Source organism: Tamandua tetradactyla, chromosome X (genome assembly GCF_023851605.1).
Source record: "Tamandua tetradactyla isolate mTamTet1 chromosome X, mTamTet1.pri, whole genome shotgun sequence".
NCBI classification, from domain to species: Eukaryota; Metazoa; Chordata; class Mammalia; order Pilosa; family Myrmecophagidae; genus Tamandua; species Tamandua tetradactyla.
The window spans coordinates 33772894-33917072 of record NC_135353.1 but is presented as its reverse complement, the minus strand read 5'-3'; the positions used below and the strand labels follow the sequence as shown (position 1 = coordinate 33917072).

At 43.2% G+C, this 144179-nt stretch overlaps 3 protein-coding genes across 6 annotated transcripts; 2 read left to right on the top strand and 1 right to left on the bottom strand.

Annotated features, from left to right (window-relative positions):
* The first annotated feature begins 9363 nt into the window (after window positions 1–9363).
* XPNPEP2 (X-prolyl aminopeptidase 2) lies at window positions 9364–37615 on the top strand. Of its 2 annotated transcripts, XM_077146706.1 has the most exons (21): window positions 9364–9699; window positions 12705–12790; window positions 14224–14334; window positions 15519–15582; window positions 16640–16744; window positions 16987–17073; window positions 18656–18802; window positions 21658–21759; window positions 22403–22484; window positions 22698–22893; window positions 23781–23870; window positions 24851–24960; window positions 25708–25785; window positions 26932–27003; window positions 31018–31078; window positions 32318–32387; window positions 33024–33128; window positions 33565–33624; window positions 34122–34198; window positions 36576–36665; window positions 37277–37615. In XM_077146706.1, the coding sequence occupies exons 1-21, from the start codon at window positions 9651–9653 to the stop codon at window positions 37469–37471; spliced, it is 2037 nt and encodes a 678-aa protein (XP_077002821.1). In that variant the 5' UTR covers window positions 9364–9650; the 3' UTR covers window positions 37472–37615. The 2 variants fall into 2 exon arrangements, with proteins under 2 accessions (XP_077002821.1, XP_077002822.1); XM_077146707.1 differs by lacking the exon at window positions 18656–18802.
* A 9628-nt stretch (window positions 37616–47243) lies between these two features.
* On the top strand, window positions 47244–60794 carry SASH3 (SAM and SH3 domain containing 3). Its single transcript, XM_077146609.1, has 8 exons — window positions 47244–47619; window positions 54601–54696; window positions 55072–55218; window positions 56434–56575; window positions 57790–57938; window positions 58070–58279; window positions 58440–58590; window positions 59117–60794. Exons 1-8 carry the CDS (start codon window positions 47563–47565, stop codon window positions 59305–59307), a joined length of 1143 nt encoding a protein of 380 aa, XP_077002724.1. The 5' UTR covers window positions 47244–47562; the 3' UTR covers window positions 59308–60794.
* An 8349-nt stretch (window positions 60795–69143) lies between these two features.
* Window positions 69144–109368, bottom strand: ZDHHC9 (zDHHC palmitoyltransferase 9). 3 transcript variants are annotated; one of them, XM_077146373.1, is made up of 11 exons: window positions 109160–109368; window positions 108724–108792; window positions 107250–107551; window positions 94384–94544; window positions 92201–92359; window positions 87913–88050; window positions 86998–87044; window positions 86165–86269; window positions 85301–85404; window positions 84691–84787; window positions 69144–70699 (listed from the first exon to the last, which is right to left on the bottom strand). In XM_077146373.1, the coding sequence occupies exons 3-11, from the start codon at window positions 107414–107416 to the stop codon at window positions 70583–70585; spliced, it is 1095 nt and encodes a 364-aa protein (XP_077002488.1). In that variant the 5' UTR covers window positions 107417–107551; window positions 108724–108792; window positions 109160–109368; the 3' UTR covers window positions 69144–70582. The 3 variants fall into 3 exon arrangements, with proteins under 3 accessions (XP_077002488.1, XP_077002489.1, XP_077002490.1); XM_077146374.1 differs by lacking the exon at window positions 108724–108792; XM_077146375.1 differs by lacking the exon at window positions 108724–108792 and having other exon boundaries at window positions 107250–107442.
* Window positions 109369–144179: the final 34811 nt, after the last annotated feature.

The window sequence follows — 144179 nt, the reverse complement described above, 5'->3', positions numbered from 1 at the left end:
AATCTACAGTGGTCAAAACAGCATTCTAGCATAAAGATAAATGTACTGACCAATGGAATTAAACACAGTGCTCAGATATAGACCCTCTCATCTATGGACAATTGATCTTTCATAAGGCAGTCAAGCTAACTCACTTGAGACAGAACAGTCTCTTCAATAAATGGTGCTTGGAGAAAGGGGTATCCTTATGCAAAAGAATGAAAGAGGATCCATATCTCACACCCTATACAAAAATTAACTCAAAATGGATTGAAGACCTAAACATTAGAGCTAAGACCATAAAACTTTTAGAAGAAAATGTAGGGAAATATCTTATAAAACTTGTAATAGGAAGCAGTTTTCTAGATCTAACACCCAAAGCATGAACATTGACGAAGGAAATAGATAAATGGGAACTCCTCAAAATTGATCACTTTTGTGCATCAAAAAACTTTGTCAAGAAACTAAAAAGGGAGCCTACACAATGGGAGACAATGTTTGAAAACGACATATCAGATAAGGGTCTAGTATCCCCAATATATAAAGAGATTGTTCAACTCAACAACAGAAAGAAAACAACCCAATTAAAAAATGGGCAAAAGACATGAACAGACACTTCTCAGAAGAGGAAATACAAATGGCTAAAAGGCACATGAAAGGATGCTCAACTTCTCTTGCTATTAAGAAAATGCAAATCAAAACCACAATGAGATATCTCACACCCACCAAAATGATCATTATAAAAAAACCAAACAAACAGAAAATGACAAGTGCTGGAGAGGATGTGGAGAAAGAAGCACACTTATCCACTGTTGGTGGGAATGCAAAATGGTACAACCACTGTGGAAGGCAGTTTGGCGGTTCCTTAGGAAGCTAAGTACAGAATTGCCATATGATCCAGCAATACCATTGCTAGGTATCTATTCAGAGGACATGAGGGCAAGGACACAAACAGACATTTGCACACCAATGTTTATAGCAGCATTATTTACAATTGCCAAGAGATGGAAACAGCCCAAATGTCCATCAACAGATGAGTGGCTAAACAAGTTGTGGTATATACCAACGATGGAATATTACACAGCTGTAAGACAGAATAAAGTCATGAAGCATGTAACAACGTGGATGGACCTTGAGGACATTATGCTTAGTGAAATTATCCAGAAACAGAAGGACAAATACTGTATGGTTTCACTGATATGAACGAACATTAATGAGTGAACTTGCAGACTTTATTCTTATGCATTACATAGATATCCCCTTTTTAGTTAATGGTGTATTAGAGTGGCTTGAGGGAAGTACCTGAAACTGTAGAACTGTGTTCCAGCAGCCATGTTTCTTGAAGATGATTGTATAATGATATAGCTTTCACCATGGGACTGTGTGATGGTGAAAACCTTGTGTCTGATGCTCCTTTTATCTATGGTATGGACAGATGTGTAAAAAATATGGATAAGAAATAAACAAATAATAGGGGGAACAAAGGTTAAAATAAGTTGAATAGATTGAAATACTAGTGGTCAATGAAAGGGAGTGGTAAGGAGTATGGCATGTTTGAGTTTTTTCTTTTTTCCTTTTTCTTTCTTTTGCTGGAGAGGTGCAAATGTTCAAAAAAGTGATCATGGTGATGAATACACAACTATATGATGATATTGTGAACCATTGATTGTAACCATGACAAGAATTTTGTATGTCAAGAATGCTTGTATGTCAAGAATGTATGTTTATTCATTGTTTATAATAAAAAAATTTTTAAAAATAAAAGTAAAGTTTCAGTGGCTGAGACATTTCAAACTGAGTTAAGAGGTTATCTCGGAGGTTATTCTTATGCATTATAGATATTATAGATAATCCTTTTTAGTTTATAGTGTATTGGAGGGAGGTAGGTGAAGCTGTTGAGCTATATTCCAATAACCTTGATTCTTGAAGCCAATTGTATAACTATATGGCATTTACAGTGTGACCATGTGACTGTGAAAAACTTGTGTCTGATACTCCCTTTATGCAGGGTATGGACAAGTGAGTTTAAAAATAAGAACAAAAAGTAAATAAATAATAGGGAGATAAGGGGTTAAAAAATTGGGGGTAGATTGCAATACTAATGGTCAAAGAGGAAGAGCTAATAGTTATGGGATGTAGGGATTTTTTCTTTGTCTTTTTCTTTTTCTGGAGTGATGCAAATGTTTTTAAAATGATGATGTGATGAATACGCAACTATGTGATGATATTGTGAGCCACTGTGTGATGAGTGAACATATCTTAATAAAAATACTTTTTTTTTAAAAAAGAGTGAGTGTTCCATGGAACAATTAGGTGTATCACTTTTATGATCCAGCCTCAAAAGTCAGGTGGCAACATTTTTGCCACACTCTATTGGTCAAAACGGTCACAAAATCCCATCCAGTTCCAACATGAGAGGACAAAAACCCCACCTCTCAATAGGAGGGCACCAAAAAGGTTATCAGTGACTTCAGCAAGAGAACCTTTAGTGGAGTGGCAGGGGCTAAAATTAGAACATGGGTGGTTAGGGCCAGGATGAAAAACTTTACAAAAGGGTATAAAAGACCTGAATCAATGAAATGACATGCTATGTTCCATGATAAAGAGACTCAGTTTTCATAAGGATGTACATTCTCCCCAGATTAATCCCACCATTTAATGAAATCTCAATCCAAACCACAACATGGATTTCTATAGGAGTGATGAGCTGATCTTGAGATTATCGAGAGAATAAAATATGCAATATGACTAAGAAGTGTTTGAAAAGGGGGGAGGATGGCTAATGCTACCAGTTATCAAAATATAAATAAAACCATAGTAGTTGAAACTGGTATTGGCACAGTAGCAGACAAATAGATCAATGGAATAAAATATGTCCAGTATAGTCTTATGTACATGTAAGAATTCAATGTACTCTAAATAAGACATTTAAGACCAATGAGGATTCCCCGAGCTTGCCTATCCAAAAAAAAAATCATAAAACCAATGAGGAAAGGATGTACTCATCAATAAATGATGTCAGGACAATTAGCTGTAAAATCGGAAGAAATACATTATTGTTGTATCTATATCTCTTATCATGCCCAAACATAAATTCCAGATGGATTAGTAAGCTAAATACACATGCACTCACATACCAAAAAACACTCTAAAGCTTGATAAGAAAATATAAGATAATATTTCCTTTTTACATAAGTCTTAAATGCTAGAAATCTATCTTCATAGATTTTTGACAACACAAAAGTTGTGTAAATCTCTAAAATTAAAAACATACAAGAAGTTTAAAGGGAAAAATATTCAATATCAATTTTCACTAACGAAATTGACAAAATTTTAAGACATTGATGACATCCATTGTTGATGAAGTTGTAGAAACAGCTATTTTCAGATCCTGTTGGTAGGAGTGTGAACTGGTACAGCTTTTCTTGGAGGCCAATTTGGCAAAATTTACTGAAATGAAAAATGTACACTTTTCTCTTTCTAGATCTAGATCCTAGAGATATCTGTGTGTGCATGGCTTTTGATTGTGCTTGCTTGTAATAATGCAAAGCCAGAAGCATCCTGAATGTCCATCGGTTATGGAATATAGGCTGGGAGGGGTTTGAGGAAAAGAGTGAAAGTTTGGAATAACCTATGAGGGCAACAAGGGAGGAAGCCAACCTGGGACTGCCAAGCAGCACCAAGAGGGCTGACGCAACTGGCACCATGAATTTGGAATGGCCCCAGTCTACGTAACTGTGATATCTTCTCCTGTGGAGAAGACATGGTTTAATTGTCCTACACTTCAATCATCCATTCAAAAAAATATTTATTGAGGAATACTAAATCCCAGGAAGTGTTCTAGGCCCTGAGATAGAGCAGTGAACAAAATAAGCAGGGTCCCCTGCTTTCGTGGAGCTTGCATACTAGTGGGTGAGATGGACAAAATAAATAAATCGATAAATAAACATATAATATCAGGTGGTAATAAGTCCTCAGAAGTATGAAGCAAGATAAGGGCATAAAGAGCAACAGAAGCATTGTTGAAATAATGAGATCAGGGAAGGCCTTCTTCAGAGTTAATGTTTGAAAAGAGGTTTGAATGAAGTGGCAAGTGTGAGTCATCCTGATATATCTGGGGAAGGAGCATTCCTATCAGTGGGAACAGTATGTGCAAAGGCCCTGAGGTTGGAGTATGCGTGATTTGAGGATGGATATTGGCAGGATGGATGTAGTGGAAGGACAAAGAGACAGGAGTGTTAAATGAGCTAGTAATGGATTATGTAGTCCAGACAAAAAAGGGAGAGAAGGGAGACTAGGGAATAAATGGAGAGGAAGACCATAGGGTAAGGAGTAGGAAGTCTTAGTGAGGTCAAATCGCAGATATAAGATGGGAGGAGAGAAGACTAGCCCCAGAAGGATAGAAAGGTATGGTCAGAGGATGGAAGGTTGGAGTTCAGCAGGTGAAAACACAGCAATCCCAGACAATGACAAGGCCCAAGATACGTCTCAGGTGTGTGAGCCTGAAGAGGAGTGGAGAAAAAAAGAGCTTTAAACTGAGGGGCTTTGGGCTAGAGGAAGCAAGACACTAGAACATTAGATGAGTCATTGACTGGAACCTTGATGTCACCCAGGTTAGCAGCAGAAGTCTCCAACTCTGAGCTGGTTGTTATGGTTCTTTCATGGGGAAGTGTTGGGAGGCAGATGACAGGAACAATGACAAAGGCATTTTTTGCTAAACTGCTATGACAAATACCACAAACTGGTTTTGGCTTAAACAACAGAAATTTATTAGCTTATGGTTTCAGAGGCTAGAAGCCTTGCTTTCTCCTAAGGTCAGTGGCATTCTGGCTGCCCATCAATCCTTGGGTTCCTTGCTTTCCCATCACATGGCAGTTCTCTCCTTTCTCTTCCAGGTTCTGCTGACTTCCAGCTTCCAGCTCCTCCCCATAGCTTTCTTTTTCTATGCTCATCTATCTTCTGCATTTAAAGGACCCCAGCAATCCAAATTGTGGCCTGACATCATTCAGTTGGGCCACACCTTAACTAAAATAGCTTCAAGAGATCCTATTTACAATGGGTTCACACTCAGAGGAATGCAGATCAAGACCAAGAACATGTCTAAATTGCAGTACATACTTCCATCCACCACAGGCAGTAAATGATGACTATGGGGGGATACAATCAGCCAGGAGGTCAAGGAACGCTTCCCAAAGGAAGTAACGTTTGAGGTGAGACTTGTTGAGTGAAGAGTTCACAGGGCAAAGAGAGGAAGGAAATGTATTCCAGGTCAACGAAAACGAATGGGCCAAGATTCCTGTGGCTAGTGGGAGCATGATAAGTAAAAGAGACTGAAAGTTCTTACACACACACATACACACAAATACACATACACACACATTCATCCTTGACCCAGGTGGGGCTAACTTTATGTCAAAGCAGGCAGGTGTGATGGAAAGAGCACCCAATAGCCCCACAGAAACTTTTTGGGTGATAGGAAATTGTCCCCCATTAAGGGAATACCTTCAGGTTAGAAGGACGAAAGGGTAAACCACACATCGTTGGAGTTTTAGCGTCAATTCAACCAACCTGAATTGAATCTACTCTTTGCTGGGCTCTGCCTAGGTGCTTTGGTAGGTCCAGAGATTTATAAGAGCAAGCTCCTGCCTTCAGGGATAGGTGGCCTTGGAGGAAGAAGTCAAGAGAGCAAAAAGTTAATACAAGGCTTTTGAAATAGAGAATAAAAAAAAAGTGTTATGGGAGCCCCCAAGATGGAGAGATGAATTTGAGGTGGAGGTCATAGCATGGTAGAGGTGACTTTTGAGCTAGACTTTGATGAATGGAGAGAATGTGGACAAGAAAAATGAATAAGACATTGGGGAGGAAGGTTTTGATCACTGGGATGAAGAGATTGAATTTTATCCTGAGGACAGTGGGAGCCATGGGAGAGCTTCAAGTAGAGGCAACAGTGAGATCCAATGGGAGGAGCACAGGCTTTAAAATCCCCCAGACCCAGCTCTACCAGTGACCAGCTTGGACCTGAGCAAAACACTATGCTTCTCCAAATCTGCCTCCTCTTCTGCCAGTGAGGGCACAACCTGCCTCCCAGCATGGTGGAGAACCCTGATGGAAGGGTGTGAAAGGGCTTTGTAACCAGGTGGTCACACACTATGTCCACATTGCTATGGGTCTCTAACCTCTGAGCCTCTGAGATCACATCAACAGTTAGATCCACATGCACTAGCTCAAAAGTTCCCTTCCCACCTGCATGGCTGCAGGACCTCAGGCCCCTATCGGGGTTTCATCCTCAGAGGATATTTTTCCATACTGAGACCTCCCTTACAACAGTGACTCTTTTTTTTTTTTTTTTTTGCCACCACAGGCTCTAGTGCTGCTTTCTCTTTTTATCATTGCTGCCAATTTGCCCCCAGACTGCTGACCTTCCCTGTGACCACTGTCTGCAGTGCCATTTCTGCACCTTGACTGCCAATGTCCTCCCAATTACTACTCCTCCAAGGTTGCCAGGAAGTTCTGGCCTGCCAGTACTCACCTCCCTTCTGCCAATAAACTCCTGACCCTCCTCCGGGCTCCACTCTTCCAGAGGGTGCAGTGGCTGCTTGTGCCTCTGGTGTTGCAGCTCCCAGCTCCTTGCCTGCTCATTGCTGCACATGCATTTTCTCAGTCACACACATGACATGGGCTGTTATTGTCATCTGAACTGTGATTAAGAACACCTGTTATCACCTAGAGGGAGAAGATTTAGGCCAGGTTGGTGCATCCTGATGAAGGGAAGGCAGTCAGCAGTGCCCAGAGAGGGGGTAGTCCAAAGTCTGAAGTCAGGGTGACAAACCCTGGGAAGCAGGGGTAGGATGAGGGCGCAAAGAAAAAAAAAAGAGAGACGTGGACAGGAGGAGCCCTTAAGAAGAACTTCTCCAATTCAGTCTGGCCTTTAAACTAGTCATGGGCCAAAAGGCAAAACTCGCAGAGCTCAGCTGCCTGTGCAAGCCACAGTGAGACTCCAGTGCTTTATGGATCTTCCAGACAACTTTGGTACAAGGACTTTTGGCCATTAATCCTCCCCACCCTGAAATATTTTCATTCTGCTTCAGGCCCATTGCCAAGTCAGGTTCAAGTCCCCAAACCGATGAGATAAGGAAATAAGGGAGGAGCTGAAGATGAAGACAGGTGAGGTCATCACTGGTCAAGGCGGGGACCCAGGGGACAGAGCCAGAGGGCTGGGTATTGCATAGAGCATTGGTAGTCTCCCAAACCATCCCCAGGCAGAGTCCAGAAGATGAGAGAGGGATGCCTGCTCAGTTCGTTTGCTTCTGCGATTGGCACTTTGGCCCAGCTGATCTTTGCGACAACATTAACTGCCATTTCAGCAGTGCTGAATACGGGGGGTAGAAGGAGCAAGGTACAGATGTGGCTGGTTGCAGTTCTAGTTATGTATTTGATTTAACAAACACCCATATAGCCCTTCCTCTTTATTGTATGCCAGGTTGTGTTCTGAGAGTTTTCAAATATTAACTCATTTAATCCTCATCTTACTAGTAGGAAGTTAATACCTTTATTATCCCCATTTCACAGGGGAAGAAACTGAGGCTCAGAAAGACAAAGTCACTTGCCCAAGACCACCAGGGGATGAGAAAACTGGGATCAAAACCCAAGCAGTCCAACCCCCTGAATCAGCACTGTCAGGCTACACTGATGAAGGCAAGATTGTGTTTGTTTTGGAAGGCTGTTCTCAGGGTCTGCTGCACAACCTCATCAGCTCTACCTGCTTGGCCTTCAGAATGCCTAAGAGAGTGCACAGAGAAGAGAAGGAGGCATGTCTTCAGTCTTCTGGTCTCTGGGAATATAACTTCTGTACCAGTCCTGGAATAGGAAGGGAGAAAGAGAGCACAGAGAAAACAGCAGGAGCATCAGTGGTCACAGAACTAGATGGAGGTCTCCTCTGAGGCTATGGACTTCCTTTTTTTCCCTGAAGGTGGTATTCACTGAACCTCCTCACTCATTTTGACTCCCCTCCTTGTACTCGACTGAACATGTCTCCCCAAAAGGTATGTCCACCCAGAATCTGAGAATGTGATCTTACTTGGAAAAAGGGTCTTTGTAGATGTGATTAGTAAAGATGAGGTCCCACTGGATCAGGACGGGCCTGAAATCCAGTCACCGGTGTCCTTAGAAGGTGGCCGTGTGATGATGAAAACAGATTGAAGTGGTGTGACTACAAGCGAAGGAACGCCAAGGATTGCCGGCAGCCACCAGAAGCTAGGGAGAGGCAAGGAAGGGCTCCTCCTGACAGCTTTCCGAGGGGGCAGGGCCTCGCTCACATCTTGATGTCTCGACTTCTAGGCTCCAAGAACTTTGAGGCGTTAGTTTAAGCCACCCAGTTTGTGGTGCTTTGTTACCACAGCCCTCAAACATCAATATGGCCCGCTTTCCTTCTTAAAGTGCCTATCTTACTGTATTTGGATGGATTATTGAAAGTGGCCTTAAATTTTGTTGTGGACATAAGAATGTAGATACATTAAAAATAAAAAAGAAGGCGGGTTTGCCCCTGGGGTCCTCCAGGGTAAGTGAGAACCTATCATTGGGTCTGTCTGTCCAAAGCATCCCTCTCTGAGATATTGCCTCCCTTGAGCCCAAAGGCCTAGGGTTCTAGAGGGTATTTATTTAATAGGACCTGCTCTGGCAATGTGGCAGCGTTGCCCTCTGATGCAAGTTGGGGTGGAGAGAAGGCTGGTCTCAGCTTCTCCCTCATGCAGGAGCCCACACTGCAGGCCAGCAACCAAATCTCGCTTCTAAAACCCACAGCAGCTAGGACATTTCCAGTTAACTAAACCTTAGTCTTCTGGAAGCCCCCAAGCTCTCCTTTCTGGGTCTCCTTCTCTCTCCAGTGGCCTCCACTCATCCCTCCAAATAAGGGCGCCTTCGGGTTTCATTCCCTCTCACATGTGAATGGCTGATAACAGCTTGGTTTTCCCAGCTGAATAGGACCTGCGGGATGCCAAGAAAAGGGCAGTCTTGCCTTCTGCCAGTGGCTGGTGGCACTTTTACTGTCCTGGGGAGGGGTCACACCCCCGCTTAAGAAATTAACTCTCCTGCTATAAACAAATTCCACAAGGGCCACAGTGAGGTTTTCCAGGTCCTGAAGAGAGAGGATGCAAGCTTTTTCTGAGACAGGCAGCTTGGAGGAGGAGGAAGGGTAAACACCCATCCTGAGGCAACAACAGGGCTGTGGCCAGAGCTCGGGTGGGGGGAGTTAATGGGAAACAGCTTGCTGTAGGGAGGGGTGCAGAACTCAGGAATGGCTGGGGCCTGAGTGCTGAAGAGGGGGTTGGGATGAGCAGGCTGATTGAGACCAGCTGTTGCTCCTCTGTCTCCGAGATCTTTGGACTCTGCCCTGGGCGGGCTAACACCCTATTCCTGGTGACTAGGAGCCAGCTGAGGCTGCCCGGGGCAGCCTGAGGCTCTTCCGCCAGCCTGACTCTCACGCAGCCCCCAGAAACAAAGAACTAGAGCGGGAACTAGCCATCCACCAGTCGGACGCCTCCTTCCCATCGCCAATCTTCACCCCCCCCTCCGGCTGCTCCTGCCCAGGGAAGACTTGGAGGAAGAGGCCAGGGAAACAGCCCTGCCCATTCCCCAGTCCCTCCAACCACCCAGCGCCTGCATCTGGAGACCCCATGGCCCTGGCTCGCTGGGGCTGTTGCCCCTGGCTTGTCTTCCTCTGTGGTATGTGCACCCCAGCCTCTCCGTCCCACACTGGGGAGGGCAGGCCCAGCTGGAGAGCAGCACTGGCCTCTACCCTCCGGGCTCAGAAAGGGTTGGAGTGAGGGCTGGGTCCCGGATTGTCTCTTTTCCTCTTCGTCCCTCTGTCTTAAGCAAGAGGTGCTCCAGAGGCAGACCTTGAGGTCCTCTTGACTTGCACTCCCCCTATAGTGCCCTGTTCACCCTCTTTGGCCACAGCTAGGTGCCCAGCTCAGCGCCCTTCCCCACCCCCACCCTACCCCCCACGCTCTCTCTCAGCAGGACCCTGCTCACTCATGAGTGAACACCACCCCTCCCCACCAGCACTGGTGCCTCCCGCCGACTCAGCTGTAGAGCCTGCCCTTGGGAGCCACCCCCCCACCCCCCACCACCGCTGTCTCAGAGAACAGGAGATCTGGGTGTCCAGAGGGACCTGGGTTGGCTATATTTGGCTTCTTATGTTGGCATCTTAGTGCCACCATGTCACCAGAAATCTTTTCCTACAGAGATGGATATTTATTTTCTTAAATCACAGCCTGGGCCCCATTTCCCCCTTGAATTTGAGACCACAGGACTTTCAGAACCAGAAGGGGCTTTAGCCCAACCCCTTCTTTCTCCAGAAGCCCACAGACTGTGGGACTTAGCCCAGTGCCTGATACACAGTAGGCACTTGGGAAACGTGCCTCAGTGAATATTGGGTGACTCTTCTCGAGTCATATCAAATTTGGGGCAAAGCATCAAACTGGAACCTAGCTCTCCATATACTTTGTTCCTTCTGTGGCACTACCTTTCCAGGCCCAGCTCCTGCGGTTGGGAGAGTAGGACAATGAAAAGGGCCATCCCCTCTCTTAACTCAGATGGATTGGGTTTAAGTCCCTGTTCTACCAGTGGTTCACTGTAGCAGAACATGGGCAAGTAATCAAACCTATCTGGGCCTCAGCTTCCTCTCCCATAGAAAGTGGACAGTAATACCGATCTCATTGGGTTGTTTAAGTATCAGATGAGATACTATATATAAGCTGCTGAGCTCAGTTCTGATCCACAGTGGATGCTCTTCAAATGCTAATCCCCATTCCCCACAAGGCAATGATGGCTGACGGACTGCTTGTCTTATACATTTAAAATGAGCCTGGCAGATGTGGCTTCTCTCTCTAAGCCAACTCACTGCCCACCCCCATACATGGGACATGACTCCCAGGAGTGTAAATCTCACTGGCAACGTGGGACAGGAGTCCCACGGTCAAGTGGAGACCCAGCATCATGGAGTTGAGTAAGCCTTCTTGACCAAAAGGAGGAAGAGAGAAATGAGACAAAATAAAGCTTCAGTGGCTGAGAGATTTCAAATAGAGTCAAGAGGTTATCCCGGAGGTTATTCTCATGCATTACATAGATATCCCTCTTTAGTTTTTAGTGTATTAGAGCTAGAAGGAAATACCTGAAACAGTTTAATTATATTCCAATAACCGTGATTCTTTTTAAAAAATATTTTTGTTGAGGTATCTTCACACCTCCATCATACAGTCCATCCAAAGTACACAATTAGTGGCTCACAACATCATCATATATTTGTGTATTCACCACCATGGTCATTTTTTGGAACATTTACATCACTCCAGAAAAAGAAATAAAGAAAAGCTCATACATCCCATACTCCTTACCCCTCCCTCTCATTGGCCACTACTATTTCAATGTACACGATTTTTTTACCCCTTCCCCCCCATTATTCATTTATTTATTTTTCCTTATTTTTTTCACTCATCTGTCTATACCCTGGATAAAGGGAGTGGCAGACACAAGGTTTTCACAATTACACAATCATATTGTAAAAGCTATATACTTCCCTCTAGCCACTTCAATGCACCATAAACTAAAAAAGAGATATGTATATAATACATAAGAATAATCTCCAGGATAACCTCTTGACTCTGAACTTTCTCACCCACTGAGACTTTATGTTTTCTCATTTCACTCTTCCCCATTTTGGTCAAGCAGGTTTTCCCAATCCCATGATGCTGAGTCCTAGCTCATCCCAGGAGTTCTATCCCACGATGCCAGGGAGATTTACACCCCTGGGAGTCATGTCCCATGTAGGGGGGAGGGCAGTGAGTTCATCTAGCAAGTTAGTAGCCTTGATTCTTGAAGACAATTGTACAACTATATAGCTTTTACAATGTGACCACGTGACTGTAAATACCTTGTGTCTGATGCCCCCTTTATCCAGGGTATGGACAGATGAGTAAAAAAATAAGGACAAAATATAAATAAATAATAGGTCAGGGATAAGGGGTAAGAAAAAAATTGGGGTGGATTGCAATACTAGTGGTCAATGAGAGGGAAGGGTAAGGGGTATGGGATATATAGGGTTTTTCTTTTTTCTCTTTATTTCTTTTTTGTGGAGTGATGCAAATGTTCTAAAAATGGTGATGGTGATGAACACACAACTGTGTGATGATATTGTGAGGCACTGATTCTATACTTCAGATGGACTGTAAAAAGAAAATGAACCTGGAATGATAGGCAGAGAGTTGGACTGTACAAACTGGTACAAGTGGTCCTTGAATTTAAGTAAACCATATATATATAAAATTAGATTTGTAGAAGGCTAAAACAAATGTGTGTGCATGATTATTTAGTGAAATCCTCTAGAGCATTTCAAAGAAAATTTGATTACAAAATTTAATTTAAATCCAGTTCTACAGACCCTGAAAAATGCCCAATTATATTACAAGAAAAAACTTGATTTAATGAGCACTAAAACCCATCCAGAAGTGGCAATCACTTGTCTATGAAACAGTTTTCTTTGATTGTGACCCAGGGTGCCATCCAATTCAGCCTGATTTCCTATGAAATGTGGTTAGTTTTATCCTCAAGGATTGCTGGACAGCATCTCATGGGTTTCAAAGGGGCACTGGAGGGGGAGGGGGGTGGGGGAGGATGTCCCTGCATACTCTCTCTCTAGGAGCTCTCTGGATTTCTCTCCCTGTTTCTAGTTTGTGTCTGGGGCCACCCACCAGGCCACCCAAAGCAAGGGGACCTCAGAGGAGAGGATGTGAGAAACTGTTCAACCAGCCCTCCGGTGAGACCTGGCCCCACCCCACCCCGCAGCTTTCATTGTACCCCGCGGCCCCCTCCCCCATCACCACAGGCTCAATTACTAACCTTTCCCACTACCAGCCTTTCTCCTGATTTCCGGACGCGGGGCCCCCTGTTTCTGATTAACAGCCCCTCAGGGAAGGCAGCACGTTCTCAGGTGTCCGCCCTCTCTCCCTCCCACCGGTCCCCGCAGCAGGTTAGCGACTTCCGTCCTGGGAAGCCCCGCTAGGCCGGGGAGAGGAGGGGTGAAGGGGGCGGGGAGACCGCTAGCGGGCCTCTGACTTGAAGCAAGGCAGAGCTGAGGACGAAGATGGGAGGAGAGGAAACCAAAAACTCCTAGAGGTGGGGGGAGGAAGACAGACGGCTGAAAGAGCCAAAGGAAGAGCGAGAGGGTGAGAAGATTGGCAAAAACGGCCCAGCAGTTGGGAACAGAAGGGGCTCTGGCAGTCAGCTCCTAACTGGAGACTGGCAGGATTGTTTCCCAAGTCAGAAGAGAGTTGCAGGTCTCCAGGAAAGGGGTGGCGGAGGATGTGTGAGGCGGTGGGCAGGCCATCGGTACTGTTAAGCCACAGGCTAAACGTGGTACATCTGTTTGCAGTGTCAATTTTATGTTGCCACAGGCGGGCAGGCAGATGGGTGGGCAAACCACATAACTTTTATAGTAAAACAAACATGACTAGATCGTTGAGGAGAAGGCAAAACAAAACACAACCAAAATAACGCAGATTTCATTTCAAAGATAAAATAGGCTTCCAGGTTTTCAGAATGCTGGCTCTTTTTTTTTTTTTTTTTTTTTTGGCACTGCCCTAACCTGCTGGGGTTCTCATTCCCTCTCCTCTGCCATTTGGGAAGAGTGGGTGGAAACTTCATAAAGCCCCTAAGGTAGGGTTGCCAGGTGAAATATAGGATACCCAGTTACACTGGGATTTCAAATAAGGAATAAGGTTTTAGCATAAGTACATCTTATCTATCGTATGGGACAGCCTTATACGAAAATATGATTTAAAATTCCAATGTAACTGGGCAACCTGTGCTTTAATATGCTGAATCTAACAACCCTGCCTCAAGGTAGCCAAAGCAGGACTGTCACCCTGGCCCAGCCCAGTGCGAGGTCCCTGTAGCTCTTGCCCATTGGTATCCCCACCCCCACCCCACCCTGGACCCAGATCCAGTTCCCATTATTGTCATAAGGGACTCCCCCTGAAGCTCCCCTCTATCTCCACTCAGCCCAGGCATCTTAATCTAGACTAAACCACAGCAGCTGCTGTACCCCCTTCCCTGGGACAGGAGAGCCTGTCCACCGTCACCCCTGGCCTCAAGCCTGGGGCTTCTTTGGAAGCTGAGGACCCAGGTGTCGTTTTCTCTAAGCATAGTGTGTGTGTGTGTGTGTGTGTGTGTCTTCCTGTCATCTGTCAGTACCTTCCAGTCACTGCGGTCAACACCACGGCCCGGCTCGCAGCCCTCCGCCAGCAGCTGCGTGCCCAGAATCTCTCTGCCTACATCATCCCAGACACGGACGCCCACATGGTGAGGGACGGCCCCTCTCCCCTTTGCTCTCCCTGCCCTCCCGGGTCCACCTATGAGAAGAGAATAGAATCAGGACACTGCTAAGTCTCAGAAGATGGAGGCAGAAAAAGAATTTGACAGACAGAAGGAAGTAGGGAGCTCAGACACAGTTTTATGGCAACTGAAAGAAAGTATCCCTTTAAATAGGAAGGATGACAATGCCAAATCTCTTTTGACCTTATGGAATGAAACTGTATATATAAATTCAAAATCGATTTTGATCAATTTCTAGATGGTAGTCAGATCCAGAATGAATGTTTAAGGCATCCCTGGCATAGGAGATTAGAATGTGGGCTGGAGATTAGCCTGGGAAACTCTAAGTTCCCTTCTAGCCCAGGCTTTGCTGGAACCTGCTTGGACAAGGGTCCCAAAGGGACAAGTTGCATAGAACAACAAAATGATCCAGGGTCCTGGACTATGTAAGTTTAGAGGTATAGGTCAGGGGAAGCAGACTGGAAGCAAGATGGTCTGAGCAAGAACTGCTTTCTCCAAAGCAGCTCCCCTGCCCACACGTCCTACCCTTTCCCACCTCCACCCTATCTACCTTCCCAACAGCACCAGCCCAGTTGGAAGAGAAGGCATTTTCAGTGTCAGTAAGTTTGTTTGAATTGACTTTCACATCTGCTGGGAAGGGATAAGAGCCTTGGATAAGTGACTGAACTTCTCTGAGCCTCAGTTTCCTCTTCTGCCAAATGAGAATAATGATTATGTGTTCAGAGATTATGAGTATTAAAACACAATGATGTGTGAATGCCTCTGCAGAAGTTGTTTATGGCGAACCTGGTGTACTGTGCTAGACTGGAGAGGGTGGGTGAAAGAGCTGGAGTGGAGAACCAACAGAGATGACCCCAGATTGCACAGAATTTGGATTCTGGCTGGGGAGACAAGACTCCTTTGCAGAACAGTTCAGTGTAACACTGAGTCCAGTGCTGGACTGTGGGATTAGACTCCAAGAAACACAGTTATTCAAAGGACGGGGAAATACTGGGGGGTAGAGAGGTAGCAGAGTTACAGAGGGTATCATAGAAGAGGTATCAAGAGTGCTTGGTTTCACAGGGTTGGTTGGACTTGACCAGAGAGAAAGAACTTCCCCGTGGGGACTGACTCCATGGAAAAGACTAATGATGGTGTTGTTGATTTCCTAGAGTGAGTACATCGGCAAACATGACGACAGGCGTGGGTGGATCACAGGCTTTACAGGGTCTGCAGGTAACGGTTATTACCCAGCCCTCGTTGCTTCTATTGATGGACCCAGAAGTGGCCACAGAGCAGATCTTCCTTCTTTTCCTACTGAAAGTCCCAGTGGCCCCCTCAAGTGGCCCTGAACAGTAGCCCCTGCTTTTCTCTCCCCATCTCCCCTCTACTACCCCAGAAAAGCATCACCAGGGCAGGTCCCCAGATTCCCCAAGGTACACATGTCATAGCCTCCAGGCCACATTTCCTCATGAGGCATATGCCCCCCACCCCACCCCCAACTCTCCTCCAATGCTGGTGGCCTCTGCAGCAGCCCAGCCCTCCCCAGCCCTCCCTGGAGCTCCGTTTCCCAAATAGTTGCTACTTCCACATCTAGCCAGTAGGGGCCCACTGATTCCCTTGCCATGATGGCCTACTTGGGGACAAAGTTTCACTTTGCCAGTCTTTTTTTGGACAACTTCACCTCACATGACTAAATGAGATGCAAACATAGAGGCCCTTTAGGGGACCCCAGTTTCTGAAGGGGTCTCCTACCCTTTTCCTGGCTACTTGAGTGAAATAAAAGCTTCCATTGCTGGTCCTCAAACTTTCCTTCCCTGCGCTTTCTGCTGCCCTGCCTTGTTCATCGTGGCTCCTTCATCTCTGCCAACGTGGCTGCGTTCAACTTGTCCTCCTGTCCTGGGCTAAGCCTTTGATTTAGCGTTCCCATCAGCATCCCGAGTCTCAACAGACTTCTATCTTTCCTGAGGGCACCTACATGCAGCATCAACTCTTTTGGACTGCCAAAAGCAGACACTCCCTTCTTTTCCTGCTAAAAGTCCCAACACAACCCTCAAATGGACCTCAACACATCTGTAAAGTAGAGATGACTGACCCGGGCTACCCCTTCCGTCCACTTTCCCCAAGGCTCTCTTGAATATTATCCTGCCTCACTTCCTTCCAATGGGAGTACAACTTTTCCCAGAGGCCCCCGGTGACATTCTCAGAGTCAGCAATTTGTTGTACATCAACTAACCAAACCCATGTTTCCTCACTTTCCCCCTCACCTCCAAGCTTCTCTGTTCTGGCCCAGGAATAGCAGCAGTGACGCCAGGGAAAGCAGCTCTCTGGACAGACAGTCGCTACTGGACTCAAGCTGAGCGACAGATGGACTGCAACTGGGAGCTCCATAAGGAAGGTAGGGACACCACCCGGTTGTGTCTTCTAAGCCCTGGGACCTGGATTAGATTCGGGAAGGTTAAGTGAGGTGGTGCATGCGAGACCATGCTGGATCACTGTGGGAAGCTAAAGAAATTTGAGGCCATCCCTGATCGGAGAGACTGACATCAAGGAGGGCATGCACAGCACAACAGAGGCCCAGCTGGACAGCCTGGGGCTGGCACCAGAAATGACCTCTCTCTCTTTGTGTCTTTCTCACAGTTGGCACTGCTCCCATTGTCACCTGGCTCCTCACCGAAATTCCCACTGGAGGGCGTGTAGGCTTCAACCCCTTTCTCTTCTCTGTTGGTATGTCCTTCCCTCACTCCCTGGCTTTGTCTGTGCCAATGAGGGTGACTCACCTTTCCTGGGCTGTAAAGAAGCACACTTGTTCCATGCACTAGGGTGAGCTTCCAGAAATTTACAACCACCAGATGGGTCCCTGGACCAATTAAGTCCTGAAATGCAGAGGACCCAGCCTCTCCAGAACATCAGCTAGTTCCATCCCTCTATCCCACATTATCGACAGCCCCTTCCAACATGAAGTTAGAATGGGCATAACCCAAATACCCCTAAAAGAGTATGAGAAAGATCAAAGGTAATGGTCAACTTATACAGAGAAGGGTGGGTTTAACAATGAATATAGTTGCTGAATAGTGTATTAATATTTCTTTTAGCCTCCAGTACCTTAGAGAAGCTAGAAATAAAAACCTAAAATTGTGGGATTGTAACCCGTACCAAACTCTGAAATCTGATTCATAACTAATCGTTGCAATGTGCTTTGAAATGTTTTGCTTTTTGGTATATATGTTATTTTTCACAAAAAAGAAGAAAAAGTCAATTGTGATGCTAAATGCACAGCTTTATGATGATATTGTGAACCTTTGATTGTACACTTTGGATCATTACATAGTATGAGAATATATAAAATATATATATATAATATATATCAATAAAAATTTAAGAAATTCTCAGAAAATTTAAAGTAAAAAAATAAATAAACAAAAGAAACCCCCCTTGGTCAAAGGAGGGGCCCTGGACAGAGAGTTTGAAACTGTGGTTGCAGAACATTTTGCAATAATGATATATCCATGGATTGGGTAATTAAAATATATTAAAAGTAGTGAATATATTTTTTTAAAAGTCACGAATGCAGAAATGACTCATGGAATCATTAAGATATAGTGGATGTTTGATTCCCGGAGACTGCCCATGCCAAAAAGTAAAAACAAAAAAAGCTACAGTGGATGAACAGGCCAAGATGTCCTTAAACCCAGAACCACCCTCCGGATCCTGGAATTCTACCAGTTATAGCATCAAATTCCCTGGTAGCCTTCTTCTAGAAAGCAATGTAGAAGGAGCAAAGGAGTTGGGAGGGCCTCTGAACACACAAGCCCTGAGGAAATCCAGCTCCCTGAGCTCTGAGGTCCCAGCCAGCTGGCCAGCCCATGCACCAGAAGGTGGAGTGTTCAAGAATACATACCACAAGACTCCCACTTCAGGATTGACTTCTTTGCCAGCCTGTCCAATAGCCTGAGCATGACCATCTTTTGGGCTGTGGCCCTGAAGCCATGTTGAAATGGTTAGCCCCTCAAAGAGGAGCTGCCCACAGCCATTGGCACTCAAAAAGATGAGGTTAGCCAATTGGCTGTGGAAGGCATTGGGAAGGACTCAGGGCAATTAGGATTTGAAAGCAGAGAGAGGGTGAGAGGCCACCCCCCACATCAGGGCCTGCATTCTAGGAGAGCCAGATTGCTTGGGTAAGATCTGGAATGCTGGGACTGTAGGCTAGTTAACGGGAAACAGAATGGACACGGGCTAATTTTGCAAGAATAATTTTTCCTGAGGTGTAAATAGTCAGAGCATAAGTGACTCCTTCCTGTCTCTGCAGGCTCCTGGGAGAGTTATAACCTGGCCTTCCAAGGCTCTGACAGACAGCTGGTGTCCATCACAGACAACCTCGTGGATCTGGTATGGGGGTCCGAGAGGCCTCCCATTCCAAGCCAGCCCATTTATGCCCTGCAGGAAGCATTCACAGGTAGTTCAGTACTCTTTTCCAAATTGCAGCAACATGGGTCCCTGTGGCTGCTTCTTTGTCTGAAAAATTCTACATAAGAAGTACCAAAGGCATAGTTCTCAAACTCTAACGCATACCATAATCTCCTGTGATACTTGCCCACCCCCAGACTCTGAGTCAACAGGTCCTTAGACCACATTTACAAAAATTCTGGAATAATGAATAGTAGAATATGAAGCAAGAGGGGACAGGAAGGGCGGAAACAAGGGACTCGGGGAGAGATGAAAGCTATATCCCTTTGAAAAGAGACAGAGACAGAAACATACGAGTTGCTTTTCTGGGAATGGAGATCGGTGTTTATTGAGTCATTTAAGCCTTTACTTCTGGTCCCTCCTGTGATAAGAAATTCAGATTTGTGAGATGGGCCGGGTGGGGTAGGCCAGGGAAGGACAGAGGGAGTAGATGACTAAATCTGGGGTCAGGATCAAGATTCAGTCTGTGTCACAGGTTAGGGTTCGGGTTTTGGTTGGATTACAAAGGAAAGTTAACTGATCCAGAAAAATCTAGCCTCAATATGCTTGACCCTGCTGACATCATCTAACTGTGTCATAAGAGCACATTATTCTTTATGATTCTTGTAAGTGGTGACTGAAACCCTGATAGGGGCCAAGCTACTGATTCTGAATTCCCTGGAAATTCTCAATGAGCTAATGGATGGTGGGTTCCTAGTATTATTATTGGGCAAGCTAAGAGGCCCCTTCCACATGCCAATCCATGCACATTTCTTATTTGGAAAGGACTCAGAAAAGCAGGAAGGAAATTTCAAAATAGCGGGTATGATGAAACAAGTTAAAATTGTGTCCAATTTTCTTTATCTGTTCTGATGGAACTTGCAGAATCATTCTTTCTGCAGCTAAACTGCGGGTAAAGAAACTTACATATCCAAGAAGGTTAAATCATAAATAAAACTCATCTCATTTAGATTAAGAAGGTCACAATTATGCCCAGAAAGGGAGGAGATAGACAGGGAAAACTTTCCAGGGACCAGGAGAGAATTAGCATGAGTTTTGTCACTTACTACTTTTTTTATATGCTGTATGGTGGGGTCAGATTTCCTTCTTTTTTTGCCATGTGAGTATCCCGTTATTGCAGCACCATTTGTTGAATTGTTTGTTTGCTTGTTTTTGTTGGTTTCTTTGTTTGTTTGGGAAGTGCATGGGCCGGGAATCGAACCCGGGTCTCCCTCATGGCAGGCAAGAATTCTACCACTGAACTCCCCTCGGACCCCCCAAGTTTTGTCACTTTACACAAGTGAGGAAGGGCTGCTCAACTGTTACACCCTGCCAGTCTTCGTGGAAATACCATCTGGAGCCAGAAGTGGGCTTGAAAGCCCACAAATAGAGTTCATCTTAAATAAGCTTGTAGAGGCAAGAGAGCCTTTAGTCTCTAGCCACTCGCAAGTTTTTAAAGGAGGGAAAGGACAAAAGGGAAAACATGGAAAGGTACTTAAATTTGAGCTTCATTAGAATTCTCAAAAATGTGTCATACCCATGAATCATGAAAACATTCTGCTAAGGGAAAGAAGCCAGACACAAAAGGACACATATTGCATGATTCCATTTATAGGAAATATCCAGAATAGGCAAATCCATGGAGGCAAAACATTGATTAATGGTTGCCAGGGGCTGAAGGGAGCGGAGAATGAGGCATAACCTACATAATGAGTACAGGGTTTCCTTTGGGGGTGATGAAAAAGTTTGGGAGCTAGTTTGTGGTGATGGGTACACAGCATTATGGATGTATTAATGCCACTTTTTAAATGGTTAAAATGGTCATTTGTATGTCATGTGTATTTTGCCACATTAAAAAATAAAATAAACCTAAAATAATATATCATATCCAAAACTTTGGTTCCTATTGAGTAGTTTTACCTGTTTGCATAGTTCGTTTGTTTTTTCATGGAATTAAGTTATGTTCATCTCTAGATCCCTTGATCATGACCTTCTCTAGCAAATTCTAGCTGTGCCTAGAGGCAGACTTTTCCCATGCATTGCAGGGAGGTAGGCATTAAAGACGGAAAGTAAAGTTCTGAAACTGGGATGCAAGCATCACAGAAAGGACAGCTCCGTGATACAAAGTTTAAGGCTCGGTTTGGAGACTAACAATCTCAGCAAGACAGCATGGTTTCTGTACAGATTGAATGTGGGCCATGCAGTCAGACAGACCAGGGTTCAAATCCCAGCTCCACCCATTGCTAGTTATGAAACCCTAGACAAGTGACTTCTCCCCTCTGAAGCTGCGGTTTCCTTATCTGTAAAATGGGGCAAGTAAGGATTAAAACAATGCACTTAGCATAGTCCCTGTGGCTTAGTAATCACGGGGGTGACTTCAGGGGAGAAGTTCTACGCCTTTGACCTTCAACAGGGCTGCTCTCTGGATATCTGCTCTGCACACTTAATTAGTGATCAGAAAGTTTTACCAGACTTACTAAATATCAAGACACCATTATTCTCATTATTCTCCATGCTTTACAAATATTAATTCATTCGCTCTTCATAATAACCCTATTGAGGTATATGAGATTGTAATTCATGCTCCATTTACAGGTGATCAAAATGAGACACAGGGAAGTTAAGTAACTTGCCCAAGATCACCCAGCTAGTAATGGCAGAGCCAAGATTTGAATTCAGACATTGTGGCTCCAGAATGTATGCCCTTAATGACTACACAAGTATAAGTTTATTTGAAGAAAGGGTTGTATTATTAAAAAAAAAAAAAAAGAGGGAAACTATTGTCCCAAGGGAGCCCTTCGTAGGAACAGAGTGCTAAGGAGAGGATGCATCACTGACACTTTCTTTGGGCTTCTTGGCTTCTAGGGAACACATGGCAGAATAAAGTATCTGACATCCGAAGCCAGATGCAGAAGCATCGCAAGGCCCCAACTGCCGTCCTCCTGTCGGCACTCGATGAGACTGCCTGTGAGTGTGGATTTGTGGACACGGGTGGGTGACTGGGTTTCCCCAATTCCCTCCTGGACCCTGCAGCACAGGGCTGTGCCCCCAGACAACCTTGTACCCATTGGTTATTGAGAGCCTCTGTGGCTATGACCTGTGGGAACTAAGAGGATAAAGGGGTAGGAGCTCAGGGGAGAGAGCCCAGGACAAGCTGGGGCCAGCCCACAGGAATGGACTGACCAATGGTGGCCAAGTGCCAAGTCTCATTAAGGAGAAGAGGACCAGCACACACCTCCCAACAGCCTGGCCACGACCCCAGAGCACTCACCCTCCCAGTTTTAGCATCCAGTGCAGCCCCACTCTTTCCCAACATGGCCCAGGGCTTCTCACCTGACCCCCATAGCTGGGCTTCAGGAATCCTGGTAACATTCTGAAATGGAATGCTGAATGCTGGCCAGGTTCATACATTTTTTTTCCTGGGGGAAAGTATCCATAGCTCTTATCATCATCTCAAAGACCCCAAAGATCAAGAAACATTCATAGTCAAATGATGCAGATGTGCTGCCTGGGAATCTTTGGGGACTAAAGCCAACAGGGGGACACAGGTGTCACAAATGCTTACCTCAGGCAGATCAAGCTCAGAGTCCCCATCACTTCTCCTCCCCAGGGCTCTTCAATCTTCGCAGCAATGACATCCCCTATAACCCCTTCTTCTATTCCTACACACTGCTCACGGACTCCTCCATCAGGTACGGCTTGTCCTTGGCTTGCTGTCACGACTTCCTCCAATGCCTCTTGTCACGTGCCCCACTGCCCATGAGCTTGGTGCTTGCCTGAGCTGGACTCTCTAGGAAGCGTCCCATTGGCTTTCCCTGGCCCCTTGACCTCTGTTCCCTTCATATCCCGAAGTCTGGTATGCTTGGCTCCCTGGTGCTGTCCTCCTGATCTGCCCTCCCCACCAGGTTATTTGTGAACAAGAGTCGCTTGAGCTCCGAGACTCTGCAGTACCTGAACTCCGGCTGCACGAGCACCATGTGTGTGCAGATAAAGGACTACAGCCAAGTCCGTGACAGCGTCCAGGCCTACGCCTCAGGAGACACGCGCATCTGGATTGGGACCAGCTATACAACTTATGGGCTCTATGAAGTGATACCCAAGGTGAGTTTGTCAGTGCCAGGAACTGCCCTCCACTGCTAACTCCGGTAAGCCTCAAGCTGAAGGAAGGCCACAGTCCCGTGGCTGTTCATTCGGTTGGTCGGTCAGCAATCGTGCAGCGAGTTCCCTTCTAGGGCTCCCTGGGGAGAAATGGAAGAAGCGGAAGCTGGGCTGTCTGTCCACAGAGAACTCATAGATTGTCACAGAGAGGTTGCACACTGGTAGAGCAGAGGCTCTGTAGTCAGCCAGACCTGAGACTGAATCCCGGCTCTGCTCCCACCTGGAACTTGCCCTAATGCCATAACCAATCTGGGCCTCAGTGTCCTCACCTGTAAAATGGTCATAAGAAAGTGGTTAAACTGGGAATTGTTACGTTGCATGTATGTTACCACAATAAAAAATTTTAAAAGGAAAAAAATGGCAATGAGAATCTTAGCCTCATAGGAGTTGCTCTGAAATTTAAAGGAGATAATGCACAGAAACCCTAGTGCCTGTCATGCAATAGGCACTCAGTATCTGTTATGATATGTACAGGAAACTTAAACTGCCAGAACAGCCCGCCCATGGGGAGATGTAGGCCAGGCTCCCTCCCAAAGTACCAGTGGGATCCAGGGGCAGGGAGCGAGCCACCAAGCAGGACAGCATTAATCAAGGAAGCTTACTTGGAGGAGGGAGGAGGGGGATGGAGGGAGGGAGTGTTGAGCTGGGACCGTGGGAAAGCCCTGCATAGCCATAAAACCGGGAGAGGAAAGGATGTTGCCACTCCAGGCAATGGCAAGCCTCACCTCGGCTGGGATTACCTGCCAGTCCTTTTAAAGTACCGCTGTCCCCTGCGTGGTGCTCCCACACCTTCTCTTTGTCCCCCCACCCTCCTCTCTGCCATTTGCCAGGAGAAGCTTGTGGAAGACACCTACTCCCCAGTGATGATCGCCAAGGCAGTGAAAACCAGCAAGGAGCAGGGCCTCCTCAAGGCCAGCCACGTAAGTCCACGCAGAGGCAGGCGGCGCCCTTTGGGAGCTCACGTTCTCTTGGGTTAGAGAGGAAACCCTGCCTGCGGAGCCTGAAGAAGACCCTCAGGGAAACAAAGAAGCAGATGCCAAACTCCCAGGCGTCTACCTGCACTTCATCCCTTACCCACAGGATAGCAAAGTGGGGTAGCGCATGGGCCCTGGAGCTAGGGTGTCTGAGGTCAAGCCCCGGTTCCACCCATTTGCAAGCTGGGAGACCTTGGGTAAGTCACTTCACTTCTCTGGGCCTCCGTTACCTCATCTGTAAAATGAGGATCATAACAGTAATTCACAGCATTGGTTTGTTGTGAGGATTCAGTGAATTCATATGTGTGTGTGTGTGTGTGTGTGTGTGTGTGTGTGTGTGTGTAAAGTGCTTTGAGCCCTGCCTGGAAGATTCTAAGTGTTAGATAAGTGTCAGCTGTACTGATTTCCTCACCCTGGAAAGAGGATGGCTTGTTCTTTTGGTATTCTGTTTAAATGAGGATAAACCACCTCATTAAAAAAAAAAAAACGTATTTCTTATGGCAAATTGTAAACATACACAAAAACCGAGAAAATAGCACAATGAACCTCCACGCACCCATTACCCAGCTTCAACAATCAGCAACTCATGGCCAATCTTGGTTCATGTCTAAGCCCACCTTCATTGCCTCTACCCCCACCCTTTACTGCTAGGTCATTCAAAAGCAAATCTCAGCCATCACATCGTTCCCGTTCCCTCCGTAAACACTTCAGTAAGTAACCCTGAAAGATAAGGACCCTTTTAGCAACATCACCAGGGCACTTTGACCATAAACTATAAATATTAACAAGAATTCCTTAACATCATCAATAGCCAGTCAAACCCTCGTATTTTTAAAGCTCCAGATTCCAGAGGCGCCTAATCCCCCTCCATCCTGAGTTCATGCTAGACCAGACGTCAGCCTACTTCTCTGCTTCCTCCATTCCAGATCCGGGACGCAGTGGCTGTGATCCGGTACTTGGTCTGGCTGGAGAGAAATGTGCCCAAAGGCACCGTGGATGAGTTCTCGGGGGCAGAGCTCGTGGACAAGTTCCGAAGGTGAAGGGCTGCCACTGTACTTGTTGGCTGAAGTTTACTGTCAGGGTGGGGGATAGGGAAGGGAAATTGTTCTCCTTGGTTAAAGGGAAGTAAGACTCCCCACGCCCTTGCATTTGGGAACCTCTCTGAAACAAGGGGCGCCAGGTTCTAGGATGGGCGGGGGAAGCTGGGCAGGGGTGGTTGGATGACACTCCCCAACTTAGCACAAAGCTGGACAACTTGAAGGGCCACAACCCAACAGCACCCCCTAGTGTCCATGACAGGCATGGCTCCCTGTCTCTGGGGAAGGCTGGCTCCCAGTTTCCCTTGGCCAGGTCTGCCCCGGGACTACTTGGGAATATCAAACTGGGGAGAGGCTCTCCTGAAGGCATGCTTGGCCCAAGTCATGGACAAACTGCATCTTTGAGGTGCAGGATGCTGCTCCAGGGTTAGGGGGAGTTTTCAGATACAGAAAGGTAGAGTTCGTCACGCTTGCTTTTCCACTAGCTCACCATGGCACATTTGGGCCTTGGTTTCCCCATCTGTAAAATGGATATGGAGGGGGAAGAAATGGTGTCTACATTCCCTTCCTTCCCTGACCTTCAGTGCTCTACAAGTGACAGGACAGGGCTTGAGGAGATGGAACCAGGAGATGGGGCTGGAAAAGCTAAGTGGGGTTTGCCCACAGATAGAGGCAGCTGTGACTTTCCTTTGCTCAGCTTAGCCCCCGGACCCAGTCATTGGCCATTCCTGCCTTGTGCTTTCCAGAGAAGAAGAGTTCTCCTCCGGGCCCAGTTTCGAAACCATCTCTGCTAGTGGCCTGAATGCTGCCCTGGCACACTACAGGTACCGCAGGACAGAGAATGTTCTAGGGCCCTGTAAGGGGATCCTGGTGTGTGCATGTGCAAAGGACAGGGTGAGGAGTACAGAGGAGGGAATGCTCCAGGACTTGAGTTTACCTTTAAGATTTGAGGCCGTGGGGGCTGGGGATGGTGCAGTTCATTCTGGGGTGAAGAGTCTCCTTGGAATTAAAAGGCCTGAGTGGTTCCCCTCACCCCCCAAGAGGCTGGGACTTTGGGAGTGCTCAGGGATGTGGGATCTGGTGAGGAGGCCAGGGTGCTGTTGAATGTTTTTCCTTGGCTTCCTGTTAGTTATTTATGTTAGCTAATTCTTAAAACTCACAAGCATGCATGTAAGAAAGGCCTGTTCACTCAGGCTGAACCAACCAAGCTGGGCCCAAGATGTAGGCTAGCCAGATGTTTGGCCCCGTAGAAAACAAACACCTGAAGGCCTGATGCAATGTGGGGAGCAAAGCTGACCAGACGCCTCTCACTCTGGCAGGAATACAGAAGGGAGAGATCAGATGCCTTCCGAGGCATAGCCTGAATTGTCCCAGAATTCCCTCCCCTGGTGTCTCCCAAGCCTTTGGCTGCTCCACCCCAGCCCCTTCTCCTCTACAGTGAGTGGTAGGGTTGGTCCTCCTCAGCTCCACCCTCAAGATACTCTCCCTTCCTGTGCTCTGGCTTCTCTGGGCTGTCTATCTCAGAGGCAGCAGGAAGTTATAGAAAAAAGCACTGTAACCAGCCTCCAGTACCTGCGTCCAGACCCAGCTCCATCATCACTCTACTGGCTGGGCTGGTCCAAGTCCCCTTGCCTCTGTAGACCATTGCTCTTTATGTAAAAGGAGATGGCTGATGGGGTGCTCTCTAAAGGCTCACTGACATTCTGGGCTCTTTCATTTCTCCCTTTGGGAACCAGCACTTTGGCTCTGTTGAGGTGCAGAAAACTACTCACAGGATAAACAAATGTGAGCTGAGGACTTGGGCCACAGAGCCTGAATAGTCTTCCAGGTAATGACTTTCCCAAAGGAATTATTAGCCTGGAAGCACACCCCACCCTGGGGTAGGAGTCACCCCTTCTTTCACTCAGGATCCCCACCACACCTAGTGCAAGATTAGGCTGCTCCTTCTCAGCATTCTCTCCCCTTTCCAGCCCAACCAAGGAGCTGCACCGCAAATTGTCCTCAGATGAGATGTACCTGCTGGATTCCGGGGGGCAATACCGGTATGTACTCCCCACCCTTTCCTGACCTACTGTCTCAGCCCAGACATGTGGGCCCCAGGCCCTCTCAGCTGGGCCAAGAAAAGCCAAGAGCTTGCCACAGCTTTTCCTTTAGGGGCCACCGATTCCCCATCTGAGAAAGGAGAGACATGAATTGAATGGGCTCTGGGCATCCTTTCCATTTTCACACATTTAGGTCACACACTTTTGGGAAAGATACAGTGGCCAGAATAGTTGGGCTGCCCATATAGGACCTCTAAGAGAATTAAGCAAAGACTCCCCTCCCTCAAGTAAAATGTTTTTAAAATTCACATATTTGGGGCGGGCCATGGTGGCTCAACAGACAGAGTTCTCGCCTGCCATGTCGGAGGCCCGGGCTCAATGCCCGATGCCTGCCCATGCAAAAAAAAAAAAAAAAAAAAAAAAGATTCACATATTCTTATACAGTCTGAACAAGCACACTCAGTGGCCCTGCCTGGCTACACAAACACATTCACCCTTATCTCACCTGCCCATGCACACCCTGAACAGAGCCCACGCACTGGCAGCACCATACAACGCCTCAACTCCCTGCTTCCCACCAGCTCACAGGTGAGATGCCCATGTCGGGTTGAGAAGCAGGGGACAGGGTCAGGCCTCTCTAAGAGCAGCAGGCAGGTGAAGTCACCTCAGGGGCTATCTGGAACACATTGGGACAGGGTACCCTTGGCATCATGGGTACATTCCCATGCTCTGTTGAGTGTGTGCCTACCCATGTAGGGTTATGTAAGAGGATGCTTTCTCCCTCCTCCAGAACCCCACAAGCTGTGTGTCCACTGTGTTCTAATGTAAATTAGCATATAACCATTAGGTGAATGGTACCCCCCTTTTTTTTTTTAATTTTATTTTTAACATGGGCAGGCACTGGGAATCAAACCCGGGTCCTCTGGCATCGCGGGCAAGCATTCCTGCCTGCTGAGCCACCGTGGCCCGCCAGAATGGTACCCCTTTAACCATGTTATCCTTGTGCAGTGCACAACCTGAACAGTCGTACTTGACGGTCCAGCAGAGTAAGTCAACCCTGTTCCTTCCAAACGTGTGATCAATTGTCCACACAGGAGCTGAGCTGAGCTTAGCCAAACTGACCTGGAAAGATTTTCCCTTCTCATTCAGGAAGCCAGGGGACTGTGGGAAGCTTGGGGTAGGGAGAAATGAATGGGCATGCTGAACTGATGGAGGGTCAAGGAGAAGTTTCAAACATTCTCCAGACTCTATCCTGTGGAAATGGTGACTATGCTAATGAGAAAGGCTCCTCACCTGTTCCTTGCACGGCTCTCGGGAGCCAGCTTAGCAGCTGCACTGCTTAGCAACCTTTGCTCATCACCAGTTTTTGGCCGATGTGGAAAGAGGAAGTGAATTTGTGGGGGCGTTGCTTGATCTGGGGCATGCTCGGAGCAGGGTGAGGCCGGGAAAATGGTCACCTCACTTCCTCTTCTCTCCTTCTGAAGAAAAGAGCCACCCTGCCCTGTGACCTACTCTCAGGGAGGAGCCCCTAGTGCCCCGGGACCTTTCCGTCCCTCCTCCTACCCGGGCTTCTTCCCCTGGGGGGTGGTCACAGGGACCATCGTGGTCAGTAGCCACAGCCGGGGATTGGGGGTTAGAGCTTCGGGCCATGCCTCACTGTGACTCTGAGCCAATCACTGGGTCAGACCCATGGTCACAATGGAAAGAACTGTGTGGAGAGTAGGTGCTTGCTCCAGGCTCAGCTTCACTAAGGCTCAGAGTGGGAGATAACTTCACAGCCTCAATTGCCTCGACTGTGAAATGGGGATAATGAGGCCTGCTCTGCCACCCTTCCCAGGGAGCTCAACAGTATTCTATAAATGGTAAAGAACTATCCAAAGGTGGTATTTCCTTCCTACACTTTTCAAAATGTACTTGGGCATATGTATGCATAAGTGAAACAGAGGCAAGTGTGAAAAGGTTCCAGATCTTAAAGATCATGAACACACCAGAGCTAGGATTTTTCCCTGGGTGATATGATTATATTTTAGAAAGATTCCTTTGGCTCTAGTGTGGATTGGATTGAAGGGTCCAAGGGTATGGAGAGTTGGGTGGCCTCTATAGTAAGTAGTCCAGGCTAGAGCTGCTACGTTCTGCCATGGGGCAGTGGCCAAAGGACAGAGAGGTAGGATTCGGACCTTGGAACTGGGGAGGAGAGAAGGGACAAGAGAAGTTGGTAAGGGAAAGCCAGAGGAAGAAGGCATATTAGGGAATGCCAAAGCCAGGATCAGTTATACTTTATCCAGGTCTGGGGAATAGAGACAAAGACCCTCCCAGAAAACCCAAGGCAAGAGGTTGGCCAGGTTTTAGCCTATTCATATGGTGCTGGAAGGGAAACTGAGGCAAACTCTCAAAGAACACAGAGTCACACTCAAAAAGGAACTATCTGAATATGTGGAAGTGTTATAATCATGTCATATAATCTCTTTGGACCTCAGTTTCCCCATCTGTAAAAATGAGGCAATCCCTTCCTGCCTCCCAGAGAGCTTTGAAGAAGTCTAGCTTTTAGAACCAGCCTGCCCCAAGGAAATCCAGATTTATCAAATGGCCAAAATGTTGTATGGAGGTGGGGGTATATATGGAGAGAATTAAGATTGCCAGATAACATAGCGATCAAAAAAAATTGTATTGAGCAAAATCTTCACACACATACTCCCTGTACATGGTGCACAATCAATGGCTCACAATATCAACATGTAGTTGTGTATTCTTCGCCATGATCAATTTCAAAACATTTGCAACACTCTAGAAAAAGGGAAAAAAAAGAACTCGTACACCCCATACCCCTCCCTCTCATTGGCCCACAGTATTACAATCTACCCGATTTTTACCCTTTATATCCTCCTATTATGTAATTTTTATCCTTATTTTCTTTTCACTCTTCTGCCCATACCTTTGATAAAAGGAGCATCAGATACAAGGTTTTCACAATCACACAGACACATTGTAAAAGATATATAATTATACAATCGTCTTTAAGAATCAAGGCTACTGGAACACAGTTCAACAGTTTCAGGTACTTCCCTCTAGCCACTCCAGTACACAATAAACTAAAAGGGGATATCGATACAATGTGTAAGAATATCCTGCAGGATGACCTCTTGACTCTGTTTGAAATCTCTCAGCCACTGAGACTTTATTTTGTCTCATTTCTCTCTTCTCCCTTTTGGTCAAGAAGGTTTTCTCATTCCCATGATGCCAGGTCATGGCTCATTCCCAGGAGTCATGTCCCACGTTACCAGGAAGATTTATACCCCTGAGAGTCATGTCCCATGTAGGGGGGGAGGGCAGTGAGTCACCTGTAGAATTGGCTTAGAGAGAAAGAGGCCACATCCGAGCAACAAAAGAGGTCCTCTTGACATGACTCTTAGGCATAATTATAAGTAGGCTTAGCTTCTGCTTTGCAGGAATAAGTTTCATAGGGATGAACACCAAGATCGAGGGCTCAGCCTATTGAATTGGTTGTCTCCACTGCTTGTGAGATTATCAGGAATTCCCCAGATGGAAAAGTTGAATATTTCCTCTTTTCTCCCCAGTCCCCCAAGAGGACTTTGCAACACTTTTTTTTTATCCTCTGCCCAAATTACTCTGGTATGTATTGGGGCATCACACTACCGTGTACAAATCAACAAGATCTCAGGCCCTATGCAAGATTCCATGTCATTATGATGTTCAAGTAAACTGACCATACAAGTTAAATTACATAATGAGCTACCAAAGATATAAATTTTGCACCAAATAAACACCTCTCCCTTTGGTCTCGCACAGAGGTTGAAGCTTGAAATTATGGGCCATGTCACTGAAGGTGAGATTTTGATGATGGGGCGCTATTTTATGCCCCTTGCCTCCCATCCCACCCCCATCACAGCCCTGCTGCCCAAACCCCAGTGGGAAGCACAATAGAAGTACATGGCTGCGATCTCTACCCGCAAGTGCTCAGCAGAGCTGGACAGAGTTGCCTTTTCTTCTCCACAGGGATGGAACTACAGACATCACCAGAACAGTCCATTGGGGCACCCCTTCCGCTTTCCAAAAGGTAAGCATTGGACCCCAGACTTCCCCTACTCACCTTCACCCAAGCAGGACCTAGGCAATCATTCCTTGAAAATCCCTTTCATTTTACAGAGCATAAAACTGAGGTCCAGAGAATTTAAGGTAGTATGTCCAAGATCAAACAGCAAGCCAGTGCTGGAAAATGCAATGCTTCCTGCTGCTTCCCCAGAGATATTCCATGCCATCAGTGGGGCCTCAGCCCAAGCTTATCCTCATCCCCTTTCAGTAATTCAATGGCCAAATCTGTGTTTAGTGACATCCATGGGCCTAGCCCTTTGCTAGGTGCTGAAGTGGCAAAGAGAGAAGACAACAACCTAGCAAAAAGGAGAAAGAAAGACATTCCAGTTGAAGAAAATGGCACAAGCAAAGGCTTAGAGGTGGAAAGGAGCTGGAGGTTTTCAGGCAACAGGGAGAGCATTCAGCAAGCAGAATATTGACTGTGGGTCAGGCATTGGACTGGAAACAGAGAGAAGACAAAAAAAAAAAAAAAAAAAAAACTCCATGCAGGCTTCCATGCAGGTTGAGCTCACTGCCCCAAGCTGAAATGGCAAGTCCTTATTCCATTCCCTTCAGCACATTGCTTTAGGGAGTGACCAGAAGAAAAGGCTGTCATCAACCCATCTCCCTCCCCCTTTCCACAAGGTAACAACCCCAATAGAGGAAAGCTGACCTGTCAAGATATCAGCCCCAAGCCAAACTTAAGGCCTTAGGAGAAATAAAAAGATGATAATGGTAATAGCAATAAGAATGCTAAGCTTTATTTGAGCATTTATCTACTCTCTTTGAAGCCTTAGTCTCCCTAATCCCCCCAGCCATGCTGTGCACTTGATATGGATATGATTCCACTACAGATAAGGAAACTGAAGCATAGAGAAGTTAATGTCACTTGTCCAAGGTCTCAGAGTTTATACATAGCCAAGTCAGGATTCCCAGCTTAGGGAGTTGGACTTCCAAGCTCCAACCATCACCGCCTGAGCCCATTTTAATATCTCCTGTGGATCATAACCTCCAAAGAGAACCACGTAGACCAAGCCCCAGCTTTGGGAGGACCCCCCTGCAGCAGCCCACTTTGGCTGTCTTCCAGAACTGGGGTGATCACATGCAAGCATGCACCACCCCTACATACACACATGCATACACAGCCTGTACACAGGCTAAGCATCTGAAAATTCTCCTGGCTCATCCTCTTGTCCTCCATATCACCTCTTTCTCTCCCCATCAGGAGGCATATACCCGTGTGTTGATAGGAAATATCGATCTTTCCAGACTTATCTTTCCTGCTGCTACATCAGGTGGGTTTTGTTGATTAGACTGGACTCAGAGCCTCAGACACTGATTTCACCGGGGCCAGACCACCATCCTGGGAAGCTAATGGGGCACGGGCGATATCCTCATCCCATCCATTGTGTAGATAAGAAAATCCAGCCCAGAGATAGAAAATGACTTGCCCAAGGTCACAGAGAGGGTTAGTGAGGAACCAGGCCTTGAACCCAATCGAATGCAGTAGTCAGAGGTGGAAGGGATCAGTGTGGGCTGCAGCTGTTAGGGGAGGATTCCTGGAGGAAGTAGGTATCGAAGTATGGAGCCTTGATGAATGATAGAAATTGTAATAGAGTCAGTGTTCCAGGTAATGAGTACAATGTGCATGCCAGAGACAGTTCAAGGAGGCTGGTCTGGCCAGGGAGCACATGCAGGGTGGAGTCAGTCTGGATGCCACTGGCCTCACCCATCAGCCTCTCCACCCCAACCTAATGTCATGTGTCATCACATGCTTACCTGCCTCCCAAAGCCCCTCTCTTTGGACACCGCCCTGGAAGTTGGACTTGGGGCAAAGAGCAGGAAGGGGCAGTGCTGACAACATAACTCTCCAGGTGCAAAGCAGATAGCCTGGAGTCCAGCCAACTAACTGGACACCATTTCTCTTCCAGGGCGCGTAATAGAGGCTTTTGCACGCAGAGCCTTGTGGGATGTTGGGCTTAATTATGGTCATGGGACAGGACATGGCATTGGGAACTTCCTTTGCGTGCATGAGTGTAAGTGTCTCCTCATCACTCCCCCAAGACCCCCTGTGGAATGGCCTCCAGTGAAGGAGGTAGAACATTGCGCGGGTATGGAAATTACTAAGACCCACAGGGATGTGGTGACCTACCCAAGGTCAACCAGCTGGTGGAAGGTGATACTCCCCACAGTAGGTTAGGAATGCTAGCAGCTGGCCCCTCCCTGGTATGCAGAAAGTCACCAGAGAGAGGAGTGTCTGGCCAAAGCCTAGTGGCTGACCAGCATAGACCCAGAGAAATAAAAGTCAGAGCTAATAGGGTCTGTACCAACCTCAGGTAGACAATGACATGGTGGGGAAGTGCTGCTACAGAAGTCCTGGGACCCCCAGTCTCCTGCTGTTCCCTGGGCCTTTTGGCTTCCATACTGGTTAGTATAGGAGCATTGACACTTTGCCTGTATTTCCTTTCCCAGGGCCAGTGGGATTCCAGTCCAACAACATCGCTATGGCCAAGGGCATGTTCACTTCCATTGGTATGGCTCTCAGACCGCTCCACCCTCCCCACCCCAGTGTGCAAGCTAGGTCCCGTCAGCCTTCAGGGAGCACCCCAACTACCAGCACAGACTGGGCTCCACCCTTGCACTATCTCACTTCCCCACTCCCACTCCTACTTCTAGCCCAAACAGCTTGGGCCACCCTAATTCCAGGCCCCTTCAGCCCATACCCTCTTTTTTGCCCTTGGGAGTTGTACATCTGCACTCTGGGGTCTCCATTCAAATGCTGGGGTGATAGGATGACGGCACTAAGGGAGACAGGAGTGCCCCCAAAACCCAAGTGTGTTCTTAGGTCTTCCCCAAGGGAGGGAGGGTAGCCTTGGCATGCAAGACCCAACATATTGTCCCTGCTTAGCCAATGAGCATCCAACAGCCAGAAGGATGACAGGCAGCTGAGCCCTCCAGCCTCTCATCAGGAAGCCTGGGGTTAGATCCTCTCCTCTACTTAATACTGCCAGCATCTTTGTGTTTCCCAGAACCTGGTTACTATCAGGATGGAGAATTTGGGATCCGTCTTGAAGATGTGGCCCTGGTGGTAGAAGCAAAGACCAAGGTAAAGTGCACTAAGATGGACCGGAGATACAAACTGCAAAGTAGTGACTGTAGGCCACAAGGGGGGGGGGGGGGTCAAAGGAGATGGTCATGCAATGTGTGGGCATGAATTCATTTGGAGTCTTCCTTAGGTCTGTAGGAATTCCCTAAATCAGAGTTTCTCAAACATGTTTGCATATTAGAATCATCTGGAGAGCGTCTTCTTTTTTTTTAAAAGGTGCCAATGCCCAAGCCCCATTCCAGACCAATTGAATCAATATCCTTGCCCTAAATCATTGGTTTTCAATGCACATAATAATCATCAGGGGGAGCTTGTTAGAAATAGAGTCAGTATCATAGTGATCAATAAGATAAAATATGTAGCTATAAACTTAAAAATACTTACATGGAGAAAATCTCTACTGAGAGACACACAAAAAAAGGTTTAGATAAATGGTTGTCTTTGGGGAAAAGCCTCAATATTGTGAAGATGTCATTTCTGCCTAAATTCAAGGCAACCTCAATTTCAATGCTACCTGGATATTTTTGTAACTTTACAAAGTGATACTAAAGGTTGTTTGTAAAAATAAACATGCAAGGATAGCTAGGTAGCTAAGAGCTACCTCAGAGGGCTGGGAAACTAGCCCTATCAGATATTAACCCATCCTATGAAGCTGCCATAACTAAAACAATATGGCACTGACAAGGAACTAAACAGATACAATAATGGAATAGAATAGTTGGTCCAGAAATAAACCCTCTAATTTCTAGAAATGAAATGAGAATTTCATTTACAATAAAGTTGGCATTTCTAAACAGTACGGAAGTGAGGGATTGTTCAAGAAATGGGTAAGGGAAGACAACTAGCTAATCATTTGGGGGGTGGGGGATGGAATGAATCTGAATAACGTCACTGTTACACCAATGTAAAATTCCAAAATCAAAGATTTAAAGGTGAGCAATGAAACCATAGACGACCCAGAAGGAAACCTCTATGAATTCATGTATAATCCCCAAGTGAAGAAAGGCCTTTGTATGCCAGATCCAGAAGCCAGGATCGATAAATAGAAAACTTCTATATGGAAAAAAATACCAGAAACAAACTCAAAAGATGTATGATGAATGTAGTACGTATAACAGAGAAAGGGCCAATTTCCTTATTTTACCATGAGCTTTTAACAAGAGGCAAAATAGAAAAATGGGCAAAGGACATGAAGAGGTAATTCACTGAAAAGTCAATACATATAGTCCATAAACATATGAAAAGATGCTCAGCTTCATTCTTGAATAAAGAAATACAGATCAAAACAACAACAGAATACCATGTTTCACTTATCAGATCAACAAAAATGAGACTCTGATGAGTGCTGGTGAGCACTCATACACGGGGTGGGGGGGGAGTATAAATTGGTGCAGCCTTTCTGGAGTGCAGTCTGACAATATCAACCAAAATGCCTGTACTTTCCGTCTCAGTAATCTCTCTGCCAGATATGTACCTTCTAGATAGAGAAGACTAGATATAGTCTCAAAAGTTCCCTGAGATTTTTCTACAATGATGTTGATTGTATCATTGATGGCGAGAGCAAAAAATTAGAAACAGCCTAATGCCCCATAACTGGTTAAGTAAATTATGGTACATCCACATATTATGGGATCTCATACAGCCATTGAAAAGAGTAGCTAGATCTTATGCTGATATGGAGTGCTCTCCCAAGTGTGCTGGGGTGAGAGGCTGGTGTGTGGAGGGACGTACCATTCATTTGTGTGAATTAAAATAAATAAATACATATATATATTTATTTATATATAAATATATATATATAGTATAGTATATATGTAATATAGGCCTAAAATATTTTTCAGAATGAAAACCTGGGCAGGGAGGAGACTTTCCATTTTTATTGTGTGTCTTTTCAGTACTGTTTGAATTTTCTAAGCACATACATGCAAGGGTTCTGAAGCAGGTGGGAATTATGGGCTACATTTTCTTCTCTATGGATCAATCTATTGATAGATAGAGGCACAGAGATACATATATACTTTTAAAATGTAGATTCCTGGGCCCTGCCCTAGGGATTTTGACTCCAGCAGGTCTTGGGGGAGGTGGGGTGTGCACTGGGATCTGCATATTTTACAAGCTCCCTAGGTGCTTGTTGATGCTCACATTTTGAGAAACTCAGATCTAAGTTTCTCCAATCAGGAGGGAAGCACCAAAGGCAGGGTTATTACATGGCAGACAAGGGGGTTGGCCAAGGGAACTCTGGAAGACTCGGGCCCACCGAGTCTCCAGGGTTGACAAGGATGAGTCCCTGTGCCAGATGGGGGGCTCCCTCCCTTCAACGTAGCTCCTCCTCCTTTCTCACTGTACTGCTCTCACACCTTCTCTTACTGGCTCTCAGTACCCAGGGACCTATCTGACCTTTGAAGTGGTGTCCTTGGTGCCGTATGACCGGAACCTCATCGATGTCAGTCTGCTGTCCCCCGAGCAGGTGAGTGGCCCTCAGCACTGTGTACCCTTCAGTCTGCTGAGTAACTGCCTTCTCCCCACCCTGGCCATTTCCCACCTCACCTCTACTCCTCCTCTGCTCCAAGACCCTCTGCCCCTTCCCCTCCCCGAGGAGAGCCCACACTGGTGGCACCAGTAGGCATGTAGTGGGGCATCCTTCCCCAGCTCACCAGTGAGCCCTGCACTTCTAAACCTCTCCAGTCAGATCGTGGGCCTAACCCTAAGTAGCTGACTCCTGGGGATTCTGAGACTGGGTCTCTGGACTCTGCCACTACAGGTCCTAGAACTGTAGGTGATCCCCGTTCCTTTCTGGGCTTCAGTCCCCTCTTCTGTAAAATGGGGATAATAATGCCCAACTTACTCTCATTCCTGGACCTGAAATCCATCTTCCCCCGCCCCCGTGAAAGTCACTATGACATTAAATAGCCATAGTGGGGACTGCCCCTAGAAAGGCCCTGGAAATGCCCGTGGCCTGACTGTGGCTGGGGACCCATGGAGACCTGGAGTATCACAGCTGGGGATGGGGTAGTACCAAGCCCTCACTTCTTGGGCCGCTCAGCCTGGGGAGGCCCTCATCCTTTCTACCCTTTGCAGCTCCAGTACCTGAACCACTACTACAAGGTCATCCGCGAGAAGGTGGGGCCAGAACTGCAGCGGCGCCAGCTGCTGGAGGAGTTCGCTTGGCTGCAGCAGCACACAGAGCCCCTGTCGGCGAGGGCCCCACATACCACCACCCTGGCCACTGTGTTGGCAGGCTCCACCCTTGTTGTCCTTGGCTGGAGTGTCTAGAAACTCCAGACTCCCCTGCTGATCCTCCAGCTGGATGTGGGGCTCGCTTAGCTCCTACCTCACCGCCCCATCCACCTCCTGCCCCTCCCCAGGAGCCTGCCCAATGCCTGAAAGCTATTGCCCTCAGCCTCCTACTCTAAGACCAAGCCCCTATCCCCAGAGGCTCCACAGCCCTGGGAGAACCTGACCTATCACCACCTGCTGGAAATAGCCAGAGTTGTTCCCACCCCATTGGATCCTGATTTCTTGGTCTTCCCTCCCTTGAGGCTACCTCTGGCCATCCCCACCCCACCCCCCACCATTCCTACAACAGCCTCCTGGCTACCAGCCACTGGGCAGAAGGAACACCTGCTCCCTGGGGGCTGCCTGCTGCGCCTGTAGAGAGAAAGGGAGGGAGGGTGGCCCATTTCTCTCATTGCACACTGCCACTCCAGGGTGAGGGAAATCAGAGGAGTGGGGGGAGGCGGCAGGGCAGGGCTGAAGCCAGAGGCCAGCCAGAGAAGGTGCCCGCACACCAGACCCCCACCGTATGAGCTGATTGCTCTTAAACCTTGGGCGGGCTCCATGCCAAATGACTGGCTAGGGACACAATGCATAGGAATTTGGCTGGGGGTAGGAAGGAATGTGGCATGGAGCTCTGGAATACAGTCTTATCAGAGGCGGGGGACTAGCTGCAACAGCCACACCTAATCATTATCCCCAACATTTGTAGGGCCCAGCAACAGCGCTACTACATCCTTGTGTATTCTTGGATGGCCATTAACCTTATCGAGTCGGAGTCCGGTTTCTCCATTTTACATGTAGGAAAACTGAGCTCCAGACAGGGGAGTGGGGGGGACATGGCCAAGGTTACACAATGTTTTGTCTGGGAGCTGGTGAAGGCAGCATGGGATGGCCATCCGGCTCTCTGGCGCTTCAGCACCATGCAGAATCCCTTATCCTACTTCCCCAGCTCTTCTCCTCGCTTGCTGGGCCGTCCGTCCGTTTGGGCTGAGAAGAGTTTCCTGGGCCAGCCGTTAGCCACCTGGGCGCACATCCTGTTAGATGCTTAAGACGGTCTGGCAACGAAGGCTGCCTCCAGGTTTTGCATTGTGTCTGCGGTGTTGCCAGAGAGTGCTATTACCTGTGGCTTTTGTGGTGGGGAGGAAGAGCAGGGGTGAGGCGGGGGCGGGGATATCAGGCTCCCAGAAGCTCAGTTGGGGAGCACATGTGCTTGAGAATGTGCCTGTCAGCATGGCATATGCGCACGCACCCCCGCCCCTCAACCACCTCCAGCCTGTGCTAAAGGTGTGGTGGCTGTGGAGATGGGATAGAGGCAAGCCCCACACTGGGAGACTTCAAATGTGAGCCAGAAAACTTGGGGCCGGCACCTATGCTCAGCGGCGCATAGCCCTGGAGAAGAAAGAAACAAGTCTGTGGGTAGGGTGCTGGGTGCTGGGGCCACCAGGCCTAGTTTGCTGGGTATGAGGGTGGCCTGCATCAGTCCCCCATCACCTGTGCTTGCATCCCAAGGCCAAGGGCCAAGGGCAGGCCCCTGATTTGCTTAGTTGTTTGCTCTCTCACCGGCTCACTCTGCAAAAATACCTAATGATAATAAAGTAAAAGCAATAGTTACCGTTACTACCATTTACTGAGCGCTTAATATGTACTAGACAGCATCACAAAGCTTTACATCCATTTTTGCATTTAAGCCTCACAACAACCAGTGAGAAGGTACTTTCATTGTTCCCCGTTCACAGGTAAGGGAACTAAGTAAGGCTCACAGAGATGAACCAACTCACTCAAGGTCAAGGAAAGAAATAAGATTTAAACCTGTCAGGTGATTGCCAAACCCACTCTCTCGGAAAAGGGCAAGTGGCACGGCTCTCACCATTTTACAGATGAGGGAACTGAGGCCCTACCAGGACGGCATCGCTGCTGAGAGACAGATTTGGGACTCAGACCCAAATCATACTCCTTGCACCGAACTGCCGCCTGCTGGCCCACGCCTTCACCTTCGCACCCTGACACTTGCTCCCGGGGTTCTGGCAGGCCACAGGCAGCAAGAGAGCCCAGTGCCTGATCAAGACCCACTGGCAGGCCTTTCAGCCTCATGGCAGCTCACATGCTGGCCCTCCCTCCATTCTGTGTGAGACCCAGGGCTCCACCTGAAAGCACCTCTGCAGAGGCGCCCCACAGCCACCCCTTCCCCTCTCTCTTCCCTGGGAGCCCAGTTGGCTGACACACAGACCATTCTTATTTCAAGGGCTCCACTCTTGCTCCTGCAAGGGAAACGGGGCACACTCAGCAGGACTAGCTCACACGTGGGCACTTCTGACACCATTAGAAATTGAATATTTTAAAAATGCCTTGGAGGACTCTTGTCCTCTGTTTTTATTTTGGGGGACGGGGCTTACCAAACCTTTCTTTGCCTGCTAAATGCTGCTGTGGCCGTGTGGAAAAGCCCCCTTTCCTAGGAGTTAGAATTCTGGGGTTCTAGTCCCAGCTGTGCCAGCTGTGTGGCTTCATCTCTCTCGTCTTCAGTTATCCTTCCTGTGCCATGCTTGTACCACCTTCTTCTTGAGGTTATGCTGAGAAGCCCATGAGACCGGATGTAACAGCACTCCACTTCGTAAGCCAGGAAGCCTGACAGACAAGACATGATAATTCCCTCGGCTTCAACTCTTGCCTCACCTTTGGAAGTAGGGAAGAAAGGGATTTGAACCCCAATTTCGTGTATAAATAGTCAAAACTAGACAGGCTCTTCAGGAAGTATCTAACCTCTGTCTTTCCAGCTGTGCTCATTTGAGGGCAAGTTTCCTCAGAAATGCTACAAAAGGCTGCCACAGAAAGCAGAGCTTTGGCAAAAAAATAATAATAATAATTAAAAATAAGAACATTATGCTGAGTGAGTCTAGCCAAAAACTAAAGGACAAATACTGTATGGTCCCACTGATGTGAACCGACATTCGAGAATAAACTTGGAATATGTCATTGGTAACAGAGTCCAGCAGGAGTTAGAAACAGGGTAAGATAATGGGTAATTGGAGCTAAAGGGATACAGACTGTGCAACAGGACTAGATACAAAAACTCAAAAATGGACAGCACAATAATACCTAATTGTAAAGTAATCATGTTAAAACACTGAATGAAGTTGCATCCGAGCTATAGGTTTTTGTTTTGTTTTGTTTTGTTTTGTTTTGTTCTTACTATTATTACTTTTATTTTTTTCTCTATATTAACATTCTATATCTTTTTCGGTTGTGTTGCTAGTTCTTCTAAACCGATGCAAATGTACTAAGAAACGATGATCATGCATCTATGTGATGATGTTAAGAATTACTGATTGCATATGTAGAATGGTATGATTTCTAAATGTTGGGTTAATTTCTTTTTTTTTCTTTTTTTTCCGTTAATTAATAATAAAAAAAAAATTAAAAATAAAAAAGTACATGTTGGAGACCCGGGTTCAATTCCCAGTGCCTGCCCATGCAAAAAAAAAAAAAAAAGCAGCCCTGATGGGCTTTCCATAACACTTTTATTTGAAGCAGTTGCAGGGCCTGCTTCATGGGTGTGCAGCCTGGGCCATGCCGCAGGGGCCTACACCCAGAAGGTTTAATGCTCTGCTGTCACCATCTTGAAACTCTAAAGGTTTGAACAAAGGACCCTGAGTTTCCATTTTGCTCCACCAAATTCCATAGCCAGTGCCGAATAGAAGATCCCTGACCAAACAAGCAGACAGCTGAGTCAATACCTTCAGTGTACAGGTGAGAACTCTTCAACAGCAGCCCAGAAAGAGGAACGGACTTGTCCAAGGTCACACAGCCCATTGGGGCCGGAGCCAGGATGAAATCGCCAGCATCTAGACTGGGTTCACTGCTGGCTCCTCTCTCATTTTCTCTCTCTCTCTCTCTCTCTGTGTGTGTGTGTGTGTGTGTGTGTGTGTGTGTGTGTGTGTGTGTGTGTGTGTGTGTGTGTGTGTGTGCAGCCCTTACTGCCTCAGGTAAACTGAGGCCCAAGGAAACTTGCTTGAGATCACACAGCTGTGACAGCCGTGATGATGATGATGGCATTTAGCTATGTTAGCTGTGTTTCCCGATACTTTAAATCCTTCTTGGAATAGGAAGGGTCTTAAGTAAAATGATAGACACCCACATGCACATTGTCTAACTAGTTACTTTTTAAAATTGCAACTGATTTTCTTCGCTTTGCTTTTTTTCTTTCCTTTGTATGTATGTTACATTTAACTGTAAAAAACGTTTTAAAAAAAATTACGACAGAGTCAGTCCTCTCCCTTTCCCAGTGGCCTTCATAGGTTGGGACCTTGGAATGGGGCTGGGTTGGCTTCTCTTCACCCAATTAAACCACGTCAGCAGTGAATTTTACCAACTCACTGGGCACTTCCTCAAATCAGTAGTTGGGCACTCTCGGTGTCAAAAAGAAAAGAAGAGAAATATGAAAGATTCAAAAGCAACCGCTTCCTCCCCGTTGATCCCTGCCCCCACGGCTCATTACAGCTGGGAGGCCGGGCGGCTCCTTACTTCCTTGTTTCTTTGTGAAACCGGAACTAAGTAAGCAGCTCAAGTCGGTAAGGCGGGTGGTTGAGAAAACCCCATGGTCCATGGCCAGGCCCAGGGAGAAGCTAAAAAGCTACTTTCAGCAGCTCCAAGCCCTCTTGCCCATCACACCTCCTGTGTTCCGGAATAGCTTGTGCCAGGGAATTCTGCCCTTGACCCAGCGGAGCCACACAGGGGTCATGTAGCCGGGGTTCAGGCGAGACACAGGAGCAGGTGCTGAGGGGAAGGCCGCAGCCCCCTGGTTTGGCAAGAGGAGAAACTCCAGTGGAAGCTGGAGCGAAATGACGTGAGGTCAACCCACCAGGTACCAAGTGCTTTCTGTGAGCTGAGTACCAGGCTGAGGGAGCCCCACACGTCTTCTGGGTAACACACACACACAAGCAAGGCTCACATTGACACTGTAATTGCCTTCATCAGGCCTTATCGTAACCTGACTTGCTCAAGGTCAGGGTGAAGCCAGGTCCACCGATTCCATTTCTCCTGTTCCCTAGATCCCTAGACAACCGTCCCCTGGGGGCCAGGGACCCACCGCTCAAGGACCTTTGTCCTTGCAATGTTGAGATAGAGATCTAGGCAGAGTAGCCCAGTCCCTCACTGTCTCTCCACACTGAGTCATCAGTGTGTTTTTATCTGAGCACTGAAGTCCAGCCTCCTGTTCTGATGTTAACTGCCATCAGAAAAACATGCCTGCAGGTGTGCGTGTGTTTTTTTTTCAACCAAGATGTTAAGCACTAGCCCAGAGATTCAGAGATGACTGTCTTTCCCTCCCCATCAGCCCCTTCTATCAGTGGCTCCTATCACTGTTTCCAAAGCAGAAAGCTCTATGTCTGTATTTTATGTGTGTATGAGGAATAGACTGTAAGGCCTCTTGCCTCTTTTCTTGCTGCTCTCCTTTTCCCATCTGTAATTTCCCTCTTTCTCCTATCCCCTGCCTGAGGTTACCACAACGAAATCTGTTAATGCATCTGCCTACCAAGGTGGGCCTCCCCTTGGAAACACCCAGGTATTTCCAAGAGACAATGTGGTCTCTGGACACTTCTAGAGATGGGAAGATTATTACTTGCCAGGGCAACTAGTAACATCCAAATACTCCAAAATTATGCCTTAGAATCAATTGAAATCTTCTGCCTGGTGGTTCCCCATCATTCCTAGCCACCTAGAATATTTCCTTCCTCTATACAACTTTGAAGTCAACTGGTTTCCCTATCCAACCCTCCAGGATAAAAGTTACAGGTGCCGGGTTATTTCATGGGTTGGCAAGGGCTTCTCTCCAGATCATCCCACACATTTCAGCAGCCTTTGTAATCGCAACTGTTCTGCTTACAAGGAGGAGACTTCTTGAACCATTCAAGTAGTGTTTCTAAACATAGCTATCCCTGGCTATCCAAACACTTACTATCTCAAATCAGGAATGTATCCATTTGGAGAGTGAAGGACACTTTCATCCCTGTCTGGAGCCCACTGGCCCCAATATCTGGTCCATGAGCAACTACCAAATAAAAATTTCCTGGGCGGGCCACGGTGACTCGGTGGCAGAGTTCTCACCTGCCATGCCGGAGACCCGGGTTCGATTCCTGGTGCCTGCCCATGTAAAAAACAAAAAAAAGGGGGGGGGATCTCTTCCGGGGTGCCAGTGGGGGGCGCTGCTCCAGGAATACAGCCTACGATGGCCTTCGTGCCTTCCGCAGCCCTATGCTCGCCCTCTGAAGGTCAGATCGGTCTCATTGTCAGTGGAAACACAACCCTACCGCCATCACACACCTGCCATATTGCTGCTAAATCAAGGCTCTGTGGGCTTGCACTTATACTTCTGGGCACATCTTTGCGATTTTTATCCCAATTTAAATCAAGGATGCCTACTTCAGGGGTTGTGGCAAGGTTTGAATAACGTTTGTGAAGGGCTTGACAAAAAGCAAGTGCTGGGCAAATGTAAGCTTGCTTCCCCACCTAGGATGTAAGCTCCCAGGTCTAGGGGACCTTGACAATTCTGTTTTGTACCTTCTCAAAATGTCAAGCACAGGCTCCGCCCAGAGCAAGTTCCTAGGCCCTGTCTTTCCCTCGCATTATCAATTTTAAGGTGTCCCTGTTCACTGAACAACTAACTGTAATGGGTTGTTTTTTTTTTTTTGCCAAGGGCTCAGTGTACCTGAGAGCAATCTACAACATGCAAATGTGTTGCCCGGAAGAGGAAACCCATTAAAAGTGTTTAGAGCCTATTAGCCAGCTGGGGCTTGACCTAATGGGAAGCAGGCCCAGGCAATCTGCTGGGAGAGAAAAGTTTGAGGCAGGCCAAGTCTGGAGAGGGGTGCCCGAGAACCCCAGTGCTGGGACTGCTGACCAGAAGCGTCAGATCTGAAACGGAAATCTTAGAACGGTGGGGCCGAAAACACACGCTCGCTCCTGCCCTGGTCCGAGGTCCCTTCTCCTCCCCATCGCCGCCTTTTCCCAGGCGGGCCGGCAAGGTCGCCCCGCCCGCCCAGCGCCCTGGTTTGCTGGCTGCCTTTGAAGGCTCTGCGGTTAGTGTGTGAGCTCTGCTCGCTACCGGGCTAAGCAAACAGGAAGCGGTGCACATCCTGCGCGCCGGGCCGGGGACATGCCGCCCCGCAGGCCAGGAAGGTTTTGCCAGCTCCTCCCTCCCTCAGGGCTCCCGGTCACCTGAATCCCGGGTCCCGGAGCCCCTGCAGCCGCGCTTCCCAGCCAGGAGCCCACCGAAACTGCCCTCCCGCCCCTGTTTACACCGACCACCAAAGAACTGATGGGTGACAGGCGCTGTTCCCATGCCTCTTAGCTGGTTGCCACGCACGTGCCCCTCGGCGGGAGGGGAGGGACTTTCAGGTCTAGAAAACGCAGGCCGCTGGGAAACAAATTGGGGGCGCGGGATATTTCCAGGAGTCTGCCTGGCAGACTCATGTGTGGACCTGAACCAATGAAGTATGATTTCAGCTTGGAGAAAAAGACCCTTTACTTCCCCACACTCACTCCACCGATGGTGGGAGGGCATGGGGGTGGTGACGGGAGCAGCTTAGGAACAGGGGAAATCCAGCCCAGGATTTCACAAATACCGCAGACTCAGACGCCTGAGAAAGGTGCATATCTTTTGCCCCAGCAATTCCCGTTCTGGAAATTGGTCCTAAGGAAAAATTGTGGCTGTGAATATTTACCTTAAGGACGGTCAATAGAGAGTAAAAAAAAAAATTGAGCCCATCCGATTTGGGGACTTGGTCAAATAATCGTGGTCCAAATATTGTGAACGTAATTCACAGCATTGAATTATATATGAGATGCGGTTGAAAGGGGGAAATTTTAGGTTGTATATGTGATACTGGAATGCAAATTTATAAAAAAAAAAAACATAGGACTGTCCAACACAGTGAACCCTACTGTAAACGGTGGGCTATAGTTAATCGTACAATTATAAAAATGTTCGTTCATAAATTATAACAAATTATATCACATTAATGCAGGGTGTTAATAGGGACGCCTATGGGAACTCTGTATTTTATGCATGGCTTTTCTGTAAACCTGCAACTTCTCTAATTAAAAAAATAATAATCACAGTGCATCCATACAATGGAGTGCTTGGCAACCACTGAAAATTATGCACTTGAATATTTCATAGCATGGGGAAAATCTTAATTAGATTGTATTCAGTATTTAAAGCAGGCACCATCACAGTTTGTGCAGTATGGTTTTTTTAATTTAAAATGATTCTAAAACAGCTTTATTGAGGTAAAACAGCTTTATTGAGGTATAATCAGCATATGATAAACTGCATGTTTTTAAAGTGTAGAGTTCAGGTTATGACACTTGTATACACCCATGAAACCATCACCACAATCAAGAAAGTGAACATATCCACACCCTAAAACTTTCCTCCTGCCCCTTTGTGTTCCCTTCCCACTTCTTCCCAGCCTCTCACCCACCCCACCCCCCAAAAAATCCATGATCAGCTTTCTGTGCTGTAGGATTTGTGTTAAAAAGAAAAAAAAGAATATAGGCAGAGAGGTAAATAGGTACTTAAAACAGAGAAGGCTGTTCACCCAAACAATATGGAAAAGGGTTATCGAGAATTTTTTAACCAACAGGATATAAATCTATCTATCTCAGGATGTTTATGTGTGTGTGTGAGTGTGCGTGTGTGTGTGTGGAGAGAGAGAGAGAAAGAGAGAGAGAGAGATTTATTATAGGAATTGACTCTCGTCTCTGTGGAGAATGGCAAGTCCAAATTCCATAGGGCATGCCTCAAGCAGGAAACTCTGATGAAGGTGATGTTGAATACCCCAAGAAAAGCTGGCTAGCTGAAACAGAGGCAGAAATTGTTCTTTCTGCCTTCTGAAATCCTCAGTCAGTTCTAGCTTTTAAAACCTCCAACTGATTGAATGAGGAGACTCCCCACATTGCTGAGAGTTAGCTCCTTTGTTGATTGTAGATACAATCTGCTGTAGATTTAATTAACTGCTTATAGATTCAAATCCACCTATGAAAATGTCCTCACAGTAACAATCAGGCTAGTACTTGCTTGTTCGAACAACTGGACACCATAACCTAGCCAAATTGACACATGAATTTAACTATCAGACTTCACCCCTTATGAACTTGACACCTATAAACATCCCCTTAAACCATATTTAATCTCCAAATAAAGACAGTAATATAGTCATACTTTCACCTAATGTAATCTGCCACAGATAATCCACAGTGTGAACATTCCAAGCTTACTGCATAGGCGCTCAATACGTGCCAGTTGAATGGGATGGTTGCTGAAGCTGTGGGACTAATTGCTGCAGTTGCTTTTCAGCTGTTGTGGTGATGGCTATGATGGGGATAAATATTCATGTGATGGCTGAGGGATGATTTCACTAGTGAGGATGGCTGTAGGTGTGCTGATGGCAGTGGGGATGATTGCAGTGATGATGGATATAAGGTGATGGCTGAGAGATGATGGCTGTGGGAGTAATAGTAGCAGTGGTCATGGTAGTAGCGGTGATGTTCATAGGGGTGATGATAGTGATGGCCATGATGGCCTTGGTGATATAAGTTGACCACGAGCATTGACCCAACAAGCAGAGAGATGGTCCAACTTCTGGTTTGTGGATTTGGGTCAGGGAGATAAAGGGCTCGTGTAGGCCATCCTATATCAAGAAGATTGGCCGCCACCCGGAAGACAGAGCAGAAGGACTGATGTTGACTGACATGAGGCATCAGGGTAGGGACTTTTCTCTGACTGTTCAACCCAAGAGCCGTCTGCATCAGAACCTCTGGAGACTGAAGCTGGGACTTCCTTCCTCCCTAGGGGCCAGCAGGGACTGCGATTGCTATAAGTTCAGGTCACGTGGCAGGGCTTCCTGTATGCCACTGCCGCCACAGGGTGTCCATGGCCTGCACCCCCAAGCTGCCACCGCAGCAGTCAGAGTGGCAGCCAGGAGTTCAGTCCATGCCGTACCCCCTGGACAGGGCTGGCGACGCTGAGCAAGAGGCCTCTACATCTTGAGATCTTGGAGAGAAGGGACTGAGTTTCACCCAAGTAGAGGACCATGTTGCGCCGCAAGCCCTCCAATGCCAGTGAGAAGGAACCCACACAGAAGAAGAAGGTAAGGAGCTTCTGTGGGAACTCACGTCTTCTTTCCCCCTCCTCTGCTCTCTCAATCGTATCCTCTCCTGGACTCTTAGAAGTGGGACAAGCCAAAGGTCAGACATTGAGTCCAAAGGTGAGGTTCATTCTTCCAGGGGGCAATGGGACTGGGGCCCAAAGATTACTAGAGTGACAGCGGTACAGAAGAGCCTTTTACAATTCTAGAGTAACGGAGTTGCAAAATAGCTTCTTAAAAGTCTAGACTTACGGAATTGAATCTTACGATGATGGGCTAGAGGCCTAAAATTAGAAGCTAGAATCCTAGACTAGAATTCAAGAATTACAAAATACAGTTCTTGAGTTGAATCCTGAGACTGTGCATAATTCTCTCTCCCCAACACTGATAATTGTCTCCACTTCTGCCAGAGCCTGGGCTCTTAGGAGTAATCTCGCTTAAAGGAACCTGCTTTTAGAACCACAATGCTTCCAGGGCCCTCACCCTTTGGCCATAGCCCAGACCCTGCCCACTTGATTCAGCTGTGTTGCAGCTACCCAGGCCCACTGGAGATGGTGCCAACCCCGGCCTACTAGTCTGAGGTGATTTCCAGACTCAGGAAAAGGACTTTCAAACCAGCAGTGGGTTGCGGGGAAGCATGAGATTCTTCTTGGGTGGGGAGAACTTGTCTATGGATAATGAAAAATGAAGTAGGTGAGATGATGAGTAGGAGTGAGAGCTGAGGAGGGAAAATTTACTGGGGGGATTTTAGAGGCCGGGGGGAAAAAGTAACTGTCATGGACAGCTGTGGTATTCATCTTTCTGGGACTGAAGCTGAACTAGAAGATTCCTTGAAGGCTCTGCCAGATCTAGATTTCTTTGGTTGGATTTAAGGATTCCTAGACTTAATTCTTTGAGTCAACTCTAGGATTCTCCCAGGCAATCAGCAAGTATACCTTCCACACCCAGTGGGATTCTAGGACCACGTCAAAGCCAGCCAAGGTGCCAAGCCCCAACCCCAGGCCCGGGCTGAGGCCCTCACTATGCCTTGTCCATTTTCCCTGGAGCTCACTCCAGGTCCCCTACAGGGACCCCACTTGGCAGGGAACCACCTCCCAGGTGGAGGCTGAGACAGTGGTGAGGCTGAGCCCCCGGGCACTGGGGTGTGCATCCTACCCCATCTCAGGCCCTGGAGCCTGAGAAATGAATATAACCCATTTCCGGCTATATTTTCCCCACCCCAGCTGCGTCTCTAAGGCTGCAGTAGAGGTGAGCTGGGGTTAGATTCATGAATCTTCACACCGGCTTCGTCACCCCTGCCCAAACCCTCTGCAGTGCTAGGCCCAGCAGGCCTGCCATTGGCTGCCACTCCTGAGAGCAGGGCCACTTCCCCTTGTTCTCAGGCTGGTGGGGGTGGGAAGCAAAGACAGCTCTAGACACTGCTGGGCCCCAAACCACAGGGGAGCTAAGCCAGAGGAAAGAGTCTGAGAAAGAGCTGACACTTTGGCACTGGGACCCCATGCCACCTCAGGTGGAGGCACCCAGGGGCACGCAGAAGCCAGAAGTCCCCTTTTTCTTTCCCAACTTCAACTACCCAGATTCTGTGTTTGGCCTGGGGGTGGGGAAGAACTCTAGGGTTTCCCCCAAGCCTGTTCCAGGAGAAGTAAGGGCCCATGTAGCATTCTGAGGTCCATGGCAAACCCCACCCCACCCCACACCTGCCTAAAGCCAGGATGAACTTGCCTCCACAGTCTCTCAAAGCCCCACACCATTGAAATTCCCTAGAAAAACCAAGCCTCCATAAGGTGGATTCAGCATCTTCCTCAGGCACCTTATCAGTGGGTCCAGCTCCCTCACTGCTTGCACCGATGACCTCAGGCAAGTCCCTTCCTCTTGGAGGCTGAGGTGACATAGTAGAGGGGAAAGCATAACAGCAAGGGAGGGCCCTCCCTCCTGCCCCTGCTTCTCCTCCCATGCCTCCCAAATGGAGAATGGGTTTGGCCACGGGGCAAGAAAGCTGAGTTGGAATCCTGGTCCTGCTACTTTCTAGCTGTGGGGCCTTGGGCAGTTCATTTGCCTTCTTTGGGACTCAGTTCCCACGTCTCCAAACAGCGGCACAGTCCCTGATCTGCCCATCCCAAGAGGTTAATGGGTCGCCTGGAGCAATCACTGTGCAAAGTCCTTTTCACACATGTGGCAGGCACACATGAGGGGGTGCGTGCTGTCAGCCTGGTGGGGGGTGGGGAGCACACTGCAAAGAAGAATGAGCCATGGTCCCAGTCCTGCAATGGAGAACGATCCCATAGTGCTCACAAGTCACCACACCACTGAGGGACGGCTTGTCAGGCACCAGGTGCTGTGTGGTGCCCTTTTTCTATCTCTTAGCTCCTTTACTCCCCACAACAATTTTGTGCGGTAGGGGCCAATATGGTCATTGCCCCTCCTTTGTAACCCAAGGCTCAGAGTAGTGAGGTAACTTGTCCAAGGTCACACAGCTGGTAATCTGCAGAACAGAGATTCAAGCCCAGATGTGTCTGACTCCAGACTTTTAACCCCCTCTCTCGCCATTCTCTTGTCCCGCTACTGATCTCCAAAGTGCTCAAAGAGTCCAATGAGCATAAGAGATTCAGCAGTAGGGCAGCTTTATAGGGAAGATCCAGAGGGCAGTGGAATGAATGACCCTCCAGGCAGCAAAGGGAGGGAGCAGGCAAGCCTTCTAGGATGGCAGAGTCAGGACATGGCACCCTTCTAGATCTCGAAGGACTGGGAAGGCCGTGGGGTGAGGAGAGGGCATAACCCTTGGCTGCCCTTTGGAGATATGTTGCCTCCTTCAGTGTCTCTCACTACCTTCCCTTTGATCTGATTTCACCCAAAGGCCAGTGTTGGAATGCAGGAAGGGTAAAGGAATTTGCCCTAGGACTTGCCTTCCCTAAGGATAGTCTTACCCCACCTCACCCTGACTCTCCATCACACCCCAGACCTCCCACCAGGGGCAATGGGGAGGAAGTTAGGATCCTCTTCCAGTGCTCAGTGGTCCCTCCTGACAGGCTCTTTCTGCCCCCATCTCACCACAGTCCCACCACACTATTTCCCCCATGGTTCCCTTCCCACTGCACACCTTTAGCTGTGACGCCCTTATCCCCACCAACCTGCATGTAGTATATTCAGTAGCTCCCATTGCCTGCTGGATAAAGCCCAAGTTCCTTGGGCTGGCTGGGACCTGCTAACCTCTACTGCACCCCCTCCCATCCTACCCAGTCCATCACCACACTGGGAGCACTCCTAACTCACATTCTTGTTCAAACCTTTTCCAACTTACCAGGAGAATCCCAGTGTCCCTTCATCGCCTAGCTCAAGTACATTTCCTCCATGAAGCCCTCCTAAGCCCTTCTTCCACACTCCTGTTTGCTCTCCTTATAGCGCTATTCAAACACCACCCAAGGCCGGCACAGCACTCAGTCCACTTTTACACACTGGCGGGCTCCCCCACGAGCTCCAAGATGGCAGGAACACAGCAACTTGCACAGTGTCACACACCTGGCTCTTTCAACCACCAGTTTTGTGTGCCTACCTGGGTCACTCTATTGCTGGGAGTTGCCGTCTCCTCAGCTAGGAAATGGGGGTGTAACAGGAGGCCTGAGCAGGGTGCCAGCCACATGGGACGTGTCTAACCGTTCATTTCTGGATTCACACACACACACACACACACACACACACACACACACACACACACACACACACGGGCCTGGAGCTCAGAGCGTGCTCAGCACATGACTGTTACACTGAGAGGGTAGTTGGTGAGATACCTGGGAACAGTCAAGATTACTTAAGAAGCAGGGGAAGCAGTGGGAGGCTCTGAGGGGTGATCAGGCGGAGTCTTTCTGTAGGGGGCAGTGCCTTTAAAACTGGATTTTAAATCCTTTTGATTGTCGTATAGTGTACTACAGAGAAGCATATAAATCATAGGTGAACAACTCAAATTTCCATAAAGCGAGCACCCCCATGTAAGCAGCACCCTGATCAAGAAACACCCCAGAAGCTGCCCCCATGCCTTCCCCCTCCCCAGCACACACACACATGCCCGTCGCTACGCGTCCCCGTTCCCCAAGGGCCACCACCATCTGCCTTCTAACAGCAGAGATTATAGTTTGGACAGTTTTTGATCTTGATGTACATGGAACCACATCATACATATGCTTTTTTGGCTGTCTCCTTTCGTACAACATTGTGCTTGTGAGATTGACCCATATTGCTGGGGACGGTCCTAATCTCACTGCTGTCTGCTGTTCTCTTGTGTGATTAGACCACAAATAATCGATCCATTCTGCAGTCAATGGGCATTTATTTGGGTTGCTTCCAGTTAAATTGGATTTCGAAGGAGGGGAGAAGAGATGGTTGACAGAGAGAAGGGCACAGTGTTCCAGGTGGGGAAACACCCTGGGTAAGAACCTGGAGGCGAGTCATGTGAAAGGCTAATCGCTAGCTGACATTTGATGGGGGGATTGCTGTGTGCCAGGCAGTGTTCTAAGCTCTGTGCCTGTGTACTCGTTTCATCCTCGTGACAACCCCATGAGATAGGTGTTGTTTTACTGATGAGGAAACAAAAGCCTGGAGAGGTTAAGTAACTTGCCTAGGCTTGCACAGATAGTGAACGGCAGAACCATGATTTGACCCCTCACCACCTGACACCAAGTGAAGAAAGTGAGCTCAGAGGGGTTGAGTGATTCGCCTAATATGATATATCCCGGAGTTGAACTCGATGTCTGATGTCTGGAAATGTAGCTCCCTCCAAGAGGCCCGCCTGCTCCCCTCAGAACGTGAAAGACAGACCAACAGTGTACGATACTATCTCACCTGCACATGACCCCTCAGGAAGTCCTCACCCCACAGGGAAGACCAGGCAGAAAGCCAAAAGGAGCCCTGGATTTCAATGTGTCCTCGGACAGGGGTGCCTTCAGGGTCACTGAAAGGCACTCAGGACATTCCGGGCTGCCCCTAAGGGTAGCCACTCGTACGTTTGGTCATGCAGAGAACCTGAGTAGTCCTTTCCATCTCCCTGGGCTGAGAAACAGCCAGCTGGGCTCAAACCCCAACACCAATTTCCAAGGCCCCCTTTGAATTGTTCCCCTCCTGGTTTGTGCTAAAGCTGGGACAGATGGGCCATAAAACAGGGTCCTAGGAGCCAAAGGCCCCTCCTCCCAGACTCCAGATTGCAGATTAATGACAGGAAAGGGCCTCGGAGAAAAGCTGCAATTAGAGGGCAGCCAGGCAGTGAGTTTTCTCTTCCCCAACAAAGCCTTCTCCCGGCCCCACGCCTGCCCTCCTGCTTGCTTTCCAGGCTTGCCAGTCCCTGGGGCTTCAGGGGCGACTCTCAGCCTCCTGGTCTGCAAACTGTCTGAGGGATGGTGGAGGGAAGGCCACAACAGGCCCCATCGGCCTATAAATAGCAAGCCTGCCCAGTGCCCACCCTCTCTCTGTTCCCTCTTTTCCATGCCATAAGAGGAGGAAGTTATCCAGGCAGCTGCATCCTAGCCCTACAAGAGGAGGAAATAAATAAGGTAGAGGAGAGAAGGGGAAAGAAACGTAGAAAAAGAGGAAAAGTGGGAGGGGAAACTAAGGAAGGAGGCTGAAAGAGATGCATGAGAACCATAGCCATCACCCCTTGGTCATGATTTCCCCTTCTTACCCCCAACTCGCAGGCCCTTTTTTTCCAGCTCTCCAGTGTAGCATGTAAGAGACTATCTGACTCAGGCGGCAGGTGCCCCACCCATAAAGCCCTCATGGTGGTAATGTCTGCTTGGCCTAATCACTGACCTAGTTTCTGGTCAACCGCCTTGCTCTGACCTCTAGGAATGTGTGACCCCTGATCCTTGATTGTTGACCTGGCTTTTGTTAAGTCCCACCCAGAGCGCTGAACTGCTACACTGCAGTCCCTAAGAGCTGGAGCCAATTGTTTGTGTGTTGGTGATGGTGAGGGTGGGAAGGGGTAACAGACGATACTGCCCTGGCCCTGGGGGCTTACTGCTGGACAACTCCCACCTTGAAGTAAGAAAGAGGATGTGAAACTTTCAGCTTTGTGTTGGTTTGGAGCTTCGGTTCCTCCAGCCCTTATCTCTGGTGTCTGCCGTCTATCCCTCTCTATCTGTCTGGCCATCTGTGAACCCTGGTTCCTGTGTGTATCTTCTGGCCTTGCCTGTTTATCTTGATACAGGCTCAGTCACAACTTCTTGTGTATAAAGGCAGCCCTCCTTACCTGCTTTGTCCTGGTTTCCAGCTGATATCTCAGCATATGCATGCATATACAGTTAAGAAAGCTGGTTTCCTAAAAACAGTGTCATCCACGCCAACAATGGGTCTTGCCTACAAGTCCCAACACAGGCAAACATCAACAGTAGCCAGCTCATCACACTGGTGGCTAAGGTTAAAAGCTGAGATGAATACAGAGAAAATGGCAGCTAGCTTTCGCTATATCAGCCCCAATTATTTGTGTCCCAGATCTGTGGGCGCTTTCTGTGAGTAAGCTTCTAATGTGTTTTCCAGAAAGTATAATGTCAAATCTTGCTGGCTCCTGGGCCTTACTCTTTTTGAGGTACAGGATTATCAGGTTGGAGGCCCCAGTATGTTTACCCCTGTGAAGCAGGCCCAGAGCATGGAGGCTGGTGCTGCAGGGTTTGGGAGGGATCTATCGTTACTTACGTAGAGGTGATCCTTATATATGCATTGAGATATGTCTCCAGTATAGAAATTTATGTACACTGACTCATTTAGGCTTTCACTCCAGGGTTCTGAAGACTAAAATTCAGGAAGATCAATCTGTGGCCAGGGTTGGGGGCCCATTAGAGGTAGCTACAAAGACTTCTTGGCAACTAACCTTGTTAGCTCTTTGCCCACAGGGCACATATGGCTGTGCCTAGCCCCGGGGTATGTGTGTGGAGGGTAGAGCAGCAGATTGTACCCAGGCAGCCATTTCAGCCCCACTAATTGCAATACCTCTGCTTCTTCCAGCTTTCACTTCAGCGTTCCAGCAGTTTCAAGGATTTTGCCAAATCTAAACCCAGCTCCCCCGTGGTGAGCGAGAAAGAATTTAATCTGGATGATAATGTGAGTTTCAGAGCCTCTTTGGGGGATCTGGCTACAGTCCCTGGGTGGGAGGGTTGGGGGGAGGGGGACGGGGAAGAAGAGATTTTAGGATTGTGGGGGCAAAACCTCCCTGAACAGAGAATGGCCACCTCTCCCACCCACCAAGATTCCAGGCCCCAAGACCCTCATTATTTTCAATTACAAATTAAATAGGCCCCAGGGAGAGGACAGAGACCAGAATAGGACTAGGGGTAAGGGGTAAGGGATGGGAGCCTCTCATTCCTCAGCCCACCCCCCTCCAGACTCTACTGTGAAGAGAAGGTCTCATTTTGCCTCCAAGTCCTCGATCCAACTAGGGTAACCAGGATCCCTGGACCTCCTCCTTTGTTGTCACAGATTCCAGAAGATGACTCAGGTACCCCTACCCCAGAGGATGCAGGGAAGAGCGGCAAAAAGCTGGGTAAGAAGTGGAGGGCAGTCATTTCCCGAACCATGAACAGGAAGATGGGCAAGATGATGGTGAAGGCCCTGTCGGAGGAGATGGTGAGGCCTTAGGGAAGGGGAAGGTCTGGGCCGGGGGAAGGGCTGTCAAGGGACAGCCGCCTTGACAGTCACTGCCCCGGGGATTGGGAGGGCCTGACTTGAAGAGGCTCCCTTTATGAGAGAAAATAGAGAAGCCTGGCTTCCCTGAAAGGGTGGCACAAACGTAGCTGTGGGGCAGGCTCATCCCACGCCCCGTAAACTGCACCCCTCTTACAGGAGGCAGTGGTGTTTGGGGCTGGCTCGTGCTGCCTCGCATCAGCTCACAAGAGCTGTTGGTCGGGTTTTCAGGAATTCTGCCAGCCAGTTGTCAAACACAACCATTCTTTCTAATTACAATTAAATAGATGGTAGGAAAAACAAGGGTAATAAATGCTCAAACCTGATTACTTCCTAATTCTTGTACCACATTTTTACTATTATCTATGCCACTGGGGCTATTTGCATCTATCGTATCTGTGTGGTGTAGATGCTCTGTACTGGGGTGCTGCTGCCCATCTCTTCCTGACACCCCAGTTCAGCGACATCGCAATGAGAGATTGACGTCAGCCATGGTGAGGAGTATTTACAACACAGGAATTGGCAAACATTACAAATCAGCACTTTTATCCCCAGAGAACCTGTTGTTAATGTTACCAGCACACCAGTGCACTGTGGTCTGGCGAGGTGGTAGGAGCATGAGCTCTGGAGTCTGGCCAGAATTCACTGTGGGTTCCCGTGTCACCTCTTATTCTGGCCGGCCTTGGAAACGTTCCTCCTCATCTGTAAAATCCGGGCAATTATAGCCCTTACCTTAAAGTATCACTATGAGGATTAAATGAAAGGATGGATGTGCTGGCATATACTTAGGTGTACAGCCCAAAGTAGTTCCTCTAAAATGCCATGTTCAGCCTGACTGTGCCCTAGCAAAGGCTGTGAGTTCAAACCCTATACCATGGCCTTAAAAACGTGTACATCTGCACTTTAAGCCGACTAAGCCCATGCACACAGCATCCCAGCCGATCATCATTCCATGGGGTTGGCAGGGAAAGGGCTGTCATTCCCATTTTACAGAATAAGAAATTAGGGCTCAGAGAATGTCACACATCCTGTATGGGGCAGAGCTGGGGCTTGAGCCAGGTCTTTGGCAAGCCCAGGCCTGTTTCCTTTGCACTTGAGGCTGACCCCATGTGCACCCAGCTAAACTACTTGGGACTTCCTGCCTCCTCTCCCCTGCAGGGAGACACTTTGGAGGAGGGCTCAGCCTCCCCGACATCCCCAGACTGCAGCCTGGATAGCCCGGGCCCTGAGAAGATGGCACTGGCCTTTTCTGAGCAGGAGGAGCCTGAGCTCCGGTCACTCAGCCGTCAGGCATCCACAGGTGAGAAGGCCAGACAGAGAGGGGCCACCTGCTGTGTCTAGACAAAAGGACTGAGTTAGGGTGATGCAGGTAGGCTGTCTGAAAGGGGGTAAGAGAAATGAATCTTTACTGTTTGCCTGATGGGAACTTTTCTAGCCCTCTTCATGTTAAATCGTCACAACTCCATGGGGCCCGTACTATTATTATCCATACTGGACCAAAGTGAGAACAGAGACTCAGGAAGGTTAAATGACTTACCAATGGTGACCCAACCAGTGAGTGGCAGAGCAATGACTTGAACCTGAGTCTGTCCTCGATGAGCTTCCATTTGCTGTCTCCAGGTCCTAGAGGGGCTCAAGGGCAGAGGAAGCACCTCACTGCTATCTTGGAGCAGCCCCTCCCCCCCACCCATTTCTTTCTAAGGGGAGCAAGAGGCAGGGCTCTTTACAGCTCCCTGGCCCTGTGACATCCAGTCTGCAGTGGGTAGCGGGGATAGGGCATTATCCAGCTTGGTCTCTCAGCCCTTTGGACCCCAGACTTTGATTTGCTGGCTTAGGGCACCACTTGCTATCTTCTAGAAGTCACTGGGGCTGATAAGAGGTTCCAGCAGCCCTGCCTAGAGGAGATCACATTCCAAGCTCCCTGCTCTCTCTCTGGCTCCACTGACACCTCCCTGCTCCCCACTGAAAGCCATTTAAATTGCTCATCGTCTTACCCTTCCCTGGGAAAAGGAGCTCATCTGAGTTCCATGTGATATTATGATAAACACTGAGTCTTATTAAGTACAGAAAGTAAAATATTAATGCAGGGAGTGGCTTCCTGGGTGGAAGGAGCACTGGAGTGGGAGTCAGGAGAGCCGGAGTCTAATGGCCCCTCTTACAAGATGAGAGGCCTTGGGCAGGTCACTTTCCCTGTCTGGCCTCAGTTTCACTCAACTGTTCACTGGGGTGTTGGCCCAGACAGTCTGCAGAGGCCCTCCCAGTTTTCCAGTTCTTAGGTCTCCTGTTGTTAATGATTTTCATGCCTGAGGCCCTAGAGGTGAAGCTGTGCTCCTGCAGCATGGCCTAGGGATGGGTCAGAATCCTTTTCATGTAGTGAGACTTGCCAGAGCTCAGCTTTCTTCCTAGCATGTGTTCTTGGGATTTCTAGCCAGACCCCTTGGAAGGCTCCTGCTGGGTGCTGCCCCAGCTACCCTGGGACACAGGTAACCCTCCTCCCTGCCCCATCTCCTCTAGGCAGTGAGCTCTGCAGCCCCAGCCCAGGCTCTGGCAGCTTCGGGGAGGAACCACCTGCCCCCCAGTACACAGGGCCCTTCTGTGGCAGGGCACGAGTCCACACTGACTTCACACCCAGCCCCTATGACCATGATTCGCTGAAACTGCAGGTAAGGTTGGCATTTGGGCCCCTCCTAAGCCTCGCAGGCTGGACCCGCAAAGGAGGCTAGGCCAAGCGTGGGTGGTGGCCAAGAGACCACCCCTCCTCTCTCCTCTGTCCTCCTCTCCTCTCCCTCCACAGAAAGGAGATGTGATCCAGATCATTGAAAAGCCGCCCGTGGGCACATGGCTAGGCCTGCTCAATGGCAGGCTGGGCTCTTTCAAATTCATCTACGTGGATGTGCTGCCCGAGGAAGCTGTGGGGCCTGCCCGCCCAAGCCGCCGACAGAGCAAGGGCAAAAGGCCCAAGCCGAAGACTCTGCATGAGCTGTTGGAGCGCATTGGCCTGGAGGTTTGAGCTCAGGATGTCCCTCTCCCCAGGGTCTTACAAGTCTCTTGGACCAGCACTAGATCAAGGGAGGCACTGTTGCCACAGGAATCAGGGCCAGGGACATCAGCAGTCAGGGGTCGTTGGCAGGGCAGCGTGTAAGCAGCCTACCCTCTGCCCACAGGAGCACACGTCCACCCTGCTGCTCAATGGTTACCAGACACTGGAAGACTTCAAAGAGCTGCGGGAAACACACCTCAATGAGCTGAACATCGTGGACCCACAGCACCGGGCCAAGCTTCTCACAGCTGCTGAGCTGCTGCTGGACTACGACAGTGAGTGGGCTTAGTAGCGGGTGGTGGGTATATCTGCCTGCCTGCTGATATTACAAGATGGGGAGACCTGGCTTGGCTCGGCCCTACTGCACTCTGGCCTGGGGGTCTCCTGCAGTGGGAAGACACTTTCCACAAACCTGGAGGAAAGTTTGTGGTGGGAGGGGTTTGGGGATTATTGGGTCCAACCCTGTTTTGGATCAGAGGGGAGACTTAAGACCAGAGAAGGTACCGCATTTTACTCAAGACTGCAAAGTTAGGTAATTATTGAGCCAAGATTTTAGCCTAGATTTCCTGACTCCTAGCTTGGTGCTCATAAAGTTTGAGATCCTGGGCCACAGAGTTGGCTGGATGTGGGGAGAAAAGGGAAGAGGATGGATGGTGAGTATGAAGAAGGAGAGACAGTCTATGGTGGACTTCCCAGCGTTCCTGGCCCCATGCAGGGGCTCCTCAGAGCATCCAACAACCCCCACCCCAAGCTAAGGACCAAGAACCTCATGTTCTGTCTCCTCTTTCTTGTCCCTGGCAGCTGGCAGTGAGGAGGCAGAAGAGGGCGCTGAGAGCAGCCAGGATCCAGTGGTACACACAGTGTCAGAACCTAAGGTGGACATCCCGCGTGACTCAGGCTGCTTCGAGGGCTCGGAGAGTGGGCGTGATGAGGCGGAGCTGGCGAGTGCCGAGGAGCAGCTGCAGGGCCTTTCCCTAGCTGGGGCACCTTGAGACAGAGGTGGCAGTGCCAACAGAGGATGGGCCTGAGCTGCAAGTGCCGCAGGGATGGTCCTGGCCTCCCACAGGGCCTAGGCCCAAAGAAATGGCATCGAGCCAGGTCCTGCTTCCCAAGAGGCGCTAAGGTCACATAGGCCCAGCTGGGTCCAACAGGATCACCTGGAGCCACCTTGAGAGCACATCCCACCTGCCTGGACCCCTCTCCCCACCAGCTACTGACAGCACAGCCCATCCAGGCACTGCCCAATCCCCGGCAAGCAGGGCACCAAGGGCCATCCAGCCCATGTCCCTCACCGTGAAAGTCCCCACACCCTCCGGGCCCCCACACCAACCTCCCCTGTCACACCACACCTGAAAAAGGGACTAAGTCAGTGTTTCAGGTCAGTCTCAAAACCTAGGGAAGTGAGCTGTTTAAAAGGACCCTAATTTAGCATGGGTAAATCAGATTTCCCTAAATAAGGTTTGAAGAAAGTCACATGTACTTTTTTCACTTTCTTTCTCCTTTACTTTCTTTGAAATTTTGCCACTAAATCACTGTGTGGCCTGAGCCAAATGCTGTCCTGTCTCTGGGCTTAGGATTGATGAGCTTTTCCAGCTCTAACATTCTGTAATGTTAAAGATCTGCTCCCCTGTTCCCTGCGGCTCCAAACACCAGTGGGGTTTATTGAGGGGCTGGAGGAGCCTCTGGAGGCCAAATGAAACGGTTCTCCTGCTCAGTCATTCCCTACCTGCCCATATAATTGAGACCAAGCTGCAACTTCCCGGAGCTTAAAACAATGCTCATACCTCATACATACCTCCCCTCGCCTTCCACTCCTGGCTCCCTTAAATAAGACTCCTCCAAGGCTGATGGCAGACAGTCAGACCTGGCTTCCAAGGCAGAGCTGCCCCTCTGCTCCTCAGGACAACTTGGAAGCCAGATGCAGGTCTGAGCCCAGACTTGGCTACTTGGGTAGGTCCTTACAAGCAAAGGAATCACTAAGCTTGACATTGAGGAGCCCACTACTCCAATTTGCTTTACTAAAGGTTTTTGGTATACCCTGAGCTCCAAAAGAGGAAGAAGAGTATCTGCTGATGGGGGCCTCCCTTGACCCCAACACCCATACCTGTGTCCTAAATCTCCAGAGTAGCCTTTCTCTGGTGCCCAACCTGCCTGAGGACAAACAGTGCCCACTACATCTAGGACTGCCTGCTTGGTGGACATGCTTCTCAACGTGTTAACAGGAACTTTTGTCAAAGCACGCTTTGGGGGAGGGACTGGGTGTAAATATGAGGGGATGGAGGGGGATAGGTTAGTAATAATAAAGTACAGAGGTAGAACTAAATTATGGTCTTCAGTTATTTTTCTTATGGAGAGAGGGTTGGAGGAAGGACAAACTGGTCTCTCTCAAATCCGGCCCTCAGCAGAATGTTCCTCCATTGTCCTTTCAGGGCCCTCTCTGCCTTCCCTAAAGGTACTCACTGTCCTTGAGCCTGCTAACCTAAATAAAGCTCCAGTTTGAAGCCCTAGATGGCTCTGCCCTCCCTTCTAACCTCTTTCCTGAGAACAGGGCTCAGGTTCCCATGGCCTGAAGGCCTCACTGGGTTCTGAGAGTGGGGGTGAGTGGGTAGCTATTTCTCCCCCTGCAATTCTTCGTTTTCTCGGAAGCCATGAAGACGTTCACCTCAGTGAGGAAGGGCCTGCAGCGGTGGTGGTGGCAAGGGCTGTCCAAGGTCTGAGAAGGGGAATATTGCATTCAGCAGGTCCTTTCCTCTGAGGCTACCTCTTTCTAGTTCCCACCCTGTGCTCACTAAAACAGCACCATCTCCAGGGAGGTGGAATGGCAACAGAGACTCCTGGTTTCCTTCCTTTTTCTATCATCATTATCTGTACTAGGGAGGGCAAATTGCAGGGAGAGTTGTCACCAGAGTGAAGATAAGGCCACTTTGCATCCAGGTCTTATTACTCAGCTGCACTCATCTCACTGCCATTATTGACTGGGCATCAGGAAAATGAAAGCATTAACTTCACCAAATAAATAAGAAAGAGCCCAAACAGCTTCAACTCCCAAATGGAACTAATTGCTGTCATTTACATGACAGTGAGCATTGACCTATATGCCTGGGACTAAGCGTTTTACATATATTATCTCATATAATCCTCACAGTATCCCACTGAGGTAAGCACTGTCATTATCCCAATTTACAGAGGAGGAAACTGAGGCTCAGAGAGGTTGAAGAAAATGACCAAAGGCCAACAGCTAAGAGGTCACAGAGTCAGGATTCTGCCTGACTTCAGAGTCCTGCTCTTAATCTCTATATTACATTGCTCCTCAAAAGGCCTCGTCCAACAAGCTCTCAAAGGTGCCCAGCCCTCTGGAAAATAATCTGACTCTGTAATGGGCAGACCCTTTGACCCAGCTTGTTCCCCTTCTAGGACTTGATCTAAAAACATAGTCACACAAGTGCACAAAGATAATAGGTGCACACAGAGACTCATGACAGCTTTGTCCCATAATAGTAAAAACTTGGAAAACAACATAAACAAAGTACTTGGATACATTATGATTCATTCATATACTACCATATAGCCATTAAAAATGATGTTAGAGAAAAAATATTTAATGACGGGGAAATTTTTCATGATTTTTTATTCTTTGGTTTTAAATCTTAAAATCATACAAATATTCTTGCTATAAATGGATTTCATACTATACCAAGGAAGAAAGCAAGTACTAGAACATTATTTATAGGGTGACTCCATTTTATTTAAGGAAAAAAAACCCCACATACATAGATTAAGGACCGGTGGGATGTAACCAAATGGTTAACAGTGGTGATCCTGTGAGGGAGTAGTATTGGGGGACGTGTGGGAGGGAAACATTTTTGTTTTATTTGAATTTTTAAGGCATCTATTATTTCCTATGTATTAAAAAGGAATAATGCTTAAATTTTTTAAAAGATTAAACTAAATAAACAAATAGGGACCAAGCCTCTGACCTCCAATTTAGAGTAGCAGCAAAACCATTACCTCCTTGCTATCGTTTGGCACAAACTTGGAAAGACGGGGTGGGGGTGGGGTGCATGATACTATCCGAAGTGCTTAAAATCCACATACACTAGGGGACATTAGCAGAGGATATTCCTATACCTTTGAAACCCCCTAGTAATACCTATTTATTAGCTCTAAGCTGAGGAAAGGAAACTATCAGAGAATGAGGAATAACTAAGAAAACAATGTTCTAAAATCCTGAGAGTGTATCTCAGAGCTCTTCAGCTCCAGTTTGGTGTACTGGGTGAGTAGAGACTCAAACTAGGTAGTTGTGCAAGTGCTCCAGTGAGCACGGCGTTTACCTTGGAGAGGAGGGGCATGTGAGGAGAGGCAACAAGGACTACAGGCAAGGGCCTGAAGGCTGAGAAAGGCAACGCCCCCACAGGGCTTCAGCCCAGGGCCCACAGCCCCTCCCCCAGGCAGGACTGCCAGAAGCTCTTGTTTGGGCCCAACAACTTCTAGAAGATGCCAAGTGGCACCCTGAGCCAGCAAACCAAGGCCTGGGGCCCAAGAGGCTGCGTTCTTACAGCTGGAAAACCTCCCATCATCCCTGAACTGGATGTCAGAGGGCCAGGAAGCTGGACTTTCTAGGTCCCCCCACCCCCACACAGGGCCTAGGACAGCAAGTGGTAGCTCCTCTAGGCCAGATCTGAGTCCAAATTTTGACGCTCCCACTTGAGAGCTGAATTACCTTGGACAGGTCACTTAAGCTCCCTGAACCTCAGTTTCCTCATTGACAATGTGGGGATAATAGCATTGTTCCGATAGGGTTGTTGTGAAGATTTTATGAAACAGATATGTAAAGTGCTTAGCCCAGTATCCAGTACATAATAGATGCTCAATGAATGACTACGTGCCCCATCCCCTAAATTTCCACCACGCTGCTTCCTCCATTTTACTCCCTTCAAGACTCATCTCACCTATGACTCCTAGTTAGTATAGTGGCCAAGAGCAAAGGCTTTGGAGTTAAACTGAAGTGTTTCACATCTTGGCTCCACCACTTATTGGCTATATGATTAAAGGCAAGTTATACAGACACCCATTCCTTTTCTATAAAATAAGAATAAGGATCTAATAATATCTACATTTTGTAGTTTGTAAGAGGAATAAAAAGAGATCATGCATATAAAGTTTCTGGCACGTAGTGACAATAAATGGTAGCTATTTGACCTTTTTGTAACCTCCAGGCTGGGCACAAAAACTCATGCTTATCTGCAGACCAATAGACATTCAATGTACCTGGCAGAGCCTAGAAACAAACTGATATCCAAGTCCTTGGAGAGGGGACTCAGAGGTAGAGTTCTTATGCCTTGGAAAGCTGGTGATAGAGAAAAAGCCTAGAAAAAGCCCCGGGCTGGTCTTATTTAGGCACCTCTCTTGAATTTCCATGGGCTGCTAGCTGGAAGAGGATAAAGGCCAGATTGAAGAGAAGTTAAAGCCCAGCCAGATCACCAGTTCAGAGCTAGAGGCACCTCCCTCCTCCCTATTCCAGCAGGGAGGCACTTTGGACACTGGCACATCCCAGCTGAACTCTCTGTCACCCCTCTCATTAGTTGCTTCTATTTCAAGCAACTCTATCTTAGACCACCCCTGGCAAGTTCTGATCAGCTTCCCCAAAGCACCACCCCCACAAAGGCTGTTGATGCCACAAATTCCCTTCCCACCCACCCCCCACCAAATCCTACAGCAGCCTAATCTGACACATGGCACTGGGGCCCCAGGTCCTGTTAGTCAGCTTCTAACCTCTCATTCATCAAGATCCCTGTTTTTCACGAGCGGAGTGGAGACTGCAGTTGGGCCATTAAAGACCAAGGGCATTAAAAGAAAAGAGGTTTTTTAAGAGGGAAAAAGGCACTGATCACCATAGTCTCAGAAAGTAAACAACCCCCTCCCCAAGACGCACACACACACACACACAAACACACAAGTCAGGAAATTCAGGATGAGGTATGAGTTTTCCCAGTTAGGGAAAAGAAGTGGCTCTCACACCTCTCCTTCACAATAGAGGTTACCTTACCTTCTCACACAACAGTAGCCACATTACATTTTATTCAGCCAACAACACAATCAAGTGGATCCAGCCAAGACTCCTCCTCCAGGAAGACCCTAAATAAAAGGAATTCTATAGTACTTCATACGTAGGCTTCACCTTTTCCTATAACTTTATAGTTACCAATGTAGCATTTGTATACCATTACCTCTGGGACCTGGCAGGGATAGCGTCAGAAAGAGACCAGGCAATGGCCCTCACAAAGGGACAGCTAACTCGGCTGTGGGAACCCGACAAGGCAACTTCCTGACTTTCTATGCTAAAGAAACCCACCCCATCATCAGTTCAACCTAAGTGCAGAGTCCAGAGGGAGATTTGAGAGAATTAAGTTTAAAACAAAAACTAAATAACCCCTATATAAGGCAAAGATAAATAACTTGCCCTCTGTATGTCTAAAATGGAGGGATCAGTGGTAAAGTTAATCCAAAATGGCAAATAATCCTAAAATCATTGCTATTTCTCAACTTACTTACAAGAGAAAGGAATAGGCCATACACTTTCTCCTAAAGTTAACCCCAGTACATGGTCCGTATACAAGTATTTATTGAAGTTTAAATAGATGAAAGGTTTATTTCATTCAAGTATCATTTGGAGTTATTCAAGCTCCCTTATCTGTCTACACCTGATTGACAGACGGGCAGTGGGTTATGCCAGAAAGCTCTCTAGACTGGGAATCAGTAGATCTGAGTTCTGGTCTTGCCTCCACCAGAACTCTCTCTGTGATCTTGAGTAAGTCATAGCACTTAATTTGTTAAAAGAGAAAGAGAGGGAGAGAGAGAGAAACAAAGAAGCATGGACTACATGATCCAGACGTTTCTTTCAGCTACGTTGTTCAACAGAGCCTGCATTTCGTGACAAATAATCATCTTGTCTCTTACTTGGCCATAAAACCACAACTCTTTTAGTCAAGGTGACACAGCCAAATAGTCAAAGATGGGCTGTCACTGGCATAAAAGACAGTGAGAGTGGGGGGTTATTGAAGAAAGAGTAAAGAGGACTGGAATTTTATGGAGGTATTCCTATTCCATGTTCCAGAGTTGTAACCACCCCTTCCAAATTCTGCCTCACAGTGGAGGGAAGCCTTTAAGCTATTATTAATCAATTAGAAACCTCCCTAATACCAGAAGAAAAATATAGAACTTGAAAAGACAATTCACAAGAAATACAAATGGCACTAAATAAAAGCCAAAAGGGAAGTGTAAAAACTTTTTAACCTTACTACTAACCAAAGAAATATTCATTTAATGACACTAAAATACCATTTTACAGCTGTCAAATTACCAAAGTTTTAAATAAGGTGTGTTGAAGCAGGCCCTCTGATATACTGCTGGCAGGACACACTGGGACAGACTTTCGGTAAACAATTTGGCCACATTTTATCAAGAACCTTTAAAAGAGCATTCCTTTTGACTCGATAATCCCACTTATAGGAATCTATCCTAAGGAAATAAGCACAGGTAATTCCATATATATCTGTTCATCACAGCATTATTTATAATAATGAAAAATCAGAAATTCCTAAATGTTTGATAGTCAAATAATGGTTATGTACATATTATGGAGCCATTAAAAAGTATTTGAAAATACTTTTTAATGATGTGGAAAATATTAAGGAAAAAACAGGATTATAAAACTATATTTATAGTTGGAGTCCAGCTAAATTTAAAAATATACATGAACAGAAAAAAAGACTAAAAAAAATACACCAAAAAACTTTAACAATGATGACTGCATCTTGAGTTTATGGGTAATTTTTAAAATTTTCTATACTTTCCCAATTTTCATCAATGAGTATATACTACTTTTAAAAGCACATTAAAGGTGCCTGTGTGTATGGGGGGGCATATTTATTTTCTCCCTAAGTTTTCTAAATATTCAGAGTTAGAAAGGGACCTTTGAGATGCTCTAATCCAATCAAGCCTCTCAGACCCATATATTTTGTATATACCAAGGGGTATATGCAATATTTTGGTATATACAATATTTTGTAATGCAACCATTATCACCCTAAAAGAATTTCATAGTTAATTATAATCTGTTTATACACATTATTTCAACAGAAATATAATGTATTAATTATAATATAAAGAGAAATGAATGTAATTTACAATAAGATATTTATAACAAGATATTATGTATTTCAATATGCAAATTCCTACACAAGACTATGCTTAAAGACATAATAAAGTCATTGGATGTTTCCACCTATATATAAAATTACTGTGAATGCAATAGCTATAAATGAAGACTAATAAAGGTATTTAGCATTGGCAACTTAAATACCCATGAATGGCACTGCCATAATTTTCAACAGTCATGAACAACAGCTCTTGGTAACATACTGAACAAAATAAAGTACCATCTTCCCTCAATTTACAAAGTCATTGCAGTCCTGGAAATTTATCGTATATATTAAAATATGTAAAAACATATTTTGTGTTTATTTGTAAAATAATTAGCCTTAGGAGCTAATTATGCCAGGTTTTCCTATCTACATTGATGTCTTATAGGACATTGAAAAGTTTTACCCATGTAGATTTATAGTTCTTATTCTCTTTTCATATTCATCCAAAATATGAAGTCCATAATGACTCTCTTTTTGTGAGCTGGGCTTGCATCCTTTTAAGCTAATGAAAAACATTCACAGTTTTAGCTTTTGACACTATTCTCAAAACTGACACAAATACTTTTTGAATTATAAGAAATGTTCTTTTTTAGTAGCACCAAGGCACAAGAACAAGTTATGAATTTTTAAAAGCCATTTACTGTGATCTCTTGGTGATCTTCTTTAGTCTGGCCTCAGCCTCAGGTGTATAAAATTAACTGAGTTGGAAGAAAAGGACTAATAGAGCCAGTTCATGGGAAGACAGAGGGAGACTAGGTTGATAGCTTACCACTTTAGCTGATCTAAGTACTCCCAGAGGGGTACCATATACAGGACAGGTCCCTCTCTCTGCCCCACTAAGTTGAGGGCCCTCTCAAAGGAAGGGGTCAAAAGGTGCAGGGAGGGGTACAGCTCACTCACACTCAGCACAAGTAAAGAAATGAGGTGAAAGCACAAAGAAACATACATCCCCATATATCTAAAACCATACAAGTCTCCTTCATTAATGGGTTTCACCTCCCCAAAAAAGATTTCTTTATTAAGAAGTAACAGAGAGTGAAAAAACCCAAAGCAGACACATGTGTAGATTCACACAAAAGCAGAGAGATTTACATATTAAATTGCTATTAAGCCAGAAAATAGATTTTAAAAACAAAACACTCTTTTCCCCAACAAGGTAAAGAGATTTGGTCAGTAGGAAAGGGGGCTTTAGGGGTAAAGGCAGGAAGGTCAGGACCGGAAGAATGTAATTTAGCTATTATAGGACAAGAAAACACCTCTGCCACTGGGGAAAAAAAAACAAAAGGGAGACGATGAGCTCAGCTAAGGCCAGGAGGGCCCCGGAGCCAAATGGAAGTGAAGAAATGGACCAAAATAGCTGAATTCCACCCTCCCCCATAGATTCTGGATCAATGCCAACCATCCTGGCCTGGGGAGGTGGGGTGCATAAGAATCTTGAGGAATGGGGAGGAAGAGGAGAGTTGGAGAGAGTGTCAACCATTGAAAAGAACAAACAATTTAAGGCCTATTCCCATGGGAAAGATCAATTCTTTAACCTCCCCTCTGATCAGAACTCAGATTAGGGACAGCCGCGACTGGTCCATGGCATGAATGGGATAGATCTTCTGGCCAAGGTCTTAAATACAGATTTATAAAGGATAAGAAAGAGGGCAGGAAATGTTTTAAATATCATTTCACATTAGAGATAAGAGATTTCCATTTAGGCCTTTCACATGAGAAACAGAAAGTTTCTCTGATATAAGGGTCAGCAGGAGAATGGTTGAGGTAAATTGAGGGAGAAGAGACAATGTTAGACAGTTTTTTTAGTCACTTTTAGTACTGACTAAAAAGTAGCATGTATGAGTGGCAGGTTAACTGGAAAAACCTAATAGCTTCCAAACTCTCCAGGCTTGGCCTTATTTTAAACTACCTAAAATCTAACTAAAGGGACAAAACCAGGAGTCAGGGAAAAAATGGGATAATAGAGATAGATAGGAGAGGAATCTGAGTAAGCCAGTCTCTCCTCTCTCCCTTCTTTCTCTCCACTTCCCCACCCCAACTCCATTACAGAAGGACTGCTGAACTCCAATCTTGCTACAAGGAAAATAGAAAGATATAGGAGAAAATCTGGGAACAGTCAAATTTCATTAATTTCAATTAACAGGGAAGAGTGAGATAGGAATTAGTAAGGAGTCTTGATTATAGGCTATTTAAAAAGAAATATATATCATCACTTAAAAAGCTCACTAACAAAATACTTCTAAGAGAAGGCCCTGATGAGCCTGTTTTAATAACCAAGACTCATTTACAATTAATAGCATTCATTTGTCCAAAAACCATATCCTAATAAAGAACTTGTTCTCTTAAATAGAGTAAATATCCCCCCCAACCCTCCCAATCTTAATATTGTATATTGCCTTGAAAGCCCTTCATCGTAAAGGTAAAATTCACCCCAGATGTAGTATAGATCAGTGGGGATTTGGGGAGGTATCTCTCCGACACAAAGGGCCCCCTGAAAAATGAAAGTACAGATAGTAACAAACAATCCCTTTTGACTCCTGCCCCTACCCTACACACCCACACACAAAAACATTCATACTGGATGGTAGTTCATAAAATGCAAGAGGGAAGGAAGAGGCAGGCAGTTTGCATTAGACACAGTTTAATTGCCTTCAAATAGATTAAAAGTTCTGGTTTACACTTCCCCCCCTCCCCATAAGTCATCCAGACAGGACCCTGGCTTAGAAAGAGAAAAACACAGGTGCTCTAGGAAATATAGCCACATATAATACATAAATCTTCTTCCCTGAAATAGAGCAGGTCCTGAGCAGAGCTGATTGGGGGCCACAGCCCACCCCCATGGTGAAATGGCTCTGAGACTCTGCCGGTGGAAGTGCTGGAAGAGTGGGGCTTGGAGGAAGCCCCTGGTGTGGTTACCATAGCCCGAGGTGGGCCAAGGCCTTGGAGGGGGTTACCCGGGAGGGCAGCAGTGCTGGGGTTTCCCTCCTCACTTAGCCTAGGCTTAATGGAAGTATTGGTTATCCTTTATTTCTTTTTTGAGGGGACATTGAGGGAGAGGAGAGGAGAGGAGAGGAGAGCCTCTCTGTGCCTTGATTTCCCCATTTGTGCATTCAGGGACTCTGTAGGCTTCACACAGGGAGTCTGAGGGGGTAGTATTTAAGTGAGCACTCGGACTTCCTCTGAGGAAAAGGAACCAACAAAGTGCAGACTTTTATTACTGCCATTACTGCTCCTAATGGGAGCAAGAGTCAAAAGGAGAAAAACAAAAAGGGGCTCATGAGAAAGGAGGCAAGATGAGACAGAGAGTGTGAGGGGCCACGCCGTTGGCATCTCATAAATTCTTATTGAGAATGGCACAGATATTAAAAACTTTCCAGGTAGTCTACAAGAAATGTAAATTATCTCTACTATAGCTACTTACATATATCTAATTGGAAGAGTGGGGCTTGGGTGTTAGAGAGTGGAGGGGAAACAAAGGAAAAGCTCCATGAATAAATACAACAAGTGGAAGATGCCTGTCCCATTCCTAAAAGGATTAGCTGGCAATGTTGGCACTTTAGTAGCCAGGAAACTCCTACAACTCCACTCTCCCCATTCTTTTTAATTCTGAAGGCCACAAGAACCCTGTTAGGGCTCCCTGTCCAGACATCTCTGTGATCACCTCTGGACTAATGACATGCAGCAGCTTGAAAGGACTTCAGCCAAACTCAAGAAACTTTAATTCCAGAATTAGACCAATGACCCCAAGGAGGAGAGCTGGGATCTAGAAGGAAGAGAGGGGAGTCCAAGAAGACATCATGGCTGAGGCCATGGAAAACCACTGCCAGGGCCCAAGAGAGCCATTTTTCCAGTTATCAGAAGTGACCGACATCTTCTGCTACTGCCTTGAGTCCAGAAAAAAAGCTTGCAGTAAGAAAATGTCAGTGTGCAATTGGGTGAATAAAGACCAAACGAAAATAATAAAAGGGACAGCTTACTAGCTCTCTGTCTCAGGTTTATCTTCTCCCCTTAAATCTCTCATAGCCCTAATTAAACAAGAACAAAAGTCTCTTCCATGGATAGGCTACTTCTCAGCTTCAGTGACCTCCTGTGGTGGCTCTGGAGGCTCTGGGGGTGGCATCTCTTCTGGAGAGCTAGTTTCCTCCGGCATCTCATTTGAACTCAGGTGTTCTGTTGGGACCTGAAAAAAGAAAAGATATCAAATTCAATACAAATCTCTCCCTCAAAATCCAAATATAGATAATCCATAGACACCACACTCTTCCTCTGAACTCAAGTGCAGATGTGCAACCACTGACACCAAACTCAGCCCTAAGGCCAGCCTATCAATTTCTCAGCAGACTGTAACTGGAGTTTGAATTCTGTTTTTAACTGTCCGTTGTGGATAGATGTTTCCACTATTATTTATGGTAATACAAATAAAGGCTATAAATAATAGAAGGGACAAATAAAAGGGGCCAGAAATAGGAGACAAATAATTACAGACTTCCCCTTCATAACATAATGTTATAATGTACTTGTCTAACAAAGCCTGACCCAGCAGTTCTCAATCTTATTTCTGCCCCAAAGTATGGCTCACTAGAAGTGATCCTAAACCAAAGAGGAGGAGATATCAAAATCTTCAGATGATCATGTGGTTTGAAAATGCTTCATGTATGATTTTACTATACCACTCTTACCCACATTTAACTGAAAATCACTGGCCTAGATTGTTATGATTTAAGACGAGGCTCATCAGGGATATGACAGAAATACATAAACATGGGTTTGCTTCTACTTCAAAAAGAAAATTCAAAATTTAGGGAAGGCAAATGAGAGAACAACTATCCTCTCTACAAAAAGCATTCACTTAAAAGTAGGATTCTATTTCAAAAGAAAATTCAAATCCATTTAAAACTATTAGAGTTAATAAACAAGTCCACAAAGTTGCAGGATATAAGATCAATGTGCAAAACCAGTACTATTTCTATGCCCTTCCAATGAACAATCTGAAAATAAAATTAGGAAACAATGCTATTTACAATAGAACCAATACAGATTACCAGGGAACAGGATGCAGATACGGAATAGGGAATTAAGTCTTAAAATGCAGAGTTTCTGTTTGAGATGATAGAAAGGTTTTAGAAACAGATGGTGGTAATAGTAGCACAACACTGTAAACATAATCAACACCATTGAATTACATATTTCAATGTGGTTAAAAGGGGAAATTTTACGTTGTATATATGTTACTGGACTAAAATTTTTAAAAAATCCACGGAATTGCACAACACAGTGAACTCTAAGTTAAACCATGGACTATAGTTAACAGTGCAATTATAAAAATGTGCTTTCATCTATTATAACAAGTGTAGCATACCAGCATACCAAATGTAACATAAGGTGTTAATAGGGTAGTATATGAGAATCCTGAATTTTATGCATGATTGTTCTGTAAACCCACAACTGCTCTTTTTTTTCTTTTTAGTTTGAATTTTTTTTACTTCATTTTTATTTTTTTTAAACACACAAAAAAGAACATTCTTACCATATGATCATTCCATTCTTGGTATATAATCAATAACTCACAATATCATCACATAGTTGTATATTCATCACCATGATCATTTCTTAGAACATTTGCATCAATTCAGAAAAAGAAAAAAGAAAAAAACTCATACATACCATACCCCTTAACCCTCCCTCTCATTAATTGCTAGTATTTCCATATACCTAATTTATTTTAGCCATTTCCCTTATTTTTTTCTATACTCTTTATCACTCCCTTTCATTGATCACTAGCATTTCAATCTACTAAATTCATTTTGACATTTGTTCCTATTATTTATTTATTTTTAATCTACATGTTTTCTTCATCTGTCCTTACCGTAGATAAAAAGAGCATCAGACACAAGGTTTTCACAATCACACAGTCACATTGCAAAAGCTATATCATTATACAATCATCTTCAAGAAACATGGCTACTGGAACACAGCTCTACATTTTCAGGCACTTCCCTCCAGCCTCTCCAATATACCTTAACTAAAAAAGTGATATCTATATAATACATAAGAATAACCTCCAGGATAACCTCTTGACTCTGTTTGAAATCTCTCAGCCATTGACACTTTATTTTGTCTCATTTCTCTCTTCCTCCTTTTGGTTGAGAAGGTTTTCTCAATCCTTTGATGCTGAGTCCCAGTTCATTCTAGGATTTCTGTCACACGTTGCCGGGAAGGTTTACACCCCTGGTGTCATGTCCCATGTAGAGAGGGGGAGGGCAGTGAGTTTGCTTGTTGTGTTGGCTGAGAGAGGCCACATCTGAGCAACAAAAGAGATTCTCTGGGGGGTAACTCTTAGGCCTAATTTTAAATAGGCTTAGCCTATCCTTTGCAGGGATAAGTTTCATATAAACAAAAATAATAGGAGGAACAAATGTCAAAATGAATTGGGGGCTTGGCCTATTGCTTTGGTTGTCCCACTGCCTGGGAGGATATCAGGAATTCTCCACGTAGGGAAGTTGGATTTTCCCCCTTTCTCACCATTCCCCCAAGGGGACTTTGCAAATACTTTTTTATTCACTGTTCAAATGACTATGGGATTTATCAGGGCGTAACTCTGGACAAACCTACAAACTCTCATGCCCTAGTCAAGGTTCCATGTACTTATGGTGTTCAATTAAACTGTCCGCATAAGCACAACTGCTCTTTTAATAATAATAATAAAATAATAAAGTGGCTCCACCCTGATCAAGATGGCAGAATGAGACACTTCAGAACTCAGTACCCCCAGAGAAGTGTTGAACAACCAGCAAGAACTGGCAGAAACATCTTTCTAAAAATTCCAGGAGATAGTTAAAGAACAGCAGGAACAGGGCAGCATCTAATCAAGAAAAAGGCTACTTAAAAGTGATAGAATCTTGTGGCAGCCTGGCTGGCTCCTCTCCTAAATTCCTCACCAGTTTAGCCCAGAGCCGGCCTGTGTTTCCAGTGTGGCCTCTGGTCTGGTTTCAGAGGGAGCAGAGTAACCCCATTCACATACTGGGAGCATGTATGTCTATTCCAATCTGTCTGGTGGTGGCCTGAGGGACTCACCATCCCAGAGCTTGCCTTGCATATAAAAGCCAGCTCACAGAGCTTAACTATAGAATGCTTAGGAGGGCAGTCAAGTCATGCTGCCTGGGACCATAAGGAAACTATTTCCTAGGGAAGAGGGGGCATTTTCCTGTGTAAATGGGGAAATTCATAGCACCAAAAGTGCATGCACAAGACAAAATGCACATCCAGAAAGGACTGGGCTCCTACATTTTGGCCTGGATCTATTCTTTTTTGTAATTTTCCTTTATTGAGATATCTTCACATACATAAAGCCCATCCACAGTATACAATCAATGGCTCACAATATCTCACATAGTTGTGTATTCATCACCATGATTATGTTTATGACATTTGCATCATTCCAGAAAAAGAAATAGAAAGAAAAAGCTCATACATCCCATACCCCTTATCATGCCCTCTCATTGACTACTAGTATTTCCATCTACCCAATTTATTTTACCCCTTATCGCCCCCATTATTTATCTATTTTTTCTCCTAATTTTTTTTACTCATCTGTCCATACCCTGGATAAAAGGAACACAGGTTTTCACACTCACACAGTCACTTTGTAAAAGCTATATAATTATACAATCATCTTCAAGAATTAGGCTACTGGAACACAGTTCAACAGTTTCAGGTACTTCCCTCTAGTCACTCTAATATATCATATACTATAAAGGGATATCTATATACTGCATTAGAATAACCTCCAGGATAACCTCTCAAGTCTGAGATCTCTCAGCCATGAAAGTTTATTTTGTCTCATTTATCTCTTCCCCCTTTTCATCAAGAAGGCTTTCTCAACCACATGATGCCAGGTCCTGTTCATCCTGGGAGTCCTGTCCCACATAGAGGGGAGGGCAGTGAGTTCACCTGCCAAGTTGGCTTAGAGACAGAGAGGCCACATCTGAGCAACAAAAGAAGTTCTCTGGGGGTGACTCTTAGGCATATTTATAAGTAGGCTTAGCTTCTCCTTTGCAGGAATAAGTTTCATAGGGACACACCCCAAGATGTATGGCTCAGCCTATTGAATTGGTTGTCCCCACCACCTGTGAGAATATCAAGAATTTCCCATATGGGGAAGTCCCTTTTTTCCCTGGTCCCTCAAGGGGACTTTGTAAATACTTTTTCATTCTCTGCTCAGATTACTCCGGTATGTATTGGGGCATCACACTAACCTATACAAACCAACAAGCTCTCACACCCTATTCAAGATTCCATGTAATGATGGTGTTCGAATAAAATAACCATAGAAGTTAAATTAGATAATGTGCTATTCAAAATATACATTTTTGCACTGAATAAACATCTGTCCCCTTGGTCTCACACAGAAGTTGAAGTTTTAACATATGGACCATACCATCCTTTACCTTGTATTCTGATTTACCTTAGCCCTATCCAGATCAACTTCATTCATATCTCTAGCTAAAAAGTCTGATCACTTTTTCAACTTTTTAAACAGTTACTGTATGGGGTAATGCTGACTTTCATAGCTTCAGCACTCTAACTCTGAGTCTCAGGTGTCACATAAATACCTGAAGTTTTAGGGAACAACCAGCTTATGCATGAATAACTCTGTACTCTCAGAATTTAGAAATAACAGTTAAAATTCCTGTGGATCTATTCTTTAAACTCCTTATATGGATAAGCTCTAAGGGGAAGCACTTATACAGGTCAATCAGCAAAGACCGGGAAAAGTGTTTCTGTTTTCCTTTCTTTCATTTTTGTTTTAGCTCCTGACATCAAGGAAAGCTGTGTCATGACACTAGCTGGATACAAGCTTAAGGACCAGATGCTTCAGAGACTAAATTCCATGATGACACACTAAAATATCAAAGTGAACAAGTTTCAAAAAAGATTACAAAACATACAAAGAAACAGGAAGCAATGATCCAGATAAAAGAGATTAAAGCATTAGAAACCATCAAAGAGGAGAATCAGACCTGGGACATTCCAAACAAAGACTTTTTAAAAATGGTCCTAAATATGCTCAGAGCTAAAATAAAACACAGACAAAGGAACTCAAGGAAATCAGGAAAATGTTAGATGAACACAATCAGAATATCAATATAGAGATGGAAACTATGAAAAGAAACCAAACAGAGTGGAAGATCATAATAAGAGAAATTTTAAAAGTTCCCTAGAGGGGTTCAACAGCAAAAGAAAGAATCAGTGAATTTGAAGATAAGATAATTGAAATTATCCAGTGTGAGGAGAAGAAAGAAGAAAGAGGAAAAGTGAATACAGCTTGAGGAACCTATGAGACACCACCAAGCATACCGATGTATACATTGTGAGAGTCCCAGAAGGAGAAGAATGAGAGAAAGGGGCAGAGGAAATATTCAAAGAAATAATGGTTGAAAATTTCCCAAGTTTAACAAAAGACATGAATATATACACATCCAAAATGCTCAACAAACTACAAACAGGATAATCCCATATAGATCCACACTGTATCATGCTACCATCAAACTTTTAAATGCCAAAAATAGAGAATTCTGAAAGCTGCAAGAGAGAAACAAGTCATTACAAACAAGGGAGCGACAAGATTAAGTGCCGATTTCTCATTAAAAATCATGGAGGCAAGGACTTCCAGGTCAAGATGGCGGCTTAACAATGTGCACATTTTAGTTCGTTGTCCAGAACAACTACTAAATAACCAGAAACAGTACTGAACAGCTCTGGGGCCACATCAGTGACCGGACACACAGCGTACCCCTGTCTGGACCAGTTGGGCCGGCTGCGAGCCCCCCCAGAACCGTGAGTTCCCAAAGCAGCGGCGGCCGGCACCCCTCCCCCACAGGCCGCCTCCCAGAGGGGAAAGGAAAGGGACTTTACCAGCAGCAGGGGCTGAGCCCAACCAAACTCCAAATGTGGAATTAATTAACAAATTCTGACTACTAAAAATAGGCCCCCAGCTCAGTTGAACCTGGTAAAAGTGGCGGTTGCTCATATTTGCCCCAGCACCAAGGGGGCAGGGCTGATGGAAAAAGGGAAAAAAAAAAAAAGAAGGAAACAGAGGTTATTGTGGCTGTGTTTCTACAAAGGCTTGACTGCCTTTGGATATAGCGGCAGAACTTCTCAGGCTGCAACTGCCCCAGGCATAGGCAGAAGTGAGCTCGTTTGGGGGCTTGTCTGGAACCTATGCCTTCCCCAGGGAAGGGGTGAAGGCCAACTCAAGTAGAGTCCCTCCCTCAAGGAATACAGACCCCAGGGCTTGGTAATTTGAAACTATTAAAACCAGCCTACAACCTCTCCACTGTCTCCACCACGCCCCCAGCAGGGAGAGTCTGCCAAAGTTAAAGGTACTGCATTATCTTATGCTGGTGGGACCTGAAGGCAGACAAGCACCACATACTGGGCAGGATAAGAAAACCAGAGCCCAGAGACTTCACAGGAAAGTCTTTCAACCTGCTGGGTCTCACCCTCAGGGTAAACCGACACAGGTGACTCTTTCCTCCTGATAGGAGGCCAGTTTGGTCTGGGAAAATCCGGCTAGGTTCTATAATACCTAAGTAGACCCTCCTAAGGGGGGGTAGGGGTGGGGGAAAGGCACCACACAAGCAGGGCAAGAAACAAGAAAACAAGAACTGAAAAATTCTCCTCTGCTAAACAAAACTTAAGCTAGAAAAAAAAAAAAAAGAGAAGGGATAATTGGAGATGAAGGGATACAGACTGTACAACGGGACTGGATATAAAAACTCAGAAATGGACAGCACAATACTACCCAATTGTAATGCAATTATGTTAAAACACTGAATGAAGCTGCATGTGAGGTATAGGTTTTTTGTTTTTGTTTTTTTTGTTTTTTTTCTTTCTATTATTGTTTTAATTCTTATTCTGTTGTCTTTTTATTTCTTTTTCTAAATCGATGCAAATGCACTAAGAAATGATGAATATGCAACTATGTGATGTTATTAAGAATTACTGATTGTACATGTAGATTGGAATGATTTCTAATTGTTTTGTTAATTCTTTTTTTAATTAATAAAAAAAAACAAAAAAAAACAAAAAACTTAAGCTAGAGTTCCAGATAAAGCTGAGCTGAATGTCAAAGAACAGATAGACAACAAATCCATCCAGCAAGAAAACCCTAGGTAAAAGAAGTGAAAGCAATCTCCAGAATAAACTAATTGAAGTAATTAAATGCCTAGATGCCAGCAAAAAATAACAAATCACACTAGGAAAATTGAAGATATGGCCCAGTCAAAGGAACCAACAATTCAAATGACATATAGGAGCTGAAATAATTAATTCCGAATATACGAACAAACGTGGAAAACCTCACCAAAAACCAAATCAATGAATTGAGGGAGGATATAAAGAAGGCAATGAATGAACAAAAAGAAGAAATTGAAAGTCTGAAAAAACAAATCACAGAACTTATGGGAATGAGAAGCAAGGTAGAAGAGATGAAAAAAACAATGGAAACCTACAATGGTAGATTTCAAGAGACAGAACATAGGATTAGTGAACTGGAGGACGGAACATCTGAAATCCAGCCGGAAAAAGAAAATATAGGGAAAAATGGAAAAATATGAGCAGGGACTCAGGGAATTGAAAGACAATATGAAGTGCATGAATATACGTGTTGTGGGTATCCCAGAAGGAGAAGAGAAGGGAAAAGGAGGAGAAAAACTAATGGAGGAAATTATCACTGAAAATTTCCCAACTCTTCTGAAACACTTAAAATTACAGATCCAAGAAGTGCAGCGCACCCCAAAGAGAATAGACCCAAATAGACATACTCCAAGACATTTACTAATCAAAATGTCAGAGGTCAAAGAGAAAGAGAGAATCTTGAAAGCAGCAAGGGAAAAGCAATCCATCACATACAAGGGAAGCCCAATAAGACTATGTGTAGATTTCTCAGCAGAAACCATGGAGGCGAGAAGACAGTGGGATGATATATTTAAATTACTAAAAGAGAAAAACTGCCAACCAAGAATTCTATATCCAGAAAAATTGTCCTTCAAAAATGAGGGAGAAATGAAAACATTTTCAGACAAAAAATCACTGAGAGAATTTGTGACCAAGAGACCAGATATGCAAGAAATACTAAAGGGAGCACTAGAGACAGATACGAAGACAGAAGAGAGAGGTGTGGAGAAGAGGGTAGAAAGGAAGACTATGGGTAAAGGTAAAAAGAAGGAAAATTAGATATGGCATATAAAATCCAGAAAGCAAAATAGTAGAAGAAAGTACTACCCATGCAGTAATAACACTGAATGTTAATGGATTAAACTCCCCAATCAAAAGACATAGACTGGCAGAATGGATTACAAAACAGGACCCATCTACATGCTGTCTCTACTCAAAGGACATGAGGGCAAGGACACAAATAGACATTTGCACACCAATGTTTATAGCACCATTATTTACAATTACCAAGAGATGGAAGCAGCCAAAATGTCCATCAACAGACGGTTGGCTAAATAAACTGTGGCATATACATAAAATGGAATATTACACAGCTGTAAGATAGAATAAAGTTATGAAGTATGTAACAACATGAATGGACCTTAAGGACATTATGCTGAGTGTAATTAGCCAGAAACAAAAGGACAAATACTGTATGGTCTCACTGATATGAACTGACATTAGTGAATAAACTTGGAATATTTCGTTGGTAACAGAGACCATCAGGACATAGAAATAGGGTAAGATATTGGGTAACTGGAGCTGAAGGGATACAGATTGTGCAACAGGACTGAATATAAAAACTCAGAAATGGACAGCACAATATTACCTAACTGTAATACAATTATGTTAAAACACTGAATGAAGCTGCATGTGAGAATGATAGAGGGAGGAGAGCTGGTATAATCTAGGAATACCTAGAGTGTATAATGATAGCAACTAAATGTACAAATTTAAAAAAATGTTTTTCCATGAGGAAGAACAAAAGAATGTCATTACTGCAGTGTGCTGAAAATAGATGGTAATTAATATTTTAAATTTTCAACTTATGTGTGAGACTAAAGCAAAAAATGTTTATTTGGTACAAATTTATATTTTGACTAGAACATCTCCAAATATAACTTATGCAGAAAGTTGGTTGAACACCTTAAGTACATGGAACTTTGGGTAGGATATGAGATTTTGTTGGTTTGTCCAGGTGATGCCCTGATGAATCCCAGAGTGATATGATCAGTAAGTGGAAAAGTATTTGCAAAGTCTCCTTCAGGGAATGGTGAGAACGGGGGAAAACTCAACTTCCCCAAGTTGAATTCTTGATATTCTCACAAGCAGTGTGGACAACCAAAGCTATAGGCTGAGCCCCTAGTCTTGGGGTTTGTTCATATGAAACTTAACCCCACAGGGGATAGGTCAAGCCTACTTAAAATTAGGCTTAAGGGTCACCCCCAAGAGAACCTCTTTTGTTGCTCAGATGTGGCCTCTCTCTCCAGCCAACACAACAAGCAAACTCACCACTCTCCCCCTGTCTACATGGGACATGACTTCCAGGAGTGTGGATCTTCCTGGCAACATGGGACAGAAATCCCAGAATGAGCTGAGATTCAGCATCAACGGATTGAGAAAAACTCAAGAATGAGCTAAGACCCAGCATCAAGGGATTGAGAAAACCTTCTCGACCAAAAGGGGGAAGAATGAAATGAGACAAAGTGCGAATGGCTGAGAAATTCCAGAGTCGAGAGGTTATCCTGGAGGTTATTCTTACGCATTAAGTAGATATCACCTTGTTATTCAAGATGTAGTGTAGAGGCTGGAGGGAACTGCCTGAAAATGTAGAGTTGTGTTCCAGTAGCCATGTTTCTTGAGGATGATTGTATAATGATATAGCTTTCACAATGTGACTGTGTGATTGTGAAAACCTTGTGTCTGATGCTCCTTTTATCTACCTTGTTGACAGATGAGTAGAACATTTGAAATAAAAATAAATAATAGGGGGAACAAATGTTAAAATAAATTTAGTTTGAAATGCTAGTGATCAATGAAAGGGAGGGGTAAGGAGTATGGTATGTAAAAAATTTTTGTCTGTTTTTGTTTTATTTTTCTGTTGTCTTTTTATTTCTTTTTCTGAATTGATGCAAATGTTCTGGGAAATGATCATGATGATGAATATGCAACTATGCGATGATATTGTGAATTACTGAGTGTATGTGTTGGGAATGTTTGTGTTTCTTATAATTTTTTTTAATTAATAAAACATTTTTTTTTAAAATGAGGGAGACCTATGAACATGAAAAAGTTAGAATGGGCATCTGCCCAAAGATCCCTATAGACCAGAAGAAGAATCAAAGAAGAAGGAGGAGCTATAACAGAAAAAATAGGATTTAACCAATGAGTAGGACTGCTGAATCACTGTATTGATATTTCTCTTAGCCTCCAGTGTTTTGGAGCAGCTAGAGGGAAAAATCTGAAATAGTGGAATGGTAACCCATAACAAACTCTGAAATCTGCTCTGTAGCTACTTGTCAAAATGTGCTTTGAAAATTAGTGTTTTTCTTTCTTTTTTTGTATATATGTCATATTTTACAATAAAAAAGTTTAAAAATGAGAGAAAAATTAAGACATTCCTAGACAAACAGAAGCAGAGGGAGTGCCTCATCACTAGACCAGCCCTATAAGAGATGCCAAAGAGAGTTCTACAGGTTGAAAGGGAAGGACAATAGACAACAGATCAAAGCTGAATGAAGAAATAAAGCTCTCCAGTGACGATAATGGCATGGGTAAGTATAAATGCAAGTACTATTATATTTTTTATTTATAATTCCACTTTTTTACTTCCTATAGGATTTAAAAGGCAAGTGCAGAAAATGTAATGATAAGTCAGTAGTTTTGGACTCATAAAACATGAACTTGTGACAAGAACTACAAAATGTTGTAGGGACAGAGGGGTGTAGGGACACAATATTTATGTATGCTATTGAGATTAAGTTGGTATCAAAGCAAAGAAGATTGCTATAGATTTAAGATATTAAATGTAAACTCATGGTAACCACAAAGAAAGTATCAGAGAATATATAAACTCATAGAGGAAGAAAATAGAGTACAGGTTACCAGGGGTAGGGGCAAGGGACAATGGGAAATTAATACAAAATGAGGTAGGGTTTCTTGGGGTAAAGGAAAAATTCTAGTAATGGATGGTGGGGAGGGTACTGCAAAATTGTGACTGTGATTAATCCCACTGAATGGTATGCTTGGGAGGGGTTGAGATGGGAAGATTTACGTAGTATATATGTTTTCATAATTTACAAAAAAGAAAGAGAAACTGAAGAGATAATGACAATTAAATGAAATACATGATACTAGGATGGATTTAAGAATGGAAGAGAAAAAACTCAAAAGGACATTGTTGGGACATATGAAAAACTTGGAATATAGAATGTAAGCTTTATATCAATGTTAAATTTCTTGAATTTGATAACTGCACTTGAAGACATTACATAAGTAAATACCTTTTCTCATAAGAAGTTATAGGGAAGCATTATGTATTCAAGGATTATGATGTGTATGACCTGTTCTCAAATGTTCAGAAAGTAGATAAATGGATAGGCAGATCGATAGAAAGATAGACAGACAGATAGACAGGTAGATAGGTAGATAGAATGATATGTCATAGGAGCAAAATGTTAAAATTGGTAGATCTGGGTATCTTGGTTAGGGGAGGAGTACATTGGAGCTCTCTGTAGAGGATCTGTATTATTTTTGCAACTGTCCTATAAGTTTGATATTATTTCTAAATAAAAAGTTTTTTTTAATGGATAAAATACTTAGGAATAAATTTTACAAAAGAAGTACAAGGCTTATACTTTGAAAACTAAAAAACATTGGTAAAAGAAATTAAAAAAGACATAAATAAATGAAAAGACATTCCATGTTCATGGATCATAAGACTTAATATTGTTAAAAAGGCAATATCCCCAAATTGATCTATAAATTCAATACAATCTCCCCCAAAATTCCAACTGTGTTCTTTGCAGATATTGATAAACTGATCCTAAAAGCTACATGAAAATTCAAGAGCCCAGAATAGCCAAAACAATCATGAAAAAGAAAAACATGGAGGAATCACATTTCCTCATTTCAAAACTTATTAAGCCACAACTAATCAAGACCATGTGGTACTGGCATAAGGACAGACATTTAAACCAAGATAATAGAATTGAGAGTCCAGAAGTAAAGTCTCACATTTATGGTCAAAAATCAATGGTCAATTGATTTTTTACAAAAGCGCCAAGACAATTCAATGAGAAAGAACAGTCTTTTCAACAAATGGTGCTAGTATTAGATATCCACATGCAAAAGAAAGAATTTGGAGCCCCTACCTCAAATCATATATAAAAATTAACTCAAAATGGATCTAGATGTTAAGAGCTGAAACCTGTAAGAAGAAAGAAAGAAAACAGAGGCATAAATCATCATGACCTTGGATAGGCAAGGTTTTGTTAGATCTGACAGCAAAAGCACAAACAAGAAAAGAAACAATCAACCAGACTTCAGCAAAATTAAAAACGTTTGTGTTTCAAAGTGTACCATTAAGAAAGTAAAAAGATAACCCATAAGGGTGGGCCACGGTGGCTCAGCAGAGTTCTCGCCTGCCATGCCAGAGACCCAGGTTCATTTCCCAGTGTCTGCCCATGTAAAAATAAAAAAACAACAACCATAAAATGGGAGAAAAGACTTACAAATCATATATTTGATAAAGGGCTTCTACACAGAATATTTAAAGAACAACTTACAAATCAAAATTTAAAAGACAACCAATTTAAAAATGGACAAAGGATCTAAATAGGCATTTCTCCAAAGATATACAAATGGTCACAGGTTCATAAGATGTTCAACGTCATTAGTCATCAGGGAAATGCAAGTCAAAACCATAATGAGGAATCATGTCACACCCACTAGGGAGGCTATAATCAGACAGACAGATAATAACAAGTGGTTGGTGAAGATGTGGAGAAATTGAAACCCTAACACTCTGCTGGTAAGAATGTAATGGTGCAGCCAGTTTGGAGGTCAGTCGAGCAATTCTATGGTAACACATAACTATGGTATGATCCAGCAATTCCACTCTCAGGTATATAGCCAAGAGAAATGAAAGCATATAGTCACACAAAAATGTGTGCATAAATGTTCATAGCAGAATTATTAATAATAGCCAAAAGACAGAAACAACTTAAATGTCTGTCAACTAATGAATGGATAAATAAAATACAGTATAATCATACAATGGAATATTATTCATCCTCCAAAAAAAGAATGAAGTACTGATTCATGCTACAACATGGATACTCCTTGAAAACACAATGCTTAGTGAAAGAAGACACAAATTGCATGATCCCATTTATATGAAATACCCAGAAAAAGCAAATCTATAGAGATAGAAAGTAGATTAGTAGTTGCTTAGGAGTGACTTCTGATAGGTGCAAGGTTTTGAGGGAGAGTTAAGAAAATATTCAAAAATTAAGTGTTGTGATGATTGCACAACTCTGTGAATATACTACTAAAATCCAGTAAATTATATATTTTTAAATAGGTGAGTCACATGGTATATGAATTATCTCAATAAAGCTATTACAAAAAAGAAAGTTAAAGTAAAAACTTTTTAGGAACAGGCCTACATTATAAAGTTTATCTTGGGCAGGGCAGCTGGGGTAGTTTCCACAAATTCTGTTATATTCCAGCAAGGAAGTCCCCCTCCACAAAGGTAACCACCTCAGTAGCTCTAACACCATGCCCTAACCGCTCTCTCTGCTTTGATAGCATTTCATGCTTCTCTTATCAAGGTACTTTTCACAACATTGAACAATGGCCTATTTTTATCTCTTATCCTCACTAGATAATGAGCTTCTTGAGAGCAGGAACATCATTTGCCTTGATGCTGATACATTCCTAGCATCAAGCATGGTGGCTGGCACAGAGGAGCTGCTCAGTATATTCTGAATAAATGAGTAAATCTCAATTTACCTGAAGGGCACAAGGATCTGAAGGCAATGTCAGGGCAGAAACAGAGACAGGGACACTGAGGTGAATAGGTACAAAATCGTTCAATTACATATTTAAGCTGTAAATTGAGCCTACACCTTCTCAATTACTGACTTAAGCCTTAAAGTTAGGAACACTTACTGGGCTCTGTGGCAAGAGGCTGCTACTGGTCTCTTGAGTACTGGGAGGTCGACTTCCACTTTCCTCCAGTGGCAAAATACCCCTTCGATCCAGCACACTAAAGGGCCAGGAGATAGAAGAGTTAATAAAGCACTTTGTTTTCATTCCTCTACCCAACCATAGCACTGAACCCTTCTGTGTGTACTGGAAAACATAAACCTATCCTTTGGCTATCTAGTCTGATCCTAGTCCATGTCTTGTCTTCCACTCACTTTTTCTCCCACAAACCAAGGAAAAACACATTAACCAGGGAAAAAACAAAAGAAATAAGAACAAAAGGTCCATCGTACCAAAACAAACAGCTCATGTTCTATGGTTCATGTCAATATGGCTCCAAGGGACAATCCCCAGGAAGACCTATTTGATACCAAGAGGCCACATTCCGAAGAATGCATCAGACCAGGTAATAGGATCAGGTTGAGGGTGGGCCATGCTGGTTGAGCAGGCAGAGGTCTCTCCTGCCATGCTGGAGACCCGGGTTCAATTCCTGGTGCCTGCCCATGCGAAAAAAATGGGATCAGGTTGAGTTGCTCATGCCAAGAACCTCAGGACCTTCTAGCTCCCTGAATACCTGGGGGGCAAGGGGCCACACAGTACTTCACAGCAGTTCTTCACAATGTTGCCATGGCTGTAGGGATTCTGGACACGATTCTTCCCTGTCCATGAACCTTTTATCTGCAAAACAAAAGCCAAAGCTTACATTTAAAATTATGTCAATGGTGGCTCAGTGGCAGAATTCTCGCCTGCCATGCCGGAGACCTGGGTTGGATTCCCGGTGCCTGTCCATGCAAAAAAAATGAAAAAATAAAAATAAAATAAATAAAAATATAAAATTACGTTGAAGAAATAGATATATAAACACGGAAAAATGTTCATAATAGAATGAATGAAAAAAGGAGGTAATAGAACAAAATGCATTATTTTTTTAAAAATATAAAATATGCACATAAACAAGCATGGAAACAAGTCTAGACAAGTCTAGAAAACTATAAATTATACCATAATGGTGGTGCTCTGTAGAAGGTAAAGTTATACGGACTTATTTTCTACTTTTTGCTCATCTGTATTTTCTGATTTTCTACAAGAAATATGGATTAATTGATAATTTTTAAAAAGCAAAGATTTATTCCTTGTGTTTTTGAAGCAACTGTGCTTCTCCATTCCAAATCCAAAGTCCCCAGCTACCTTTAAGGACCTATAAACAGTCAAAGACCTTATACCCACCCAACTTTTCAATCTTCTTCTTAACACCTTATAGACAACAAAGTAGTAGTCTGCTTTCTCTTCCACATATATATATCTTATTGGACAATCATACATGCCAGGTTTTTGCCTCGACTTCCCAGGTTCTGGAAACTCAATTCTTTAATATTTAATGAGAGAATAAGCTTTTGGGAAAAGAAGAATATGTGTGGAGAAGGAAAAGTTAACTCACGTCTTCATTGGTTGTCTGGTTCAGGGCCACGAGGAAAGTGTGAAATCCAGTCAATCCCACGACAGACCAGAGTGTAAAGAAGCAAATGAGTACTTCTAGAACAGTGAGGTGATGTTAAGGATTGTTTCAGAAGCCACCCCATGAAACCCGAGGCAGCCTATACTCATGGCATCAGCCACACCATTTTTTACCTCTTAGAACAAATGTCACAAATTGCCAAGTATCCATATACAATAACAGATGAATTCTAAACTCACTGGGTATATCTTTTGTGAAATGTAAAGGATTCCTGTTCTATATATTACAAATAGATCTCTAGTGTATTTGAGTGTTTTTTCATCATTAGTTCTCTAAAGGGAAGCCTGGGAAGGGGCCAAAGCTAAACAATGTTGGCTATCACTGCCAAGGGAAAACCCATCAAAAAACAAACTCTATTAATGAAAAATTGAGGGAAAAACAGGATGTGATTTATAGAAATCCCATGTGAATCTCCTTTTCAGAAATGCAGCCATCATAAAAAAAAATAAGCCTTAGCTGTAACAGGAAGGTAGAGTTTCTAGTAAGTGACATAGGAGGTGTATTGAGGCAAAGCTGAGCCTGACATCAGAAGGACTTGGGAGGGAGGCAGTGGAGATGGTGTGAGGGAAAGGTCTCCCTTTAAACCTTGGCCATTTTCCATTCTGGATGCCATCACTAAGAGTATATCACTTATTTTAGACTTTGGCACTCTCTAATGTCTGAAAAATTAGATGATGGGAGAGTTATAAGGAGAAAGCATGCTGAAAAGTAGTTTAATGGGCTTCACAAAGACATCTGGCCAACGGAGGATATGTTCCAGGAGTTTCTTTCAACGTCTCAAGGAAGCCGATTTTCAAGGACTCTGTGAGATTGGGAAGAGGAGAAAGAAAGATTAGTGACTTTAGTAAAAAATATATACACTGTCCTAGTGCCTACTCACTTCCTTCCCTCCCTATTCTTTGCTACAAACTGGGAAGGGACAAGCTCACACTGAAGCAAGGGCAGTCTCATGACTAAAAAAATGAACAGAACCAGGCTCTGGACTGAAGAGTCAGGCAGAAGGTAAGCATCACCTTCCTTCCCTTTTCCCTAACCTCCAAACACAGGCATGTACAGTGGTATTAACAGATGAAAGAAATAAAAAACATCCAGGGAAAATCCTCTCTCTTCACTAATCTGTGTCCCTCCCTTGTTCAAAGTCCAACTCAGAACTCATCTCTTTCCAGGAAATTATCTTAATTAATGACACTCATTTAACTCCATGTTCCATCTGCCCTTAGGGGTATGCGTGCACGCATGCACACATGCACACACATAGATGAGTATTTCTATTTCCCTAAGAGGTCCATGCACTCTTGAAAGGCATTTCTCTGTTATAACCCCTTCTAATTTAGAACAGGGCAAGTTTAAGAAGGTAGAACAGAGGATGCATATAGCCAAAATTCACCCCAATCCTTTAGAATCAGCTCAAAAATGTCCAATTCTTTAGGAATAGAGCAGGATTATGGTCCCAGCCCTCAAAAGAAAGCCAGCTAGAAAGCCAATACACTCAGTAAATACTTATTGATGTGAGCTGAGGTTTGGAGCCCGGCTCATTTCTAACTGGTCCTAAGGTACATTCACAGGTGGTAAAGTCCCACCAGGAAATCTGACCAATCCTCTAAGCCATCCTCAAGCCTTCCCCCACTCCCTTTCTCATCCCAACAGCAGACACTGCTCTGCATACTCACTGAGTGCCACGTAGACAATGTTGAAGGCAAAGACATAGATTGTGAGGAGAGAGAGTGAAAGGATGAAGAGGTAGAAGTACCGGTAGTTCCTCTTTCCAACACAATTTCCTACCCAGGGGCAGTGATGGTCAAAGCGCTCTGTGGGAGAATGAGAGATTACTGTCAAAGCCTCCAAAATAAACAGGAACCTAACCATACACATAATACCTAACACATAATACCTAAATCCAGGATCATTGCTTATTTCAATTACTAAAACTACTGCTTTGTATATTTTACTTTCTCAAAACATTTTTATATCCAACTTACTTAATCCTCATAATCACCCTGGAAGTTAGGCAAAAGGAAATTATTTTCCCTATTTTTTCAGATGAGGGGATTAAGGCACTGAGGGGTTATGTGACCTACCTCACTCTGCCAGTTAGTGGCAGAGCCACTGCTTTTACAAATAAAAACCTTAGTAGTGGACCTACTAAGCTCAGAAAGAATAAATAGGTGAAAATAGCCAAGAACATTTTGAAAAATGAGTAAGGGGGATGGATTTCTTGACCTCTAGTTACTAAAAATATTACAAGTCTCCAAACTTAAAATGGTATGGGGTAGCTCAACGGAATGCAAAGAGCCCAGAAACAGAGTCTAGAATATAGGATTTACCGTCTAATAAAGGCAGTATTATAAAATCAGTGAAGAAAAGAAGTATTACTCTATAAACAATTCTGGGACAACTTACCGTTTGGGGTAAAAAGTAAGTTTAGATTTTTTTTCTCACACTATCAAAATAAACATCAGATGAATTAAAGAGCTAAAGATAAAAATAAGGTAAAACCATTAAACTATTATAAAGAATAGATGAATTCACTGTATGGAGAAAGACTTTTTAAGCATAAAAATAATGGAAGATGGGTGGACAGAAAAAATAAATTTGACTCAATATACCTAAAAAAATATTTTGCACATGTCAAAAATACTAAACAGAAAATTGAAGAGAAAAAAGAACACAACTGGAAATACATGCAAAATTGTGGAATTGTAACCCATACTAAACTCTGAAATCTGTTCTATAACTAATTGTTGTGGCGTGCTTTGAAATCTATTGCTTTTTTCTGTATATGTTATTTTTCATGATAAAAACAAATAAAGGCAGGCCACGGTGGCTCAGCAGGCAGAGTTCTGGTCTGCCATGCTGGAGACCTGGACTCAATTCCCAGTGCCTGCCCATGTAAAAAAAACAAATACAATAAATTCTAAAAAGAAAAAAAAGATAAAATTCAAATAAAGTCACTTCTGAAAAGAAAAAAAAAGTTTCACATACTAAGATGACTTTCCAGAAACCTACAACCTCCAGATGGGTTCCTAGAGCAGATAAGTCCTGAAACCAAGAGGGGCCAGCCTCTCCAAGGATATCAGCTAGTTCCTTCCCCCTAGCCCATATTACTGACACCCTTCGCCAACATGAAAAAGTTAGAATGGGCATAGCCCAAGTACCCCAAAAGATTGGGAGAAGGATCAAAGGAGAAGGAGTTACAACAGAGAAGATAGGTTTTAACAAATGAGTATGACTGCTGAATCATTATATTGATATTTCTTTTAGTCTCTGGTGTCTTGGAGTAGCTAGAAGGAAAAATCTAAAATCGTGGAATAGTAACCCATACCAAACTTTGAAATCCATTCTATAAATACTAGTTACCATGAACTTTGAAATGTATTGCTTTTTTGTATATATATTTCACAATAAAAAAAGGTTTTTAAAAACTCTATCATGTATGCTCCAATTTTGCAAACAAGAGAGAATCTGGAAGGAATTACAGCAAAATGGAGAATGATTTTTATACTTTTCATATTTTCTGCAATGAACATGTATTGCTTTGATTAAACAAAATAAACACAAAGAATAAAATACGTCATTTTAAAAAACAATGAGCTGTGTAGTGGTAAAAAATAAGGCTAATGTTGATTGTACAACATTTATGGACTGTATGTGTGTGAAGATTTGTCAATAAAAATATATTTTTTAAAACAGATGTTATTAGTTAAGGTGCATTCAAACCCAATGAGGATGGACCTTAATCCTATTTGGCTGAAGTCCCTATACACAAAGGAAATTGGACCTATGGCAGGAGAAGCCATAGGGAGCAGCCAGAAGCTGGAGGTCAGTGGAATCCAGGAGAGAAAAGAGACAACCCTGCCCTGTACATGAGGGAAAAGCCAAAGACTAAGATCACCAGCAGCCAGTTGCAGAACACCACAGTCTTTGGGGAGAAAGCATCTGCTTGCCGACACCTCAATTTGGGACTTCTTTTAGCCTCAAAACCATGAGTCAATGAATTCCCATTGTTTAAGCCATCCACTGCATTTGTCTTAGCAGCTAGGAAACGAAACTACTAGAAGACCAAAATAAAGTCTCTTTCTGATTAAAAACAACAAAAAATAATAATAAAGCTAAATTGTCTCCTGATTAAAGGGCTACAATACATCTTTTCAAGAAAGAGAAGGAAGGTGTAGAAAAGAATGACATACCCAAATGGTTAGGGTAATATCTGGATCAAGAATTATAGATATAGCCTCAATTTGAGCAAACCTGCCATATGAAAACACGAAATCACAGTTTTATTTAGATATATTTTCTACAGTATCTTAACTCACACTTATTCTGCCAATATAAGTAATGCATGCTCATTTTAGAAAACTTGAAAAAAAAGAAAAAAAAAATGAAAGAAACAAAACCAATCATAATCCCACAGCCTACTGATAAGTATGAGTATTTTGGTGTATTTCCTTGAAGACTTTTTTTCACATGCTTACAATTTTTTTAAAACATATAAACTGAGATCACATTGCAAATCTAGCCTATCTCTTGTTTTACTTCACTTAGCTTTCTGGTATGAGCTTTTCCCATAAAATTCTATTGTATGAATGCCCTACATTTTATGTGACCACTCATCTATTGGTGGACAATTAGGTTTTTTCCAATTTTTCACTATTAAAATAAGCTTGAGGTAAATATTAAATCTCTTACCACATCTCTAAATATTTACTTGGGATAGATCCCTAGAAAAGGAATCATTGGTATCAAAGGGTAGTATACCTGTTTTAAGGCTTTTGATGACTTTCATGAGATTGCGTTCTAAAAAGTTTGTTCCAATTTATACTCTTAGCAGTGTAGGACTAAGCATGATCAGTTTTTTCTCACTAATTTTCTAGATCAAAAAGGCATCCTTTTTTATTTCTTTGATTATTAGAGATGAGCTTTTTTGCTCATCATTAACAATTGGTTAATTAGCCAATTGTATTTTCTGTTTTATGAACTATCTGTATTTCCACTGGAATGTTAATGTTTCCTAAAAAATACATTTGTATGAATTGTTTACATTTAAAGGTATTAATAAGGAGAGGGAATTCTTTATTAAAAAACTTCCACATCAGGCCTTCTTCAAATACCAAGTGCCCCCAACTTTGACCTACAGAACTGAATAGTGAGAAGAAAGCAGTGTGCTCAGACATGCTACATGGCATATATAAAGAATGTCAGAAGTATGCCTATTATAAGGAATTTCACATATATGCCCACTGATAGGCATGTTTACTGCACACAACAGACAGTGAATACACGAAGCCACATATATGCAGATGGAAGCACAGAACCATGTATTATCTCACCACCCATGTAGCAATAGCAGAGATAGAATAAATAAGAATTTGGGAATCAGTCCTGATCCAGCTCCATTTCATACTAATTACATGAACCTATATGAAGTTGATTCATTTATTTCCTCATCTGTAAAATGGAAATAATACTTACCTCATATGGATCCTTATGAGTCTTAAATGAGGGAAAGGGAAAGCACGCAGGAGAGTGCTTTAGTGTACAGCAGCAACTCAACAACTGCTATCAACTTTGTTCTTGAGAGCACTACTTCTTACATAACCCTTCCTTCCCCAAAGATGCCCTCTGGTGAACTAGGGTTCTCCTACCCCTATGTAAGGTGGACCTCACTTGAAACAAATCCATCCAGTAGAGGAAAATCTGTTTTTGCAAAATAGGTAAAGTAAAGAAGTTTATTTTCCCATTTACCAAAGAGTTTTTTTTTTTATTTTAGACTAGAGGATATTTAAATTGTGATTTGATCTACACAAGGACAATTGATTCAGAGTTGTTAAGGAGCTTGTTTATCTAAGGTGAGTTCTAATCTAGCATACCATTTTCACCAAATTCCCCAAGAACTGACAACTGCCCTGACCCTCTTCAACTCAGTCTTACCCCCGGCAAAGTCCCCTTGATTTTACTCACCCACACAGTTGTCACAGATGCTACAGTGAGAGGCCCGGGGAGGTCGGAAGATCTTGCATGTATAGCAGTATTTCAGTTTCACAATCTGGTTGTTTATCTGGAAATTCTTGATACGAGGGGGTGGTCGCTGGCCCTGAGGTACTGCACCATTAGTAGCTTCTGTAAACCAGTAAAGTCAGTTAACCTCATATGTGGCCATTATTTGAGCCCAAAATCCTCTGCAAAAGCAATGGGGGTAATCAAAGATTTCCTGGGCCCATTGTCTTCTCATTACCAGACAAGACTTTCAACAGCACAGAGTATGCCCCCCAAAGCCCACTGAATGCCATGCAAATATTTTGCATACATATAAAAAAGTGTTTCTCCAAGTTTTTTTATCCGATTACACAGAAAAACATTCATAAAAGAAGAAATAAAAATGGCTTAAAATCACATGAAGTTGTATATATATTATCACAATAAAAATTTTTTAAATGCATATAAAATGAAAACATCCAACTTTACTAATAATCAAAGAAATAAAAATTAAAACCCAAAGATACCAATTCCACCTATTTCTATTAACAAAGAATAAAAAGAACAAAAATACCCAGTGTTGGCAAAGAGTTGGGCAAAAGCTCATTCTCATACATTAGTAGGGAGCAATATGGCAGTGGTTAACAAAATTTTACACATGTATATTCTCTGATCTAACAATTCCATTTTTAGGAATTTATCAAAATTACAAAGAGATGTACTAAAAGATGTTTATACCTAGATATTTGTCACGGTCACTTTTATTATTTTAGAGAAGTTGTAGATTTACAGAAGTATCATGTATAAAATGCAGACTTCCCAGATACCACCCTATTATTAACCCCTTGCATTACTGTGGTGTAGTCACTTTTAACAGTAGAAAACTCAAAATATCCTCAATGTCACAGCAAGAGGTTGGTTAAATAAATTACAATATATGTATAAAATGGAATATTATGCAGCCATTTAAAATGATGTAGATGAAAAGTGACAAGAAAATATACACAATAGATTACAAAATGAATTTCTTCATTTTACAATATGTATAAAAGGAAACTTCTTTGAAAAAACAAAATATATGCATAGAAAAGACTGGTAATACTTAAAATTAGAAAAGCAATTATTTAAAAATAAAAGTAATAACATGCTGATTGTAGAACATTTGGAAGAAACGGAAGATATAAAGAAAAACTAAAAATCACTGACAGTCTCTCAAATCAGAGAATATCCATATATTTTGGTATATTCATTTCTAATCTTTTTCTTAACAGATAAACATTCATGAGTTTAAAAAATTTGAGATCATATTATAAATACAATTTTGTACCCTGTATTTTTCATTTAACATACTGTGACATTTTTCCATGGTTGTTATTTTTCTCCCTAAAAACATCATTACTGACAACATATTATTCCACTGTATGAATGTACTTTGATTTATTTAACCATTCCATATTGTTGGGCATTTAAATTCCCACTGGTTTTCACTATGTAAATGATGCTACATGTAAAGAATATTTTCCCCACCCAGAGCCAAGGCTTTGATAGAAAATTTCCTGGTCATCTCTTTACCAACAGGAATTTTTTTTTCTTTTCCACCATTTCACTGAGAGGGGTCCTTCCAGATATATTCAAGATTCTTGGTTTCAAATTAATATTTTGACTAGTGCATTTTCTGATTTAACTTGTATGATGAGTTTATTTGAATACTATTAAGTACATGGAATCTTGAATAGGGCATGAGATTTTGTTGGTTTGTCCAGGTCCATCAATAGGCTTTAGGAGATCTATGAATCCCTAAAATTACATCCAAAATTGTGTGTATATGCAAGCATGTAAGGATATTTTTATGGGGAGAAGGTTTACAGTTTTTATCAAAATCTTAAAAGGGTCAGTGACCCCAAAAAAGTAAAAAAAAAAAAATGCACAGGACCTTAATAACAAATCCCTCTTGAACTATAACAAATTCCAAGGAAGAATGAAGCATATGACTTTACAATCTTGTCTGACCAAATTCACAGGGTGGTCATGACCTTTGATTCAGACTCTCAGAGGGTAAAGGCTGGAAGCAATGGTCAATTTGCAACTACTATGATGATTCCATTCTCTCTGTGATTAAGGCCGCACACTACCTGAACAGCAGTTTGCCAGCTAGTTGGGAAACTCACCTATCTCCATTTCTATGAAAGCTGCTTCATCTGGAAGGGCCCGAGGAATCACTCCAGGGTCACTAAAGCTGGTTCTCAACAGTGTAGCCATGGAGAAAAGGAAGAGCATGGCAGCAAACACAGGGATGGCAGGAGATAGCTGAACAGCCAGGTAGCGGCACCTAAAGGAAGCAGGCAATTGTACATTTAATTATACCTACCCTATATTGATCTCTAATTGTTGCAACTATGTCAATCTGGTCTCTACAACAAAATCAGCAGTGCCTCAAGGGCAGGGACCATGCTTTTTACTTCTCTTTAATCACCCACAATTCCTACCATATGATTCTGACACAGTAGGAATTCAACAAATACTGGATTGACAGATGCCACCTATAATATAAAGAAGACAGCCTCAAGGGACCTCCCCTAACCCCGGGCCCTGAACCTCCCATTAGCCTGGCTGGGAAGGTTCAGACCTGCCAAGATCAGAGAAGCAACTTAGCCTAGATTTGTAAGTTCCACAGGCTGAATTCACTATGGAAATGTCTAGGGCTTTCCATACCCTCTCATCTGGCATTAAGCCTGAGCTCAACAAGGAGGAAGAAAAGATGAGGACCAGTCATGAAGCAGGGTTACAGTGTCAGAAAGAATATCTCAGCATGCTTCAAGGCCATAAAAAGCTTTGTAACATCCATTCCTCTACTCTCATCAATTAGCTCAGCTAGTAGGTGATTAATAACCATAAGGAAGGGAGTAAGAAAATTGTATCTCCTTACAACCCCTTCCCAACCCCAGGTTCGTGACCACTCCTTCCTCATATACCTGGAAGGTCATGCCTCTTCCCCTATATAATATATCCCAGCTGTCCTCACCTTTCAAGTCCTGGAGGTATCATTATCATCAAAGTCATCATTGCAATTACAATTTACTGAGCACCCACCATATGCCAGACAATGCACTAAGCTCTTTATATGCATTATCTCACCCAATTCTCACCAATAAATCTATGAGGTAGATTCCATTATATCCATTAGATGGATGAAGAACCTGAGACTTAAAGAGGTCTTGCTCTTTCAAAATGCCTATTTTTTTTCACACTTATAAATTCCAAATGGCAGCAGTTTATTATATTGTTTTTGTACTTTTAATATCAAAAGACCTATTTTAAGCTGTATTAATCTCTTCCTTCTCTATCCCCTGTAGCCCTCACTGCCAAAGCCTTGTAGTGTTTCCCAGGGGTTTCTTAGTGTATTGACCTCATATCCTCCAACTGGACTATCAGCTTCATAAGAGAAAGAAACTTCTCTTATTGAAGCAGAAATGCTTAAGTTGGAATTCTAACTCTACCAGCTCCTGATTGTGTGACCTTGGGTGAGTTAGTCAACTTCAGTCTCCTTATTTGTAAAATTAAGATAATAATAGTACTTCATGAGGTTGTCATGAGAACTAAATATGCTAATATAAATAAAGTCCTTAGAACTGTGCTTGACACATAGTAAATGCTAAGTAAATGTTAGTTATTGACATTATTGCTATCATTCTATAGCACCCAAAACCTAATCCAAGTATGGGAACAAAGAAGGTAACAATAAATACTTGTTGATTTGAACCAAATTCAAACCAAGTAAATGGCACTATGCGATGAGAGTTACCACTGTCCTATTTTTATATTCCTCTTCCTGAGGCACATTTGATCCTTCAAAAAAACAGATCTTCTCTTGCAGATAGACTATAAGTGGATGAGCAAGAACCAGAGGGAGCATAGGGAAAATAAGATAAAAGGCTTACCTCATCAACATGGGGTTTAAGCAACTTGCTGTCCATTCAGAGCAAATTTTAAATTTGCATTGTATATTCGCTGCACTTCTGGAACAACCCCCTTGAGATCCTACCCCTGCCTTCCCACCAAACACAAAACTGTATGGGGGAAGGCAAACCAATAGTAATATTAGGCTAAGCAAACTGTTATAAAAGGGAACATATGTACTGAACCTGGAAGATGATTTTAGGGTTTTTTGTTTGTTTGGCTGATTTTAATAAAATCCTTGGTTTTAGCTTGTTTTTAAAAGACCTACAATACTTAATTCCTTCCTTTAAAATCCAAGGGTGAGGGTCTCTCTAAACCCAACTCCACAAATGAAATTGTTGCCATCCCATCTACATGGGACATGACATCCAGGGATGAGTCTCCTTGGCAGCGTGGGAGATAATTTCCAGGGATGAGTTTGGCCCTGGTACTGTGGGATCAACAAAGCCATTCTGACCAAAAGGGGGAAAAGAAATATACAAATAAGGTATCAGTGGCTGAGAGAGTTCAAATAGAGCTGAGAGGCTACTCTGGAGATCACTCTTAGAGAAGCTTCAGTTAGACATTGCGACCTAACCATAACTTGCCAAACCCAACCAAAATCATTCCAGCCAATCCTAAAGAATACCTAGGGAGATATATAAGATCCTAAAAAGAGTCCTAGGAAAATTGTACTAGGACAATTTTCCAGAAACCTACAACTTCCAGATGGGTCCCTGGACCAGATAAGCCCCAAAATGCAGAGGGGCCAGCCTCTCCAGAACATCAACTAGTTCCATCCCCCTATTCCATATTATCGACAGCCCCTTCCAACATGAAGTTAGAACGGGCATAGCCCAAATAGCCCTAAAGAGTGGGAGAAAGATGAAAGGGGATGGTGGAGTTGTAGGGTTTAACAAATGAGTATGATTGCTGAATCATTATATTGATACTTCTTTTAGTCTCCAGTATCTTAGAACAACTAGAAGAAAAACCTAGAGTTGTGGAATTGTAACCCACACCAAATTCTGAAATCTGTTCTACAACTAATTGGTTCAATGTGCTTTGAAATTTATTGCTTTTTTGTATATATGCTATTTTTCACAAAAAAAAGTCGATTGTAATGATAAAAAATATATATATATTCCTCCTTGCCTTCAATGTTCTGGAGCAGCTAGAAGGAAAAATCTGAGATGATGGAATGGTAGCCCATGACAAACTGTGGGGTCTGTTCTGTAACTACTTGTTAATGCTTTGAAAATACTGCTTTTTTCTTTCTTTGCTTTCTATATATGTTTTATTATACAATTAAAAAAAAAAACTAAATCATTCATTCCTCAAAAAAAAAAAAAAAAGCCAAGGGTGAAGGAAGAAATTTGAAGAACTGAAGGACCTGGCTAGCTGAGTTCAAGATAATTAAGGTTCTTCCCTATCAACTAGCTTGTGGATTATCCTCTTTTCTATTTCTTCTCTTTGCTAGTACAGATAATAAAGAAATGAGTTTAGAGATGAAAGTCACCTCCACTTATGAGGAACCCAAAGGTCAAGGGAAACATGAGGCTCCATTTCACGAACAAGCCAAGTGAAATGACCCCACTAACAGAAAATAGCCACTGCCCATCACTAAGATCATTCTTTTTTTAAAAAATTTATTTATTAATTAAAAGAAATAAAGAAACAAAATAAAACAACATACATAATCAGTATGATCACTCTTGAAAACAAAATAACATCTCCAGGATTCAAACTGCCCTGGTGTACAACTTCCAATCACAAGCCTTAGAAAAATCAGAGCTATATGATTGGGCACCGAAAGGAGTTTAAATTTTTTTGATTAAAGAGAAAAGCTATAAAGAGAGTAAAACAACAATAGAAAAACAAAACTAATGCTGTTTCCATGCACAGAAGGACTCGAGCTTAACTAAATCCAGTTCTAACACCTGCTTGTAGACCAGACAAAGAACAACTTAGATTTGAATTACGCTATGTCATCAAGGATAAAAATCTCTGTAATCTCCACACATACTATCTTCTGCACCTGCTACAACAATCCACTCTGTATGTCAACAAAAACACAACAGGCCCATTGTATTGTTCTTTTTCAGAGATGAGGCTACTGGCAGCCAGTTGTCACTAGTGAGTGGGTGGGGCTGGAAAGGCAGATGTGGGACCAGTGGGCCTTTCCACTCTAAGTAAGAGGAGATTTAGAGAGCCAGTGGCTAAGACGCTTGTGAAGTACAAGCCCTCATGTCTGTCTTTAATAGTTACGAACTAATATGACTCTCTAGGTTAGTCTCATAATTATAGTAAGTTGAAGATCTACCTCTGACAGGAATAAGCTATGTGAAGATTTGTTGGTCATTCTCAATATCAACATCAAAAGTCAGGAGTATCCTTAAACATCAGTCATTTCTATTAGTAAGAGTTTCTGATTAAGAGGATGATGTCGATGTTAGCACAACACTGTGAATGTAATTAATACCACTGAACTGTATACTTGAAAGTAGTTAAAATGGGAAATTTTATGTTGTATATATGATACCACAATAAAGAGTAAAACAAAAAAAATCATAGAACTATACAACACAAAGAGTGAACCCTAATGTAAATATGAACTCTAGTTAATACTATAATTATATAATAATATTGCTTCATCAATTGCAACAAACGTACCATACAAATACAAAATGTTAGTAAAAGGGGAAACTGTTGGGGGAAAGAGTATATGGGGACTCTGTCCTCTTTGCATTTTACTGTAAAACTACAACAGTTCTAAAATAATAAAAAATAATTAAAACTTTTTAAAAAACTAATTATTTCTATTAGTGAAAGATTGGATCTGTCACCCCAAGGGTAGCTAAAAGTTTTTGAAACCACCTAGTACTTCCCATCTATATCACTTCTTGGAATAATGATAACCATATACTTCCTGAAACAGAACTCTCCTTTGTCTTCAAAGCACCAAGAGGCCTTCCTTCTTCCAGGGAGTTAGAAGTTCCTTTTCTCCTTTGTGAAATTTACAAATTCAATCACGTCCCCACTAAGTTCTTCAATTTCTCCACCTAAAGAGATGTCATAATTTTAAGCCACCCTTTACCAGCTTCTTGACTGGCCTTAAGCTTAAAAGCTAGGAAGCACAATTGGATTTCCATTTGTCCCCATGTGTCACATGGTTGTACTGACCAACAGCAACCAGCAGTGCCAAGCTGGGCTACTGTGTCATGTCCCATCCCCTATCCCTGGCATGCTTGTTCATGGGAGGGTTAATGATAATGGTAGACAACAATTCATATGAAAAAACTTAAAAGAGATTCATGATAGAACTTCACCTACTCTTTGAGACTAAAGGAAAAAGTTTTATTTTGTCCAGAACCTAAATTTTCTGTAGCACATACTCTAACTCAACCTGTCTGGACATATCATTTAAACAATCCAAACACAGGGAGCCCAGAACAAGAATGAGAGCCTTTAATACTGCATAGCTTAATGTAATGCCTGGATACATCCCAGGGTATATTAAACAGAGAATCAAAAAGTATTGGCAAAGTCCCTTCAGGGATGGGAGAAAAATTATGGAACTATTAAACTTTACCACTGGGGAAATCCCAGATACTGTGCCAAACACTAGGGACACCAAATCAATAGACCAAGCCCTTGATCTTAAGGCTTGCTCTTGTGAAGCTTATGTATGTGGTAGAGAAGCTTAACCTACATATAGGTATGCCTAATAGTCACCTCCGGAGGACCTCTTTTGTTGCTCAGATGTGGCCTTTCTCTCTCTAAGCCCAACTCTGCAAGTGAAACCATTGCCCACCCCCCGCCCCCAACGTAGGACATGACATCCAGGAATGAAAATCTCCCTGATGGCGTGGGAGATGACTCCTGGGGATGAGCCTGGCCCTGGTACCATGGGAGCAACAATGTCATCCTGACCAAAAGGGGAAAAAGAAATTTAGCAAATAAGGTACCACTAGCTGAGAGAGTTCAAATAGAATCGAGAGGCTACACTGGAGGTCACCCTTATGCAAGCTTCAATTAGACATTGCTACCTATCAAAACTTGCTAAACCCCAAACAAAACCATTCCTACCAATCCTAAAGAATACCTAGGGCATTATATAAGGTTCTACAAGGGTTCCATATATTAGTGTAACTTTCCAAAACCTTCAACTTCCAGATGGGTCCCTGGACCAGATAAGTCCTGAAATGCAGAGGGGCCAGTCCTTCCAGAACATCAACTAGTTCCATCCCCCATCCCATATTATTGACAGCCCCTTCCAACATGAAAAAATCAGAATGGACATAGCCCAAACACTCCTAAAGAGTGGAAAAAAGATGAAAGATGATAGCAAAGTTATACAGAGAAGGTCAAGCTTAACAAATGAATATGAGTGCTGAATCATTATATTGATATTTCTTACAGCCTCCAGTACCTTAAAGGAGCTGGAAATTAAAAACCTAAAATTGTGGAACTGTAACCCATACCATTCTGAAATCTGTTCTACAACTAATTGTTGCAATGTACTTTGAAATTTATTGCTTTTATGTATATATGTCATTTAAAGAGAAGGAGGAGCATAACAGAGAAGACAGGATTTAACAAATGAGTATGACTGCTGAATCATTATATTGATATTTCTTTTGGTCTCCAGTGTCTTGGAGCAGCTTGAAGAAAAAATGAAAAATTAACCCATACCAGACTTTAAAATCTGGTCTATAACTACTTGTTAAAATGTACTTGGAAATTTATTGCTTTTTTGTATATCTATTTCACAATAAAACAAAAGTTTAAAAAAAGAAAAAAGAGATTCATGAGTGGAGCTGGTAAGAAACCAGATTCCATGGAGGGCTATGCCTTGCCGAATGGAAGCTTGGATTGATATTCCATACAATATCCTGCTTATAGGTCTCCCTAATAGCTTTCTTGCTATTTTTTTCCTGTGTTCTTTTACCAGTGCAATCAATCAAACAACAAGCATTTACAGGCCAAACAAAAGAAGAACAGGAGAAATAGAAGTTAATTTTGTTTGGGAAAACATAACTAATACATAAAACAGCTAAAGAATACGTTAAGACAAATAATCAAGTATTAAAATGGTGATTCAGACTCTAAGTGGTCAGAGAAGAACTCTCTTGGGGAGCTGGTGACTGCTTGAAACTACTCCAATAACAGCAGTTAAGGACGGCTTTAAAGAAGAGCTGTGCTTGGAAGAGTACAAAGGACCCAAGGATCAGAGCCCCATGATGGCCTTTCACCCCACATGATAGACGTTCTCCGTGATATAGATGGCTGTCTGTCCTCTTACAAACACTACCTAGCCCTAGAGCAAAGTAAACCCACAAAACTGTTTCAAGGTTCTTCTGATGACACTGAGTCTGCTGAGAATGAAATAGTTTCCTGGAAAACTAGAAACGTAATTTAACATCAGCCTCCAGATTTATTGCTACGTGAAGGTTAAAGGAAAAGGCACAACCCTATTTTGCTCCAGTGGCAATGGGAAAAATTAATCAAACAAGAACATTTTCAACTCTGAGGTGATGAGCCATCCCCTCACAGAGGAGGTTCAAAAACTCTATCCAGACAAACCTGCTTGGTAGTTGCCAAATATCAGAGGGAATTATAATACACCTCTACTCAAGAACTTAGAACTATTCCCTGCTGCCTATTATATTAAGCCCCAAACTCCACAGGCCAGTATTGAGGCCCTACTTTAACTGGCTTTATCTAATCAATATCAAAAGGTTCCTGTCTTCTCATTGCTCCATTTCAGAAACATCCAACTAAATTATCCTGAATTTGCTAGCTTCTTGCTATTACAAGAAGCATGAAGGGCGGGCCACAGTGGCACAGCAGGCAGAGTTCTTGCCTGCCATGCCGGAGACCCGGGTTCGATTCCCGGTGCCTGCCCATGCAAAAAAAAAAAAAAAAGTATGAAGTGCCTCCTTTGTTCTTAAACACTGTGTCAGCTATGGCAACTCTGAAGAGGAGAATTTGGGAAGTCTCTCCTCTCCCTTAATAAACATCTCGACTGTTATCAACAAACTGATGTGCATTCCTGTTCTTTGTGCTTGCTCTTTCCAAAACAGAGGATGACTATACTCAATTAAGACCCATTCTCAAAAGATGGGAGATGTATTCAGTAGAGAGTGATCCTGTGAAACTTACTACAAAAAAAGTAGAAGCTAAAAATATGCAGATAAATTCCAATGACAGAACCCTAAGGAATTGTTAAAGGAAAGCAATCTGTTCAGGAGACACAACCCAACCCTTTCCTAGGGAAACTGCTTTTTTCAGGAAGTTAAGCTTAGGTAAGTACTGTAATAGATTGATATTAAAGAGGCAACTATGCCTTTCTAAAACTATTATTTGATTGGGCAAGTCACAGGCAGAATCCTAGGCTACCTGAAGCACAAGACTGACCTCCTTATAACAATCCTCCAGAGAATGCTCTCTTTGTTAGAGATTCATGATAAAGTCACTTTTTCCTCTTTCCAAGCTTACCTAAAGATATTCTTCAGGAATCTGGACCTTGTTATTGCAGACACTAATATTCTACTACGTCAAAATTTAGCTTTGGCCTACATAGCCCTGTGTCTCCTCAAACCTGGTAACTTTATATTACCAGATCTGCTCTTTCTATTCCACCTGTCTGCAAGGACATGGGGCCCCTTTCATCAGTATCACACACAGAGTAACAAGATAGGGAGCACACATTTTCTCTGAGCAATCCTCATCCTGGCAGCAGGGATAAAGACTGGCCTTACTTTCTAAGTTCATATTTAATGATGGGCTTCCCTGTTCCTGCAAAGATACCAAAATGCCATGCCAGAATGCCCGTTTTCCACGAATATGCATTCACTTTCTCAGAGCATGTGCTTGGGAGATCCAAACAACTGAGATGTCATTAGGTAACACATACACTAGCTAGCAAGAACCTGGAATATACTGGTCTGGTGTTTAGCACTATACACAACTTTAGCAATCTGAATGCCTTCAGGATTCCACATTCAAATGGTAGCAATGAGATGAAAGGCATGTCATACAGAGACATCAGCTGGCCAACTAATCTTGATGAAGTAGGCTTACTTCTTTGGGTCCAGTTCCTCACCTGCAAAATGATGGGGATAGTCTTCACAGCCCCTTCCAGCTCTACCACTCTATACTTCTGCGAGTCAACATTGTTATATTCTAAGTGCATCCAGAAGTGTTAATTCAGCAACATTTATTGATCTAGTACTCTAAGGAAGAGCTAGTGGAAGGCACAGTAGGAAGGCTATAAAGACACAGAAGATAGTTCCTGACCTTGAAAATGCTCACATCTAACTGTGAAATGTGTAATGACAATAGAATTCAGAAATAAAAGAAATATTGTATGATTATTTGTTAAATGAGTGGTATATGCAATTAGCCCTGAGAATGCAGAAACTTCTGGAAAGTTTTCATGAGAAAGAGTCAAGAAGGAACTTGAAAGGTAGGTAGAATTAGGATAGGCTAGGAGAAGTGGGACAATTACTAAGCAGTGCTACAAAGCTTTTTAAGTTCATCCAATTCAATGACCCCTCTGCCAATATGTACAACAAAAGTCCCCATGAGGATCAGTCTGACAGTGCCTTGCTTATGCTCCTTCTGTATTTTCTACAGGGAGAGTATAAGCATTGATCATAGCAGCAAGAGTCACACACTCATTCTTGCTGCAATATAAGTCTGGGGACCCTGACCTCACTAGTGGTCTGGTCACAAAGTTAAAAGACAAAGCTGGAAGCCAATTACAGAAAATGATGTGCTTGGTCCTTTCCCCCAAGGCCATGCTTTAACAGAAAGTTGAGTTTGATGAAACACCACATAGCCTTTCAGTAGCTGGACAGCTCACAGGCTGTCACTGTCATTCTACTGCAAGTCCTGGCATTATAGGCCAAGCTGGCGGTTACGTGTTCATTATATGAACTGAACAGGGTTTGGGCAGAGAGAACTGAGAATAGTTCACGTGTTCAAAGCTGAAAGTGACATATGTACTCATATTTCCTAAAGTCCTCACACTAAGAATAAATTTAATCCTTTTTATTAAGCAATGTACAATTTTCACTCTGATGTTAAATTTAAATATATTGAGCTACTGATTGGTAATCTTTACTCTCCTTTCTTCTATTTTTTCTCTTGTAGTTGAGTCTTCCAGATGGGAGCAAAGTTATATAGACTTTCATAGACTTTCAGGGTTGCAAGAGGCTTAGTGACAATCTAGCCCAATTTCCCAACCTGGGCAGCAGGGATCAGCTCTGTGCCAGCAGCCCTAAGAGAAGGCCACTCAGCTTCTTCTGAAATTCTTTAAACAATATGGATCAAACTAGCTCCTGGATAGACTTTTTTTGTTTTATGGATTCAACCTACTGTCTGTGCACTGAAAATCACAGGCCCCTCCTTTGAAAAGTCTAGATTCATAATGGCATATCCAAAAGTAAAATGATACTCACTGGCACTACTCATGTTGCATGTTTTTCCTTAAGGGGTATTCACATGCTTGATCAGAGCTCTCCACCCATCTGGCTAACCCAGGGTCATGCCACAGGCAGCTATAAATCAACTCATGCTTGTTCCTAAGCATCTGCCGCATGCAAGCAGAATCTTGTTACTAAAACACACTTCCCAATGAGCCACAAGATTTGGACTGTTTCCCTACAAGGCAAAAATGTTAACAGCCAGAGGATATCAGAGGTCTAGGATGCTCTTGGACCATTTGAAAATGGTTAATAGGCAGCTATCCATCACTGCTAGTTCAGAGCCCTCACCTGCCTGATGGCAGGGGGCTAGATCAGCCAATTTCCTGATGTCTCATTATGTTCCAATACTATTAAAGGAGTCTAAACTCTGCCCTTCCAAGCCCTAACTTCACTGTGTGGATGGTAGTAAACTATGGATGCTAAAGAAAAAGATCAACCAGAGAGAGACTTAATTCCTCAGAGGCATGCTGGTGTCTCTTGTATGGCCTGCCATTCACACAAGCGCAAGGCAGCCACCACTTAGAGTGTCTGTGTGTCTGTATATGACAGACACATGCATATACACAGGTACATTCACAAACACAGATGCCACCATTCTCTTTGGTTAGATTTACACTTCCCCATTCCACTATTCAGCCAACACATCTACTTCCTTCTGCCTTCTGCCTCCCATTATACCTTCCTCCATCCTTACCTATTAAAATGTTTACTCTACCATACAGATAGCTGGAACTCTTGGGAGTTTACAAATAACCTCACCCTTCATAGCCAAGAGTTGAGCACAAGAAATAACTTGGGGAAATATGCTACCTTGGTAGAAGCCCCAACTCATCACCATCAAACAGTAACTTGTTTAATTATAAACTTCTTTCCACAGACAGTTTTCTTCAGAGGTCTTCAGGGACCTGAGTGGAACAGATCCAAATCAGACACTCTCTTCTGGATCCCAGGTACCAAAAGGGCCAAACTCCAATAGCTCCAAATTTCAAGTTCTCATGACTGATCAAACCAGAGGTTGCCTGGGCCCTGAAGTACCGAGTCACTCAGAGTTTGGAAACAAATGTTATTTTTGTTGTGAATGGTTCTCACCATAAAAATTTAACCACAGAGAGACAGAAAGAGCTAGTAAGTCAACAGGGGAAGGAGTGAAAAAGAGGAAGAATGATAGAGTGCCGAGATCAGCTTTGTACTTCCAATGAGAGTCAAGGCAGGAACAAAGCAAAGAAAGCGCAGAGATAAAGGTGAGGGGAGGGGAATATTAAATAAGAATACTTAATAAATTAAATATTATGCATATGTTGCCTGACTGAATGTGCTCACTTGTACCATAAAAGTACACACACACTCAGCCATGAAATGCAGACTGCAAAGCAGTGGAAAAGCCTTCAGCAACCTGTCTGACTTTGCCAAATGCTTCACAGCAGCAGTCGCAAAAGAGCCTTTACCAAAGAGCTCCTCTGACCTTACTTTCCTAGCCCTATTATAAAATGGGTCCTCCTCCTCCCACTGTTGTTACTCGAGCCAGCTGCAAGTAGCAAGAAGTCTGGCAAAGCAGCCTAAAAATCACTCTTGATGCACTGGGAAAGCTTGAAGCCATAAGAGAAGAAGGACAAAAATGAGCCCCAAGAGACTGAAGCTCATTTTAATTACCCACAAAGGTTAGTCAAATAGCCCCCTTCTATCTACAATGGCCACGCCCCTGTACTGGAGGTTCCATTTTCAGGTCACCCACCTACATGAACTATAGCAGGCTCATATCAGGTGTGACTCACAGTCTCACACACTTTTTGGCAACTTGGGCCCTTGTCACAGCAATCCCAAAACAATTAGCATTGCTCCCATCCCTAGAGTGTACAGTATTCTCAGCACATCTAGTAACCGTGGCATAATACCCTAGAATCCAAACTGGCTACCCTCCCTAGACCTACACAGACTTTTAACAGTAGCTCTAGTACTTAGGCATTAATGCATGGAAAAAAAAATAACTCCAAGGCGGGTATCAGGCAAACACAGAATAGAGAGTTGTTTATGTTGAGTGACTTTGCAGGAAAGAGAGAGCAACTCACATTTAATAAACACCTATGTGCCAGTGACACAGCTAATTGTTTTTGGCACAGCTGAGGCTGGGACCCATGTCTGCAGGTTCCCAATTCAGTTGGCTTTTCAATTTAACAGCTAGCCTGAGAACTGAGCCCTAAGGAAATAGGACCCAGAAAAACAGAATAGGTGAGTATTGCTGAGAGGAGTTATTTCAGTGAGGAGTGCTTCGAGGATTTGGAGAATGGGGAAGAGGCAATTTGTCACCAAGTACCTAAGGAGAAAGACACACTGAAAAAAAGAGGTGAATAATAAAGACAAACTCTTTATTTCCCAAGCTTACCTGGGATAGCCCCAAATCAGTGCTATATTAAATGGGTATCAAAGGGCCTTGGTCTCTTTAGGAAGAGCTCTCTGCTATAACTAATGAATTCACACGATGTATAGACATTTCAAGGGGACAATGAAAGTCATCCAAGGACCATTTACATTCTCCCCAGAAAGAGGATTATTCCCCTGGACCCAAAGTAACCATAATTAGGCAACCCTACTCAACGGAAACTCACTCAAAGGCGAAGAAGAGTGTACAGGTCCCCAGGATGAGGAAGAGGGTCAAGTAGAAGATGCCCTTTTGCCGGGCCATCATGACGCGGCCATCACAGCAGAAGGTGTTCCTGCCTGGGAGTTTCTCCCATTTCCGAGTCACCTTCTTTCTCACCACCATCACCGACATGATTAGAATTCCTGGTCCAAAATGGGCTTTGTGATTACAAGAGAGAAGAAAGAGAGGCTGAGCCCAACTTCGAAATCACATTGCTTGCTATTGCTGCCGCTGGGTCACACATCATCAAAAGTTCAATTTCTAGTCCTAAGAAAAAGCACAAAAAGAAAAAAATATGAGGTAGGAATAAGAAATGCAGTTCAACCCTCCTTTCCCAGAGGCAGAAAGACGAGCAATGCCTGAAACGGTGGGGGTAGGAAAGTAGGAAAAGTTTATTTCCGATCTGTGCTTGTTCTCTAAAAGGAGAAAGGTTAAAGGTTCTGCAAAAAAGAAGAGGGGCTAGTACTGCTCCTTAAATAAACCACTCTGCTTCCAATACAATCACTGATGATCACAGAACTTTGGAACTGGAAGGAATTGTATAGGCGACAGTCCCAATTACTTTGTTTTGTGAATGAGTAAAGTGAGGACCAGAGAGAGGAAATACCTTATCTAGTGTCACAAAGTGGCAAAGCTGAGTTGAGAAAACATGTCTGTTGACTTCCAGACTAGTGCACTTTCCACTATACCATATTGTTCTAAAGCTATCATTAAAAAAACTGTAAAAATAATAGTAGAGCTTCTGTCCTTAAGAAGCCATTCCCTCCCCTCCTCCACTTTTTCACCTTCTTTCTTCAATTAGCCACTCAAAAATGAATCACACCAGAGAACAAGTCATCCTCTGGCAGGGGTAGGGGATTCTGGACACTGTCCATACAGACACACATTGTATTGACTCCCAACAGATTTCCCCTAATCAAACCCTCTGTAACTTCCAGAGTCCGGGAAACGAAACCATCCTGCTGCACCAGCCTAACATTGGTGGAAATCTTAATAAAACCACATCACAGACCTGTAGGTGAATGGCTGACTTAAGCCGGAGAGGTTCTGGTAGGGTTGGAAAGTGATGGGTGGGGATGGGGGGAAGGGATAGCAGCAGCTATGAAAAGTCACAAAGGGGCTTTCCGGGACATTTCAGAGGGTCCAGAAGTCCCATCTCAACGTGGTATCCTGAATTCCCAGGCCTCGTTTCTCTCGGTCACTGCCACCCTTCTCCCCCTCTCAGGTGTGGTATCAAGGCCTCTATTTACTGACAGCACATGCCCCACGCTGGCAAGAAATGAGGCGGAAGCCTGCAGCTCGACTGACGAGAAACGACCGACTCGAAATCGTTCCCGGGCTGGAGAGGGCAAGGCTCCAAGACCAGAGGAGGTGCAGGGCAGGGCAAAGGGGAGGGGGCCCCAGAGGTGCAGAGGACACTTCCTTTGTGTACAACTAACCTGAAAAAACAATCTCCTCCTGATACGCCGGGCCCGCGGAAGAAGAGAGACCAGGAAGGGGAGCAGGGCCTGGGAGAACAAAGATCAAAATCCTGGGAGAAGCAGCGCCGGCCGACCCGCTGGGTGCCCGTGGCCGCGGGCCCGGGGAGGCCCGCCCCGCCTCAGCCCCGCCGCGGACCACCGCCCCAGTCGGGTCGGAACGCGCACCACCTCCACACGCACACGCATCCCCGCGCTCGTACACACACACACACACACACACACACACACACACACGCTCCCCACCCGCCCCGCCACGTGCAGTCACCCCGGGCCGGCGGGGCTGCCGCGGAGTTAAGGAGGGCAGCGCCGACCGCCCCTCAGCGCGGCGGGGCCGAGGGCTGGCAGCCCACCGTGCGGCCGAGCCCGGGAGACCCCCGCCCCCACCCCTCTTTACCTGAAGGTAAAGGAGCCCAAACTCGGCCAGGCAACCGAGGGCAGGGAGGGAGCTGTCCCCAGGGGACCCCGTCGGCCGCCTAAGGTGGCAGCGACTTTTCCTCCCCTGGCCGGGAGGCTGCCTCCTCCTGACCAGGGGCCCCAGTGGTCGGGGCCCGAAACCAGCTGTGGCAACCGCCCACCGCTGGCCGAATGGAACGCTCCTCACGTCACCAGGTCGCTCCAACAGTCGCTGGCCCGCCATTGGCTGGTAGGCCTCGGCGCCTCCGCCCCCGCCACCCCTGTCCCGAGCTACCATTGGCTGACCCGGACGCCACTCGACGAAACCCCCGCCCCTCTCCCCCACCCATCTCCCGGCTACATGCCCACCTGCCAAGCCGCTGCCAACCTCCCTTTGGGGTCCCAGCGCCAACGTGTCAAGTGTTGCCGAGTAGTCGAGTTGTAATAGTTAAGCAGAGATGGACTCGAAGGGTAGTGAAAATGAGACCGGGATGGGCGGGGCCCAGCCCCTCCCCCTCTTCTCTCTCTCTCTCTCTCTCTCTCTCTCTCTCTCTCTCTCACACACACACACACACACACACACACACACACACACACACACACGGTGAGACGCTGAAGCCACACCAGCTCACAGATCCCAGGGCTCACACTGAATTAGGTCTCCCCTGGGTCTCTCCGGCCTTACTTGCATTAAAATCCACCACCGCACAGGATTTTACTCTTCATCAGCCTGAGGAGAAGTCCTCTGCCTCCCAAGTCCCATTCATTAGCTAGGGACCCCAGCTCTGTCCCAGTCACCCTGACCTGCATCTCTAAGGTTTTCAGAGCAAAAAAAACAAACAAACATAAAAAGCAACTTGAAAGGGATGACCATCCCAGAGAACGTAAAAATTACTTTGCCCTGCAGTACCAAAAACAAATAACTGACAGTAATGAAGTTAGAAAACTCCATTGATGGGACACAAATACTACCAAGTAGGAAAGGAAGTAAAGATTGCCAAGGAAGTTGTAAATGACTATTATTACATTTTGAGACCTTATGATAATTGTGGAGGGGTGGAGGAGTTCAAGATGCCCACCTACCAGATTGATTCTTTCCTTCTGCCACCTCCCTTCCTCAAGTGACTCAAGTTAGTCACTGCCACAATGAGCCACTGCTACTGACCCATGCAAGTCATATTCTTCAGAGTTTTTATAGCAGAGACGGGAACACAGGTGAGAACCATGGTACCATATTACAGAGTGGACTTCAAAAGGCAGTAGGTCTTTTCCCACTAGTATGGTTCTTGACTTCCAAATATGTGAGAAAGGGTTAAAGGTGATGTCTTGTCAGCCAAACTGTTGAAAGACTGTGCCTATAGGTCAACAGCTTCTTTCCTGAGCTTGACTAAATTTCTCTAGTGTGCAGGTTGTTGGAAGCAATACACAAGAGACTGCCAAAGCTCTTCCTGAGGCAGTTTTTTTTTAAGCTTGTTGAAGGACCACATACTTGGTCAGAAACTATTTCTCCTTTACAGTATCTGGGTTCCATATGAAATGAAGCTTGGAGCTACATAATGATAATTACATTTGACACTTTCATGGAGCCCTTCAATCAAGAATTTTTAAAGGATGAAAAAAATCGCTAGGTAATTCCCTTATGAAAGAGTTATAATTAATTTGTAGAGGAACATATGTCTTTTTAAGCTTCTACTGCTCCTTAGAACTTACACTGATTATAACCATTGATCTATTCCTTATAAACCCGAAGGTCAGTATCATTGCCTCTAATTGTCCCCCTTTGAATTCTGGAGGAGCCTAGTAAGGCACACACTCGTGTGGAAAGGGAGAGGAGCTTCCTTCTGCCCATTGCCCCTGGATTTCCAATTCTGTGTATATCAGGTGCCCTTGGAAAGCCTGGCCACTCCAGCTGCCATCCTCCAAACTGTGGAACAATAAAAATACAAGTGCCTGCAGCACCCAAACATACCTTACCCATACCTCAGGTGCAGGTGACGTCTGGGAGTCCTGGAAATAATGTGTCAGGGCAAAACATTCCTGAGCTCTGCCCTTCCCTGCTCTGGGTCACATTCCCTGCAGGATTAAGTGGCTATGTAAGTCAGGCTTGTTTTACTACAAGCTGTTATTATTTGTGCTCACCACTAAATAAAAACTTTCCATAGTACTTCCTTCTAGGTAATTACATCATTTTAGATAACCATTAAATTCTCAATACATGCACAATAAAAAGTGACTATAAACAGATTTTTCTTTTCTTCTCTCTTTTCTTTTCAACAAAACTCCCATACTCTATGCATCCAAATCAGTATTGACTCCTTTGAGGAGAGTTTCAGTCTCATGATGAGCACTAGAAACATCAATGGAATATAGTCTTTGAATGTATGACAGCTCATGTGCGGTTGCATGTGTTCTGGCATGCTCATTTAAAATACCTGTCTCCACCTTCATGGTTCCTTTGTGTGTTTGTGGGTGTATAGGTGTAGAGTGCTGTTTGAAGGGCCCCAGATACCGAGTGCCATCATTGCATTGGAATATGCCTATTAAGTATTGCTCCAAAGGCTCTCTTCTGCAACTACCCAGAGACCCACTGAGTACTACATCCAAAAAGAGACCCCAAAAAATCAGCCCCCATTCTGAGTTTGAGCTCATGATGGCCTTTTTTTCCCTCTGTTTCCTCTAGCCTCAACCCTCCCATATCCCCTTGGCCACCTCCCCACACATGCATCCTTTCCTATCTTATCTACCTGACCTGCTCTCCTCTCACTACTTTCTGGGTATAAATAAATATATATTTGTAGAATTAATTAATGAGTAAAAGAAAGAATCATGGAATGTCCTACCCACACATGACCAACCAGAATTCCTAAGCTACATCTGTTTCTCTGAGTCCTGAGTTGCTATCATTGACCCAGAAGAAGCAAAATGCTACATATAGTAGAATGCACATAAGCTGTGGAGCCAGACAAACCTAGGTTCAAATCCTGGCCCCGTTCCTTACTAGCTTGTGTAAACTTTGGCAAGTAATATATCCCTTCTAAGCCTGATTCCCTATCTGTAAAATAGAGATAATACCTACTCCATAGTGTTACAAAGGGAATTAGAGAGAATATGTGCTAAATGTTTGGCATATATGAGGAATACAATCAATACTGGGTGTTATGATGACATCTGTGTAATCACCCTCTCTCACCTCCCCCTCTTATCCATACTACCAACTCTGCCAACTGGAGGTAGAGAAGTGAGAAGAAAGACTCATTCCTCAGACTTATTCCTCGCTTTGTAGAGCCCATGCCATCCATGTGCCACCAAGTTTTCATAGCTTCTAAATTCCACCACTGAATTTAATTATCTGGCTGGCTGCTTGGTTTCCCAATCCCCACCCCTACACACAGCTTGTTTAAAGCTTGGACAGCAATCTTGTTCTAGCTGAATGGATGCTCTCTACCACCATTTTCTCAAGTTAATTCTCAACATTGTTGCCAAATTGTATCTGTTTCAACAGGAGAGAGATAAATCGAATCTCTTTAATTGAATACCTCCTCTGTGTTCACAGCTTTGTGCTGGGATTGTTGGTTCCTGTCAGAGACTGAGCAGCACATTGAAGATGCCACCGCAGAAAAGCTAAATATGCAGAAAGCCCAATAAAAATTGCCTAGGGTGGCAGAGAAGGTGTTCACAATGCACCTGAACTGCCCCAAACCGCGTGTGATGGATTGAATTGTGTACTCAGTTTGGACATGTTCTTGGTCTTAGTCTGCATTCTGGTGAACGTGAACTCGTAAATAATATCTCTGCAACATATTGCTTAAATTAAGGTATGGCCTAACTGAATCACGTTAGGCTTTTTTTTTCTGGATTACTGCAGTCTTTTATAAACAGAGTGAAACTCCAAAGGAGGAAGAATCCATGCAGGAGCAACCAGACACTAAAAGTCAATGGAACCTGGAAGAAAAAGGAGAAGACACCACCATGTGCATTCCCATTTGATGGAAAAGCAAAGGACCAAGGATCCAGCAGCCAGCCATCTGAAGATGCCACAGTCTTCTGAGAGAAATCATGGCCTTGCTGATATCTTGATTTTGGACTTCTCCTGGCATCAAAGCCATGAGCCAATAAATTTCCTTTGTGTAAGCCAATCCATTGTACAGTATTCATTTTAGGAGCTAGGAAACTAAAACACCAGGCCTCTATCTGCCTCTGAAACCTTTCTACTCCCACGGTTCTTCATCTCTTTCTCTCTAGAATATGGCTTTCTGACTCCATCTGGAATGGTTTTAGGTACTTGAACCCTTAACACCAGCCCCAAGACTATCCTTTCATTAAACAAAAGTCATAATTACATCAAAATCATTTATTGAGGACCTCATCTGAGCCAGGAATGGTACTATGTGCTTTATAAAGATTAGGTTCCCAGATTATGGTCTAAACTTGATGTCCAAGTAAGAGCATCTGAATCTGACCTGGCACAGTCCTAGTCTCTAATTCTGCCCAGCCCATTTATTCCAGGAACCGATCTCAAGAGATTGCATAGCCCTAAAAATATGAACTAGTTTATCAGTCAATCATTAAGTATGTATTGAGCACCCACAGTTTGCCCAGCCTGTGCTAGGCACTATGGGAAATACCAAAGTAGTATATGACATGATCCCAGCCTCAAAGGAACTTTAAATAGTATAAGGGAGGCTTCTCCTCCTTTGGAGAATGCCTGAGCTCATCTTTGAGCATGTACCTTTGTGTGCACTAAAGTTTTGAATTGTACACACTAACTAGTCTTTGGATTCTCTGGCTGTACACGATGACTAGTCTTCAAGTTCTCTCCTGGGGCTGTGTTTCTTGTGGCTGAAATAAATAATAAGGGGGGAGGGATAAAGGGTAAAAAAAAAAAAATTGGGTAGATTGAAATACCAGTGGTCAATGAAAGATAAGGAGTAGGGATGTATGAGTTTTTGTTTTTTATTTTTATTTCTTTTTCTGGAGTGATGCAAATGTTCTAAACATGATCATGGTGATAAATATGCAACTATGTGATGATATTGTGAGCCATTGATTGTATACCATGTATGAACTCTATATGTGTGAAGATTTTTCAATAAAAATATTTTTTTTTAAATAACCTGCAGGGCAGGTCATAGTGGCTCAGCAGACAGAGTTCTCACCTGGCATGCTAGAGATGCGGGTTCGATTCCCAGTGCCTGCCCATGCAAAAAATAAATAAATAAAAATAAAAAAAGAACCTGCAGCTGAGTCAAGAAACTTCATGGTATCAGCCCCTGGTCAGGGTCTAAACTTTTCCAAGAATCCCTGTAGCTTTCCAGCACCCAGCAGAGAATTCCCAGGGTTCTCTAGCATCAAGTTTCTTAAACTATTTGACTGTACACTGACTAGTCCTTGAATTCTTTCCTGAGACTGAGTCAAGAGCCCTCATGTCACCAGCCCTTGGTTGAGGTCTTGATTTCTCCGAGAACTCCCAGTGTTGTCCAGCTTCAGCTTGGCAACCACGAAGGGTTCCCATAGCGTCTCCTACAGGCAGAGACACACCAGAAGAACAGCAAAACACAGGTAATTGTCCTTCTATTCTCACCAACTCTCCCCTTGTATGCTTCCTGAGACACTGGGACACTTTCCAGCTAGATTGCCCAAAGAGGAAGAAGCTAATTTTCTTCTGAAAACATAGCTTGGGCCTAGTATCAATTGGAGGATAGAGAAGCTTGGCCAAAAAACAGCACCCTAAGGTTTAACACTATACTGCAACTAGATCTCTTCTCCAGGAGTTAAGGGAAGTGGACTGAGGATCCATATGTCAAGGCCTTCAGGACCTTTTACCAAAATCCTAACTAGCAAGGGACCTGTCACCTGTGTTACGCCTATGACTCTGATACCAATGCACACATTCTAGATGACCCCCTCTTAAGCTCTCAGCTTGATAGAATGGGAACCCTTCCTGCAAACCCGGAGGCTGCCCCCTCACCAGTCCATGAAGCTGCCAAGCATCCTCCCACTGGCCTAGTAGACCACCATCCCCCATCTTACCAATCCTCCAGCTCTCCTCAGGGGAATGGTAGTCCTGCTGGAGTTACCCAAATTAGGGCCTCCTACCACCTTCCTCCCGACAAACTTCTCCCTCTCTGGAAGGTAGCAAGTGGAGACACAGGAACCATCTGGGTGCGTGTGCCATTTTCTATGACCAATCTGGCCAAATGTAAAGAAAACTCAGGGCATATTTGGAAGACCCAGCCGAATTCAGGAGGAATTGCAGTCTCTTTCACTCTCCTTTGATCTTACCTGAGGAGGCATTCACATTGCCATATCCACCTGCTGCACCCCAGAGTAGAAACTCCATATATGCGCAGGGGCCCAAGCTTATGCTAACAGCAGCCCAGCCAAGCCATTATCCAGTAGGATAATAGCGACCCTAACTGGATTCACCAATGAAAGCAGGCAGATTTAAGACACCAAGACCATATTATTGCCTGTCTTGTGGCAGGAATGAAAACAATACACCATTAAACCAGGAAATTATGATAAAATCAGAGGGGTAATCCAGGAAAAAGATGACAACCCTGTTCTACTCCAGGGATGCTTAGTAGAGGCCTTGAAGAAATACTCCAACACAGACCCTAAATCCCAGGAAGGGAAAATTTTATTTGGGACTCACTTTCTTAATCAATCATGTTCAGATATTCAGAGGAAATGACAGAAAAGGGCTTTGGGACTGAAAACTCCCTTCAATGAAATACTATACAATACCTTTAGTGTTTTCAATAATAGAGACAGAGCTGAAGAACTGGAGAAGGTCCATTCAGATTAGCAACAGAACAAGAGACAGGCTCATTTAATAGCAGTTGCTATAAGTAGCAACCTTCACCCTCAGGGTAACCCCAAAAGCCAAATGAGACAGAAAGGCAGCTATGTCAAATGTGGGAGATTGGGACATTGGAACAAAGAGTGCCCTGGCCTGGACGAGCCACTGGAAACTAGTCCTTGATGCGAAAAAGGAAGGCATTGGAAAAGGGACTGTCCCCAGCTCCAAAGGGAGAAGAAATCCCACATCAGTAACGGTCTTGAGTGGGGATTTAAGGGGTTTGAGGTCCCAAGTGGTTCCCACTTCACAGCTAGTCATAACCATGGAGGAGCCTCAGGTTACCTTTGATGTAGTAGGTAAGATTATTACTATTATTATTATTATTAACTTGTTAACTGATATGGGAATTACTTACTCTGTCCTTAGCCATCACTCTGGAAACTTGTCCTCAAAAACTTGCACCATGGTGCAAGTTGACAGTAACACAAAGACCTGCCAGTTCACACCACCCTTAAATTGTAAACTAAGGAAGATTCTCATAAATCATGAGTTCCTAGTAGTCTCTGGGTGTGCAACCCCTTTACTAAGCAAAGATCTCTTACAAGCCTTGAGGTTTTTTTGTTTTGTTTTGTTTTTTGCATGGGCAGGCACTGGGAAACAAAAGGCCGTTAAGTTTTAGATACATCCTTTACCTTCCTTTCGCTTACATGCAGACTCATCTTTACCTCAGTGTGGTCCAGCAGGCATTTAATCTCTTTCTCTTCCTAGATCTGTGTCCCTCATTGTGAGTAGTCTGAAGCATGGCCCGCTAATATGAAACTCTGAACTGCTGTACACCTATTTAAACTGCAACTACACCTTTTAAAACACTGAGGACTCCCACCCCTGTCAATATCACTATCACATGACAAAGGGTACATCCTACTGTCTTTATGCTCCCCAGGAAAGTTACATTCCTAAGGAAAAATGTCACTTGCAGTGGGAGCTACCCTGTTCTGCCAGGATCAGCCAGGGGACAGATGCAAATCCTGCACTGTCTTCAAACTTTGTGTCCAATGCTAGTGTCAAACTCTATAACTACCTAACATGGACACAAGAAATAGTCTGGGATAAAAATCAATGTATCATGTTCAATTCTAAAGACAAATCCCTAGAGCCCTGTCTTTCAGCATATAATACAGCACAAATCACCCATGAGCAAATCAAATTCTCGGTGGCCACATCAGCAACCAGCAGAAGCACATCTTGCAGACCAGTAAGCAACCTAACATTCACTGTTTTTGTAAAATCTAATCAGGGACTACCCTTTGTGGGCATAAAACCTACCTTAGTTTGCCTCTGTGGTGGTCAGAAACATGCCCTTTAGTGTACGTGGCCCCAGTACTCAATATAAAAACTGCAAATAAGCTTTTTCCACTCCCAACTTCCCAACCTGTCATCCCAAACCAGAATAAAAGAGCGGTCTAGTTCCTAATCCCACTCCTAGCTACCATCGGTATTGGAGGAGCTATAACTCCTGGAACTGCAGGAATAGCCCATGCAGAGTGGGTCCACCATAATCTCCTTTAAACTATCCACTAGCACTGAGCGAACAGCCTCCACCTTAACCCTTCTCCAATCCCAAGTAGATTCATTACCGGGGGTCTTCCTCTCTCTCTTAGAACACTGCTCCTCGACAATAGCATCATGAATCACAGTACAGATTAAACGCCCTTGTAAGACGTTTACAGACAACCAAGGGGTCAGACCAGAATAGGAAAGATGCAAAAAAAAAGCAATACCCAACTTGTGGTATTGAAGTTGAGAGCATGGGTTATCAGGTCGGGGCCGATTGTAAAAGGTCCTAGATTGTATGCTTTTACAGCAGTCACATATATTCAGGAGCTTTAACAATTATTGCTAAATTCTGAGATATTTCCTCCTTTCTCCCCAGTCACCCAAGGGGACTTTGCTATACTTTTTTATTCTCTGCCCAAATTACTCTGTGATATATCACAGCATCACACTAACCTGTACAAACCAACAGGATCGCACGCCCTATTCAAGATTCCATGTAGTTATGGAGTTCAAATAAACTGATCATACAAGTTAAATTTGTGTGTGCTGGTTTGAAAGGATGTATGCCCCCTAGAAAAGCCATGTTTTAATCAAAATCCCATTTCACAAAGGTAGAATAAGCCCTATTCAATACTGTATGTTTGAAACTGTAATCAAATCATCTCCCTGGATGATGTGATTTAGTCAAGAGTGGTTGTTAAACTGGATTAGGTGATGACATGTCTCCATCCATTTGGCTGGGTCTTGATTGGTTTATTGGAGTCCTATAAAAGAGGAAACGTTTTGGAGAATGGGAGATTCGGAGAGAGCGGAGAATGCTGCAGCACCACGAAGCAGAGAGTCCACAGCCAGCGACTTTTAGAGATGAAGAAGGAAAACGGCTCCCAGGGAGCTTAATGAAACCAGAAGCCAGGAGAGAAAGCTAGCAGACGACACCTTGCTCACCATGTGCCCTTCTAGGCAAGAGAGAAGCCCTGACTACGTTCACCACGTGCCTTCTCACTTGAGAGAGAGACCCTGAACTTCATCAGCCTTCTTGAACCAAGGTATCTTTCCCTGGATGCCTTTGATTGGACATTTCTATAGACCTGTTGTAACTGGGACATTTTCTCGGCCTTAGAACTGTAAACTAGCAACTTATTAAATTTCCCTTTTAAAAAGCCATTCTGTTTCTTGTATATTGCATTCTGGCAGCTAGCGAACTAGAATAATGTGCTACCCAAAATATAAATTTTGCACCAAGTAAACATCTTTAATCTTTCACACAGAAGTTGAATTATAAAATAAAATTAATAAAATAAAAATTATAAAATATGAACCGTATCATCCCTTGCCCCGTATTCTAATTTACAATAGTTCTATCAAAATCAGCTTCATTTTTATCTCTAGTTGAAGTCTGATTGCTTTTTCAACTTTTTAAACAGTTGCTGTATGAGGCAGTGCTGACTTCATAGTTTCAGAGCTCTAACTCTGAGTCTCAGGTGTCACATACATACCTGAAGTTTCAGGGAACAACCACGTTATACTAAAATAGCTCAATATCACAGAGATGGTGTATTAGGGTGGCTGGAGGGAAGTATCTGAAACTGTTCCGCTGTGTTCCAGTAGCTTTGATTCTTGAAGAGGATTGCAGAACTATATAGCTTTTACAGTGTGACCATGTGATTGTTTGAAACTCTTGTATCTGATGCTCCTTTTATCCAGGGTACAGACAGATGTGTAAAAAAGTAAAGACAAAAAAATAAGTAAATACTGGAGGTGGGGATAAAGTGTAAAAAATTGAGTAGATGGAAATTCTAGTGGTCAATGAGAGAGAGGGGTAAGGGGTATGGGATGTATGTTTTTTTCTTTTTATTTATTTTTCTGGAATGATGCAAATGTTCAAAAGATGTTCATGGTGATACACAAATATGGGATGACATTGTGAGCCATTGATTGTATACCATGTGTACCAGTTTGAATCTGTGCATACCCCAGAAAAGACATGTCATTTAATCCTCATTCAGTATTGCTGGGTGTGATCTATTTGATTATCCATGAAGAAGTGACCCACTCAATTGTGGGTGGTAACTTTTGATTAAATGGTTTCCATGGAGGTATGTCTCCATCCATTCAAGGTGGGATTGCTTACTGGAGCCCTTTAAGAGGGAACCATTTTGTAAAAAGCTACAGAGCCCATGCGGCCAGAGACCTTTGGAGATGAAGAAGGAAAACGCCCAGGGGGGCTTCATGAAGCAAGAAGAATGAAGAGAAAGCTAGCAGACATTGCCATGTTTGCCATGTACCTTTCCAGTCAAGAGAGAAATGCCGTGTGCCATCGGCCTTTCTTGGGTGAAGGTAACCACCTGTTGGTGTTTTAATTTGGACATTTTCATGGCCTTAGAACATGTAAGCATTCAACTTAACAAATTCCCCTATTTAAAAGCTATTCCATTTCTGTTCCATTTCTAGCAACTTGCAAACTAGAACAGATTTTGGTACTGGAGAAGTGGGTGCTGCTACAGTTTGCAAATACCAAACATGTTGGAACAGCTTTTCAAATGGCTAAGGGGAAGATATTGGAGGAGTTGTGAGGCACTTGATAGAGAAGGCCTAGAATGCTTTGAAGAGACTGTTGGTAGAAATGTGGACTCTAAACCTCTGATAAGGCTCTAGACAGAAATGAGGCATGTGTTATTAAAAACTGGATGGAAGGTGACCCTTGTTTTAAAATTGCAGAAAATTTACCAAAACTGACTGCTGGCTTTAGATGGAAGGTAGATTTTAAAAGTCATGAACTTGAATATTTAGCAGAAGAGATTATCAAATTAAATGGGGAAAGTGCAGCCTGGTTTCTCCTTGCAGCTTACAGTGAAATGTGGTTAGTAAGAGATAAATTGAGAACTGACCTCTTGGGTACAAAGAAACCAGAAATTGATGTTCTGAAAAATTCTGAGATTCCAGGAAGGGAGATCCCAGAGAATAGTGCTCCACATGAGGATTTAACCAAATGTGGAACCAGTCAGCCAGTTCAGAAAAAGCCAGGATTGGAGATGGAGTTATCCAGGAAAGATTTGTGGAAACTCCTTTTGTTTATGGGCATGATCCGAGGCTACTGCACAGAAAGCCAACAAGAGTGCTGTGGTATCTGTATAAATGCAACAACTGCCAGTCTGGACTAAAGGTCTCAGAAAAGGGACAAAGTGAAGGTAAAATAACTTCAGAGGCAGAACTATGGAATCTAAAGTCTGAAGTAAGAAGCCTCGGACCAGGAGAGGAGACACACACAAGAACTTGGAGAGGGTGAGTTTGACCCAAAGGCAGAGGGTGGGCCTTCCACCTTGTTGCAGTAGAAGTGTTGTGCTGCCTCAGGCCTTGGAGAGGGTGGAGCATATTCCTTGGGGATTGGGGAGAGCCTGGCTGCCACCACATGGAGGAGTTGAGCATGTGCCCCGGAGATGGCAGACAGCCCAGGTGTGGCCCCAATGCCTGGAGAGGTGGAGCAAAGGAAAAGGTGGTCTCCCCAGTGTCCCCCAAGGTGCATCTGGAGAGAGGCGGGTCACTGTGTAGGCCCTTGGAAAGGGTGGGACTGCTACTTTCCAAAGCCCTGAAGATAAATGACTCTTAGACTTTGAAATCTAATGAGCTTTGCCCTTTAGGTTTTCGAAACTGTTGAGTCTGGTGACGCCTGAGTTCCTTCCAATTTCTCCCTATGGAGATGGGGATATGTATGCTATAACTGTCCCTCCTTTTTATGTTAGCAGCAAATAACTTGTTCTGAGCTTTACAGGTCCACAGCCAGAGAAGAATTTTGCTTTGGGACAGACCATCCCTGTAATTGACTGTGATGAGATTTTGTACTGTTTCTGACTTTGTATTGTATTTCTATTGTTACTGAAATGATTTAAGGCTTTCTGATATTGTTATGGAATGAATGTATTTTGCATTTGGAAAAACATGTCTTTTTAAGGTCCGAAGGGTGGAATATGCCATTTTGAATCTGTGGTGTACCCCAGAAAAGCCATGTCCTTTAATCCTCATTCAATATTGCTGGATGGGAGCTTTTTGATTATCCATGGAGATGTGACCTACCCAATTGTGGGTAATAACTTTTGACCAAATGGTTTCCATGAAGGTATGTGTTCATCCATTCCATGGAGGTGTGTCTCCATCCATTTATTGGTTTTCAACTTTTGGCATCCAACCTAGAGACAAATCACAGGAAACCTAATTATGATTGCAAAGTATAAAGTTAATATTAACAAAAAACATAAAAGCATACCTATGCCCTATACTGGGCAAGATGGCAGTATAGGGAGGTATGGAATTTAGGTAGTCTTCTAGGGCAACTACTAAATAGTCAGGAACTGTCTGGAACAAATGTTTTGGAGATTTCCATAACTGGATACATTTTGACCCCTGTCTGGAATGGGTGGAAGGGCCTAAATCACAGCACAAAACTGTAAGTAAAGTCTCACAAACTGTGGAGACTGCCCCCCACACACACACACACACTGTCATAGCAGGTTGTTTTGGAGACAATTCCCCATGGGAAAAAGACGCAGTCTCTACCAGGAGTAAGGCAAGGATAGTACAAGCAATCTCCAATTGTGGATTTAATTAACACATTTGGACTGCTAAATACAAGCTCTGGGTACAGATAAGCCCAGAGCAAGCACAAAAGGAACCCTGATGTCTTTCCTGGCAGAAAAGAGTCAGGGTTGATGAACAAAACAAACAAACAAACACAGATGCTTTGGTTGTCCCTGGAGTTCAGAATACTGGAAAAGGGCTCTGTCCCAAGAAAAGGGACACATAGAGCCAGATACCAACTCCAGTACTTGATTGGCAAACCCAGAGGAGGGGTGGAGCTGGGGACAGACTCTGAAAATGATTTTTTTTTACTTTTTTCACACTTCATTTTTTAAAAAAGCCTCATGCACTTTCAATTGTCAGCACTGACCCAGGCAAAGGCAGAGCTAAGGTATGTCTGAGAGGCAAAGTCAAATGAAGGAGATAATTCCCTAAGGGGAATATCTTCCCCAAGAAAGTGGAGGGCAGGGTCCAGCGCAAGTGGCAGGTCTCATTTAGAGAATTCAGACCTCAGGGGCTGGAAAATAGAAACAGCTTAAACCCTCTTTCTACCTCAGCCTCTGACTCAATCACACCCCTGAGGGTGTGAGACAGGGTATGCTGAGGTTAAAGGCACTGTACCACTTTACACTGGTGGGGAGCTGGGAGCTGACAACCACCACTTGCTGGGCAGGATAGGAAAAGCACAGAGTCAAGATTTTTTTTTAGAAAAGACTGGAAACCTGATGGGCCTCATCCTCAGGGAAACTTGATACTGAATACACCCTCATCCTGAGACATGGGCCTGTCTGGTTGAGGAAAATTTGAATGGGGTTGATCATGTCTGGGGCGGCCCGCCTCAAAAAAAAAAAAGGTTCCATTTAAGCAAAGCAAGAACCAGTAAAACAAGAGCTAAAAAATTCTGATCAGTTAAATAGAAATTATGCTAGAGGTCTAGAATAAGTTGAACTGAATGTCAAAGAATAGATAGAGAACAAATCTAACCAACAAGAAAATCTTAGGTAGAAGAGAGAAAATGACCTCCAGAATAAACTGACCAAGGAAATCAGATGCCTAGACATCAGAAAAAAATCACGAGTCATACCAGGAAGAACAATGATACTGCCCAGCCAAAGGAACAAACTAACACTTCAAGTGAGATGCAGGAATTGAAACAACTAATTAAAGATATTCGAACAAGTCTTCTAAATCAAATAAAAATCAAATCAATGATTTGAGGGAATATATGGCAAAAGAGATGAAGGATATAAAGAAGACATTGGACAACCATAAAGAAGAACTTGAAAGCTTGAAAGAACAAAAGGCAGAACTTATGGGAATGAAAGGCACAAAGAGGAGATAAAAATGCAATGGAGACATACAACAGCAGATCTGAAGGGGCAGAAGAAAGGATTAATGAACTAGAGGACAGAATATCTGAAATTCTACAACAAAAGAACAGATAGGAAAATGAATGGAAAAATATGAACAGATCTCAGGGAATTGAATGACAATATGAAATGCACAAATATATGTGTTATAGGTGTCCGAGGAGGAGAAGAAAAGGGAAAATGGGCAGAAAGACTAATGGAGGAAAGAATCACTGAAAATTTCCCATCTCTTATGAAAGACATGAAATTACAGATCCAAGAAGCACAGTGTACCCCAAATGGAATAGATCTAAATAGACCTATTCCAAGATACTTACTAATCAGATTGTCAAATGTCAATGATATAGAGAGAATTCTGAAAGCAGCAAGAGAAAAGCTATCCATCACATACAAGAGAAGCTCAATAAGACTAAGTGCAGCTTTTTTAGCAGAAACCATGGTGGCGAGAAGTCACTAGTATTATATATTTAAGATACTAAATTCAACATACCAAAGCTGAACGTCAATAAGAGGGATTTAAAAGGGAGGGGCATGGGATTCTTGGTGCTATTGTTGTTGTTCCTCCTTTTTACCTTTTTTATTCTTCATTTTTTTCTTCTTCTTCTTCTTCTTTCTTTGCAGAAGAAATGGAAATGTGCTCATATAGATTGTGGTGGTGAATGCATAACTATGTGATCAAACTGGGAGCCACTGACTTTATTTAGGATGGAGTGGATGGTGTGTGAATAAAACTGTTTAAAAAAATAAAAAGAAAGATAAAAGTGTGAGAGAAAATATGGAGAAAAAGATTCACTTATTCACTGTTAGTAAAGACGTAGAATGATGCAGCCCCTCTGATGGGCAGTGTAGTGGTTCCACAGGAGGATAAGTATAGGGTTGCCATATGACCCTGTAACCCTGTTATCAGGTATATACTTGCAAGTACTGAAAGCAGGGAAATGAATGGACATTTGTACATCGGTGTTTATGGTGGCAGTATTCATGATCTGCAATGGATTTTTAAGTTGGGCTAAGGGTACATCAACTGATGAATGGAAGGGCAAAATGTGGTATATACAATGAAATATTGAGTGGTTGCAAGAAGTATTGAAGTTGTGAGGAATGCAACTAGGTGAATGAACCTTGAGGGTAGTATTTTGAGTGAAATAAGCCAGAAACAAAAAGTCAAATATCGTAATATGGATGAACTGTAATGTGCAAACTCTGAGAACTGAATTTGAGAGCATAAGTTATCAGGGGATAAAATGTGGGAAGAGATAGGGCAATTGACAATTAAGAATACAGGAGATTCAATAAGACCTATTGTAAAGGTTCTTTGATTTTAAGCTCTTTCAGTTGTCACATCTATTCTTGAGTTGTAACTGTCATTTCTAAATTCTGACATGCAGACCTCTTTGTTTATAACCTGGTTATTCTCTGGAACTTTGGGTATCTGTGGGACACCTGAGATTCAGAGTTAGAGTTATGCAGCTATGAAAGTAAGCATTACCCATACAGCAACTGTTAAAGAACCTGAAAAAGAGATCAGATTTTAACTAGAGATATGAATGAAACTGATCTGGTTAGGAATAAAGTAAATCAGAATACAGGGTAAAGGACGATATTGAGTGTGTTTTAAAACTATATCTTAACCTCTGTGTGAGACGAAGGGAAAGATGTTTATTTGCTACAAAATTTTTATTTTGTGTAGCACACTATCTAATTTAACCTGTAAGGTCAGTTTATTCAAACATGGAACCTTGAATAGGGGGTGAGATCTTGTTATTTTGTACAGGTTAATGTAATACCCTGATACATCCCAGGGTAATTTGGCAGCAAATAAAAAAGTATTTGCAAAGTCCCCATGAGGGATGGGGGGAAATGTGGAAATATTAAATTTCCCCACCTGAGGAATTCCTGATATTATCACAAACATTAATGACTGCCAACTTAATAAACTAAGCCTTTGATCATGGACCTTGCCCTTATGAAACTTACTTCTGCAAAGGAGAAGATAAGCCTATTTATAACTATGCCTGAGTCACCCCCAGAGAGCCTCTTTCGTTTCTCAGATGTGTCCTCTCTCTTTAAATCAACTCTGCAAATAAACTCACTACCTTCTCCCCTACTTGGGACATGTCTCCCAGAGGTGTAAGTTTCCCTGGCAATGTGAGACATAACTCCCAGGAATGAGCCTGGCCCTGGCATCATGGGATTGAGAAAGTCTTCTTAACCAAAAGGGGAAAAAGAAATGAAACAAAATAAAGTTCAGTGGGTAAGAGATTTCAAATAGAGTCAAGAGGTCATTCTGGAGGTTATTCTTATACATTATATAGATACTCCTTTTTAGTTTCTGGTATATTAGAACAGCTAGAAGGAAATACCTGAAACTGTTGAACTGCAATCAAGTAGACTGGATTCTTGAAGATGATGGTATAACTATATAGATTTTATGATGTGACCATGTGATTGTGAAAACCTTGTGATTGACACTTCCTTTATCCAGTGTATGGACAGATGAGTATGAAAACAAAGAAAAATAAATAAATAGTAGGGAGGGTGAGGGATATGGGAAATGTTGGGTATTCTTTTTCATTTATTTATTTTTTTGAGTAATGAAAGTGTTCTAAAATTGATTGGTTGATGAATGCACAACTATATGATGATACTGTGAGCCATTGATTGTATACTTTGGATTATTATATGGTATGTGAATATATCTCAAAATTGCATTAAAAAGCAGAGCTTACAGGAATTTGAAAGTAGACAAAGCAGCGCAAGATGGAAGGATGCAAAGAGGAACTAATACACTTATTTTAGAAGATGTAAGAAAAGAAGACCCAAATATAAGCAAAAAGACATGCAAACAAACAGATATACATTAGAGTGGTTGCCTATAGTGAGAGGAACTAAATTGAGGAATGAGACATTGTGATGTGTTAAGAACAAGACAGCCTATTGTAGTCTATGTGAGATTCAGACCCATCTACCAAAACAGGAAACCAATAGCACTGCAAACCAAGTGTAATGTTTAGGTTCATGTGTCAACTTGGCCCAGTGATAGTGCCCAGGTGTCTGCTCAAGCAAGCACTGGCCTATCTGTTGCTGTGAGGACATTTCATGGGTTTACATCACCAGCACATTGGTTGTATCTATGACTGATTACATCTGCAGTCAGCTAAGTGGAGTGTCTTATGCAATGAGAGCTGCTTAATCTAATCAGTTAAAGGCTTTAGTGGAGAAGTCAGACAAGAGACTCTCTCCATTTCATCCAGCCAGCCTCTCCTGGGGAATTCATCAAAGACCTTCAGAGTTGCCAGCTCACAGCCTGCTCTATGGAATTTTGACTCATACATCCCCATAGTTGTGTGAGACACTTTTATAAAATCTCATATTTACAGATATATCCTGTTGGTTATGCTTCCCTAGAGAACCCTGACTAGTACACCAAGGAAGGATAGTGTGAGCATGTTATTTAGAGAATCAGATTATCATAATAGCCCCTCTGATGATCTCCCAGCTTCCATTCTTGCCCTCTTTCAGTCTATTATTAACACAGCAGTTGGAGATATTCTTTTAAAACTTAACTCAGATATTCTCACCCGTGGCTTGTCCGAGTGCTTACCAGGCTCTACACAATCATTTGCTTCACAATCCTCAATGCTTGCATTTCCTGCTGCCATCTTCTTTGCTCATTCTTTACCAGCCCCAGTGGCCTCATTATCAGTCCTTAAACAAACTGGATATGTTCCTACTGCAGGACATTTGCACCTTCTGAATGACTTGATCTGTCTTCTCCTTCAAGTCTTTATTCAAATGTCCCTTTCTCAGAAAGGTTTTCCCTGGCTACCTATTTAAAATGCAACCCTCCTCCCCATCAACAAGAACTCCCTATCTCCTTTCCCTCCTTTGTTTTTCTCCCTAGCACTCACTGTATTTTAACATATTTTAATTATTTATCTTGTTTATAGTTGCCCTCCCCCACTAGGAGCATAACTCAAGAAGAGCAGGAATTTTTGACTGTTTTGTTCACTGCTCTATCTCCAGTGCATTGAACAGTAACTGGAACACAGTAGGTGCTCTATAGATATTTATTTGAATGAATGGATAAATGGATGAATGAATGGATGGATGGGTGGATGGGAGGCTAGATGATCATATGAATTTGGGAGGAACCATTAGAAAAAAAACAAAACAGAGACAGTTAAAAGGGTAACTCTCAGGGCATGGGGACTACAGATGGGAGGGGTGGGACAAGAGATGGTTGTTTTTCAATATAAGTCCTTCAGGACCATTTAATTTTTATCTACATCAATGTATTATTTTGGAAAACATTAAAAAATTAATTTTAATAGACTATTTTTGGAGCACTTTTAGAGTTTACAAAAAAACATGCAGAAAGTACAGAGTTCTCATATAACCTCTCCCACAGAGTTTTCTCCATTATCAACTTTGGCATTAGTGTGGTACATTTGTCATAACTGATAAACCAATATTATTAGAATTATAATATTGACTAAGGTCCACAGATTACATTATGCTTCACTCTTTGTTTTGTATGGTTCTATGGAGTATTTTTTACTTGTTTTCATTTTTATTTAATTATTGTTTTAACATTTTTTATTGTGCAATATAACATATACAGAAAAAAGAAGGAAAAAGCAATAATTTTCAAACCACATTTTAACAAGTAGTTACAGAACAGATTTCAGAATTTGTTATGGGTTATCATTCTACCATTTCAGATTTTTTCTTCTAGCGGCTCCAAAACACTGGACGCTAAAATAAATATCACTATAGTGATTCAGCAGTCACACTCATATGTTAAGTCCTATCTTCTCTGTTGTAACTCCTCCTCTCCTTCCTTCTCCCAATCTATAGGAATCTTTGGGGAATGCCTGATCTAACTTTTTCATATTAAGAAAGAGCCTTGACAATAAAGGAAAAGGGCATGTAATTAGTTGATAGTCTTGGAGGAGCTGGCCTCTCTGAGTTTCAGAATTTATCTGGCCTAGAAATCATCTGGGGGTTAGAGGTTTCAAGAAAGTAAACTTAGTGAATGAAACTTTTATAGAGTCTTAGTTACAGCCCTAGGTGTTCTTAAGAGTTAACAGAAGAGTTCCAGGAAGATGACAGAATACAATAGGCCAAGTTCACCCCTGCTCTGACGAATAGCTAGAAAAGTGACAGAAAAATAATGGGGACAGCAGTTCCAGGGTGCAAATGACCTAAGAGGGTCTTCTGTACTACATAGGGAAGTCCTGGATGAAAAAGCTGAGGAATTAAGATGCAAAGAACAGGAAACCATCCAGCTAGTGCAAAGAACCTAACTCACATCTCTTCAAACAGAGACCCAGAGCCCTCAGGACGGCATAGACAGGGAGGTGGGGACTAGGAAGCAGGCTAAGCCACATTCCCTGAACTCCTTGAATGTGCCACACTTATGTGCCCATATGTGCCGCCCTACCTGTGACTTGCCCGCTCACACCCCATGCACTCAAGCCCCACTCCCTCCCCTGTGCACCAAAAAACTCCACCTCAACTCCCCACACCCCACGTCCCAACCCCCCACGAACCAAGCACCACCACATGATCCCCTACTGCAACCCCCTGAAGTCCACACCCCGTGCCCCACCCCCACTGCACCCCACGCACAAGCACACCTGCACCCTGCCCCCTCTGCATATACTCACATGCGCCCCAGCACCCTGCCCCCTCCACACCATGCACACGTGCACCTGCACCCCAGACACCCTATGTCCCACGCATGTGCAAACTGACACCCCATGCCCCCCACACCCATACACATGCACCCAACCTGCTGCACCCATGCTCCATATCCAGTGTCCCCAAACCCCACACATGTGTGCACCCACACCTTGCCTCTCTCATGCACCTGCATTCTGCCTGCGCACCTGCTCCCATGCACCTGCTCTATGCTCTCCCTCTCCCACGTGTGCCTGAGCCCCACACACCGCACAGTCCCCATGATCCACCTTCCACCGCATCCTGCCTCCATGTCCCTTGCTCCGCACCCTGCCCCTGCACTCTGAGGACTGCCTGAGCCAACGCCACTCCCCACAGTTCCCACGTGGCACTCCCACGGCCCCCATGCAGCACCCCTACAACCCCACAACCCTCACTGCACACCCGGGCACCAGCATAGCACCCCCACCCTGTGCCTAGCCCTCCACGACACTTGCCACCATGCTACTGTGCCCCACCCCACGCCCCGCCCCATGCCCATCCCGCAAATACAAAACCTTAGACAACCTAAGGAAATCAATTTCCAAAGTAACCCTATCAAGATAATTTAATGCCTTAAAGACAATAGAAAATCACAAAATATATGAAGATGCACACAGATAAAACCCATAATGACCAAATTAAAACAACAGAGGAGACGCAAACTTTGGAACAACTAATCAAAGATGTTCATACAACTCTACTAAATAAATGCAGTGCGTTGGCTAATGACATAAAGGAGACCAAAAAGACACTAGAAGAGCAGAAGGAAGAATGTGAAATAGAAAATAGAAGAAATAGAAAAATAGTAGATATCACAGAGATGAAAGATACTCTAGAGCAAATAAAAAGTACACTAGAGACACACAACAGCAAATTTCCAGAGGCAGAAGAAAGAATAAGCAAACTAGAGGATATGACAATCAATTATGTGATGCAAAACAAAAGCAAATATTGTATGGTTGCATTTAGAAAATACTTATAAGAAAATTAGGGCCTAGATTGTAATCCTATAGGACGTCATTTAGTCCGGAGCTGCAATTGTTATTTCTAGATTTTGAGAGACTGTGCTATATATGTATAATCTGATGTTTCCCTGGAACTTTGGGTATCTATGTGACACCTAAGATCAGAGCGGGAGTTCTGCAGCTCTGAAGGTCAACACAATCACATACAACAATTGTTAAATAAATTGAAAAATAAATCAGTCTTCAATTAGAGAAAATAACAAAGCCAATTGGGTCGGGACTGAGGTAAATCAGAATACAGGGGTAAGGGGGATATTGTATTTTAGAACTTCACCTATTCTATGAGACCAAAAGAAGAGAGATTTATTTTGTCCAAAACTTAAATTTTCTGTAACAGATAATCTAACTCAACTTGTCTGGATAGATCATTTAAACAGCCCAAACACATGGAGCCCAGAATGGGAATGAGGGTTTGTAATTCTGTATAGTTTAAAAGTAATGCCCAGATACATCCCAGAGTATGTACAGCAGATAATCAAAAAGTATTGGCAAAGTCCCTTGAGGGATGGGAGAAAAACAGGGAACTATTAAACTTTACCACTGGAGAAATCTCTGATACTGTCTCAAACATCAGGAACTCCTAAGTCAATAAGAAGCCCTTAATATTGAGTCTTGCTCTTGTGAAGCTTATTTATGAATTGGAGAAGCTAAGCCTACCTATAGTTATGCCTAGAGTTACTTCTGGAGGACCTCTTTTGTTGCTCATAAGTGGCCTTTCTCTCTCTAAGCCCAACTCTGCAGGTGAAATCATTGCCCTAGCCCCTACATGGGACATGACATTCAGGAGTGAAAGTCTCTCTGGCAATGTGGAATATGAATCCCAGGAATGAGTCTGGTCCTGGCACCATAGGATTGGCAATGCTTTCCTGACCAAAAGGGAAAAAGAATTGAAACAAAATAAAGTATCAGTGGCTGAGAGAGTTCAAATAGTGTTGAGAGGTTATTCTGGTGGCTACTCTTAAGCAAGCTTCAGCTAGATATTGCTATTTAAACATGGTTTGCCAAACACCAACCAAAACCATTCCTGCCAACCCTAAAGAACACCTAGGGCAATATATAAGATTCCACAAAGGTTCCATGTGCTATGATTACTTTCTAGAAATCTACAACTTCCAGATAGTTCTTAGGTCAGATAAGTCCTGAAACCCAAAGGGGCCAGCTTCTCCAGAATATCAACTAGTTCCATCTCCCTATCCCATATTATTGGCAGCCCTTTCCAACATGAAAAATTTGGAATGGGCATAGTCCAAATACCCCTAAAGTTGGGAGAAAGATCAAAGGAGAAGGTAGAGTTATAACAGAGAAGATAGGATTTAACAAATGAACATGACTGCTGAATCAGTCTTTTAGTCTCCAGAATTGGAGCAGCTAGAAGGAAAAACCTAAAATTGTGGAACTATAACCCATGCCAAACTCTGAAATCTGTTCTATAACTAATTGTTGCAGTGTGCTTTGAAATTTATTGCATATATACGTTATTTTTCACCATAAAAAATAAAATTCAAAAATGTAATATCAGGGCTGTACATTGGTGGCTTAGTGGCAGAATTGATGCCTGCTATGTTGGAGACCCGGGTTCAATTCCTGAAGCCTGCCTATGCAATTAAATAAATAAATAAAATGTATTATTAGAAGTTGTTTAAGAAAAAACATTAGAAACTGCCCTAAGACTATATGTAGGTGGACAATAACCTTTTTAAAAAATATATGCCTGGAAATGTAACAGAAATAAAAAAGACCATCTAAAGACCAATAAATCATATACTCTGTGTTTATCCAAGGCTAAAATTCAGATCCACCTAAAAAACTGTGACTCATCAGCTACTCCAAAGATGTTTTCATACCTTGTTAACCCTAAGAGTACAGGTATTATGATTCTGTTGACAGTTTGACAAAGCATAAACCTTTGCATATAAAGTGGTTTGGAATGGCATACCTCAATTTCAACTGTAACCACAGTTTCTCCTTTTTGGCATTTTATGATTTTCATATTTTCTTTCATTTGCTTATCAGAGATTTGGGAATGTTTGAGAATGCACAAATTTTCAAAATAAACATAATGTGATCCTTGAAAAAACTTTTTTTAAATTAACAAGTGTGATGTTGGTTGAGGTTTAGCAAACCATGGCAAGTAGCAATATCTAGCCAAAGCTTGCATAAGAATAGCCTCCAGAATAGCCTCTCAACTCTATTTGAACTCTCTTAGCCACTGATGCCTTATTTTGTTATACTTATTCCCCCTCCCCACTTTGGTCCAGAAAGCATTGTTGATCCTCTGGTTCCAAGGCCAGACTCTTCTCTAGGAGTCATGTCCCATGCTGTCAGGGAGGCTTTCACCTCCGAATATCATGTCCCACGTAGGAGGAAGGGTGAAGATTTTCCTTGCAGAGTTGTGCTTAGAGAGAGAGAGAGAGTCCACATCTAAGCAACAAAAAAGTTTTCCTGGAAGCAACTCTAAGGCCTTATTATGGGTAGTATTAGCTTCTCCACTACAGAAATAAGTTTCATAAGGGCAGACTTCAAAATCAAGGGATTGATCTATTTTCTTGGGAGTTCCCAATGGTTGAAAGGGTACCAAGGGTTTCCCAGATGGGAAATTTTAATGGTTCCATATTTTTTCTTTGGTCCCTCAGGGATCTCTACCAATACTTTTTAATTATCAGCCCACCACACTCTGGGATGTATCCAGGTATTATATTAAGATATAGAGAATTGCAAAGTCTCATTCCGTTCTGGGCTCCATGTGTTTGGGCTGTTTAAATGAGCTATCCAGATAGGTTGAGTTAGATTATGTGCTACAGAAAATTTAGGTTTTGGACAAAATAAACCTCTCTTCCTTTGGCCTCATACAGTAAGTGAAGTTGTAATATGGACAATGTCCTTCTTTACCCTATATTCTGATTTACTTTAGTCCCAACCAGATTGGCTTCATTCTTATCTTCAATTGAAGTCTGATCTCTTTTTCAGTTTCTTTAAAGTTGTTGTATGTAGCAATGCTGACTTTCAGAGCTGCAGAACTCCAACTCTGACTCTTAGGGTCACACAAGTAACCAAATTTCCATGGAAATACCAGATTATAAATATATAGAATAACATCTCAAAATCTAGAAATAACATTTAGAGCTCTGGACTAAATGTGACTTCTGCAAGAGCAATAAAACAGTAGAAGAGCATAAAGAGGAATTTTAAAGAATAAATAGAAAAATAGTGGATATCACAGAGCTTAAAGACTCTGTTGACCAAATAAAAACATACTAGAGGCAAACACCACCAGATTTGAAGAGACAGAAGAAAGAATAAGTGATATAGAGGACAGGATAACTGACTTCGAAGACTCAAAACAGTAAATGACAAAAAAAGATGGAAAAATTTAATTGCATCTCAGGGAAATGATAGACAATACAAAGTGTACAAATATAAGAATCTTTGGTGTCCAGAAGGAGAAGAGAGAAGTAAAGGGCTAGGAAGAGTAGTTGAGGATATAATGGGGGAAAACTTCCCAAGACTCATAAAAGACATAAATATACAAGTCAAAGAATCCCAAAGAATTCCAAACAGAATAAATCCAAATAGGCCTTCCCCAAGACGCATCTTAATCAGTGTGTCAAATGTTGAAGAGAAGTAGAAAACCCTGAAAGGGGCAAGACAAAACCAATCTACTACATATGAGGGAAACCAAATAAGACTGAGTTCAGATTACTCAACTAGCACCATGGAGGCAAGAAGGCAGTGGTATGATATATTCAAGATCCTGAAAGAGAAAGACCTCAAGCCAAGAATTCTGTACCCAGCCAAATTGTCCTTCAAAACTGAGGGAGAGATTAAAGTTTTCCCAGATGAAGAAGTCCTGAAAGAATTTGTCAACAAGAGATCAACCCTACAAGAAATACTAAAAGAAGTTCTGCCAGCTGAAAAAAAAAAAAAAAGACAGGAGAGGGAGGTCTGGAGGAGGGCACAGAATTGAAGTGTACCACTAAGGGTAATTTAAATAATACAAAGATAAAGAGGGAAAAGAATATATAGATCTGACAAATAAAATGAAAAAGATAAGATGGTGGATTCAAGAAATCCCTTTTCAGTAATTACTTCATTGGTAACAGACTAAACTTACCAATTAAAAGATACAGATTGGCAGACTGGACTAAGAAACATAATCCAGATATATGCTGTTTATAAGAGACTCATCTTAGACACAAGGATACAAATAGATTGAATGTGAAAGGATGGAAAAAGATGTTCCATGCAAGTTGTAACCAAAAGAAGCTATACTAATATTAGACAAAACAGACTTTAAATGTAAAGACATCATAAGAGACAAAGAAGGACACTATATATTAGTAAAAGGGACAATTAACCAAGAAGAAACAGCAATAATAAATGTCTATGCTTCCAATCAAGGAGCTCCAAGGTACATGAGACAGACATTGTCAAAACTGAAGGGGTTGACAGATGTTTCAACAATAATAGTAGGAGACCTCAATATACCACTCTCCTCTATAGACAGAACAACCAGAGAGAGGATCAACAAGGAAATAGAGAACTTAAACAATTTGATAAGTAAACTAGACCTAACAGATATATACAGGTCGTTACACCACAAAACACCAGGATATACATTCTTCTCTAATGTTCATGGAGCATTCTCCAGAACTGATCATATGCTGTGGCACAAAACAGGTCTTTATAAATTAAAAACGTTGAAGTTATTCAAAGTACTTTCTCTGATCACAATGGAGTGAAGCTGGAAATCAATAACTACCAAAGAACAAGAACTTTCACAAATATATGGAGATTAAATAATAAATCTTAAACAACCAATGGGTCAAAGAAGAAATTACTAGAGAAATCACTAGGTACTTGAGATGAATGAAAATGAGAATACAACATATCTGAACTTATGGGATGCAGCAAAGGCTGTGCTGAGAAGGAAATTTACTGCCCTAAATACCAATATTTAAAAACAAGAAAGAGTAAAAATCGAGGCCTTAACAGCACACCTGGAGGAACTTCAGAAAGGACAGCAATCTAACCACAAAGCAAACAGAAGAAGAGAAATAACAAATATTAAAGCAGAGATAAATGAATAGGAGAACAAAAGAACAATAGAAAGGATCAATAAAACCAAAATTTGGTTCTTTGAGAAAATTAATAAAACTGATGGGCCGCTAGCAAGACTGACAAAGAAAGAAAAAGAGATGATGTAAATAAACAAAATCAGAAATGAGAAAGGGTGCGTTGCCTCAGACCCTGAAGAAATAAAAGAAATCATAAGTGGATACCATGAACAACCATACACCAACAAGCTAGACAACTTAGATGAAATGGACAAATTCCTAGAGACACACAAACAAGCTACACTGACTCAGGAAGAAACAGAAGATCTCAACAAACCAATCACAAGTAAAGAGATTCAATCAGTCATCAAAAATCTTCCTACAAAGAAAAGCCCAGGGCTAGATGGCTTCACAGGGGAATTTTAACAAACATTCCAAAAAGAACTAACACCAATCCTGCTCAAACTTCTCAAAAAAAATTGAGGAAAAAGGAACTCTACCTAACTCATTTTATGAAGCTAATATCATTTTAATACCAAAACCGCGTAAAGATAATATAAGAAAGGAAAACTAAAGGCCAATCTCCCTAATGAACATAGATGCAAAAATTCTCAATAAAATATTAGCAAATCGAATCCAACAACACATTAAAAGAATTATACACCACGACCAAGTGGGGTTTATACCAGAAATGCAAGGATGGTTCAACACAAGAAAATCAATTAATGTAATACAGCACATTAACAAATTGGAAGGGAAAAATCACATGATCATCTCGGCTGATGCTGAAAAAGCATTTGACAAAATTCAGCAATCTTTTCTTATAAAAACACTCCAAAAGATAGGAATCAAATGTAGCTACCACAATATGTTATAGGGAATATATGAAAAACTATTAGCCAGCATCATACCTAATGGAGAGAGACTGAGAGCTTTCCCCCTAAGATCAGGAACACAACAAGGATGCCCACTATTACTACTACTATTCAACATTGTGCTAGAAGGTCTAGCTAGAGCAATGAAGTAGGACAAAGAAATAAAAGGCATCGAAATTGGAATGGAAGAAGTAAAACTCTCATTATTTGCAGATGATATGATACTATACCTGGAAGATACTGAGAAACCTATAGCAAAGTTTCTTGAGCTAATAAACAAATTCAGCAAGGTGGCAGGATATAAAATTAATGTGCAAAAATCAGTAACATTTCTATGCACAAGCAACGACCCAGCTGAGGAGTAAATTAAGGGAAAAATCCCATTCAAAATAGCAACTGAAAGAATCAAGTACTTAGGAATGGACTTAACTAGGGAAGTAAAGGACTTGTACCCAAAAAACTACATAAAATTGCAAAAAGAAATCAAAGGCGATCTAAATAGGTGGAAAGACAATCCCTGCTTATGGATAATAAGGCTAAATATAGTTAAGATGTCAATTCTCCCCAAATAGATCTACAGATTAAACACAGTACCAATCAAAATTCAAACAACCTACGTTGAAGATTTGGAAAAACTAACTACCAAATTCATCTGGAAGGGAAAGAGACCCTGAATAGCTAAAAAAAAAAAAAAAAAAAAAAATCCTAAAAAAGAAGAACGAAATGGGAGTATTAACACTCCCTGATTTAAAACCTATTATAAAGCCACAGTGGTCAAAACAGCATGGTACTGGCACAAAGATGGAAGCATTGACCAATTGAATCAAGAGTGCAGAAATAGATCACCAAATCTATGGTCAAATGATTTTTGACAAGGCCCCTAAATCCTCTGAAGTGGGACAAAATAGTCTTTTCAGTAATTGGGCATGGAAGAACTGGATATCAATAGCCAAAAAATGAGAGGACCCCTATCTTATATCCTACACAAAAATTAACTCGAAGTGGATCAAACACCTAAATATAACAACTAGCACCATAAAGCTTCTAGAACGAAATGTAGGGAAACATCTTCAAGACTTAGTAATAGGAGGTAGCTTCCTAAACTTCACACCCAAAGCACAAGCAACAAAAGAAAAAACAGACAAATGGGAAGTCCTCAAAATCAAATGATTCTGCACCTCAAAAGACTTTGTCAAAAAGGTGAAGAGGTAGCCAACTCAATGGAAGAAAATATTTGGAAATCACATATCAGACAAAGGTTTGATTTCCTATATATACAAAGGAATCATACAACTCAACAACAAAAGAACAAACAATCCAATTATAAAATGGGCTAAAGATATGAATAGGCATCTTTCTGAAGAGTAAATACAGATGGCTCAAAAGTACATGACGAGATGGTCATTTTCACTGGCTATAAGGGAAATGCAGATCAAGACTACAATGAGATACCACCTCACACCTATAAGAATGGCTGCTATTAAACAAACAGGAAACTATAAATGTTGGAGAGGATGTGGAGAAACTGGGACACCTATGCACTGTTTGTAGGAATGTATAATGGTGCAACCACTATGAAAGACAGTTTAGCACTTCCTTAGGAAACTAAATATTGAGTTGCCCTATGACCCAGCAATAGCGCTATTTGGTATATATCTAGAAGAGCTGAAAGAAATGACACAGACATTTGCAGACTGATGTTCATAGCAGCATTATTCACAATCACCAAAAGATGGAAACAAACCAAATGCCCATCAACAGACGAGTGGATCAACAAAATATGGTATATACATACGATGGAATATTATGCAGCAGTAAGACAAAATGACATCCTGAAGCACATGACAAGATGGATGAGCCTTGAGGACATAATGCTGAGGGAAGTTAGCCAGACACAAAAGGACAGATACTGTATGATTCCACCTTTATGACCAGCATAAAGTTATAATCAGAGGCTTATAATACAGAATATAGGGGACTTACAGATACAAAGAGGCTAAAGATGGGTGAACCATTAGCATTAATGAGGTTGAACTCCAATGTAAGGGAACAGATAGGAGTGAATGTGATCCTCTAGTGGGTCTATAAGTAATATTACCATATTGAAGAGGAGTAAGATTGAAAGGGGTTCTATAGACCTATGTGTCCCACTGATTCACACTAGAAATATGAATCAGTTCTTGCAAGAATTACTTCAAAGACATGATTTTTGTACAGTTTTTAACTTAAAAACTCTTTGGACAGGGGGAAACTGCTATTGCATGCTATGAACTGTGTTCAAAAGGAAACCATCAGCACTACCACAGCAACAGCAGAGGTAAATAATGGGGTCAGGGATAAGGGTTAAGAAGAGGTTTAGATTTCCTATTTGGCGAGGGTGTAGTTTATTGGTGTTCTTTCTCTTGGGAACAATGAACTTATCTAAAATTGAGAGTATTGATGGACTGTGGACTTTGGGCCCTCTACATGATGCCTGATGAATGACAGTGGCTGACGGATGCACTGACTGAGAAGTAGATTGGTGAACGATGGTTTTAACTTATGAATGAAGTTTGTGCTACAACAAAAAGGAACAAAGTCATGAGGTATGCAACGATGTGAGTGAACATGTGGGACATTTGATGAGACAAAATAAGCCAGAGACAAAAGAACAAGAATTGTACGGTCACCTTTAGAAAGTGCTTATAAGAAAACAGTGGCCTAGATTGTAAGCTTTTAGAACAGACATATTAAATCCGGAGGGGTGATTATTATTATTATTATACACATACTCTTTAAGACCAATGAAAGAAAGAAAGGTTTATTTGGTCTGGAACTGAAATTTTCTATAGTGCATAATCAAACTCAACCTATCTGTATAGCTCATTTGAACAACTGAAACACAGGGAGCACAGAATAAGAAAGAGATCCTTTAATCTTATATAGATTATTGTAATACCTGGAAACATCCTAGAGTATAGTAAGCAGATAAACAAAAAGTATTGATAACATGGAACCTTGAGTAGGGCATGAGATTTTGTAGGTTTGTCCAGAGTGGTGCCTCAATAAATCCCAGAAGGATTTGAACAGTGAATAAAAATGTATTTGCAAAGTCTCCTTGGATGAATGGTGAGAAAGGGGGAAAATCCAACTTACCCAAGTAGAAAATTCTTGATATTCTCACAAGCAGTGGGGACAACCAAAGCAATAGACTGAGCCCCCAGTCTTGGGGTTTCTTCATATTAACTTATCCCCGCAAAGGATAGGCTAAGCCTACTTAAAATTAGGCCTAAGAGTGACCCCCAAGAGAATCTCTATTGTTGCTCAGATGTGACCTCTCTCTCAGCCAACACGACAAGCAAACTTACTGTCCTCCCCCTCTCTACATGGGACATGACTCGCAGGGGTGTGGACCTTCCTGGCAATGTGGGACAGAAATCCTAGAATGAACTGGGACTCAGTACCAAGGGATTGAGAAAGCCTTCTCGACCAAAAGGGGGAAGAGTGAAATGAGACAAAATAAAGTGTCAATGGCTAAGAGATTCCAAACAGAGTCAAGAGTTTATCATGGAGGTTATTCTTATGCATTAAATAGATATCACCTTTTTAGTCAAGACATAACAGAGAGGCTGGATGGAAGTGCCTGAAAATGCAGAGCTGTGTTCCAGTAGCCAGGTTTCTTGAAGATGATTGTATAATGATATAGCTTTCACAGTGTGACTGTGTGATTGTGAAAACCTTGTGTCTGATGCTTCTTTTATCTACCTATGGACAGATGAGTAAACCATATGAATTAAAAATAAATAAATAATAAGGGAAACAAATGTTAAAATAAATTTAGTAGATTGAAATACTAGTGATCAATGCATCTATGTGATGATGTTAAGAATTAATGATTGCATGTGTAGAATGGTATGATCTCTAAATGTTGGGTTAATTTCTTTTTTTCCGTTAATTAAAAAAAAAAAAAAAGAGAAGGGATAATTGGAGATGAAGGGATACAGACTGTACAACGGGACTGGATATAAAAACTCAGAAATGGACAGCACAATACTACCCAATTGTAATGCAATTATGTTAAAACACTGAATGAAGCTGCATGTGAGGTATAGGTTTTTTGTTTTTGTTTTTTTTGTTTTTTTTCTTTCTATTATTGTTTTAATTCTTATTCTGTTGTCTTTTTATTTCTTTTTCTAAATCGATGCAAATGTACTAAGAAATGATGAATATGCAACTATGTGATGTTATTAAGAATTACTGATTGTACATGTAGATTGGAATGATTTCTAATTGTTTTGTTAATTCTTTTTTTAATTAATAAAAAAAAAAAAGAAATACTAGTGATCAAAGAAAGGGAGGGGTAAGGAGTATGGCACGTATGAATTTTTTTCTGTTTCCTTTTTATTTCTTTTTCTGAATTGATGCAAATGTTCTAAGAAATAATCATGATGATGAATATACAACTATGTGGTAAAAAAAAGAATGTTCATATTGTATGTTGATTGGTTTTAGTAATAAAAAATTTTTTTAAAGTATTGACAAGTAATAAAAATTTTTTTTAAAGTATTTACAAAGTCACCTGAGGTATGGGAGAAAGAATTTGGAACTATTAAACCTTATCATCAGGGAATCCCCTGATACTGTGTCAAACATTATGGACATCCAAATTAATAGACCATGGCCTCAACCATGAGGCTTACTCTTGTGAAGCTTATGCAGGTAGTGGAGAAGCTTAGATGACCAGAGTTACTTCTGGGAGACCTCTTTTATTGCTCAGATGTGGCCTCAGTCTCTCTAAGCCCAACTCAGCAAGTGAAATCATTGCCTTCCCCACTACGTGGGACATGACATTCAGGGGTAAAAGTCTCCCTGGTGATGTGGGAGATGACTCCCAGGGATGAATCCAGACCTGGCAGTGTAGGATCAACAACTCCATCTTGACCAAAAGGGGGCAAAAATGTGTAACTAATCAAGTATCAGTGGCTGAGAGAGTTCAAATAGAGTCAAGAGGCTACTTTGGAGGTTGCTCTTATGCAAACTTCAGTTAGACCTTGCTACCTATCACGACCTGCCAACCCCCAACCAGGACCATTCCAGCCAATACTAAAGAACACCTAGGGCAATCTTTAAGATTCCACAAGGTTTCCAGGCACCAGAGTAACTTTCCAGAAACCTACAACCTTCAGATGGATCCCTAGTCCAGACAAGTCCCAAAACCTAGCCCTGCCTCTCCAGAACATCAGATAGTTCCATATCCCTACCCCATATTAGTGACAGACACTTCCAATAGCAAAATTTAGAATGGTCATAGCCAAAACACCCCTAAAGAGAGGGATGGAAAGATCAAAGGTGATGGTAGAGTTAGATAGGATTTAACAAATGAATATGAATGCTAACTCATTAAACTGATATCTCTTTTAGTCTCCAGTATTTTCGAGCAGCTAGAAGTAAAACCTAAAATTGTGAAATTGTAGCCCATGTCAAACTCTGAAATATATTCTACAAATAATTGTAGTGCTGTGCTTTGAAATTTATAGCTTTGTTGTACGTATGTTATTTTTTCACAAAAGAGGAAGGAAAAAAATCTATTGTGATGATAAAAAAATATTTAAGCCCTCCAGCCTCCTATATTCTGGAGCAACTAGAAGGGAAAATATGAGAGGATTGTATATAGCCCATGACAAACTCTAGGATCTGTCCTATAACTATTCGTTGAAGAGGCTTGGAAAACTATTGCTTTTTTATCACTTTGCTTTGTATATATGTTATACTATACAATAAAAAAAGTTTTAAAAAAAGCAGCATGGTAACATAAAATGTCATGTTTTAATCACTTTTGAATTTAAAATTCAATGGTATTAATTACATTCACAGTGTTGTCCTACCATCACTACTATCTGTTAACAAAACTTTTCCACGTTTAACTTTAATTTAATATAAACATCTCATTTTTAAAAAGTAGTTTTATAGAACAAAAACCACAGGTTCATGAGAATTTACATCAGTAGTTTTCAACTGGGTGGGGACATTTTACCCACCAGGGAACATCGGCAATGTCTAGAGACATTTTTGGTTGTCACAACTGGGGAATGCTACTGGCACTAGATGGGCAGAGGCCAGGGACACTACTAAACATCTTATAATGCACATGAAAGTTCCCCATAGCAAAGAATTATTCAGCTCAGAGTGTCAACAGTGCGGTTGCAAAACTCTGATAGATCTAATATAAGTTATTAATAAATGTTGGGGTCGTTTAGTAGAGTTAACTTCTGAGAAGGGCATAATATAGGAAAATTACCATAATGCCCTGCAATTCATTCTTTGATGCCTCTGTTAAAGAAAAATTTCTGGACTGAATGATAGCTCTGATGGCAGGGCTAGAAACATAGGAGGCATTTAAAAAAATTATATAAACTTACTGATTCTCTCTACAGATCCTTAGACAAGCCTTCACTGTATGTAAATGCAAATGAGCTGTTCATCCCATATTACCTTACTCTCACTTCATTGCCTCTTCCTGCTGATCTACTTCAAACCCTCTACTCTCCAAAAATCAACACTGAACACTAGTTTCTTTCTTTTATTCCTGAAACCTGATTCCAAGATTTCCCCCAGACTACAACTCGTGCTTCAATGCTTTCTCTTCAGCTTTGAGCCAAGGTTTCTCCCTTCTGTCACTTATGCACCACCTCTTTGATGAAATCTCCAACCTCTTGGAAAAGAGTGAACAATTTCTCATTGATTCCATCCTGCACAAAACCATAACCCCCTCCTTCCACAACAACCTACCAAAAGCATCTACGTTTTCCTATATACATTGAGTAAATATTTCATGGGTGGGTCAGTTAGGTGTTTTGGTTGCTTGTGCGCTCATGATGAAGGGTCTATGTTACTGTTATGTGAATTAAAAGTGCTTTAGACAAATGTCTGGTTGCTTGCTCTAGGAATATGGTTTCAGAGGATATGTATGCGAAGTAGCAAGGGTAGTCAACGTTCCATGTTACTGCTCAGAACATTAGTTTTCACCTCAAAGAACATCATTTTTGTGCTGCCAGTTATTAAAAGATTGCTAGGGAAGGGAAAAGATAATGTTCCAGAATCAGTGCACTGTAGAATATCTATAGAAGGAAACACAAGAAATTGGTAACAGTGGTTGCTTTTGGGAAAGGGAATGGGAGAACTTGGGGATAAGGAAGGGGGAGAGATGTAATTCTCGGTGTGTACCATTTTATAACTTGGGAATTTTACCCTAAAATTTTAGTTTGTGATGGTAAAGTTCACAAGTCAACTTGGCTAGTTTATGGTGAATCCCAGCCAGGCTATGTACCTATCTGGCACTATTCAGTATGCTTCTTATACCTCTACTCTCTGTGCATCTGTTCCAGGTTAAATAAATATCCAACCAGTTAATATGTTTTATCTGTCGAAATTTACTTTCTGTTAGCAAATAGATATATAGATAGATAGATAGATAGATAGATAGATAGATAGATAGATAGATAGAAAACCATCTCCTCACCCTTACAAAATCTATTCATATTTGGCAAAATCTTAATTGGCTGTACATTCACATTAATTTAACATTAAAATAGAGTTTTTCATATTTTAGTAAATTAGCAGGTATTCTAGTCTGCTAGCTGCTGGAATGCAATATACCCGAAACAGAATGGCTTTTAAAAAGGGGAATTTAAAAAGTTGCTAGTTTACAGCTCTAAGGCCAAGAAAGTGTCCCAATTAAAACATCTATAGAAATGTCCAATCTAAGGCATCCAGGGAAAGATTCCTTGGTTCAAGAAGGCCAATGAAATTCAGGGTTTCTCTCTCAAGTGAGATAGCACATGGTGAACACAGTCACAGTTTCTCTCCCAGCTGGAAGGGCACATGGCGAGCATGGCGTCATCTGCTAGCTTTCTCTCCTGGCTTCCTGTTTCATGAAGCTCCCTGGGAGGCGTTTTCCTTCTTCATCTCCAAAGGTTGCTGGTTATGGACTCTCTGCTTCATGGTGCTGTAGCATTCTCTGCTCTCTCCAAATCTCCTTCATTCTCCAAAATGTTTCCTTT

Bases quoted from the DNA above. Each gene is read 5' to 3' on its own strand.
- SASH3 (XM_077146609.1), top strand. From the start codon at position 47,563: ATGTTGCGCCGCAAGCCCTCCAATGCCAGTGAGAAGGAACCCACACAG. The intron at 56,576-57,789 runs GTGAGAAGGCCA...CATCTCCTCTAG, and splicing joins CAGCCGTCAGGCATCCACAG to GCAGTGAGCTCTGCAGCCCC. The intron at 58,280-58,439 runs GTTTGAGCTCAG...CTCTGCCCACAG, and splicing joins TGGAGCGCATTGGCCTGGAG to GAGCACACGTCCACCCTGCT.
- ZDHHC9 (XM_077146373.1), bottom strand. From the start codon at position 107,416: ATGTCGGTGATGGTGGTGAGAAAGAAGGTGACTCGGAAATGGGAGAAA. The intron at 92,360-94,383 runs GTGAGTTTCCCA...ACTGGTTTACAG, and splicing joins TTTCATAGAAATGGAGATAG to AAGCTACTAATGGTGCAGTA. The intron at 88,051-92,200 runs GTGAGTAAAATC...ATTCTCCCACAG, and splicing joins CATCTGTGACAACTGTGTGG to AGCGCTTTGACCATCACTGC.
- XPNPEP2 (XM_077146706.1), top strand. From the start codon at position 9,651: ATGGCCCTGGCTCGCTGGGGCTGTTGCCCCTGGCTTGTCTTCCTCTGT. The intron at 15,583-16,639 runs GTAACGGTTATT...GTTCTGGCCCAG, and splicing joins AGGCTTTACAGGGTCTGCAG to GAATAGCAGCAGTGACGCCA. The intron at 33,129-33,564 runs GTAAGTGTCTCC...TTCCTTTCCCAG, and splicing joins CTTCCTTTGCGTGCATGAGT to GGCCAGTGGGATTCCAGTCC.